Source organism: Mus caroli, unplaced genomic scaffold, assembly GCF_978045245.1.
Source record: "Mus caroli unplaced genomic scaffold, Mus_caroli_1 scaffold_2, whole genome shotgun sequence".
Taxonomy (NCBI): Eukaryota; Metazoa; Chordata; class Mammalia; order Rodentia; family Muridae; genus Mus; species Mus caroli.
The window spans coordinates 113,090,559-113,234,737 of NW_028227257.1; the positions used below are offsets into that span (position 1 = coordinate 113,090,559).

The 144,179-nt window shown below is 38.5% G+C and overlaps 1 protein-coding gene and 1 non-coding gene across 3 annotated transcripts; both read right to left on the reverse strand.

The window, feature by feature from the left end:
- Positions 1-15,814: 15,814 nt before the first annotated feature.
- On the reverse strand, positions 15,815-95,193 carry Xirp2 (xin actin binding repeat containing 2). Of its 2 annotated transcripts, none has more exons than XM_021152794.3 (9): positions 95,033-95,193; positions 64,740-64,888; positions 59,243-59,380; positions 37,421-37,507; positions 36,970-37,042; positions 35,331-35,464; positions 25,340-34,607; positions 23,094-23,211; positions 15,815-17,669 (listed from the first exon to the last, which is right to left on the reverse strand). In XM_021152794.3, the coding sequence occupies exons 2-9, from the start codon at positions 64,794-64,796 to the stop codon at positions 16,187-16,189; spliced, it is 11,358 nt and encodes a 3,785-aa protein (XP_021008453.1). In that variant the 5' UTR covers positions 64,797-64,888; positions 95,033-95,193; the 3' UTR covers positions 15,815-16,186. The 2 variants fall into 2 exon arrangements, with proteins under 2 accessions (XP_021008453.1, XP_021008463.1); XM_021152804.3 differs by having other exon boundaries at positions 17,582-17,669; positions 23,094-23,227.
- A 26,676-nt stretch (positions 95,194-121,869) lies between these two features.
- LOC115030516 (small nucleolar RNA SNORA17) lies at positions 121,870-122,001 on the reverse strand. The gene has a single exon (XR_003836108.1). It is a non-coding gene; the product is annotated as a small nucleolar RNA SNORA17 (small nucleolar RNA).
- Positions 122,002-144,179: the final 22,178 nt, after the last annotated feature.

The following is a 144,179-nucleotide window of genomic DNA, read 5'->3' on the forward strand; positions in this document are numbered from 1 at the left end:
AGGCATTGATGTCTTTCTCCAAGTTATTCACAGCCTTCAGGTCCCACATGTGCGGGTTCCTACCTGACATCTCCTCTCTGCCACCTTCAATTGCTTTTGTTAATTTCATCGATTTAAAAAGAGCAGTTCTGCTTTGTGCTTGCCTTTAAGGGAGCCAGGGGAATTGATGTATTTCCTTCACATTCCTTCTCAGTGGTTGATGACATTTTCAATAAAGAACCTTTTTTCTTTTGACTGTTCTTATTTTGCATCACACATGTGCCTTTGGAGTACTCTGGCACTGGCACTGGACAATATTCGTGGCATAGTGTGTGAGAGTACAGACAAAGGTGTACACACAGAGACGCTTTCACAGACACGAGCAAAGTACAACTGCAATATAAAATATGCAGTGTGTACAGACTTGCGCTTCTTCATATTTATAGTGACAACACTGGGAGATATTTATATACACGTATCCGTGTGAATACTTGCACATTTTTGTGGATGTAATAAACTCCTAAGCCATTTTTATAAAGTAGTCATACTTGGTGGATGTTTTTTCACGAGGCGAATATTAATCTGTCAAGCAATCAAACTTCATCAGGTAACTTCACACATACCCTCTACTAGTAATAGTAAATCCTTATGTCATATCCAAGGTATATTCTGGAAGGGAAGGAAGTCAAGGATCATGATATTTGTCCTTGCTGCTTTGAGTTTCATGCACAACAAAGGACAAATGCATGCTACTGTGTGTGTGTGTGTGTGTGTGTGAGGGCACTAGGGATTAAATCCAGAGCATTGTGTATGATAGGTTAGCACGTTACCATTAGTTATATTTTCATCTCAATTTATATTATTTTTATATAGACATACATAGTTTATCTATAATTGATTCCAAGTATGTCTTAAATTTCTAGTTAAATAATAATCTTGACTTTTTATTTTCTTTTTCATTACTTTAGAGTAATCTCCCCATACCTTTTGAGCTCAGAAATTTTAAATATTTGCTTAAACAATCATAAATATATCGTATGCTTCTATAGCCAGTGAAAATAATAGACATAGTATCATGTGAATTATTATGCCTTAAACATATGAATGAGAGGCTCATTAAAAATTTTTCCATATAACACTAGTTTGTTTACAAGTATATTTTTGAAAGTTTTGAGTCAAAAGCTTACCATTATCCCAGTGTTTGGTTATATCTAAATAAACTATAAAAGTTAATGAACAGGAAATATAAACTTCTGGGACCAGCAAGCTGGCTCAGCAGAAAGGCACTTGTCAAATAATCCTGACAGCCTGAATTTGATCCCTGTAACCTATAGAAAGGTGGAGGAGAAAACTAACTGCATCCAGTGCCTTCTCGTGTGCCCTAGCACACGAGTACCTGTGCTCACACACACCACTCACAGTAGTAATAATAGTAAATGTAAAATAAAATACAGAAACATCTGATATGCGGGCGAAATGAACACTTGAAAAACTATTGTAGTGAACATCATTGTGTTTATGTGTGTATATTTTTGATACTATATTTATTTTTACTATCTTACAATAACACTTATATGTCCTGCAAAGTTTGCCTAGCTTTATGTGCAATAATGATTAGACAACACTTGCTCCTTGTTTAGTCCAGGGATGCCATTGCCACCTTTATTTGCCATCCTGTCTAAAATGGCAGCTTTTTTGGAACTATTGATGAGATGTATTATCAGCACAGTCTGTGGTTAATATGTCACATACTATTCCAGTCATAGCCTTATAATGCCCCTGTGTTGCTCTAAGAGTTTTAAGGAAGACTCAAGCAGTAGATGTGTATGGCATCATAAGTATGTGCTAAAGGTTTTTAGTCGGAGTTGGGAAAACCTGACTTATAAACTCAGAATCCAGTCCTTAATCAAAGTTTTTAGCTAGTATGAAAGCAGGAGGGGGTCTCCCACACATAAGTAATTTGCAAAACCACAAAAAAAAAGGACAAATGAGATAGGTACTGGGCAGAAAAGGTGAAAGAAAGACATGCTTACAGAATAAAAATCAAATGTGCTCAGTTAGAGATTTCAGTTGGAAATGCATAGAAGACATAAGAATGCGAAGTATGGCTCCTGTGTGTTCTTAGAAACTGGTAGATACTGATGATGTCTGAATTGGACATACTGGAAGAGAAAGAGATTTGAGGTTGGATGAGGGAGATGCTTTCATTCTCACACAATGTATTTAAAGTGTCATGGAAATATTTAAGAGAGAGTATCAACTAGCAATTATTTACATGATTCCAGAGTTGAAAGGAGGGAGAAAGGGAGGTGGTGGATCTGCAGGAGCCATTGATATTAAGGAGATACTTGAAGTCTTGGGCATGGGTGGAATTATTAGAGATTAGTGGGGCACACTGAGCAAGTAGAGTGTGCTTACATCAGGTTAAATGGCATGCATCTGTGTACATACCACATTACTGTACCGAACACAGCAGATCAATGCAGGAATCTCTCAGATGGAGAGAAATAAAGTATAGAAACTGATTACTGTCACTGAGAAGATAAAAATTTGTCTACTGTTTCACCGCAGGGCTCGGCTGCTGGGAGAGGCAAGGTGCAGGAAGTTGGTCAGGCTTTACCCGAAGCTGGAGCAAGGCAGGTGTTGGACTGTAGGGCAGCCCTGGGACACTGCTCCAGGGATGAGGAAGCCCAGTCTGAGAAAGGAGACAGCTGGAGCTGGTTTGGGGGTCCCTGGGCCTGCAGGAAGTCCGGGGCGGCCATCTGGTTCTTAGGTTCTCAGTCGAGGCTCTGAGAATGGAGTTGGGGCCTGGAAGCTGGATCTAGCCCAGGGGCAAGGGGAAAATAGGGAGCATTGGCTGGTCCTGCTGGAAAAGTCCTTGGCTTGTCAGTGATTGGCTTGGGCTTGGTTTGGCTGTGGCTGTGAGCCCAGAGAGGACTTCTACTGGAGATTAGAAGGCTCTATAGGCAAGGCCTTCTCCATGCCTCCCCATGGCAGATTCTGATGAAACGAGTCAGTCCTTGGTATTAAGACATTTATTGTCGTGGCAGAAGTTGATGAGTGACACTGTACTCCCTTTCTCAGGGTACACCTAAGGTTAAATACCTTTTGCACAGAGGAGTGTCTAGGAAGGAAAGTTTATTGGCAAAGCCCTCCAGGCCTTTAGGTACCTCGTTAAAATGGAGATCTGTCTTGAGCCTAAGTGACCACAGGTTTGTCCTCTACCTGTGGAGGGGCTTGGGGCATTGCCCTTATGTGACTGATGGCCCCAAATCTATGCGGGACTATGACTAGTGACAGGGGCTTGGTGCCTAAGAACAGAAGGAATGCCTACCAATCCTTCAAGGTCTCTGGGGTTTGGAGTCTTAACTGGGAGCTAGGCTATCTTTCACCATTCCACACTAGTATGTTTTATTCATTTATAAGAAATCTGTATTCAGAGTTAGTGACTTGATGACATTTACAGCAAATATGTGGATTTCCTAGAAACAGGACAAACAGCATTAAAAATTGCTGATATTGATGTTTTCCTAATTTTGACATGAACTATTAAATCCGTCCTCACACTCACATTCATATATTTAAACATACACAGAGCATTGAACTCGGGAATTAAGGAATTAAGCTTTTTAAAATCAGTTAATGAGTTGGGGCATGACATTTAATAATTTTGCCATTATTTGTTCTTAGAGATTGCTAGTGTTAATTATGTTTTATATATCATCTGAATTACAAAGCCATTGAAGCTTTTATTGAGCAATAAATATTCTAGGTTAGGTAGAGTTCAAGAAAGAATTATTTTAAAATTCACCTTTTAACTAATTTGGGGTAGGGGGAGAAAAAACAACCAATCCTGTATATAAGCAAATAAGGGCAATGAGAAAGGTATTTTCATTGGCTACAGTATTTGAGTAGCCTGCTTTGCTGTCAAAGAGAAATGACTTAATGGGGAATATGAACAACGTGCAAGTTTATCATTTGTCATCATCTCACAAAATGTGTAGCAAGGGAGAAGACTGCTTCAAGCTTTTAAGTCTTCATTAAGAAAGATGTTAAGTAAAAAACATAGTTTAAGGGAAGGGTTAGTATAGATTCACAGTTCTTCTGTGTTGTCAAGACAAACTGTGCTGGTTACAGGATATGCAGGCAGCTCAGAGAGTGCATTGCTTCGAAAGAGCAAGGTCGAACTTTCTTGGAGCCACTTAGTGCGCTCTCTCTCTCTCTCTCTCTCTCTCTCTCTCTCTCTCTCTCTCTCTCTCTCTCTCTCTCTCTCCACGTGCACACATTTATATGTGCATGTCCTTCAGCCAGTATCCCTTGTCTGCTCACATCAGTGCCTTTAATTTTAGACCCTGGTGTTCTAATGTTGATATGAGACACTGCGGCAAGAAGTGAAGCGTATCACAGACCATATGAAGCTCAAGAAAAAGAAAGACCAAAGTGTGGATGCTTTAGTGCTTCTTACAAGGAGGAACAAAATACTCGAGGAAATATGGAAATAAAGTGTGGAACAGAGGCTGAAGGAAAGGCCATCCAGAGACTGCCCTACTTGGGGATCCATCCCACAGTCACCAAACCTGAATGTTATTGTGGATGCCAGGAAGTGCTTGCTGACTGGAGCCTGATATGGCTGTCTCCTGAGAGGCTCTGCCAGAGCCTGACAAATACAGAGGTGGATGCTCACAGCCAATCATTGGACTGAGCACAGGGTCCCTGATGGAGGAATGGGAGAAGAGTCTGAAGGAGCTGAGGGGGTTTGCAGCCCCATGGGGGAGAGCAATAGTGTCAAATGGCCAGACTCCCTGGAACTCCCCAGAGACTGGACCACCAACCAAAGAGGGATCTATGGCTCCAGCCTCATACATGGCAGAGGATGGCCTTGTTGAACATAAGTTGGGAGGAGAGGCCCTTGGATCTGAGGGATTCGATGCCCCAGTGTAGGGGGATGCCAGAGAGGGGAGGCCACAGTGAGTGGGTGAAGGTACCTTCATAGAAGCAGGGAGAGGGGGCATGGGATAGGGGGTTCCAGAGGGGAGATCTGGAAAGGGGATAACTTTTGAAATGTAAATTGGGAAAATATGCAATTAAAAAACCAAAAGAATAAAACAAACAAACAAACAAACAAAAACAAAAATAACATAAAAAAACAAAACAAAAAAAAAAACACTCAGGTAGGGCAGGGTCCTCTAGGCAGAGGCCATGAAGGGGAGTTGCTAATTGGCTTGCTCTCAAGACCCTTCTCAGCTGGCTTTCTGATAGAACCCAGAACCACCAGCTCAGTGATGGCCCCACCCACCATAAGCTAGGCCCTCCCCCATCAATACTACCCTTCAGCTGGATCTTATGGAGGCATTTTCTCAATTGAGATTCACTTCCTTCAAATGACTCTAGCTTGTGTTAAGTTGACATAAAACTAGCCAGGACATGTATATTATTTCTTCTTCTGTAAATGATCAGAGGCTTTTCTGGACCTACATCCTCTGGTTATGTGCATTCAAGGGGAGATGTGAAAGTGGCCCAATGCATGTATAAATGACAGTGCTATGACACATTGACAACAAGGTTGCCAAAAGTTATTAACTGTTGTGCCCTTCTAATACTTAGCCTAGTGTTTTTGCTGTCTGAGTGACCTGGAGTTATGTGATAACCTCTTCCTTATGTTCTGAGACCTTCCTTGGCTGTGATGGTACTATATATTAGTTTGTACTAAGGCCTGAAAATGCAGCCAAACAGAGAAAGAGTCAGCTATATATGAGGAAGTAGACACTCTATAGGGCTCTTTTTGGAAACAGTTTGAGTCTATACAGTAAGGGAAAGCAGAATGAAGACCTGGTATCTCTGTCTTCATTTTGAGTTTGTACTGGAGGCAGAGATAATCTGTCCTATCTTAACTTCTTCCCCTGAGTCATCTTGAGTTTCTAGAAGGGTAAAATCCCTGGAGCAGACACACCCAGCCCACACAACCCAACCCAACCCAATCCTTGGTAAGTACAATTATCCTTGAGAGTGGCCCTTATCAATTTATCTATCCAGTTTTTAGAGCTGGAATAAGGATGGATTAAGGTTAAGTGGGCCATGCCTTATCAGGAATACTTAATTATGAGAACCCTTCCCTCTGTTTATACCTAACCCTCAAGTCAATACCCTGAAACTAGACTTGAGATACTGTCCCCTGAATCTCTTCCTCTTGTAAGATGACCAATTTGCAGGATGGCCTCCCACTACTATTCACCCTTCCTTGTCTCTTCAATTGCTCTAATGGTTGGGTGTAGATCCTGAGTAGTTGGACTTGTGGGAGCTTGAGCTTTTGGAGGGAAATTCTGTGAATACAAGGGCTCTGAAGACTCCAATTCTAGTATTTTAGGGTTGCCAGCCATTTACTCCTATCTACATTGCATATTTCATTAAACAAACAAACAAACCCTCCCTAGTGTTAGCATAAGGATTTATTTGAGGCCATGCTCCTCTACTCTCAAGTCCAATTGCAAGCTTTCAACTTTCAGTTATTGGATGATCTCAATGGGTTCAACAATGGCCATTAAACCAACTCCATTTTATTTTAATTTTCAAAACTGCTCCTTTCTTCATTACCTCAAATATTTGATACAGGGCATCAGGAGTCATGTATTCAACCAGCCTAGCCACGGAGTGCACTTAGCTAAGAGTTTTAACACTGCCACCTTGTGCCCACTGCCAGGCAGGCAGAAAAAATGATTTCTTCCTAAAATACCATCCCAAAGTCAGCCTTCTTGAAAGACAGCAGGAGGTCCATGCTGGGTTCTCCAAGGACCAGACATTAAACTAGAGATGAATGGAAAGAAAGTTCATTGGACTTTGTGTTCTTGCTATGATGGGAGAGGAAGAGATTGAAGTTTTCAGTGGAGGGTTTCAAAGGAGGCCTTAGCTGACCCCATGAGGCATCTGAGGTGACATCTGCTGAATTGTCCTGGCAATGATCATTGTCCCCATGCAGGCCACACTTGATAGACAGCTCTTATCATCAAAAGCAATCTTGCTAAGGGCTCTAAAAGGTAAACTGGTATGCAAACCACAATCTTAGGCTTTGTGGAAGAAAGCCTTTAGTTTTGAAGAGGAATTTTCACTGGACATCATAAATCACACACTCAAAACTTAAGTAATAATATCCAAGCCTCTAGTCATGAGGGCCTATGCTTTTGATTTGAGCACTCAGGAGGCAGAGGCAGGCAGATCTCTATGAATTTAAGACTAGCCTGGCTTACACAGTAACTTCCTGGGCAGCCAGCGCTAGAGCGAAACCTGGCCCTCTTCAATCCCCCCAAAAGTCAAGATTTTTAAGAAAGTGTGTGTGTGTGTGTGTGTGTGTGTGTGTGTGTGTGTGTGTGTGTGTGTGTGTTAACTGGAGGATAGGGAGGTGGGGAAGGATCTGAGAGGATTAGAGGAGAATGATCAAAGTACGTTGTCTGAAACTCTCAAAGACTAAATAAAAATACTGTTTGAAGAAAGACAAATTTGAGGCTGTTTGACAAACTTCAAATACTTTGTGCAACTGTTTCCTTTTACACCACCATATTACAGTTAAAAACTAAAGAATGAAACAAACAACAACAACAACAAAAAAACCACAAAGAAATATGTTTTCCTGAGTTTCTCGGATCTATATTTGACACTGTAAATTTTTCTTTATTTGAATGTCTCTTCCTTGTCTGAGGGCTTCATGGGGGAAAGATAATGATCTAACTAATTTCTTTTCTTATTCGGTCTCCCTACACATATCAATGGCTCCAAAAATATTGGTGGAGTAGCTGAGTGACGCCACCACCGTGAAAACTCATAAAGCTCTCTATCCACGTTCTGCTGCTTTTACTGCCTACAGAAAGTTCTACACTAAATGATAATGTCAACCTATAGATATTTTAACATTGTTTCCCCCTACAGATTCATTTATATACAAATATTTGTGACGTTCGAATTTTCTCAAAATAATTTAGGAGAAAAATATCCTAGGGCAATGGATGATGGGAAGCAGTTTAAATTAGCCACAGGGTTTAATCAGTACTGATGAGGTAGGCAAGTGAAGTGAGCAGGAGATTAGCATATGAAAGAAACCAGTTGTCCAGGAGGAAGGACAGGAGCCTAGCCCCTAAAACCACTTTTAACAGCCAGGGCCTGGAGAGGTGCAGCTCTGTGCAAATGATCAAGAAAACTCACACTAAGCAATTGATTCATAGTGGTCCCTCCCCACTCAACATGATGTCCTTGAACTTCTAATCTTCAACTCAGCTAGGCTCCAGTTCTTCTTTTTGGATGTCCAATATTTGAACTACTGTCCACAAGCACCAGTCTAACATCTTTTCCCAGAACACAAAAACCTGGAACTCTCCATGGTACTCAACAGATCCAATATCCACTGACACAATGAGGCTAAATTACTTTTAGAGTAGGTCTATTCTGAAACGTCTTCTAACTTCCTGGAGACCTCGCCGTCTTTCTGGATTTACTAATTTGAATCTGAGTACCTGTAGTTTGTGGCTTTACCATCAATTAATATTTTGAAAAACAGATGTTGTAGTTGTACTAATCTTAGTAGTAAGTTTAGAAATCATCCTTGGCTATGAGAGGGAGAGGGAGAGGGAGAGGGAGAGGGAGAGGGAGAGGGAGAGGGAGAGGGAGAGGGAGAGGGAGAGGGAGAGGGAGAGGGAGAGGGAGAGGGAGAGGGAGAGGGAGAGGGAGAGGGAGAGGGAGAGGGAGAGGGAGAGGGAGAGGGAGAGGGAGAGGGAGAGGGAGAGGGAGAGGGAGGGAGAGGGAGAGGGAGGGAGAGGGAGGGAGGGAGAGGGAAAGGGAGAGGGAGAGGGAGGGAGATGGAGAGAGGGAGGGAGGGAGGGAGGGAGGGAGGAAGGGGGAGAGAGAGAGAGAGAGAGGGAGGAAGGGAGAGAGAGAGAGAGAGAGAGAGAGAGAGAGAGAGAGAGATCTTTCACCTTAAAGTTTGTGATTACCTTTTGAAGCCTCTATTTTGGTGATGGGAAAACTTTCCTACTGTGCAACTGGTCAGAAACCAGCCAGTCATCAATAGGTAACAAAGCAACTACCACCGAAGACATAAGGGTTTTTATTTTTTTCAGGTTCTTTGAAAAATTAATATGTCCTTAGAAATTACTCTAGAGAGGTGTGTAGATAACTGTTTGTCTGGAGGGAAAGATCCCAGATGCACACAGTAACTACACATTTGAGAATGGGTGGAGGGTTTGTATCCTTCAACTTTATGTCATTGTGAGAAAACCATTGTCCCATTCCAGAGACTGTGCTGCCTGGAGCTCCAAATCTGTCACAAGGATGGATGGTATGAAAGCTTCGGGAGACAATTCAGCACAATTTCCTCCGAAATGGAACATTTTTTACAAGATTCATTGGGAAGCCTTGTCATGAATAAATAACACGAAAGTACTTATTCACCAAATCTGCCCTAGCATGGTCTCTTCTACATAGCGCTTGGTCTACCATGAGTCTACCTTGATCAGAGAATTGTGTTCCCAGAAATATTAATTTCATAACATAAATCTGCTTTATGTAGTTCTGTGGTTTAAATCCTAAAACAACAATTATTGGAAGATGATTTCATAGCGCTAATAGTTCTGAGTTTAAAAACTAACAGTGACGGGGCAGAGTTGTGCACCCCTCTAAGATTCATATTTAAGATTTTGTTTTTATAACTTGTTAAAAGAATTTCACCCATAAGTCCTGTATGGATAGTATTTCTACATCTCTCTCTTCCCCTCCCACTTCTTCCATGACCTTCCCCTTAATTCACAACAACACTAATTTAAATGATAAAGGAATTTAAATTTAGCCCCTTGTCTAAATGAAGAGTATTAGGAGATCAGATCATGGTTCCTAACATAGGGAGGATCAATTTTCTCTAGGCATGGTCCCCTGATCCCTATTCTGTCTTTCTGTTTTGCATTGAGCACTAAACACATGCACCTATGAGCAACAAAAAGCCTATGGGCTTTCAAGTGATCTCTCTCTCTCTGTCTCTCGCTGTCTTTCTGTCTGTCTGTCTCTCTCTCTCTCTACACACACGCACACACACCCACACTCCCACACACAAATATATGAATATATAAGTTTACCATATATAAATATATATGTATATAAATAAATTTGAATATATAAAGAAGAATGATTAAGTTTTAACTCTTAGTTTTAGGTAGTCAGACAGACATTGGTAGCCTTAGAGGCCCTTATAGTTGACTTTTGACCCTAACTCCCATTTTCCTGGGACATTAGAAAGACAAACATCATTTTAGCCACTCTTTAGGATTTCTACTGAAAAGGATGTCTCTGAGTTAGAGGCATGGCATTCTGACTTGCTCCAAAGTGTAGATCATTCCTTCCGTACTCTTGCCTGCTCCCTTGAGAGTTAACCCAACTCCTCATCCTATACCCCATCAAGATAAAACCCTAGGCTACAGCTTAGGCCCCTTGAGTAATCCTACTCACATCACTCTTAATAGTTTTCTCTCTTCCACCCGTACCTTTGCTCTGCTTCAAAGAAAGTTATCTCCCTGCTTTTGCAAATCTCCATAAGCCCTGGTTTTCAGTTCTCTGGATCAGAGGCAAGAGCCTGGAATGAGTGGCTCAAGCCTGACCACTGGCAACAAAGTTAGACACAGCAGCGTGTAGAGTGAAACCTAGTAAAGACGTGAAGCCTGTGGCCTCCAGAGGGACCACTCTTGCAGACAGCTTGACCTTGCACATTTCAAGCCTCCGGAATTGAACACATCTACGTCCGTTCACTCACTCAGTCTATGGTACTTTGCTTTGACAACCAAAACAAAATGATACTCTCCCTGCAACAATAAAAATGTCACTGATTTTTGTTGTTGTTGTTGTTTAACTACTAAGCTTGATATTTAGCTGAAAGAATTTTGTCATAATACAAATGATCTCATTAGTAATAAAACTGTATTTGGCTTGTTAAAGCACATTTGAATTTTTGCAAATTCCTGCATATCAGCCAGAAAAGACAACTTAGCAAACAGTAATAATAGAATGCCATTTCCAACTTAGGAGTGCTTTTCAAAAAATTCTTTGGTATTGTTAATCCCTCTGGGCAGGAATAATACCAATACCATTTTTTTTTTTGAGCCAAATTTAAAGCAAGGTTTATTAAGCACTGGGCAGGTCTACACCCAGGATTCTCAGAGTAAGGCACCAAATTACCTTAGATGGGGGCTTATGAAGGCAAAGCCTACAGGGCTTCCTATTTGCCACCTTCTTCGAATCAAAGGCAAGAATATATCCTGACTCTCCCATATCCACAATGCTAGGGACTGGCTCATCTGCAACCTCCCACATTCTATTGCTCTGCCTCTTTTGCACTGTGCAGTAGCATCCTGGAGAAAGAGACCCTCTCCCCCTCCCTTTTACCCTCATCATTGGTGGTGGGCAGGAAAGTTGTCCTCAATTGGGTCATAAGAGAAGGTGACCTGTCTCTGCCCCTTATCTGCTACAGCACTGGGGAGAGCCTGTCCTGCATCTCACCCGGGCAACACAATAGAGCTGTTCCTGATGGTGGGGATGGGTGTAAGCTGACCTCAAAGGTGTGAACATGGGAGAACTGGCCCTGCAATGTGTCTGCCATTCCACAGCAACAGAGATTCTCTCACCAACCCTTGCCCTTTGCCACCTATGGCTGGAGGGCTGGGGGAAGAGCTAATCCTGGGGTCATGAGAGCAAGAGAGATGTCCATGCCCCTCACCTGCTGCAGCATTGGGAAAAGCAGGCAGCACACTAAAGCTGGTTCTGGATATGGGGGTTGCAGGCCCTGAGGGTGTGAGCACAGGAGAACTGGCTTTGGTCCTTGTCTGCTGTGAGGTGGAGTAGATGAATGAGAGATGCCCTCCTCCCCTCCCTAGTCCCCCCATCTATGGCAAGCAGGAGAGCTGTTCCTGGGGTCATTAGACTGAGAGAACCAGCCATGTCCCTTACTGGCTACAACACTTGGGAGAGTGGGCCTTGCACCTTGCCTGGGCAACAGAACAGAGCTGGCCCTGACTTTGGGAGTTGTTCGCGACCACCCTTAGAGTATGTGAGCAGACTGTCCTCAGCTTAGATACTTCTCAGAGCCAGATCCAGGGCTCTGAATTATACCACTCCAACATCTACCCCATTGTTGACCTGCTGGAACACATGAAGGGGGCAGTTGTAGAGATCCAAAACTACAGGATCTCCATAACACAGGGCAACAACGGGGTATCCAAGAGAAGTCCCAGTAGGATTGTGGGATTGATAGAGTAGCAGAAGCCAGAGGCCTGATACTAGACCCACAAGTCTTTGCCATGAACATTTGCAGGTCAAGAAGTGTGGACAAAAGGGTGTGCTGTGGCACACACTGTGACACACTACAGCTTCCACAATGAGAGGGTTTTTTTCTCTGTTAGGGGGAGGGGATTGCAAGGGTGAGTATGAGGGGAGAGGGGGATGAGTGAGATTGGGGTGCATGATGTGAATTTGCAAAGAGCCAATAAAAAGCAAAAGAAAAAGAAAAGGATACATCCTGATATACTTCCTGCCTAAGCACTTCCCACCTACGCGGGATCAAGCACACAGCCTGTGAGATTGGTGCCATCGTGCTTGTTTACAGAAGTGAAAACTCTGAGCTTGTTATCTTACATGAACAGGCCCCAGCGTGCAAGGCAGACAAATCTGTCCTCAAGCAAGGCGAGCTTTCAAGTTAGAGGTGTTTTTCTTTTATTGATCAACTAAGCACAGCATTTTAAACTTAAAACTTAACGAGAACCATCACTAGATTTACATGAAGAATGAACAGAGGAATTAATACTTTGAGTGATACAGATACTAGCCTATTTTAATGTTAGACTTTATGTAAGTGCACAAAAACTTCTCTGCTACAAAGATTAAGTGAGCAAAGTCTGACGAGAAGACTTTTGTAAACCAACCCTGGAGATTTTAGAAAGATCACTGGTGTTAAGAAACTATACGTGAGCCGGGCGTGGTGGCGCACGCCTTTAATCCCAGCACTCGGGAGGCAGAGGCAGGCGGATTTCTGAGTTCGAGGCCAGCCTGGTCTACAAAGTGAGTGCCAGGACAGCCAGGGCTACACAGAGAAACCCTGTCTCGAAAAACCAAAAAAAAAAAAAAAAAAAACTATACGTTAAGATATCAAGTCATGAGTTTTCATGAATTAATTTTCCCTCTCTAGAAATAGTGCTGGGTCATCAAGAATTCATGAAGAACAGTGAAGAGTGTAATAATTCAATTCAACCAAAAATTTGCTGTGATAGCCCCATAGTTTACCATTTTCTTGGCAGAATTTCACAGTATTTTATTAAATTAGGTAGAAATGTGTGTTATGAATTGAATTATAGCCTCATAAAATGTATCTGTTGAAGTCCTAATACCTACAGTCACTATATTTGGAAATAAGACTTTAAATATTTATGAAAGGTTACAAGTAGTCAGACAGGTGGTCTATACCCCAGGGAGACTTGTATGCTTCATAGAAGAACCAATGTCCTCTGAGGTATTAATTCACAGAGGGAAGATAATTTGAGAAACCCAGTGACTAGACAGGTACCAACAAACCAAGGAGAAAGGCCTACAGGGCCTCGATCTCTGCTTGCTTCTACTGGACCTGGAAATTAGACTTATAAAACCATGAGAAAGCAAGATTTTGTTCTTTAAAACCCTCAGTCATGGAGACTTTTAAGAGGCCCACACCCATGTCCTTGAGTCTGTCTTATTCTCTTTCTGACAGGCTTTCTTTACATTCATTCCCAAGCTTAATATTTAAAATAAACTCTAATTCTGCCTTAAAATAGTAAGATCCACAGTCTATGGCGCTTTGCTGTGAAGATACCACTGAGCTGGTTCTGTGTAGCAGCTATTATCTGAGAACTTACTTGCAAGAGGGAATTTGTTACACTGTCTAAAAAGACATTCTTTCCAAGGCTGCCTTTTGGTTTTATATTTATAGAAAATCAACGGTTTGTGTTTATGTAGGAGAAAATGGGATAAGGACTGTTCCATACGTGTGCATTCCGAATTTATGTAAAGCCACTCATTTATATTCATGCTATTTTTTTCTCAGAATCATCAGATGTATTGGAGGAAAGACAAAATCAGCAGATAATTTAGAAGCCAATTTTTCAAAAGAATGTTTGTGTTACAAGGGAAACAAATCTCGTCAAATATGATTTTTAAAAGCCTGACAAGCTGTAGTCATACAATCTTTATATTAATCTATTCCTTAGAGAAAGCGAGAAAACATCAACGTGTAGAAGTTAAGGGATTTCTTACAATTCTTCAGTTGATTCTGCATATACTATTCAATACTATTTTGAAGGAGAACTGATCATTTTCACTAAATCCTTATAGGCATATATATATATATATATATAATGATAGTTTAATGAAAGTAATTATTAAAACATTCTCAATAACAAGGATTTAAAAGTATAGATCAACAGAAACATTTTCCTCTTAATATAGGTTTGATTTATGTTTTTTAACATCATTCTTTGATGTAGGAAACAGAGGTAAAGATATTTGCCCCTCTAAAAATTGTGCTAGTGTGTCTCTGTGGTGTCTGTGACAAATTGGAGTCAGTGCTGGGTGTCAATTCCATCTCAATGCACTTTATAAAACAAACAAACAAACAAATTTGAAGAGGTTTTTTCTTTCTTTTTTCTTTTTTTTTTTTTTTTGTCTTTAGAATTTAAAGCCATGCTTTATTCTACCTACCTTGTTTTTGAGACAGTATCTGCCACTGATCCTGTTAGGTTGGCTCTTAAGCTTCAGCCATCCACCTGTGTCTTCCTCTCTAGTCCTGAATTTTTTTAAGACATGCATTGTTGCTGAGGGCGGGGGGGGGGGGGAGAAAGGAGAAAGGGGCTTATTTGACTTAGACTTCCAGGCACAGTTAGTCCCTAAGGGAAATTAGGCAGCGTGGAACAGAAACCATGGGGAGATGCAGTTTGATGGCTGGCTTGGTGACTTATGCTCAACCTACTCTATTAGCCTTCTCTCTCTGTGTCTCTCTGCCTTTGTCTCTGTCTCTCTTTCTTTGTTTCTTTTTTTCTCAACAGTTTTACAAAGACAGGTTTTTTTTTTCTTCCTTAAGAAAGTGGGACAGATACATTTTATCCTAAGGAATGAGAATATCTTTTCTTCCTTGTGTTTGCTTTGATTTGTATTTTTTTAATTATTATTTTTAATTTTTTGATGTTATGGTAATTGCATCATTTCTCCTTTCCATTTCCTCCTTCTACACCTTTCCATAAATTCCTCCTTGCCCTTTAATACTCATGGCCTTGGTTTGTTGTAGCTGCTGTTGTTAATTATTGTTGCATATGTGTTTGCCTATGAACATGTGCATGGACATATTCCTAAACAGATTAATATAAACATAGATTGTATAATATGACAGTTTCCAGGACTATTTCCCCGGGGAAGACTATTTCTCCCAATGTCAGTGTTCCTTAGCTCTCTGTAGCTCTGCATGTAGGGTTGAGGCCCCATCAGCTTTTCCATTTCCATGCTATTTATTGGTGGTGTTTCTCATTGGCTTATGTTCTGGAAGCATTTCTGATGAGAGTTTATGGGTGATGCTTCCAGCATTCCTTGGCTTTTGACATGGTCCGGGGGAATCTGGATACCAGGCCACATGTTTACATACCAGGTACTCTATCTACAGAGATCTGCCTGCCTCTGCTTCCTGAGTGCCAGGATTAAAGGTGTGAGCAACCACTCCCCCCAGCCTCTTAAATACTTTTCAAATGTTGAAAATCTTGGTATGGCATTATATAGGGAAAAAAAAAAGACAGATTCGTAGGAGTTTGCATCTCAGTTGACAAAATTTTATTTTATCAGAAATTATAGAGAAGGTATAAGAGTGGCGATGAACACCGGCAGTGCAGACTCTTTTTTCACTTTACCACACAGGAAAACTTTATAGCCCATGTGCCCTTTGAGGAGAAAACATGGCCGCCTTGTTTCATGTCAGCATTCCAATTCAGATCCAAACTAGTCTCGTGTGAATTGTGACAAAGAATTATGGAGTGCATACAAGAAATAATGTGCTGTGAAAGAGGAGATCTGAAACGTGATCTTTACAAATTCATCAAAAGGTTAGCGATGATCCCAGGGTTTTCTCTGAGAACATTTCCCTACAGTGCCCGAGTGCCTGCAAGTGGCCGAAGACTGTTCAGTCAGCCTCGCTGTCGCTGTAGCACCTGTCCCGTTTAATCTGCTCTTCCACAGTCAGATGTTGAGCCTGGCACTGCATGCTGGGAAACACAGGCTTAGCGGCACTCCCTTGGCTCTGAGCATCAAAACACATTTTTCCACCATGCCGAGCCGCTCCTGCGGTTTCACCATGCCAGCATTTGACATTTTTCCCAAGTTCTCTTAAATACAAGCATGACATATTTTTAAGTTGATCAACAGAATCCATTAAATCACACCCAAGGATGTTATGTTTCTTGGAAAAAGAGGTGATTTTCACAGTGTTAGAGAAGAAAAGGTGTATATTTTTGTTGTTTTCATGGTTTCCTTTAATGTGTAAGGGGTTTACACCAGGAGATGCTGCAAGGCTTTCCCCTTTAACTGAGAAACCCTGCTGGAAGCCTGGCTCCAGTACCAGCTGCACGGGACTGCCTGCAGTCCCTCTGTCAGCTGTTCGCTCCAGAGCCAAGGCTAGGACCTTCTTGGAGGACAACTTTTGAGATTCAAATATACCAAGTAATTCTGAGATCTTAGACGCGTTGTTAAACTTCTTAATTTGGTATTCACTTGTGTAATAGTTTGCTTCGCTGGCTGCCTGTAATAGACGAGGACGTTCTGAAGTAGATATCTTCTGCCTGCCATTATTCAACGAGGAGACAGCTACAGAATTGTTATTGTTATTGTTATTGAAGTTCTCCCTATGATTTTCTGGCCCCCCCTCATCATCGGTGTTTGCAACTTGTAAAACATCTGCACTGTCAGGTTCATTAACAAGAGCATTCTTTTCCTTTCCATCACTCTGAGCATGCGCATTATGGTCATTAAACTCCATCCCACTTTTTCTCTTATTCCTCAAGCCCTCGGCATCCTTCAGCGTATCCTTCGCTTCTTTCTCACCTTTTCTTTCTTCGTACCCTTTTATTTCTTTGATTCCTGTAATATCCTCATTCTGACAAACCTGTTGACAGGGCTGCAAGTCAGGGACGCTATCTTGTTCTTGCCCTTTACTTTCCAGTGTCTTCACATGTTCGGTCAGCTGCTCCCTTTTAAATTCTGAGGGAACAGGGATGGTTACTTCAGGCGGCCACTTAGCTTTATTCACTTTGAGTTCTTCCTCAGGGGGAGAATTTTTCTTAGGCATCTCCTGACAAGGAGGCCAAACAATTTTTAATTTCCCCCTGTCCCCCCATTTTCTCAAATCATTGTCTTGTCGCTTGCTGTTACAAGCATCTGGGTGGGTAGTAAGATCCCCAAGCAAGAGGGTGTCTGCTGTAGGGTTTTCACGCGCATCGGGCTCTCCGCTAGGAATAAAATCAACTAAGCTGCTTTGGTGTTTGCAATTCCATCGATCTTTATGTTGCTTGTGTCCAAACCCTTCATCATAATTTCCTTTAGACTTAAAAAGTTGTTTAAAGTGAGGCTTGCAGTATATTCGTCCGTGAAGTGATGCGTAATTTCCCAAGCTGCCAAAAGAAAAGAAATATTATTTAGTGTTCTGTATACTTACTGTAAACTCACAGAGAATTGCAGAATTATTCACAGAGAATTGCAGAATTATCGTAGTAATGAATCGGTGATTCAGCAAAACCCACGTTCGACCAAGAGGAATGGTCCAGCTAATTGAAATTCCTGTTAGGTGAGTTATCACCAGCACACACTGTGATGTGTGCCTTTCAGTCCTTAGAATCTCAACCTGTATATCATCGGGGTATAATTGGTGTTTTCAGATTCTGTGCATGCTATTAGACTGATGAGTCCAAAACTGTGCAACCCCATGATCTCTGAGCCTATAGTCCAGACGCAGAATGACTTGTGCCAGACACTGACAAGGACACTACCAAACTTTTAATAAAAAGTAAAGAGAGAAAGGAACTTTTTGTGTTGCCATGGTAGGAGTACCTTTAACACCAGTACTTGTGGGACAGAGACAGGTGGATCTCGGTGAGTTTGAGGGCATCTTGGTGTACATCGTGCTCTCTAGGCTAGCCAGAGATACACAGTGAGACTTTATCTCCAACAAAACCAACCATCGCCAGAAAGAAATGAAATAAAGCATTTGAGACATTTCAGATAGCCCGTGAAAGTAAATATCACTCAAAGATTTTAACATTTTAATGTGAGCAAAAATGCCTTCCTACCACACAGGGCACAGGCCGAATGCTACCATCAGAAGAGAGTTTAAGGAATACTGTCTCCACCAAATCACTTTCTGATGAGTGCCACAGAAAATACACGTGAATAACTAGACTATCTAAAGCAGCACCACTGCTAGACTTGGCGCTGATAAATACTATGATACTTGGAGTATGAAATGAAAGGTGAAAGAGGTAGAGAGGGAACTGTGTGTCATCAGTTTCTAAATGACTTGGCATGGACAATCAGTAACTTATTCTTTTTTTAAAAAAAAAATGTAGAGTACGTGAATAAAATCAAATGTAAATTTTATAAAGTTTTGTTCCATTGATTGGTACTACTAGTACATTTATTATTAAATGACTTGAAACTTAAAAAAAATAACGTGTGTTTTGCCTGTTGTACATATGTATGCTCACTATGTGAGTGCCTAGCACAGGAGGAGGCCAGAAGAGGAAGTCAGATCTACTGGAAGTGGCATCCAGGACAGTTGTGAGCAGCCATGCGGATGCTGGTCTCATGTCCCTCAGGCTGGCCCTGAACTCACAATGCAGCTGTTGGATGACGTGAAGCCAGTGCCAGGATTACAGGCATGCATTACTGTTCTTAATAATGCAGTGCTCTGTTACAAAGCTGGGGCCTTGTGCACGTTACTCAAACATGCTACCCCCTCAGCTACATTCCCAGCTCTGACCCGTGGCTAAATGAATGAATGCAAGATACTCTAATTTTAAATCTGTTATGGTGTTTTAATAGTACTCGGCATTGAATGGCGGGCCATCCATGTGCTAGACATGTGCTCTGACACCAAGGAGTACCTTTCCTTTTAATCCTTAAATGTCCTTTGCATTTCCTCTTTCCCCATGGTCAATTTGATAAGAGCACAGAGCATTTGGCCAGGCTCCATCTTCTTTATGCTTGAGGAATGAAGAAAAGGACACACACACACACACACACACACACACACACACACACATCGTGTATAATATATGTAAGCATTTATTAGTTCTTCCCACTAAAAAGGCTTAGAAACAAACCTGAAAGAGTAGAATGGGCATCAAGAGTGTTGACATGCTGTTGCACATGTCGGTAGAGCAATGGCTCTCAACCTTTCTAACGCTCAACCCTTTAACACAGTTCTTCATGTTGTGGTGACTCCAACCATAACATTATTCTCCTTACTACTTAATAACTGTAACTTTGCTACTGTTCTGAATCATAATGTAAATATCTGTGTTTTCTCATGGTCTTAGGCCACCCCTGTGAAAGGTGTCTTTGACTCCTCCCACGAGGTCACAACCCACAGATTGAGAACCACAGTGTTAAAGTTAAAGTTAAAGACACCTTACAGAAATTATGGAACAAGTACTTACACAGGAAATGTAAAGATAGCCTGCAATCATCAGATAACAAGGAATTCCCTAAAATCTATTACAGTCATTGCAAAAGTCCCCTGTAGACGACAAGAGAGGAGATTTCTCTGACCAGGGGGAAGAAGAGGTGAGCACCTGTCAATGCAATTGACCGAAGGCAATCAACTATCCCCAACCACGCACACACACACACACACACACACACACACACACACACATTTAGTAAGTTTGTGAAGACCATCCTTTTTATTTCCCCCCTAAAAAGTGGCTACTTGGCCAGTGTACTGGCTAGTTTTGTGTCAATTTGACACAGGCTGGAGCTATCACAGAGAAAGGAGCTTCAGTTGGGGGAATGCCTTCAGGAGATCCAGCTGTAAGGCATTTTCTCAATTAGTGATCAAGAGGGGAAAGGCCCCTTGTGGGTGGTGCCATCTCTGGAGTGGTAGTCTTGGTTCTATAAGAGAGCAGGCTGAGCAAGCCAGGGGAAGCAAGCCAGTAAGTAACAACCCTCCATGGCCTCTGCATCAGCTCCTGCTTCCTGCCCTGCTTGAGTTCCAGTCCTGACTTCCTTCAGTGATGAACAGCAATGTGGAAGTGTAAGCTGAATAAACCCTTTCCTCCCCAACTTGCTTCTTAGTCATGATATTTGTGCAGGAATAAAAACCCTGACTAAGACAGCCTGGTATAGTGTACACCTGTAGGTCTAATCCAAAATCTAGTGCTGTCAGTTTGGAAGTATCCAGGACAACAAGAAGCCTAAACTACTTGGTGAGTATGTAATCGGCAACTTCAGACAGGAACATTCCACAGGCCAAATGTTCTGTGCTGTAAAGAAACATGCTGTGAGGCAAGAAGGGAATGCAATGGGAGATAAAAATGATTACAATATGCAACAAAATAAAAAATAAATAAAACTGCTAGAAAATACACAGGGCAGCAACAATGAAAGGAAAAGACATGATCACTTGAATGAATAGTTTTAGTCATGGGAATGAGTGCATGTTCTGTTTAAAATGGAGAACACAAAATGTCTTCCAAAGAAGGCTCGCAAAGTAGTATTTCATTACCTTGGTTAGTGGCTAAAATGTGGTCATGCCTTAATGATTCAGGATACCTTGCATTTGGCTTGTTTGACTTTGTTTGTTTGATTCATTACCTAAAAGTATCTGTCTTTGGATATGTAATTTTGAGTCTTCATTGTATGTCAGCCTTGACTAGGTGTTGTAAAAGCAAACAGTAGTACAATTAATGTCGAGAAGAATTATATTAGATCATATTAACAGCGGAGAAAGTGCAAGAAATACTTCGAGGAACATTTGGGAAGGTTACCTGATCTGTCCATGAAAGCCACATGAAGCTTCATGGATGGTATAGCTTTAGGGAAGGCCTGAAGAATGAATGGACATTAACCTGATAGAGATCTGGCAGATGGATATGAAAAACCCTTAGAAGGAGTAGGGGTGGCACCTGATGCTAGCTAGAAGCAGAGAGAAAATTGAGTATGAATTGGAACTGGAAGGAAATACTTCTGCATGGAAAGAAATGTACAACTGGGAAGGATTAGGGATGCTCGAATTGGCAAGAAACAGGAGCTTCATTTGACCTGCCTGTTAGATATGTTTTTAATGGACAGGAGAAGCTAGTCTATGTTTTAAACAGAGAAGTGACTTCAAATTTGTGCTTTAGGAAGATCCTTTTACTACATTATAGAATACACTATTAGGACAGAGTTTTGATAGTGGTGCTGGTTAGAGATATGAAGTCAAGGAGACCAAATCTCTAGTTATGATGGCTGTGGCATTCTTCCAAGTGAGAGACAATAGCTGCTGGAGTGATAGTTGGGTTATTGGGATGGCGGAATAGTTGAAGAGGGAACTGTGTGAGTCCTGTAATAAAGAAGTGGGGCCGGCTTGGGTGCAAGGAGTGAAGGAAAAGGATAAGTGACTTCGTGACTAGGTCCCAGTTAATGTCCACGTTATTGACTTTTACGGGACTCAGAAGGAATGTCAACAGTGAGAAGAAGAAGGGTCCCATTGATATCATTACGCTTGCAGAGACATCCATTATTGGATATAAGCATTTAATGAGCAAAGGTGCAATCTGGCCCAGCAGTACACATTTCAGAGTCATCCCAATGCGGAAGACTGTTTAAGTTACAAGACTGTATGCGATTTGCCAGAAGGAAAAAGAAACAATACGAAGAGTATATCTGAACAGTATATTCTGAAGAGCTCTAGCTTCTCATTGATGGTCAGAAAGAGTCGCCCACACATGTGCCTGCAAAGGAGCACCCTAAAAGTAGAGGAGCATCCTTATGTTATGTTGTCATAGAAACCAAGGGAGAATAACGTTGCAATGAGGAATATTTGACACTGCCAATTAAAGTCACGAACCTGCTAGTCTGAGAGGTGCACTTTCGATTCAGCAAAATAGTTTCCCCTTCAGCATTTCAAACTACAGCCTTACCAAATATCAAGTTCATTTGAATGCATCTACTTTGAGCAGCGTGGAAAAGGCAAGCTCCCACCACTCTGTTGATTAGCATGCTTCTTTTGCTTCAGAAACAAACAGCTTTTCCCCGACCTGTCACTGATATTATTCCCAATTCTATTTCTTAACTCACAGAATGGAGCTCAAACAGGCAAGAGCTTTACATGCCCTGCTTTGGGATACAAAGTTTCCCTGGAACACATCCAGGCCTATTCATTTACAGCTACTTCCACCTGTTCTGGGTAAATAGCCATTCCTGAGCTGCTATGAAACAGGAGTCCTGATGGGAACAGAATAGCCAGCCAAATGACAATATTCACTATCTGCCCTTTGCAGAAAGACTTTACAGCTTTTAATCTAAAGCTTAGACTTCTAGACACAGCACTAACTTAAACATCCTGACTTGCTCAGGAACTCAGGATGCCCTCTCACCCACATGGTTTCCACACTAAGAAAGGCAGCTTGCGAAAAGGAAAGGTTGACAACCTACCTGACCAATGAACAATAGAACAGGAACACCCACCCCCAACCCCCTGGCCTCCTGTGTGACTATAGTCACTGGAGGCAGTGGCAAGATCAGGAAAATTCTACTTTCTAGACCAGTGGTTCTAAACCTGTGGATTACAGCCCCTTTGTGGGAGTCAAATAAACCTTTCACAAGGGTTGCCAAAGACCATTAGGAATACCAGATATTTATACCAATGCATAACTAGCAAAAATGCAGTTATTAAGTAGCAATGAAAATAATTTTATGGTTGGGGGTCACCACAACATCAGAAACTGTATTAAAGGCTAGCAGTGTTAGGAAGGTTGAGAACCACTGGACTCGATATTATGGATATGCTACAAGGCTATTGAATCTATGTGGCCCAATCAAACAAGACATTTTACCTCAGCTTACTGCTGCAATGGTGGCATCTGAAGCAAGACTTATGAAAATTCTGCTTGTCTGCTACGAGGCACTCCATTGGATAAACTGTCTTTTGACAAATTATGCAAATTTCCTTGTCTTGGACCAACAGTTTCTAAAAATAAAAAAAAAATTATATAAAGGCTTATATATTTCTATTTTCAATCACAATTGTAAAGGCATAACAAAACAAATACTACAGTAACTGGCCATGCAGATGAAGTGAAACAGCCCTAAGAATAATCTTTTTTCTCCTTTCTCTGAACAGGCTATGCTAGCGTAGAGAGTTTGGGATCTGGTACAAGGTTTAATGTCTTTACCATGCATATGAATACTTCAGCTAATTATAGAATAACCACAGACATGCCTGTTATGCTAACATGTTAATATATCACACAGATAGAACAAACTTATGGGGAGCCTTAAGAAAGTGCATCCTTTCAAGCAACTGAGTTCTCCATACAGATACATTTTTACACGAAAATTTAATTTTTAAAAACATATAGGTAAACTGTTCTAAAGTACATACAGTTTTATAAGCAAGAAATTGTATAATATTTGATTAAATCTTTTCTCAACAGTTCTAGGTTTACCTCCTGACATCAACCATGTACTGCCTTGTAATGATACTCTCCCCTATGTGACATGTGCAGGCCAGGGCCTCGACTGTTACTGAACTGGCTTTAGATTTGTAGAGCCTTCGGGATCCTTCCATCTGCTCTTCCTGTGTTCTCTGCTTCTGTGTCTTGGTACTTACAGTCGCTTCCTATTGCTCCCCCGTGAAGGATAGTCCTTATAAATAACAGTAGTTACCTCACTGACCAGCGTTTCTATGGTGACTTACAGTGGACAGAGATATATCGATTAAATGTGTGTTTTAATTTTCACCGTATTCTTCTGAGAATAAGGTAGCATTAGTATTTGTCACCGACGAAAGCAAGTGTGTCAAAGGTCCTTCATACAGAGGCTACTTTAGTGCTTACACTCTGTGTCTCTGTGATGGAGAGGACCCTTTTCCCCTTTGATTCCTGTAGAGACCTATTTCTATCCTTAACCCCAGCTTTTCTGTGTTGTCTACGGTTTTGGTCTTAACAAAAACTGAACATTGGAAATTAATTAGACAGCTTTGCTTAATTATGCCAGAAGCAAGCACATTAAGAAACCATATTAACTTGATAAACTAGACATGTGTGTTGTAAATATGAGAGGCATAATTATTAATTTCAGTGGTTTTTATTATTAAGTTTGCTATTTCTTTCAATCTGACTAAAAGAGTGGACTATACTAATGATGCCTATTAAGTACATCCAATTCGTTTGATCATGAAGCCTCATTAATTGTAAAAAGTGTGGGAAATAAAATGGAGTGAGCTATCTTTTGATGTTAAAAATAGCCTGTCCTATGTTCAGATGAGTTAAAGCCCTCATATTACAAACATAATCAAGTTTTAATACGTATGGTTTATCCTCGTCTGCAAATGAGCCAATTGAGTTGTCATTTAGAGTTTATGTTCATAAAGGTGAAAATATCAGTTATAGAAATATTGGTTTCAGTGGACAGAATCATCTCCATTCGGTAATAACAGCTAAAATGTCTATTGTTATACTTGTTATACCTACACATTTATACATTTATCATATTTATGAAACTCCTTTCAGTATATATATGTATGTGTAGTATATATATATGTATGTATGTATATATATATATATATATATATATATATATATATATACTGCGAGTTCAGTTTGGGGTCATCACATACATGTATTGCACTTAATATAGAGGCCATTTAAGTGCACAGTTAAAATATAACAATACCAGGCTAAAGGTTTTGATCTGATACCACCACAAACTATTTAATGAAGTCAGTTTTATTAGGAACTTTTAATAATTGGTTTAATAATTGGTTTGCAAATAACTAGTTCCACAGTTATTAAAGCCGGTACTATTATTATGTCTTATGGTTTCTTCAAACTCTTATTTAACTCGAGTTTGAAGAAGAGGTTTCAGAAATGCATACTGCAGGTCATATTAGATGTTATTCTACATAAAGCAAGTAATGAAAGCCAGGGCAGTAGAGAATCAGAAGCCCTCATGGGTAGCTGTTAGTCCTAGCTTGTTACTTGGTTATTTCCACACACTGTTTTAATTGCAATTCATCTGGCTTAGGCACACATGCTTTCCAACGAGTTAATCTTCTTTCACACTCTTCCATCTCATTTACCACTTAAAAAGGCAGATTCCTCCTGGAAGGCCCTGCTCATTTCTGTTGCATGCGCATCCGAGGTTTCATATCCCACGCGCTGAAAAACTCTCTCGCTCTCCTGCCATGTCTTTTGAAAATTCCGTCTGAGGTTTGTAGGTGAATCTGCAACATCTAGGATGTGGCCAGCGATGACATCTTCATAGGTCGGTGGGGCATGCTTGAAGTCAAAGCCGGATCTGCTAGCTTCTGTGCTTCGAGATGATGAGGTTGCTACCTTTGACCCAACAATCTGACTGTCAAAGGCATCCACGCTTGAGAAATGCTCATTCAGAGACCTTGCTTCAGAGTGAACCCTGGGCTGCATTGCAGGAACTTTCGGATGTCTGTAAGAAAAGCCTGTAAAATTAGCAGTTTCAGAAGATGCTAATCCAAATTCCTCCTTGCAAAATGTGTGACTCTCTTGTTTCATGTTGTGGTTTATTTCGCCATTTGCATAAGCTCCTCTCTCTGTTTTTGCTCTGAAAACTGGGTCATTCTCAAATTCCCTAAACCATCTGTTTATTTCATTTTCATGGCCATTCAGAAAACGTTCAGCCCTTTGAACAGTTTGATTGGTGGCTTCAAATCTCTCTGTGTGTTCTGATAGGTGGGGCCCTTCCACCTTGCGGATGATTTCGACTGCATCGTAGCTTTCAGTCTCTGGCATTGCTCTGTTGACAGAATTCATTTTGTCTTTATGAACATAAGTCTCCGTTTTTTCTGTTTTCTTCACTGCTTCTTGAGAGTCTACAGATTCTCTGAAGGAGCCACTAACGACGTGGTTTACACTCACAGGTATTGTGATGGTGGGTGGTGAGTCCCCACCACGACTTTCTATCTTGATTTGCCTGCGGAGTGTGGCTGGAGACATGACAACCTCAGATCTCTTCTCTACAATTGGAACTGGGGTTCCTGGTGAACAGGGGATGGTGCCTTTGGCTAGCCTCGCCGTGGTGTCTTTGAGTCTAACAAGTTGTTCTGAACGACTCCTTGGTGGGGAAGGTGGTGTTCTTGTTCTGGGAAGTCCAGATGCATGTTCCACGGGTCTTCTGGGTGGAGGTTCAATACAACTGTTATTTTTAGGGGACTGAGAAAGCTCACTCTTCGTGGAGGTTTCTGCTCTACGGGCAGTGGACTCTATTGTAATGAAAGTTGGTGATGGAGGGCGAGTTTTCAAAGAGGGAGGAGCCATCTTACCGTCTTCCCCCTTAGCCTCCTGATAGGTTTTAACAGGATTACGAGTTGCTGCCTCAGGATGAGTTGTTACTTGGCGGTGTGTTAATTTTTCTTCTACAGTTTTCCTTTCTTTCTGTTCAGTGCATTTATTCGAGCTGAGATTAACATTAGACACATTCAGCGGCATTTCATTAAGATTGGTAGGTTTATCTCTCTGCTTTCCTGTTTGGGAAGCCATCATGGCTGTCTGAATTACATGTTCACACTGAAGAAGCATCTCCTCGGCTTGAGTTTTAATACGTGTTATTTCTTCTTTGACTTTTTCGAAATTATTCTCCATGGCAACACGAACTCCATATTCTCTTTTCTCCTCACTTATCAGCCATACCGGGACAATATTTAACAGTGTCTGAAACGTTTTAAGGCCACTTTTACTTGACTCTGCTTCAAACTGTTTTACCCTAGACAAAATCTGCTGTAGTTCTTCACGTTTTCTCAAGAATTCCAATATATTTATGGTACATCTTCCATCATCACACTGGGAATCTTTCACAGAGGAAAATGAAGATCGGTTCTGTCTTAGCTCTTGCTTTGACTCTTCAGTGTTAGAGGAGACCTGTTCCTGTTTTTTGCCCTTGTCTTTAAGGCATGTTTTCTCTTGCGTAGCATTGTAAGACTGGGAGAATTCTTCACGCTCAATTGTACTTCTAGAAGTTTGTATTTCTGTCTGCTGAAAATTCTGCATCTGTGAGTCTAGGTGTTCATCCATAACCTTTTGTTGGACTGACCTTGGTACCCTCTGGGTCTGCAGATGTTCTTGCTTTCTTTCAACTATTAGGCTGTCTTCTTTTGAACAGCTCACGGAGGTGTCCTGATTTTTTCCTTCCCTCCCCAGGACATTCCCTCTGTCAAACTCCCCAAATCTTCCTTGCTTCTTGGGAACTGTTTGGAGCTTACTTTTATGACTTTTCTCTGCATATTCTTTGGGCATTTGTATGGTCACTCGTTTCTCTGTTTTAGGTAACGGAAAATATTTTTCAGGCACAGATGGCTTATCATCACACTGTGTGCTTGCTTGGGTTTTCTTGATTTCCTTATCTGTTTGTTCAGTACAGGTTTGAATGTCAACTTCAGATGGCTTTATGTGGTGCTTAGAACTAAGATCTGTTTCAGTCCGTGCGTGATCTAGAGTTGAAAGCTTGATAGTTTTCACTTTGAAACTTGGGGAACTGGGTTTGGTTTGGGGAAAGGGCAGCCTCTTCACATGTTGCTCAAATGTTTGCTGTGTCTTGCATTCTTTGCGACTATGGTTAATTTCACAAGCCGATTTTGATTGTAAGGCATCACTTGAGTTCTGGATGCCTTCCTGTCTCAAGGTAAGCTCATCTTCAGAAGCAGCTAGAACATGCTGTAGCCTCTCAGTAGCCACTGTCAATGCAGAAGCCGTGGAGAGTTGGCTTTCAGAGCATTCACCTGCAATCACAGCCCTGCTTTTAGAGTCCAGGTTGGGCCGTGCCCTAGTGAAGTCTGACTCCTTTCTGGGCGTGGAGATTGCCTCAGTCGCTTTTTGTAACTCTATTTCTTTCTCCTTCTCTGATAAGCTTTGGTGCTGTGTTTCTGTTTTGATGACGCTGTGGCAAGAACTCTCCTGTCTCTGTTTCTCAAGCTCTTCCCTTTGCTGTCTGTATTTTTCTTCAGCAATCATTAAAGGTGTCTTAAATTTCCTCATGTAAGGCTTAGGACTTTGTTGTTCTGAACCTGATGGGAATGAGTGGGATTTAACAAGGGGTGCTGTCTGTTTTTCCTTGGGTGCTGGGCTTTCTGGAACTGTCTGAGAGAGTGAGTTTGCAGAGTCACCAGGCAGCTGTTTTCTTCCAACAAGACTTTTTCTGAATACATCTTGCTTTGTCTCTGTGTGCTCACTGCTCATTGTCTCCATTGATCTTTTCTGATCCTTTGAGAGGGTAGCCTTAATTTCCATATCTGACAGCGATCTTTCCAATTCACTGCTTGAGGAATACTGGTTCATCTTATCTTTAATTCTCTTGGGAAGTTTGGGTTTGGGGAGTGTGGGAGGTGGTGATTTTCCTGTTAGGATTTTAGCCTGTGAGTGAGGCAGATGAACACCTAAGGCTTCTTTTTGGGAGAACTGTTGTAAAAATGCTTCCCTGTGATGTCCTAGAACAGACGATGGAAGAAGATGTCCTGGTTGACATGGAGTTGGAGGAGGGGGAGGAGGTAGGGTTGTTGATAGACATTCTTGTTCAGCTTTTTCATCTACTGGTGGTGGAGGAAGAGGGAGGGTTGAAAGGCTTTCAAATTCAGTCCTTGTCTTCTCTGTGGGAGATGAGGGAGGAGACTCATTTTTTCCAGGCAACAGCATTAAAGGTGGTGGAGGAGGGAGAGGAAATTCAATTTCAGATGATGCATTGGAAGGTGGAAGAGGAGGGGGCGATGGAGGTGGAAGCGAGTCCTCATTTTCTTTTATACCACATTCAGGGTGAAGGTTGATTGTATTAAAGGACCTCTCCATTGCCATTTTTAACTCCTTGGAAGTGTTTGTCTTCATTAGAAAGTCTTGACTTTCCAGACAAACATCAGTTTTCTGTTTCTTGTCAGTTGCCTGAATTCTTTTGTGGTTTTTCCCAGAGACTGTCACTCCTGGTACACTGTGTACCTCCTTACCCACAGGCAAAGGTTGAAGGCTCGTCTCATTTTTCTTCATCTCTTTATTAGAATACTGCTTTTCCTGACTGAGCAAGGCTTGCTTCTGAAAGTCCCTTGTGATCTCAATGTTTTGGATATTGTTTTGATTCTTCCCATAGGAATCCTGGAACCGAGACTTCTGGTGATCATTCCCTAGTTCACAGGTTTGAGTCTGTTGCTTTCTAAATGTTTTATCCACAGACTGGGTGGAGCTACTGACATCACCCTTTGCTTCTCTCATGTTCTCTGATTCCTTGGATTTTAGACTTTCCTTCATTGACATGGTGGCACTTAAGTGTTTGCTCATATGGTCATCAGTACACAGATATTCTTTGCTCTCAGTCCAGATACCCATTCTGTCACTCATGTCTAAGACATTTTTCATAGCTCTATGCTCTGAATTAGACATTTTTCTAAGGCTTTTCTCAAGAGCATCATTGTTTTGTTCACGATCAATGACAATCTTTACAGTGCCCTTAGGGGCTTTGGGAAGATTAGCTTCAGTTCTTTCTTCTATTAAAGACCGAAGGCAGGATTTCTGTGTAGTTTCATCAAGAGTGCCTGGACCTGCTTGCTGCTTGATTGCTGGTTCAAATGGTCCTGGCACTGGTTGAAGAAGACTTTTTTTGTCTCTCTGGACAGCTGCTGGATGGATCCCTATTTTTTGCCTTTCTGAGAATCCTAGCATCCCAGGTAGTACATCCGTGACTATTCCCTGTTTATCAATCTCTTTGAAACCACACTGTTCTTCTTTCAAAGACCTTAATGATGTTTTAAGATCATCTAATATCAGCTCCTTTTTCAAGATTTCAGTCCTTGTATTTGTAGCCTTCTCGAGGCACTCAATAGCTTGCTCAATATCACTAGACATGCCACCAGGTTGTTTGGGTTCTTTCTGTCTGTCTCCTGACTCCTTGAGTGACTTGAGTATGGCCAGCCTGTCATCTTTCCCAATTTCTTCTGTTTTAGCCACTGTTTTCTGATTCGTGGCCTGGTTGAGAGAATTCAAGGTTGATTTCAAATCACCTTTTATAATCTCGTCTTTCACTGTCTTATAAGATGAACTCTGAGGCTCTGTCATGAAGACTTTAACTGTATTACGCACATCGCCTGGGATGATGTCAGTCTCACTAACAGTACGTTCAAAGGAAGACTGCCTTTTCTTCAGTAAGAATTTTGTTCCCTCAACATCACCACCAATTATTTCTTCCTCTCCTTCCTGCTTGCTAGCTGTGAGTGTGTTTTCATTTGACCCTGTCTGAAGTTGCTTGAGGTAATCCAAAGCTCCAGTTTCAATGCACGTTGTGAAGAACTGAACATTTCCTCTCTCCGAAGCATCGATTTTTGTCCTTTCCGATATTTTACCATTTGATGCAGAAGATAACAGATTATGAATGGTGCGCCTCACATCACCTCCCAGTATGTCTTCTCTTTCAGTCTTGTCACCAGCATTTTCATGAAGAAGACAATAGATAGTCATGTTAATATCTCCCTTTTCATCTTCTTGAATTAATATGCCTTTCTTTGCACGCCTTTCCTCCGAGAACAGCTTTTGTATTGCTTGTTTTACATCCCCTCTCACTATCTCCTCCTTTTCAGCATGAAATTCCATCAATTTGTTTAATAATTGAGTTTTAGTAAAGTTGACATTTCCCTTCTCCTCTTCACTGACAAATATCTCTTTCTTTGTGCAGTCTCTTTGGGAAAGCAGGTTCATCATTATGTTTCTGAGATCAGCCCTGATAACTTCTTCCTTCTGGATCTCAGGAGTTGTTTGGTTCATGAGCTTGTATTTGGCCATTCTGACATCCCCAACTTCATCAGCTTCAATGATAATTCCGGGAGCTTCAACGACTCTTTGAGAGTAGAGGTCTTCCAAGGTTTCTTTAATGCTTTTACCAATAATTTCTTCCTTCTCTACTCTAGTTTTGTTAAATTCATGAATAGGTGTTGTTTCAAAGAGCCACGTAGTTGTCTTGACATCCGACGGAGGAATTTCTTCCTTGGTCATTTTGGTATCATTTTCATCAAGTTCGTTAATAGAATCCAAAGTCTGGTTTTCAAAAAGCCACACTGCTTGCTTCACATCACCTTTCTGCACGTCTTCCTGGGTGACTGTCTTGATATTTTCATATCTGGACTCATCTCCCAACTCATCTATGCTGTGAGTTTCAAAGAGCCAAGTAGAAGTCTTAACATTTCCCTTTTGTATTTCATTGATGCTTACTGTTCTTACATAATTCTTCTTGTTACCACCTTCAGACTCAAATAATTGTTTATTCATCTGCACATTGCCTCCTTGAATATAGTCAACAGTGGGCACAATATTATGGGATTTGTCTGAAATCATATCCAGTGGTTGAGTTTCAAACCTGTATCTGACAGAACTCACATCCCCCTTCTGGATGTCTTCCTGAGTGACGGATTTAATAACGTATACATCTTCTGATTCGTGAATTGAGTCTAATGGTTTTGTTTCAAAGAGCCACCTTGTTCCTCGTACATCTCCATGTATTGTCTCTTCTTTTTTAACCGTTGTCACTTCATGATAAAACCCTTCCTGGTCTTGAATTGCATAGAGTGGCTGTGTTTCAAAAAGCATTTTGTAGCTTTTCACATCACCTTTTATTATTTCCCCCAGATTTGTTTCTCTCGTGCTGATGCCATCAGATTCATCTTTAATCTCATCTAAAGAAAATGTCTCAAAAATGAAGCATCCCTTTCTTACATCTCCACCTTGTATGTCTGTCACTGTTTTAACCAATCCATCGCCTTCTTGGCTTTCTTTTATCATATCAATAGGTTGGTTTTCAAATAGCCACCTGCAATTTAGAACATTGCCTTTCTGAATGTCTTCAGCTTTTAGCGTTTTGATCTTATTTAGAACATTCTCTGAACTGCAATTTATAGAGTCTAAGGACTGATTTTCAAACTTAAACTTCATGCCAGAGACATCCCCAGATTGTATATCCATCTCCAAGGGTTTATTTTCTTTCCCTTCATCCCCCTGTATGTTGTCCAGATTTTCTGTCTCAAAAAGAAAACATGCTGTCCGAACATCCCCACCTTGTATCTCCTCCTGTTTCACAGTTTGCAGTTTTACTGTTGCTTCAGAGTCATCTTTTATGGCATCAAGTGGCTGAGTTTCAAACAGCCACATGCAGGTTCTAACATCACCTTTATGAATATCTTCAGAGTTGGTCATCAAGGAAGCTTTTTCATAAAGAGACTCCATTGGCTGGGTCTCAAATAGCCATTTACATGTTTTGACATCCCCTTTAACAATATCAGTACTTTGTTCAGTTTTGCTGTCTGTTTCTTCCACATTACTAAAATATTTAATTGAATCAAGGGGTTGGGTCTCAAATAACCACCTAGCAGATTTCACATTCCCTGCCTGTATTTCTTGAGCAGATATTCCTCTAATTATCTGAAATTTATGAAGGCTTTCATCAAATTGGTCAATAGGCCTTGTTTCAAAAAGCCATCTACAGCTTCTTACATCACCTCTTACTATTTCTTCTTGCTGGACTGTCTTTACTTGGTGGTATTTTCCAAGATGATCTTGAATGGCATAGAGTGGGGTTGTCTCGAAGAGAGATTTATTCAACTCCACAGTGCCTCTTGTGACTCCTTCTACCTCAATTTGATGTGATGCATCAACCTTAATTAGATTACTGGATTCGAAGATATGAGTGTAGTTCTTTACATGTCCTCTATCAACTGCTTCTAGCCTCACTGTTCTGGTGTATTCTTTCTTATCTTCTCTAATATCTTCTAAGCGTTGAGTTTCAAAAACCCATTTTTGGTGCTTAACATCCCCCTTTTCTTCTTCAGAGGCAGTGATTTTTTGAAGCTTTCCAATATCCGGGCTGTCTTTTAAAGCCTCTATTGGGAGTGTTTCAAATAGATGTTTGGTGGTTTTTACATCACCTCCTATTCTCTCTTCAGGTGATACACTGTCCGTATCAGGAGAGTCTTTTAGAATGTCTAATGGCTGTGTTTCAAACATCCAACACTTTTTAGAAACATCTGTACCTATGACTGTTTCTGTTTTCAGGACAGCCTCGCCTGACTCTTCTTTGATTTTCTCCAGTGGTTGAGTTTCAAATAACCACTTTGCTCTACTCACCCCACCTTTGACATTTTCCTCCATGGATATTCCTCGAACAACCTTAATTTCTGTGATATCTTTGTTTATTGTGTCCAAAGGCTGTGTTTCAAACATCCAACGTGCTGTTCTTACATCCCCCTTATCAATGTCTTCTCTCTGCACAGTTTTAATTTCTAGCATTTGGCCTGAACCATCTCTTATGACATACAATGGTTGAGTTTCAAAACACTTTATGCTTCTCTTAACATTTCCTTTAATTTCTTTGAGTTCTGATCTGAGTTGTAACAAGTGCAATTCATCCACTGAGTGAAGCTGTCCAAGTTGATCTAGTTGTTGAGTTTCAAACATGTATCTCACAGTCTTGACATCTCCACCAGTTATATCTTTTGTAAGAGTAGATGCTGTTTCTTCTTGACATTCATGCATTTTGTTCATGGAGTCTAAAGGCCTTGTTTCAAACATCCACCTTGCTGTGTAAACATCTCCTCTAGCTAGTTCAGGAATTTTCTCAGTGTTTCCTTCAGTGCCAGCAGAAGGAATCCCCAATGCATCTATTGGCTGAGTTTCAAACATCCAAGTTGTATATTTCACATCACTCCCAGCAATGAGTTCTTGGTCAGCAATGCCTTTGGAAGTGTACCCTTCATCTGTAGAACCATGGTTGATAGAATCTAATGGCTGATTCTCAAAAATCCATCGAATCGACTGCACCTCTCCTTTGAGGATTTCATCCCACTCCAGGTTTTCTCTTTCTGAGTTCAAATCTTTCTGAGAACTGTCATTTGTATTTTCGAAAACATACCGAGCTTGTTGTACATCTGCTGATATCGAGTTCCCTGAGTTTATCTGGCTAGAAACAATTTCAGAAACCTCACTGATATAATCTTTTTCTAAGTTTTTTCTTAACTCTGGATGGATATGCCTATATAAACGGTTTAATTCATACAAATTTCTTTGCTTGGAGTATAAATCTTTGGGCATTGGCAGTCTTCTAGGAGGGCTGGGGAATTCAGGGGACTGGGAAAATGCTGTCACATCCATTGGTGTCTGACAAACATCAGGTGGGGGAGGAGGACACCCTTCCATCTTTCCTGAAGGAGTGCCATTATCTTGTGTCAGAGTTGTTGAAGTCAGACTGTCATTACTATAACTTGACGTTGACGTTTCCTTCCTCTGCCTGGTTGAAGTATAAGAAGAAGAGGTACCCACAGCCGATGATGGCTTTAAGGTTTCTTCAATGTCATTTTCAATCTTTAAGAGAGAAAATCAAAGCTTAAAACGATGATTGTAGTATCGAGATTTCCTGAACCCTACCTTATACCTGTCCACATCAGGTTTCTGCTGTGATGCCTTCATTGGAAAACAGGTATGCATTGTGTTTAAACCTACTTGGAAAAATAGTCAATGTGTGTTAATAAATATCATCCTAATTTTTAATAATTTAATGCTTTTCCATCAACCAGTGACTCCGTATTTCAACATTAATACATATTTTTTTTTTCTTTTTTGAGACAGAATCACTCTTTGTAGCCTTGACAAGCCTGGATCCTCCTGCAAGTGTTGAGCTTAAAGGTGTATCTATGTTTGGCTTAACATTTATACACATTCTTAAAATTTCTTCGTTACTTGATAAGAAGAGAAATATTCAGGAAAAGAGAAAAAGTCTTGAAATACTTTTGTGGAGTTTTATTTTTGTTTTGTTTTTGTGGTATTTAAAACAGAGCATGTAACCACCTGGCATTTAAAATCAATTTAATTACTTTATTTGATGGTAGAGACTTTAAAGCATACATGACTCTCTTTATTCATGTTTGCCAGTAGTTGAAGAGATCTTACTCTACCTCTTAGATCAATACTCTCTTTATGAAACAGAATCAAAGCTAGTTCAAAATTTTCTGTGAAGAAAATGCCATAAAATTCTAGTACATTTAAGTATGACACTAACACCTAATATTTTCCTGTATGTTACCATACCTTTATACACTTGGCTGGGGGTGATGTTTCTTTATCAGAGTAGAGGAAGTTTTCCTGGGCAGACTTTTCAAACTGCTCTTTTAAAATCTTAGTGGAAACCTTAGGAATCTCTTCGTCTTCTGGCGTATCAATGACTACAAAGAGAAGTAGATAACAGGGATATTCTATAGTGAATAAAACGGTATTTGAGGAGAAACTGCTGTGCATTAAACTTCTTATAATGTAAATTAAGGAATAAGACTCAAAGGACAGATTTATGCACAAAACATTACTTCAGCTAGAAATTTAGAAGTGAAGCAAAAAATACAGGAAAAAGAGGAAGAAACAGAAAAAAAAATGGTAGGAGTAGGGGCCAGGAAAGATGGCATAGCAGTTGGGATAGCTTGCTGCTCTTGCAGGGGACCTATGCTTATTTTCACAACACACGTGTTGTCAGATCACACTCACAACAGCTTAGAAATTCAACTGTAGTGGATCAAATGCCCTCTTCTGGCCTCCTAGGGTTCCCTGTCTCTCAGTCTGTTTATGTTTCTCTATGTCTCTCTATGTTAGTCTCTTTCTGTCTCTCTGTGTCTCTGTCTTTCTGTCCCTTTTCCTTTGTCTCTGTGACTGTTTCTCTGTCTCTGTCCATATGTGTCTCAGTATCTCTTTTCTTTTGTCTCTGCCTGCCTCTCTCTCTCTCTCTCTCTCTCTCTCTCTCTCTCTCTCTCACACACACACACACACACACATACACACACACACACAAACACACACACACTACAAAAATAAAAATAAACTTTAAAAGATATTTGGAGTGGTTATTTCTGGATGGGGATATTTTCAAAACTTCTACAACTGTGTTCCAATTCTATACTCAGTAAAAATAAAACATCTTAAAGAACAAAAGAAGTAATGGAGGCCTACTTTTCTTATTTGTTTGTTTGCCTTTGAATATTTTGAGAAGATTTCTGTTTATAGTCCAGGCTGGGCTACACCTTACTGTATAGCACAGGTTGTCCTTGAACCTGCAGCAATCCTTTTGCTTGAACCTCCTAAATGCCAGGGTTATTAGCACGAGTCATCAAGCCTGACAGCTAGAATACTGTTGTAAGCAGCAAGACTCAAGTGATAGTTAGGACACAGCAGGGTTAAATCTTTCCTTTCTACTTATCAGGGAAGCGAGTCTTGTACAAGTAGACAGCTGCACTTCATTTCCTGAAAACATCTAGAAATTTCCATGTAATCTCAACACTTATTTGTATGTTGAGAATTAAATATATTAGTTCCTATATTTGTTATTAATATTGATATAATGTAGGTAATTTTATTGTCAGAGTGCTTTATAAGCAATAAATTTTATTCTGGGTCCCAAGGTAAAAAAAAAAAAAAATCAGTAGCTCTTATCTTATCAACTATTTGGAGTTTAGGTGAATTTATCATAGGCCTGATGGACAAAGAGAGCTATTTAAAAGATATTACATGTACTACCAGAGACAAAATCTAATTATATGCAGAAATGCTATCTAGCCCTCTTAGGGAACATGAGTCATAGTTACTAAAGTTGCTTGGTGGGGAGGACTGGCTTTTGAAAGTCTTCCAAACCCAGACATACCCAAAGGACAAAGATAGAGCTGGACCAACAGTGCCAGGCTGTTACCTGTTTCTTGAACATATTGATGAAACTGCGAAGCTTGCTTTGTTTCCTCAGTGTGCTTTTCAAGATGTGACATCTGTGTTTAAAGACAATTTTAAAAAGAATAATTGTTTTGAAGAATTCGGTGATTTGAGCAGTGAACATAATCTGCATTTTACAGTGCTTTTCTTCTGAGAATTTGGTATGCATCAAGGGATGCTAGCTACTATTACTATTGTTTACTTTAATGTGTACTCAAGTTACAACAGAACATATGTGAACAGCCTCTAGCAGCAGGCATATTTTTAGGGTGCTTGTTTAATTAAAAAAATATTTCTAACTGGAAAGCAGGGTTAGACACACTGCTGTATATTTATATTAAATACATGTACTAAAACATATGCTTATAGCAAAGTCAGAAATTCTACACAGTTCTGAAGGCCATTTGAAAATCACTGTGCTCTTAGGTAATTACCATTTCTGCTTTGAAGACATCAGTTCCATGTCCTTTAGAAACTTCTTGTTCATTCCTTCTTATTTCTTGACTGCTGTGGATTGCCTCCTGAAGATGAGCAATTTGACATATAAACAGACTGACAATTCTTAAGGAACACCTGAAAAGGAACTATTTTATTAATGTAGTTTCAGTAATAGATAAATCTGAAAAGAGGAGGGAGGGGAGAAGAAGAATTAGAAGAGGAGGAGGAGGAAGAGGAAGAAGAGGAGGGGGTGATGAAGAAGAGGAGGATGAAGAAGAGGTGGAGGAATAGGAGAAGGAGGAAGAAGAAGAGGAGGAGGATGAAGATGAGGAGGATGGAGAGAAGGAGGAGGAGAAGGAGGAGGAGCAAAAGGAGAAGGAGAAAAAGCAGGATCAGGATCATGGCACCAGCTGCTGCCAAAACACAATGCTGTAAATATAGTTATTTACAATGAAATGGTGTTAGCTAATTATTTTACACTTATGTTCAGAAATTTTGATTAAGTCTCACTGGGTATTGACAGATGTAAAAAACGCATCAACTCATTTCTACAGGCCCTATGGGAGACCTTCTTCCTTTGTCTTTGGAAGCTTCTAGAAGCTGTCAATTTCCTTTGGTCAAGGCCTTCTCTTTTGTCTAGCTAAGGTTATTTCTCCCAATCACATTTCTGATGTCATCTTTAACTTCTAAGGACATTTGTGTTTATGCTGGACTGACCTGAATGGACCTGAATTTTCTTATCATAGAGTCAGGTGACTGATAGCTTTATTTAATCTGCAATCTTAATTCTGAATTGTAAAATAATTTAAGTCATTAAAAAATTCTGGAGATGAAAATACAAATATCTTTAGAAGCCATTGTCCTATCTACTTCCTCTTGTAAGTATCTATGTTCAGCGTGTGAATAAAGATGAAAATTTTGCAAATTCATAAAGAAAATATATTTTGCTGTTTATTAGACATGTTATCATATGTCCATGAACTATTTCAATTTTTACATTGATTATCCAGTACAATGAGACACTACTGGGAGTGCCACAGCCTTGTTGGAGTAGGTGTGGTCTTGTTGGAGGAAGTATGTCACTGTTGGGGTGGGCTTTGAGACTTTTCTCCTAGCCACATTGGAGAGAGTTATATCCTGCCTGCCTTCCGATCAGAGGTTGAACTCTCAGCTCCTCCAGCACCATGACTGCCTAGACACTGCCATGTTTCCTGCCTTGATGGTACTGAACTGAACCTCTGAACCTGTAAGCTATCCTCAATTAAATGTCTTTTGTAAGAGTTACCTTGGTGATGGGATGTCTTTTCACAGCAATGGACCCTAACTAAAACAACCATGTTTATTGTCGCTCTGTTCATAATAGCTAGAAATTGGAAACAACAGAATTTCGAATAAAGAAAAAGGGGTACATTTACACAATGGAGTATTGCTCAGCGGATAAAAAAAAGTATACTTTGAAATTTTCAGGCAACTGGACAGATTTAGAAACAGTTATCCTGGTTGAGATAACTCAGTCTGACTGAGATAGCTTTCTAATACTCACAAAGATAAATATGATATGTATTTGTTTATATATGGATATTAGCCATTAAGTAAATGGTAAAGATGCTACAATTTATAGACACAAAGAGATTAGGTGTAGAGGAAGGAACTAGGGGAAGACACATGAATCTCCCTGGGGGAGGGAAATAGAATAGATTTTATGGGTGGATTGCATGTGTCTGTCGGGGAATATGGGATTAGGAAGAGAAGGTGTGAAAGAGGAGGGAAGTTAGGGTTTAGGGAGGTAATAAGGAAAGAGACAACTAGAATTGAGGAACATTTGAGGAGTAGTATGGAAACCTCGTTCAGTGTAAACCTCCTTAAATATATAAAGGCAATCCTAGTGAAGACTTCAAATAATGGAGGAGACAGAGTCTCAACTGGCCAGCTATTGTCAACAAACAAAGACTCCAGTATTGGGACTCAGTTACATACAATTGAGCTGTTGGCCAAAGGGATCTGATAGAAATTGATAAACAATTCAGGCTGTTGCCAAGACAATACCTTGCTCTCCATAAACTGACAGCAAGACCATATAGGTGAAGACAACTTCCACACAACTCATTCAACACGGTGAGCTGGTGCCTACATAGAGCCTTCACTTCTATGTTCTAGTGTCTTTGATATAGTAAGGTACTCTGCAGACTACCAAAATAGAAAAATAAACACCAAGCCCAGCTACAAACCCTTTGATCTACAATGCTGCCCTTCATACAAATAGGCTAGGTCAATGGTGGCACAAAAGCTTTGGGAATGACCAGCAAGCATCTGATTTGGCTTACAGCTCACTCCATGAGATGCTGCCCAAATCCTACTTTGTGTATATGACCAAGAACCAGAGATTAGATAGCCCAGAGACCTAGGGTAAAACCAAATACAACTTATCTTTTAAACCATAGTAACAAAATGGCACCTAATGTTATTCTGTTAGACTCATAGATAAGTGTCTTAATCAGCCAACATCAGAGCGGCTTCCTTCTGCAGCAGATGGGAACAAATACAGAGACCCACAGCCAGATTTTACACCAAGAGCCAGAGACATCTTGGAACACACAGCTCTAAATAGTATGTCTCCATCAAATTCCTCTCATCAGAGTTCAGGGAGCCCCAGGAAAGAGAAGAGTGTAATATGTGTGTGTGTTGTGTGTGTGTGTGTGTGTGTGTGTGTGTGTGTTATGTGGTGGGGGTTAGGCATTGAGGATAGTAGGTTTGTAAGTCGCTCTAAATCAAATGAGCAAAGTTCATATAAAGTCACAGAGACTGAGGCTTAGACATGTCTGTACCAGGTTCACTGGGCATATATTATGTTATATATTGTTTCTGTTTTTTCTATTTTTTATAGCACTTGTGAGTGTGTGAACAAATGAGTTTCTGATTCTTGTGCCTTCTCTTGTGTTCTTTTTCTTTTGTTTGTTTGCCTTATCCAATTATTAAGTGATTGGTTTTTTTGTTTGTTTTCTCTCATTATATTTTATTTTGTTGTGTTTTGTAGTTATCTCTTGCAAGGCTGTTCTTCTCTAATAGGAGACAGAAGGCAGTAGATCTAGATGGGAATGGAGGTTGAGGAAGAACTAGGAGGAATAGGGGGAGGGAAAACTGTGATCAGAAAATACTGTATGAGAAGGGATTATTTTCAATAAAGGGGGAATACTACTTAAAAAAAATAAAAGTTTGGAAAACTGTGATTTAAAGATTTAGGTCATAAATAAAGAGAATTATAGGAATTTGTGAAAATATATAGAAAATGGGGATGTGCTCAGCTGGTTTTCTAAGAATGCATGTGTTTGGAGTTATGTAAAATTGGACTCTCACATTTTTATTCATGCCTAAGTGATTAATGCTACTTTTGAGATTTGATTTTTTTTAATATATATATTTTTTATTATGTATTTTCCTCAATTACATTTCCAATGCTATCCCAAAAGTCCCCCATACCCTCCCCCCTACTTCCCTACCCACCCATTCCCATTTTTTGGCCCTGGCTTTCCCCTGTACTGGGGCATATAAAGTTTGTGTGTCCAATGGGCCTCTCTTTCCAGTGATGGCCGACTAGGCCATATTTTGATACATATGCAGCTAGAGTCAAGAGCTCTGGGGTACTGGTTAGTTAAAAAATTATTTGCTAATAGTAAGAACAATTGAGTGAGCTTAGGCATATTACTTTTGTTAAGTAACGAAATAGTTAAGAATTAAAGGATATATTTACAGTGAGGTAATAGTTTTGAAGTATCAGTTTGTAACCTTGTAAGGAATAAAATTAATTCATGGCAGCTTGCTTTTGACTGAATCTTTTGTATTTACATTATACATATAGGGTGTAACTTATGTGGCTTCCCACAGGGGTATTTGGCATGCCAGGTTAGACATCTGATAAACTAAGCAACAGGTATTCATTGATTTAGAGATATGTAGGACAATCTAATTCTATTATAGTTTTCCAGGAAAGAGAATTTAAAACTGTTGCCTCAGAAATCAACAAAGTATAGTGGAAAATCTGGGGCTTATATTTTAAACGTTATGGGACATTTTATTAAGATGAAGCAGACCACTGGATACGTTTTTTTTTTTGTTTGTTTGTTTGTTTTCCTAAAGAGAATAGCTTCCAATCCCTAGTTAAGAACTTGTATACTTCAAATGACATGAGGTAAATGCTTGTCACATAATTTCCATTAAAGACAAGTTCACATGATGAATGAACCAGAGCAGAAAGAAAGAGAGAATAAAATAGCAAATTCCCATCAATACATTAATTCTTCTTAAACTCCTACTTGCCAGGTGTGTTGAAGATACTGAGGGACAGAACAATGAGAAAGAAGAAAAAACTACTTCTTCTAGGAGGAATGTAGAAAGGAGATGATCCACATTGTTTCCTGCAAGTTCAGAGATTCAGAATTCCATGAGACAAGATGCCTAGCATAGTCAGGCTTTACCTTTACCTAATAATAGTACTGGAAGCATCAAACAGAATGGAAAGATAAGAGGCACCCAAGACAGCAGGTGGGAAAGCACAGGGGAATAAAGGGTGACTCTTGACCAGTGACAGAGCTTTCTATCTCTAGAGAAATAACGAGAGGGCATCCTTTAGTGTTCTAATGTCGATTGGACAGTGAAAGAGCAAAGGGGATTGAGAATACAGGCAGAGCCAGGGATGGGGGAGCACTGAGGAGAACAAGTCCCTCTAAATCAAAAGAACAAAGCTCATAAGAATTCAGGAAGATCTTAGCTGAGGTGCAATGTGATCACTTTCAGGGAAGCAGGTCTCTGTCTGGAAGCTCACGTGCTGGCACCGGCCTCTAAACATACTTGTCCCAGGTAGTGATTTTTAACATTTTGGATCAGTTCCTATTACAAAAATTAATGCCTCTTCCTGCTTTTGGGAGGTGAATATCTGACAATAGCTGGTTCATATTTTAACATTGCAGTATCTGGTTAACATAAAGTAGTGGCCAATCTTCTTGGATGAGACACGTACCATCAAGTCACTATCCCTATGATTTTATAACATTTGTCAAGATGATATTTAAAATATGCTTTTATCCTGGTGCCCACAGGAATGTTAGGTTCTGATACTTGCCACCAATTGTTATTCTGAAAGAGTAAAGTGACAAAATTCTCTTGTATGAAAGACAGAGTCAAAATACTTGAGATAGCAAGTAATGGTATTTGTGATAGGAAACAATAGCCCAGACATAAATGCATTTGAGATATGTCTCAAAATTTATCACTTTTCAGAGAAAAAAATATAGTTAGCATGCACATATTCAAGAAAAACTAGCCAATGTTTATCACCTCCAAATCCATTTTCTTGTAGGAGATGGGACAACAGAGTCAATACAAGTTCACATCAATTGTATTTATAGTCGCAGGTTTTAGCTTCAGCATTTATGTGCCATTGCTAAGTAGAACTGTAATTGCTACACTAGTTTGATATGTGAGCAGCAGTGCATGTATTTTACTGTCCCCCAGTTGCCATAACTTACACAAAGTCTCTCTTAAAATATTCCAAGATTGTGCTTCTTCTGTCATTTATTCTGGTTTCCATTTGGCAAGCAGTTAATTTGAATTTTAAATTTGGCTCTTTCTTTCTAATTTTTGTTGTCTAGAGTTTAGGATTAGGTATAAGGATACATCATTACAATGCACAGGCAGCACTCAAATTACACAAATAAAATATCATAAAGAATTCTAGGCAGAGCACTACACACAAGTTCACATGGAACAATACATGAAATTGGTTGCTGAGATTAAATTCAACTAGAGACCAGGCTGAATGAGAAACACAGGCTGTTCTGATCTTAGATAGATTAGTCCATAGCTTGGCATTAAGAGTCAATATTAACTTCCTCCTGGACTGGACACATTGTAATCTCTGGCAAACCAGTAAATCACACTTTAATTCAGGTTTTCTGTTTCATTACCATTAAAAGGAAGAAGAGGCAATATATGTATATGTGTGTGTGTGTGTGTGTGTATACTTGAAAGCTGAAAGCTGAAAGACAGATTTAAGTACAATTGCCAAACTTTATTAAGGTGTATGCATGGCTTACATGTATTTGATGTCAACTCGTTTATTAACCAGGTGTATTATATACACCACAGAAAATGTTTGTATTTTGACTATTCAATTTGTTTTGGTCATTACAGGCAAAGGCATTGTTAATTTTTACCCACAAAAAATGCATATTCATTTTAAGGCAATTGGGGAAGAAAAAAATTCTCTCAGTCAAAAAAAAAATAGTTCATGCTCAGTGTCAGTTGAGACGTTTTGCATATAGCTAATCTCATTTGTAGTGACGTTAGAAAGGGTTATGCTGTGTTAACTTAGCTGCGTTTCTGTCAAGCAGACATAAATGAAAGCAAAACATGCCAGTTATCCTGAGGAAAGGAAAACATCAAGGTTCAAGATTGATAGAGCAAACAGCTCTCTTTTAAGGGCTGGGTTTAAAAACTTATGGTTGAGTCAAATATTGTTTTGATTGCATATATTCAAGTAAAAATGTTTCTCTTTGCTCTTTTAAAAAATTCTTAAAAATTTGCTAAAAGTCATAATATACTACCCGACATATACTCGCTGGATTAACGGTTTGATGTCTTTTATATTCATTATATTCCTTAAAGGCTTGACTCAAGTTTTTTTGTCGGGATGGGGGGAGGGTGAGAGGGTATTTCTAACACTTTCTCATATTAGATATTCTTGCTTTTCTTATTCCTATGACTGTCTATTTATATTTTTGTCATTTAGCTATTATACTTCACAGCTATAGTTAACAGGCATAATTGGTAGGTGAAGCTACTGAAGTTAACGCATATGATATTAAAATGGCAATTAGTTCACAAAGTTTACTCATAAAAAGGTGCTTGATTCGGATGATCAGACTGTCTGGACTGTCTACAAAACAGTAGACAGGGCAGTAGTAAGTACATCATCAGAAGGAAGAGCAGCTGTACCAAGAAACAACAAATACAAAATCAAGAAACAAATGAAGGTAGAGAATCTTCAAACCAAGAAAACACAGTTTTAACTATCCTTTTAAAATATATTAACAGTGCTTAGGAAACTAGCTCTTGGCCTTTTTTTTTTTTAATTAAACTACTATTACTCACAGAGTTTATGAATCTGAACTACACATAAACAGTGACAGGGTGATCTGGCAGAGTTATTGTAATAAGAAAACCAGATTGTGACTATTGTAATAATGGAAAATGCTTTGTTTAATTTTAAATTTATATAAATTATTAAAAAACAAGTGTTAAGTCAACTGTAAGTCCTGATTTTTTTTAATGACTCAATATACTCAGAAGCAAAATGTTACTTGTTTCAGTAATAATTACGTCCAAAACTATGAGACTTTACCACAAAATTTATTATGTTTTAAGGGGCTGAGAATTTAAACTATTTAAAAAGTTGAGATAGTGACATTCCTCTTAAAAATGATTGATTCCTCAGATGATGTCATATGCATTTATTTACTCAACAATTTGTATTGCAAGAATAACCCCGTGTGTTTGTGCTAAGCATTGGTGACATTATTATAGTCAGTTTCTGAGATCATATTTTTATCATATGGCTGTCATCTATCATGTATGCATGCATCTATCTATCTATCATCCATATATTTCCACATATAATATATATACATATTGATCTTTCTTACTTCTCTATGGATATTTGAATTTTATATAAATATGCAAACATACACATACATATTTATTGGTTAAAAAATTTCTCAGATTGAGACAAAAATACTAAATACAGACAAATGTGTGTGTGTAATTATGAAAGTTTATTGCAAGACTCTTGAAGAGAACTGTTATGCAGTTAATTTAACTCTTTCATCCAATTAGATTTTGGTCATATTTAGACATTATATCAGCCGTAAGTTTAAATAAAAGATGCTTAGTTTAAAACTGAAAAAGTATGTTTGTCTTTCTCAGGGTGGATTCTGACATTCAGGGCTAAGTTTCAGTGCTGGAACTCTGACTCTCCTCTTCTTTAAGCATACTACTTACAGAACCATCAAGTCTGAGTTTAAAAGAGCTGCAGATTTATAAAAACAGCATATAAAATATGTACTTTCAATTGAGTCATCAAACGTAGATAACACTTATTTGTCAAATGGAAAAAGCAGCTCACTATAAATATTCAACTTACAGTAAATAAAAAGTTCTCTCTAGAGACCTTTTCACAGAAGTATGTTAATACATATTATTTGAGATCCACATGAACTAAAATATCTTACAATCAGACAGAAACTAGAATCATAAATAATAATATAACAAAGGGGAATGGACAAATCTGTAAACACAGTAAAATTATCCATTAAAGTTTTAAAAAGATTAAAGATGTCTGAGCAAAAAGATAGTCAGCAAGAAGAGTTTTCCCTATATTAATTAATATAAGGCAAGAAGGAAGAATTCTACCTCTTACTCTGCAATAGCCCTTAGCTTACGCAGGCACAAGGTAGCTAGCACTATGTCAATTCCCATTCAGCCAGAGCTCTCTTTTCCGACCTGCAGACTTTGAACTGTTTCAATATTAGTATTTTTCCTATTCCTTCTAACATCATACCAATCCTATACAGCCACAATAATCTTTCTGAAAAGCACATCTGTTCATCTTATGCCTTTGTTAAAACTTCAGGGGTCCTTGGTGGCTAGAGAACAAGCCATGGTAATTCTTACATATGATATATCATTTTTTAATATCTTCCATTTCTAGATTATGTCTCCAACATCATGTACAAGTCATCCCCCATTTTATGAAGTATAGTTTCATGTTTCATATTGCATGAGTTGTCCCTCAGCTTAAATTATTCCAAGATTCACCCGAGTCTCTTCTGCCTTCAGGCATCTTTGATCTTCTATTGCTTGAGCTATTTTTTTTTAACAAGTCCAGGAACAAAAGAAAAATTAAGTCAAGTTTCAACACACACCAATTTCCCTTTAGTGGGGAAATAATGGGCTGGGGTGTGCTCTTTAAGAGAGAGGGAACAACTGTTTATATTTTGATCCTTCAAAACAATCATGATCCCTTAGACATGGGCTTATGTCTTCAGCAATGTCTAAAGACACTGGCAGAGGGTTGCTATGTGACCACGTAGCCAGTGGATCTATTGTTTTATTTTTACATGAATTACTATATAGTCAACAGCCAGTCTACAACATATAATCTAGAGATTGATTTCTACATGTTACTTTTTTCTTGACTATAAACTGTACTAAATGTTTAAATATCTCATATTTATCATTCTTACCTCCCACTTTGAAGTACAAGGGTCTATCTGATGGTATAAACAGAAAAGAATTTATCAAAGAGATGATAGGGGTGTGGTATGCATCTCAGGATTTTCTAGGAGAGCAGAACTGGGTCTGTATCCAGTTACAATGTAGAACACAGTTGCATACATTATGGTGATCTATCCTGCTTTTTTTTTTTTTTTTTTTTTTTGGTTTTTCGAGACAGGGTTTCTCTGTGTAGCTGTGGCTGTCCTGGAACTCACTCTGTAGACCAGGCTGGCCTCGAACTCAGAAATCCACCTGCCTCTGCCTCCCAAGTGCTGGGATTAAAGGCATGCTCCATCTTACATCATTAACTTCTTATGCCAGTCCTCAACAGGAGGTCTGATCAGCACAGTGTAGTTCAGAGTTACAGATCCTGGATTCTAGGAAGGCTAGTGAATGTGTCTCCCTGTGTTGACAGGCTCTGTTTTTACTGAGGAGTAAAATCAAAAGACATTTGTCCAAAGATGTGATTTGTCCAAAGATCATTCATTTCTCCTCTAAAATGCATTAATCATGATTTCTGAAGCATCTTTAACCAAAATGGAAACTGGAGAAAGACAAAACGGGCCCATCATACTCACTTTTGACATTAGACAACACAGTAGACAGCACTACTCAAATCTTTGAGAGAGTTGATTTGGCTTATTTATTTGCAATGGATTTCGTATAATTTTATATGAACTGTCTGCAGACTTTGACAGCACAACTTGCTTGCTAAGGATGTTATTAAGAGTTCCTCCTACACAAACCTGACAGACTGTCCTCCCCTTCTGAGGCTGCATGGCCATCAGTGTTTTTCTGAATAAAACGACATTTTTTAATCCTTACTTAAAATCTTAACAAGAAAGATGACTGAGAAAATAGATTTGGCTTTCAAGTAAGTACCCTGGGTTTTCTGTGCAAACAAAGCATTTCATGGTAAATGCTAATTATGATTAAAGACGAGTTAGGTTAATCACTTGGGTTTTCTTTAAAATGAAGAAGATGGCAAATGTGATTGTCTGTAATTGCATGGGTGACTGTACCTACTGGTGACTCCCAAGGAGAAAAGATAAAGTTTAAAGTGATAGAACTGCTGAATTCTACCTGGAGCTCACCATCAGTTGAACCGAGGAATGAGGTAGAAGAGTCACAACTAATTTCTACTTCACATACAATCCTTGCTGGTAAGTGTTTGAGGCATAGATTGTGGAAGGGCGGAAGGAGACAGGACTCTTTCAAAATCATTTTGGCACATATCATTGGATGCACAAGGCACATTATGCTACATAATGTACAATTTCATGAACATTCTAATTTTAGAGAAATTGATTGCACATCAGCATAATAAGAAAAGGGAGGTAAAGGAGAAATAAAAAATATAATTGTAAATAAATACAAAAGGATTTGGGTGATAATAAATACCTGAAGGTTAAGGCAAGATGACCATGTGTTTGGGGCCAGTCCTGACACTGTCTTTTAAAAAAAGCTTATTCAGCAATCAAGTGGAAAAAGCTGTATGTATACTATGTTTATAGTGCACCAAGCAGCAGCACAGCAAACTTTTTAACACTCAAACACAATAAGTAAACTAGCCAATATGTATTTGCAACCTTCTTAAAGCACAGAGTCGCTGGTAAAATGTCTCATTATGATAATCCCTATAGAGTGGTGAGTCAAAAATGAAAAAGACTACAGGGGAAAGAAAGAAAGAAGAAAATTAAGATTAATTTAGGTTGTTTATAAGGCTTTTTAAATAATAATGGATGATCTAGTCTTATGATAAAAGAGTGCTAAACAGAATGCGTCACTATAGTAATGACCTCACCGAAGCCTCCAAATGCTTTGAAATGCTACAATATATTTTGCAATTTTTAGGCTGAGGATGAGGGATACATTTCAGACACTACTCAAATCTGTATAAGGCAGTGGTATTTACACAAGGACAATACATTTCTAGTGGAGTTGACTGTCCCTGTTGGTATTGATGGAGTGGCTGGTCTATTTTATATCCTATCCTATCATTGGGGAGGGAGCAGAAGTGGCATCCGTTTATCCCTTGTTACAAATGAGATGAACAACTCTTTCTTTACTATAGGTAGATTACTCAGGAGAGAAAGACAAAGAAACAAATCCAAGGAAAGTCCATTAGAAGACACAGTCTTACTCTCTGCTCTGTAATGCTGAGATTAATGAAGAATCTAGAGAAACGAAAGATTTCCCTAACAGATTTATGCAGCAGCATTGCTTTAAAGACAGAACCACTTAGCGCCTCTTCCTTTTCTCAGCCAGTGTGTTCTCCCAGTTCTTTTTTAGCATGATAATTTATTTGTAATTATGCAAATTAATAACTAAACAAACATCCAGAGAATAGACAAGCTTGACTCAATCCAATCATTTTCAACGACCCACAAGGAAGAGTTTATTTTGAGAGCTACAGGACTGAGAAGTACACCAGAATCAGCTAATAATAGCCTCCGATTTCAATTGCTTACAACAAACATCTACTTTTATAAAAGTAACCATGTGAAAAAAGCATATTTCGCAGTTTCCAATAAGTTCTGCAAGTACAATGATTCTGCCACGTGAATGTTTTCTTTTGCTCTTATGTTCTCCTTATTTCCTACAGCATACGCAAATGCAAGAACCAAAATTTGTATAGCTTGCTATTCCATTTAAACGAAACAATGAAAACACAGCAGATTTAGCTAGTATATTAGGAACATCATCCATATACATGCGATCTATGTTTACTATAGTTACACAAAATGATAGCTCATATTTCTAAGCTAGTCCTAGTTTTCTGGTAGAAGAAACAGTATAATACTATTTTAACTTTTCCTAAATGTCTGTTGTCTCTCATAACAGCCATAAAATTTCATCATGTATTTGATATGATTATCAACACCAAACACTTTTGAAAGCACCCACTGCAGTGTGGAGAGGTCATTGGGTTAAGATCTTTTTTCTTTAGGGAGCGGACTTAAGTGTTGTTTGACTGGTTCAGGCACTGTGAGGATGTCTCTGTGGTACCTTGATAAAGCAATTCTGACTCCTTTAACTTTAAAAGAGTGAAAGATATAAATGTAAGTGTGTTTGTCTTCTGTAAATTAAACTGAAACTATGTTATCTAACCACAAATAGGTCTATAGAAACAGAAACCCACAATACCATTAAGAACCAGAGATGCTGTATCTGGGACACACCAAAAATTAGGGTGAACATTGGCTTCTAACAATTTTATTTGGAAGAATGAGTAACATAAATTTCAGAAAGAAAAGCAACCAATTCTAGATTTTCTGCTTTTGTATCAGTTTTCCTAATCCTGTTTGTCCCATCCTTCATATCCTCCACATATAAAAAATTTTAAACTCCTTGAAACCACCAAGATCAGTTCATTTGTTTTTCTTCCTTTCCCTGGCCCATTTAACAGTAGAGGAATTGATGCAGAATGGATGTTCACACAGATGGCGCTATTTTGCCAGGAAGATGTAGTCCATAAAAGACTCAGGCCAATGTTCTGCACAGTGCAGGTGGAGATGAGATTCCCTGTATAATGAGGTACCAGAATGTGCTGCTGTGTGCCCAAGAGGAGGGAGGAGACAAGCCCTCGTGCTCCAGCAGGATAACTCATATACCAACAGGTTCCACCTCACAAAGCTAAAAGGCAAATTGTGAAGGAGCCATGACTGAAGCATTACAGTCACGCCTCAGCAGGCGGCTAGCAATTACCATCAACTGCATTTGGGGACAGCAGAGGTTGAGGTTATTATGCATGACTGTAGAGTAAAGTGATTGATGTGCACACAGCACAGATGTCCACCTTATCCTATTTTATGATGTGCTTTGAATCCTAGAGAAAGATTACATGTTGGTTTAGTCAGGTGAAGATCTAAACATCTACAGACACTTTTTCTACAATTACTTAATATCATTTTACACTTACAACTAAGTAAAGCTCTGTGCCATTCACAAAGCACTATTAGTGGTTTAGAAATATCAAAGCTTCCCTTTCAAGAGGCATTTAGTTCATAGATTATATAACATGGTGACTACATTATTTTCACTACAGATGGCAGTATTGAATTCGATAAATCTAAGTTTTAATCAATTCATTGAATACTGATTTAATAAACTAATGAATTTACATTATTATGAATCATTTCTACATTTCTCCAGAGCTTCTTTAAAGTCTCCTTTTCTTCACCTTTTCGTAGCCTCAGGTTGTGTTTTTTACTATAGCAGGCATCTTGAAAGGGCCAAAAGCACAAGGAGGCTCTACCATCAGGAGAGCAAAGAGTGGTAAACAGGAAGTAAGCCTCCTCCGGTGACAAAGGAAAAGAAAGATGAAGAGGAAGAAGACAGACAGAGAGAGAGAGAGAGAGAGAGAGAGAGAGAGAGAGAGAGAGAGAGAGAGAGAGAGAGGAGAAGGGGGAGGGAGGGACAGAGGGAGGAGAGGGAGGAGAGGAAAAGAAGGATCGATTTTGAAACAATGAAATTTGGATTAAATCTCCACCATGTTCATTGTTACAGAATAGAATGACTGAGAAAGCCAGGCATGCAGCAGGAGCCTGTATAACCCTAGCATTTGGAAATGGGGTGAAAGGATCAAGAGTTAAACACAGTTATGTAGGGAGTTCAAGGCCAGTCTGGACTACATGAGACTTTGTCATTCACAAATAAATAAACAGCCAGATACACAGACAGATAAAAGAATGATTCAGAGAGACACATCCTTCCAATCCTTGATCTGTCAAATGAATTAATTAGAACCAGCACAGAGTGTCCAGGAAATTCCACTGCCTAAGCCCAAGTGGAAATGGGCTTCAATGTCAAAATTCCTACTGAGACTCCTAGACCCAGACCAATAGGGAGGATGCTTTGATTTCAAATTCTTATATAGCAGGTATAGGTGTAGGTTTAGAAAGTGCTTTTTCAGGATGTCTGAATGGCCCAGTACATAGCCTGCTTCAGACTTAGAGGTTTATGGAAACAGCAGATATCGGACTCCTACAAACCCACCCCTGCATCCTGTAACACCAGGCAAGGTAAGGTAGGTTTATAGAAAAGGTGACTCTATCTTCCATCTTCAGAAATACAGTTCCTATTAAACTTTGGTTCCCGTTTTGCTCCACATAGCTGATCTAGGAAGCATAAAATGTGGTTAATGCACTTCACAACTTGATTAAAGGGGTGTGTCTTAGACTATAATTTTATGAGGTTTGATTTCTATTAAATAGTCTGTGACCCTGTCATGACCTACAGAGATACAGAAAGTTGGGGATGAGGGGGAAAAGGGCAGAGAAATTGATGACTGACTGGTGACAACCAGCTGCAATGTGATACAGCAAGAGAACCATGAATATAGACACCGGACAAGGAAAGGCAATAAGGGAAAGGATCTTCATGAGCCTGGCAAAATGTGTGCAAGGGTGGAGAAAAAGCAGTCCCTTCATGGAACTTGGACCTAGAAGCCCACGACAGGGCTGGAGTTGGCACTTTTACTTTTCTCTAAACTGAAGGGAATAGAGAAAAACTGTGTAGAGTTATAGTGGTCAGCTAAGGCATAGTCAGCAACTGGATGTGCTCATAACAATCAGTCAACTGACGTCTGCACGGAGCAGCTCCTGCAGATCAGCCACGCGAGTATTACAGATGTGAACCAGCGAGGCCAGGAGCAGCATTGAGCAAATATGTGGGCTTCTTATGCTGAGTCAGCACTAGCTTTGTCACTTCAGGCAGAGACACTGAGAAAGACCTATAGAGAACAAACAGGTTAAAGGGCTGGTTTTGGAAAACCAAAATCAACCCCCCTAAACAAAAACAAACAAAACAAAACAAAACAAACAAACAAACAAAAAGAAAACCCCAAACCGAAACCCAGCAACAGTGAGAGCTTCATCCTTTGTTTCCATTTTTTTTAACCAAGCAAGGCTGTTTTACGGGCAACCTGTGTATGGACCCTATTTATGGGGCAATACTTGTATCGCTTGTCCCAAGCACTCGAACCATAGGGTGCCACAGGTCACTATCTTCCCTTCCAGCTGACAGCTGAAATGCGCTGAGAATCACTGCACAGTGATTCAGTGCAGTGGGCTCAGTGTACGTAGAAACAGGCAAACCAACCACCTCTCCCTCTCCTCCTTTCTTCATTTCTGCAAGTGGTATAGCTTTCCATCTTCTGCCTGCTTCCACTCATACACTAACTAAATCATCTTTTTTCCTCATACACAATGCTCTGAACAAAGTGCTCTCCAAAAGCCAGTGCTAGCCCATTCAATTGCTTCCACTTAAAAGCCACACTATTCATGGTGGCATCCTGGTGTCAAGCAAGGCCTGCACAAAGGAGGTTTTATCCTCTCTCCGCTCCTTTGTCTCCGGAGCAGCAGTTTGACTCCTCATCTTTTTCACTTCTTACAGGAGGCTAAGCACTTTTCCTCAGACAAAGACCTGCTTACTACTCTAATTTTTAAAATGTGCACTCAGCAGTGTTTCTGACGATTCCAGAACAACATATGCCCAAAGCACAGACAGGTATGCTCATTTTAAGCTAATTTCCAATTATTTCTGGAGTTCCCAAGAAACGGTTGTTACCTATAGCTAAACAAAGAGCTGACAAGAATGTTAAGGTGTAAAAGAAGGCCTCTTTGTGACATTACACTCACATAAAGGTTTAAAAAAATATCATCTTCTAAGAATGAATATTCGAAGTAAAATGCCTAACATATATGAACTGCTCAGTTAATCCCCTCTCCCACCACAAATATTCTTTCCCTTTTTCTCTCTTTCTCCCCCTTGGCTCTTGTTGCATTCCTATCACGATGCAACAAGAAAATCCTCACTGTGCCTCAGGATCTTAGCACATCAGCAGCCAGAACTGTGAGCCTCTGTGTTTTGGATCCTTATAAATAAAGGAGTTTGCAGTATTACATTAGCAGTGCAATATAGGATAAGATAGATGGTTGACCCTGAGAAATTATAATCCAAAACTCTAGAGCCAGAGGCCAAATATACTCCAGATTGCCTTATTTTGAATGTTATTATTTTTAGTTGAAATATTATTTTTAAAAAGTGCATACACATGAACTATGTTACAAGACACTCTGTTTCAATAGTGATCCAGTTCAGGGCAAAGCTAGTAATATGAATTTATGACCTTGAGAAGTGATATTTGTGGCATAAACTAAAGGTAATTTTAAGTATGAGTGACTTGGCAATGTGCACTTGCAACTGATAAAAATACATTTACTTTGCTTGAAAATAATTACAGGTCACCTTTGTAGGATTCAAAACACACAGATATCAGATTGCATCTATCACAAGCTGACAGAAACACTTTTGTTCTTGTTGTTGTTTTATGACCTAAAATTGTTCAGGGATCCTTCTAAAACCTTGGCAACTTTCAGAGGACTAATGTTTACATTTACATTTCTACAACAGCAGATGCGTGTGAGAAGCATGTGCCACCATCCAGTACATCTGAGGTGGCATCAGGGAGAGGAACCCAGATGCTTTCAGCTCATGCTGAGGCTCAGGGCATCAGATCCACAGGGAAACCATTTCCTGGGTGCTCCACCACACTGAGCACTTCCAAAAACATTTGGGGCCCCATCTGTTCCTTCTCCCTTAAGCCACAGAATGGAACGAGAAACTGAAAGAAATAAAGCAATTTCCAGAAGGAAGAGGCTTCTGGGCTCAACAATTAGAGGGCTCCTCAGCTCTCCACAAAGATGGGGAAAGAGAATGAAGAGGATATTTAGGGAAAAATTTGGAAGCCCAATGCTGAGCTTGAGAAGAGGGCCCAGAGGGCTAGACTATTCCTGGGGTGGGGGTGGGGCGGTCTGAGGATTCTTTTGGAGGGGCCAGGCATATTTTAGAACTAGGTTGCAGTGACATTAAATAACTCCGCAAGTGTATAAAACGGTCACTGAGCTGTACCCATAAAGTGGGTGGATAGTATGGTATGCAAATTATATGTTAATGAAGCTTCTAAACAAAGAAGAAAAGAACAGGATAAAAGCCCTAAGAGCACCAGAGAGAAGCTGTAGACTGGCATGAACACGGGGAGACAGTTTCTTTCCCATTTATATGTCCATTCCACCATCTGCTTCACACACATTATGAGGTCCTCATCTGAGGTTGAGGGAGCTGAATTTTCAAGATGTCCTTCCGAAATAGAGGTTGTCATAGTGAACGGATAAAACGTATCCTTTAGGATTAGAGAGATTGCTCAGCTAAGAGCACTGGCTGCTCCTGCAGATGACCTGAGTCACAGATGACCAGCACTCACAGATCAGGGCTCCAGTTATAGGGAATCTGATGCCCTTTTCTGACCTTTGTAGGAACTAGGCACATATAAAGTACATGTACATACATGCAGGCAAAACACTCCTACAAACAAATACATCTAAGCCATAAGAAATAAAAGTTAAAACGTGTTCCTTTGAGTGGTATTTGGCTTTGAGCATGAAGGATCAATTGTCTTTTCAAGCATAGAATGCTGAAAACTCATTCTTAAAACCGGAAAAAAAATTAAAGGGCTGATAGGATAAATCTGACATAAATAAATGGGAGGTATTCTGTGTGGCTCATTGTCTCAGAGGAAGAGATACATGCCAATCATTCCTGCTAGAAGCAAAGCAAAATGATTTTTCTTTTAATGTCAAAGTCTCCATGAGTACTGTTAGAAACCAGTAATAACTGGTGGGGGAACCCTATAAAGATCTGTATGTGTGTGTGTGTGTGTTTAAGTATATGGGCATATAAGCAGTCTCATTGTGCACTCTGGGTTGGCAACCTGCTAATAGACTAGACTGGCCCCAAACATGATATTTCTGTTCCAACTCCTGAGTGTTGGAAGTGCAGGTGTGCTCTGTCTCTCAGCCAGAATGCTATTCTCCCAAAAAGCCAACTTTGTCCTACTACTGATCTGTCTTCTCCTAGGGCCTGAGGTAGCTTCCTTTCTTTGATAGCTTTCCTGGGCATGACTATATATGCCAATGAGACATCAGTGTGTTTAACACTTCTGGTGTCAATGGATGCTCCTGTGTCTTGGTTCACTGAATGCAGCGTGCAGGCTCATGGGTTTGAACACTTCCTTCCTAGCCAGTTTTGCTGCTGTTATGGGAGGTTCTGAAATCTCTGATTTGCTGCCTCGCTAGCAGAAGAAGGCTGCTGATGCTGGCGTGGGAGACTTATTGCTCATCTCTAGTTCTGGCTCCAGTTCTGAACTGTTTGCTTCCTGGTCCTCTACAGTGTCAGAAGCAACAGTCTTCTGGCACAGACCAAGCCACTCCACCTGCCTTCTCTACTGTAAGAGACTAAATCCCCTGAAACTGTCAGTCAAAATAAATCCTACGTTCTTTACCATCAGATATTTTGTCACATGACACATCAGCAACAATTTTCTTTCCAACAGGTGTAAAGCAAATATAAAGGATGTAACGTTTCTCAGCCCCATTTTCAAACCTGATCTCTAAGACAAATGGTTACCAAATAGTCAGTTACCCTGAATCCTCAGACTTTAATACATCACAAAGGAAAGAGGCAGATTGGACTTAATTATTGCAACTAATGAAAACATTACTAACAGTGAAATTAAATATTGTCAGAAATCCAACACAAATGTTCTTTATTTTTCACCCTAATTAAATCGGTTTCTCAATGAATAATAGTTACTGCATGTCACCAAATTAAATGTATTTGACCAAAGGAGGACATCAGGGAGCTAGGTATCAAGTACTTGCAATAAGCCAAAGTATTGCAAATGCTAACTGAGCCAACAACGTCTTATGGAAGGACAGACTTAACGATCTGTTTATTGTCTTTCATCCCTGGGGATAAAAGAACACATGTTTAAGCTGCATTTAGGCTGTTTAAAAAGCTTAAAGTGGATCTATGAGACAGTTTTCACTTTCTCCTCTAAAACCAAACTTGGCATTTATCTCATGTTTCTCATCAAGATTTAAATTAACGCCTTTTGTTTTTTAAAGGTAGAAGTGTTTTATTTTATTGTCTCCCAGGATTTTATATGTGATGGACAATCAATGCTGCTTCCTAGTTTAATCCTATTTGTGATTCCAGTATATTATAAAGTGCATTGTGGTGGCTTAGGTGTGTTTATCCCTAGGGAACTGTCAGACATTTTTACTGTAGCTAAACGTAGGTAGTAGGTAGTGAAACTGAAGCTTAGACAGGTCACTAGATCTGAATGTTCTCTGTGTGGTTTTTATTGCTTTCATGTGCTTTGGTATTTCACAGCACAAAGCACATCTGTATTTCTGTAGTAACTCACAAAAAGCACACAGAAGTCTTGTGCATTGTTTCCTTTGGTTTCCACAGGATGTAATCTCCATTGATAAACATATGCTGAGACTGTCTACATAGGTAAATAGAGTGCAGGTAACTAAACCAGTTACCATGCTCTGGCCACAGAAATTTATTCAATGATAAAAGGCTGTCCTCTACTCAAAGGCAGGATGTTGAAGGGAAGGCTGCCTCCTTCAATGTCCTCCCTCCCTTTCTCCTCTCTCTCTCTCTCTCTCTCTCTCTCTCTCTGTGTGTGTGTGTGTGCACCTGTCTGTCTGTGTGTAGGTTTCTTCATGTGTGTGCAGTGCCTATGGAAGCCAGAAGAGGATAAGTCCGAGGAACTGGAGAGTACATTGTGTTATGATGTCCATGTAAAAACAGTATATACTTTTCAACACCGATCTACCCCACTTCAAGCCATAGGCTTTGTTTTAATCTGTATGAATATCAATTTATTTTTGTAAATAAACCCGGGAGATATGCTATAATAATCTTGATTTTATAAATGAGGAAATGAAGTCACCAAAAAGTTAAAGACATTGCTGTCACATAGATAACAAAAAGAATAGGAGCCAGAACCAAGATCTGACTCTAATATCTGTGCCCTGACCACCTCAGTGAGGCCATATTTTGCCAACTTTCCAGCTACTAACATATCATTTGTTTTTTTAAACTTTTTCAAACACTTAATGATTAGGGAACAGTACGAGTCAGTGTTCATACACCACAGGACCTGAAACCAACTAGTCATCTGTGAACAAGACTTAGGTGAATCGTGGATTTATTTTATGCTTCCAGATGTGAGTACAACTCCACAATAATATAGATATTCAGATAAAATGAAAACTTGGGGTTATTTGTTCAAAAGCAATTGGAAATTTCAGAATAGAGAATATAGTGTTAAACTAAGCACAAGGCCCTCCTAACAAGGGTGGGAAAGCCTTCTGCAACTGCAAAGGGCATGGGCCAATGAGTGCGGCTCTAAGCCTAAGCCCTTCAATAGGTGAGCGTTAGAGGCTGGACTGAGCTCAGACATGAGTCACAAAGCCTGTGATCTGGCCACACAATATATTTTACCCAATAGTAAAGTAACTATTGACATAGTATTGCTTCTGTGAGGAGTTAGTTATTTAAGTTATTAACATAGTTATATTTTATGTTTTGATATCGTTCAGTTAAATGCACTGTCTGCACTTGAGTCACTCTGTTTCCTGTGCTCCAATAGTTGCACACGAGATCACCAGTACATCATGCCTTACTGTCTTGTTCACACTATATCCTCTTAAGCATCATTAGAAAGAATTGCTCTCATAAACATATTTAGTTAAGTATATGACACAGTTCCACCAGATTAAGCTAGATCTGGCAAACTATTGTGAAGGTATTGGACTTTCAATCATTTCACCTGACACCTTAACTACTTGCCACACATAGCACTCAACTGATTCATATTTATAAAATTTATTTAGCTCTGCATTTTCTCCAGGGTTTAGAAAATAAAACACACCCTCTTTGTTTCTTACTGCAAAATTTCATATCCCAGTTACTTCCTTCCTCATGGGGAACAAAGGCCTACAGTACAGATGTTTACACTAAACTTGAGAATTTTCTGAGTGACAAGGTCTGTCTGATGCATTTTATGACTTGGGTTTTCACATTTAAAAACCATTATATCTCATGAAAATATTTGATGATGTATGATACTGAGGTAATGAAGTGGGAAAGTTTTATACACCAGAAGTCAAATTATGTGCTTTTATGTAACATCTGGATTCTGCTGCTTAACGTTTGATGATTAAAGAAAACAAGATAAAACTCCCCACAACAAACTCTGAATAATGCTACATATTCCAGTGATGCAAACAGCTAGCAAATAGTTTCTCTTGAATCACAACCAAGAAGTAGAGGCTGCATGCAAACAGTGCTCTCAGCATTTCTATTTACTTGTTGAGTGAGTTATACTTACTTAACTTTCATTTATGTCTGAAACGTAAGACTCTGGAAGAGAACATTCTAGCACGGCTCACATGGCAAAATATTCTAAGTAAGTAAACCAACACATCAATATGCTTAAACAATTTTCTAAATGATCATTTTTTTAAAATGAGCAGTGGAAATTATTCTATCACCAGAGAGGGAGTGTTTCTACATTGGTGAAAGCAAAATTCAACTCCAAGTGATTTGCATATCACCCACAGAGGCGTTACCTGCTCAGCTCTGCTCTCATGTCGGTACTGATACTCAGAAAAGGCATTGCAGGTTGAAGTCATTTCGTCCTTCTCAAATTGTCTTTTCATCTTGGCTAAACCACCAGGCACGGTGCACACATCTGATTCTTCCATGACCTGTGGTGATTTAAGAAGGTAATTCAGGGTTTCACCTGCATATATGGTATGCTTGGGCTACTCTTTCATTATACTTGGCAATCCTTAGTGGGTAGAACACAACAAAGAGATATTAACACAAAAACAGTTGTCACAGCTTTCCACTAAAACTAAACTTTCTTGTTGTTTTTGCCACTTACCAAATGTTTTATATATTGTGCCTTGAAAACACCGACTGAGTAAAATCACCCTGTTTCAGACACATTTTGATGTCTAGATTAGACTGAATGTTGTATTCCTCCAATAATATGGGAGATGACTGGTGGGCATGAAAATAACGAAATAAATTATAACTCAAAGTAAAGCTGTCATTGATGTTTCAAACATCTGTACAGGCAGCAGACACGTTATCATGAATAATTATAAGAATCATTTTTAGTAACACCAAATTTTATTTCAACTATTTTGGACACACCAAATAAAGGGCCTTATGTAAAACTGCTTGAAACTATCAGTAAAAACAGCCACTTATGGAGGTAGCTCCATAAGAGGCAGGGCAGTTTGCATACGTTCATATACATACTCCATCAGGTTATGCTTTGTGGTATCCTGTGAGCCACAGACATCAATGTTCTACATTTTAATCTAAAGAGCCTGAGATTGAGAGATGTGAAACATCTTATGTCCTCAAGTGCAGGCTGTTAAGTGACGCTATTAAATCTGTCTGTCTGAATCTTAATCTGAATGACACCTGTCTGTCTCAATTACTAGCTCTACGAATAGGCAGGTAAAACAGCTACCGTTCACCAGAACTGGCGTGTCTCAATTCTGCTTTGAGCACTGGCATGTCAGGACCAAGTGGCAGGAACAGGAGATTTGAATAGAAGGACATATTTTCAGATGAGAAAACTGATCTCAGCACATAGTTTGGGAATGAACTTGCAAGGCACCAGGGAACCTTGCCAGTTCACAGGGCTCACAGGGACATGCAAAAGAACCTAGGGCTTTGGTCTTGATGACTCCACCACTTCCTTAGCCCAGCAGGCACTCAAGCCCAGATGGGATGCCAGGGGACAAGCAACATGAGCCATGGAAGCCCTTTGCCTGGGAAACTTCTAGAGGATGGAGACTCTGTGGTATTTCACACCACAGCAGGACTCCTGAGGTCTGCACCAGTGCGGATATAAATAGCTCAGGAGTGCAGCACAGGGGTCACAGAGATCCTGATGGACAATGTCACATCTAACAGAATCTGGGTACCCGAGGGTCTGAAATCTTCAACCAAAATATGGAGGTTCTTAAAGGGTTTTAAGAAATACACATGTCTCAGGAACTGATACAAAAGCACTAGTCTGAGCTCATGCGGAGTTGTGTGAGCTCCCGTCAAACACTGCGGTGTTTGCATTACCATAGCAATTCCTCTCTGGCTTCATGCGTTCTCCATCATTTCACAATGGATTTGCTCAATGGGAAGAGATACAGTTGCCTACTTTCTATGTATTCCATATATACTTTGCAGTTCTTCAGAACTTTACATGTAATTTCCACTCAATTACTGACATTTGTTATCCGTTAATGACACGAGGGAGTTTGGGATCCATTTTTAAAATTTCAGAAAGTAAAGGAACAGAAGTGTCAATTATGGCCACATATATCCTTGAACACTACCTGCCATTTATTTGGAATAAATGTCCTCCTTAGATAAAGCATATGTAAGCAAAATATAAGCTTTAAATTAAATGAATTAATGTATTTATTGTCAAGATCTTTTATATGTAAAAATATTAGAAGTAATGGAAAATCAAATGCAAATTAATTTTTTAAACCTCATTATTATTATTGTGTCAAAAACTGGATACTCTTCCAGTAATTGTTTATTCAAAGAAGTACCAACTGTACAGTTTGCCTTTTACCTACCATATGGGTTGAAACAGAGCTATATGCATCCCTTTCCTTTGACATCTGCTTTGGGAGCAGACACATCACACATACAGAAGCACAGACAGCTGCTGGGACTTCATGATCTTATAAACCGTGCTACCTCTGCTATTGTTGGCGCCACGGTGACACAGTGTAGCTGTTTGCCAAACTGAGTCAGATAGATCTCCCCCATGGAGGATAAAATGGTGCTTAGGTTGCCTTCTCATAGAGAAGGTCCACCCAAATGAGATGGCAGCACATGCAGTTTGTGGCCATGGCTGGAGTGGCGCCTGCTCCCAGGGTCACTCCAGTGTTCTCGCTTTGCTTAGCACCATGCTCAGAATGCTGCCGCTAATCGGTGTTACTTTTAATGACCTCATCACTAGACTGGTTTGTGCTAAATCTTTTTATACTTACTTGTATTCCATTTCTCAGGTCTGGGCTGGGAAATAAGATCTGGAATTTAATGGATGTGTCGATAATAATGAGTTAATCTAAATGCTCAACAGTTAAACCTAGGTAAATATATTACACAGTCATCAATTTAAGATGTAAGTCCTAATCAATGACATAGAATGGTTTTTTTTTTTTTTGGGGGGGGGGTGGGCAGGACTAACAAGAAACAACATAGTTTGGGAAGTTGGACAAATGGATTTTAGTGCTAATTCTGATTAAAGCGTACCACAGAGCAATATTTATTTTTACAAATTTATGGACTGTGTTAAAACAGATAAAGAGAACAAAGTCACACTGTAGGATCTGGCATTTAATTTGTTACTCTATACATATTACTCCCCTCTCTCTTCTTGGGCTGCCCACAGGCTACTCCTGTTCCATGAGCACCGTCTGTATGTAGAGTCACCATTGCCAGCTGGCAGTTAACATGAGAGGACACTGTTGGTCACTGTAAGGTGTTCAAGCAAGTCTGAGACATTTTGGAATCAGTTTGGGTTAAATCTGTGACTTCCAGATTCTCTACTTGCAATGTTTGTGGCAGCTGTGTAGAGAGTCACAAGTGGCCTTATTGAGCTAAGTGGTGAAAAATTTGATAAACACCGAAAAACAAGAGTGTTATTTTACTTTTTTTCCTATATTTACTGGGGTTTTTGTGAGCTCAGTATTTTCTTGATCATAATATTTGAGACAAATTGAGTATGATAGTTTGAGGGCCATAAGTCTCTTCCATGAAAAAGGAACTTTAAATATAGTTAAGAAAGCATTGGTATCATGAATCAGAAATTTAATTTTATAATTGTGCAATCCCTTAAAAATAATTTCACTAAATTCTATGTCTATAATTTGGGCCTTTATATAGAAGATTTTCTCACCAGTCCTAATTTCTGTCGTTTATTGAATAGGATTATTAAATTATTCATATCCATTTTATTTACTTATTTATTTATTTTATACCAACAGAATAAAGACTAAGTAAGACATTCAATAGCCTCCAGATACCACAGTCCATGGGGCGTTAATCAAACCCAACAACTCATTCTTCACAACTTATGAATCAGGGGGCAGAACTATTTTCAGTTTCCAGTGAGATCTGAGTTAAATCTTGAAGGCAGGCTGGGTTGTTACACCTCATTTGTGATAACTATGATAAAGACCATTGGATGTATATGGAACATGAGAAATGATTCTGGTTCAAAGCATATTGTTTGAAAAGAAAAACAAAACATCAAAATGGTGGAAATATACTTCATTTCACTAAATTCTTGATAGGATTGTTTTCCAAGAACAAACAGTTGGTTTACCACTACCAAAAAAAAAATTCTTCTTGTTAGATTTTAAAGGTCAAAGCATTTCTTTCTTTGTAGTATTTCATATTTTGCCAATTTGAAGGTGCAAACCCCACAACGAGCAGAAAATAATCACACACAGAGGACACCAGGGTAATGTCGGGTTTCCTAACAGCTAGGTAACGGTAGCCAGTAGAATAAATACAGAGAGTTCAATAATAACTAAACAGAATTGACATCTTCTATAGGACCGTTGTTGATTACTAGAAACTTTTTGTCTTAAAAGTGGGCTGTGTGCCCACTTTAAACATTTACTTTTTATTTTTTATTTTTTATGTTTTAGCACGTTAGAAATACAAATCATATCCTGGCACCAATCTGTTTTATGACATTATCCACTTACGGGACATGATCTACGCCTTCCTAAAGTAACACCATTGTTTACCCAATAGCAAGCATTGAACGAGGCATTTTCTCGTCTTAGAAAAAGTCTGGTAGCTTGCAAATCAGTCTTTTTGTTGTTGTTGTCCTCTTTATTTTATACATTATGATGTTGGCTGTTTTCCTAGTAATTTAGAACGACCTTGCAGTCACGTTTTTAAATCCCCAGCAGGGGGCGCTCACTAAGAAGACTAGCCGGAAGCAGTATTGAGCTGATAATGTTTGTGAAGTGGTCTAGTTACTCATGTCACTTCTCTACCTCATTCCAAATCTATGCGGTATCTAAAATGTATTTTAATGACTATGTAAAAACTTAAATGTCATCTGCAATTACAGGGCGGTTAATGAATTTGGCACAGTCAGCCTTGCCTCTAAATAATTTGTAAATGTTGAGTAGCTATTTTTAAATCCTACCTCTGTGTGTGTGTGTGTGTGTGTGTGTGTGTGTGTGTCTGTCTGTCTGTCTGTCTGTCTGTCTGCCTGTCTCTCTTGCTTTCTCTCTCTCACACACACCTACACACACGACTAAATTGTGGATTATAATCATAAAGGAAGTTTTTATATTTCATTAAGTTGAAGGACATAGATTATAGAATCCTACAAATTCTTTTGAACATCGCTTATTATGAGTTGGCGCTAAAATTGGTGATCTTTCTGAATCTCAGAGTTTCTCATAATCATAATTGGTTTAGTAAAGTGCCTGCATTGATAATCTCTCTCATTTCTGTGTTGATTAAGCTTCTCCTAATGGATTCAGCACATACCGAGAAAAGCAAAAGAAATTATAATGCAAGAGAATTTAAATGAATGATACACACGACCAAGGAGGGCAGCACATAAGCCCACATTATTAAGATTTGAAATGAATTCTCAACCTTCCTGAGGAGAATAGCTATAGGTTAATTGGTAATGATGACAATATCAACACAAATTTACAGAGTGCCTCGTGCCTTCCACATAAATTATCTCCTTGGTTCTTCCCCAAGACCCCTATGTGGTAGATAATTATTCCCATTCCTCAGTGCAGAAAACTGAAGGTCTGGAAGCGGTCAAGAGAATAACTCCGGTTCAGGCAACCATCAAACAGCACAGCAGAGGCTCCAAGTCAGAAGTTCTCAATTAGATTTCCGTTTTAATTATGTCTGCTGTAAAAAAGTATCCCAGAGCCTAGTATTTGTTTTTGGTTTTTAACTATTTAACTGTTTTGATTTCCAACTATTCTGGTTTTTCAAAAGTAAGGAAGAATACAGACAGCATGCATGCCCAGAGGTGCTTACATTAGCCGAGAAGCTGCGGGCGTCACCCCGTGAAACAGCTGCCTGGTACCTTGCCATCCTCTCCTTCAGGGACAGTGCCTCGAGGAGATCCGACTGGTCCTCACTCCCAGCAGTACTGACGTCTCCGGGCTTAGTAAGGTTAAAGGTCACTGAAAACAAAGGTAGCATTTTCAGATAGGTGTCAGTGTGAGAAGAAAATAGCATCAACTTAGGAACAGCGACGACGGCTTCTAGAGTCCTTGGTCTCCTAACCGAATTGCAAAGTCTCATCGCACTTACAAAGTTTCTCTGCCAATTTCTTTTCTCTAGAGTTCCAGGACAAAGTTAAATGTGCATACAAAAGGATATTCTTAAAACAAAAACAAAAACAAAAACCAAACAAAACAAACCCCATTATTGTTCATCTATTCTCCTTTTGAAGTTAGCATGATGAGAAATGGTGATTTATTAACACATGTGTAATCTAATAATTAACATTCTTCAATCATTATATGTTGCATTTATGCTAAACACTACAGAAACATCTCAATGGTTTCTTTAGCAACCTTGTGGAAGATGCTATTTTCTAAAGTTTACATGGGTGAAAAGAGAAATACATAGTAGTTAAAACAACAACAACCAACAACAACCACAACAACCACAAACATCAACACAAAACTTCCCCAGGATCACAAAATTCCTAAGAGGCAGGTTTGAATACAGTTGGAATATTAGCAAGTGAAAATTTATTCTTTGTGTTTTTCCTTACACTCAACCCTGAAGGAGGTACATGTAGCTACAGAAAGGGTGCAGATTATAGATGCTTTTCTTTTATTCCGAGGCAGGTGTTACAGCAGAAACAACAACAGTATCACTAGGAACAGCTTCATCTGTCATGCATATCAGTGGGTTTGGCCTTTTTTTCCTACTAAACCATTTGCCCAACATAGAAAACTTGGACTCTGGGGTCCCAGAGCAAAGAACCGATTACAGTTTACAGAATGGTGGTAGCCTGAAGCCAAAGGATCCTTGTGACTAATCTAAGCACATCTTTAGACCTAAGACAACACATACCTCAGTATTACCTTCCAGTGAAAGGGACATAAGGGCTCTCAGAGCTATGTGACTACATACTGTTAGATAGTTCACATATGCTAGAACTGGTTTTAAAGCTAGGTTTTCTTATCTAATCTAGTGGCTTTCTGCTACCACTTTGCTAGTTGGTTTAATATTCTTTTGAAAGTGAATGTATGTCTGGGGGGCTGGAGAGGTGGCTCAGTGGTTAAGAGCACTGGCTGCTCTTCTAGAGGTCTTGCATTAAATTTCAGCAACCACATGGCTCACAACCATCGGCAATTTAATCTGATGCCCTCTTCTGGTGTGTCAGCAACAGCATGCCCATATGCCCATATACATAAAATAAATAAATACATCTTAAAAATAAAGAAAATGTGTGTCTGTGTGTGTGCACACATATGTGCATATGCACTCATGTGTGTGTCTATAAATGTGTGAGTATGTACACACCACTTAGCCATGAACCCCAAGCGTGGCCCTTTTAGAGCTTGTAGCTTCTGGGACAACTAATGGATGTATCTTTGGCATCTTTTATTAGGTAGGTTGGTTTAGTATAATCACTTTGGACCAAGACTAGATCACTCCATCAATAACATGTCACTCCACTTCCTTCTTTCCCCATTTCTCCTCAGCCTCCACACTAAGATACTTAATTGGGTTCTTCACTTTTAATTTTTGGGGTGTCTTCAAGATTTATTTACACAATGGCTGATAAGAACAACTTCTGTGGTTCAAAAATAGTTAAAACAACTGGCATTTCAACTCCCTGTGTAGGTGTTTGTGATTTCTTATTCAAGTAAAGAATTAATATGTTTAATAAAGGTATTTTGTTTACCATATTACAAGATACAAATTATAGGGTATCAAGAAGTTGTATTATATAGGCACTGTGACTGACTGTAGTACACTGATGTATTCTCAAATATTAGCTGTCTTGAAATTTAACTGCCATCCAAAATTTGATTTATACAAGTGTGCAATGTTTCTGTGAAAAATGATTCCTACAAATCACCATGCTAAAGTAGTGATATCCCAATTTCTCTGAGTGTATACTACATTTGCACAGATAGATTTGGCTATGTTCAATTGCACCGGTCTCACCTCATTGTGATATCACTAAACGTTCTTCATAATAAATATAAATAGTATCTTTAATAATACTCAAAAACTTCACCCATTTGTGGTCGATCTTAGCCTAACGTAGCTTGTTTATTTTTGCTAAAATTTACAGAGTGTTTACAGATGAACTTTTCAATTCTTACTATATTTCAACTCCTAGAAAAATATTCAAAGTTATTATTAAAGCAATCAGTGGCCTGAGTGCTCTGAGTTGCAGTGGCCTTTTAGGCAGTGAAGGCACCGCTGCATTTTTGATGTATTCTCCAATCTTTCTTGCCATTGCTCATAAGCAACTGCATATTCAGCTCTGGGTGTGAAATATAAAAATCACAGTGAGCAAACAGAAACCACATTGCTTGCCAATCTTCTAAGTCAACACCTGCCAGTTTCCTCACATGGCAACAAAATGGTGCTCCCTCCCTTATCCTCTTGCAAGGCACCAGGTACTCTTAAAGTGGTGCTGATCACATCTCACACAGGCCTTCAGCCTTGACCAGACAGCTGTTTCCTTAGGGATGTGTAGGGAAGAAGAGAGGAGAGTGAGCTGTAAGGACCCCGAGTGGGTGAGACTGAGTCTGGAGAAGAGCACAAACGAATGTAGAATGTTTTCCAAAGCAGAAGGTAATGAAAGAACAAATAAGTTTGTCGTCATCGCATAGTGCCTATGGAAAAGTAAAAAATGATTATGATTGCTGTAAACAAGACAATAGAACAAGCTGGAAGGCTTAAGTGTCCTGTGAAGAAGAGGAAACCCCAAATATTGAAAGGAGCCCCGTTAGGAAGCCTCCTAAGTACTAACATAACACCCCCCCCCCACACACACACACTATTGTTAGATGTTTTCTGTCCATTGGCTTTAGAGGTAATTCATTATACAGGACAGTAAAGCCTCATCCAAGGATGATGGTGAGTCCCCTGCTGTTCCCAGCGCTAACTAATCTTACTGCCCTGCTTAGAATCCATCATACTCTGAATACACCGAGTTTCCTTTATTGCTTAAACCAATACAATTGCCAATTAATTTACACATTAATTCTTTATGTGACACAATAAACCACATAAAAAGAACACACAGAATAACTTTGAAAGAAAATTAAATATTAAAAAATAAAATCTGTCATGAAGACAACTATCAGACACTGAAGACAAGAAGGCCTTTCATTAAGTGTTCTGTTTGTCTTAGAAAGAAGATGTAAATGATCTGTTCAGTAATAGAATGCATTTCACAATACATAAAATTCAGGTCATCATGTCCATTCTTGCTTTATTGCCTCACAAAATATCATGGGACTCAAGGTTAGACATAAGCTTTTCTACAACTTTGAGAAATAAGCAAACCCAACTGACATTCTCTTCCCAGAGCACAGGAATGCATTATATCTGTCTCTACGGAGAGTTCACATTTGCAGCAGTTTTTAAAAGTACACAGGTACCATATTTAAACTCAGAGGATTCTTGACCAATTATTCACACCGAAACAATTGGTTAAAGACGACTGTGTATTTACCAGTCGTAGTTCCTTGGAGGTGATACAATAACGAGTCTCAGTTGCCAGACCCAAAATATAATCAGGAAAAATCAATGAAATCGTTTCAACCTGGGTTTTCTCCCACTTTCATGAGTCTGCGGTCAAAGGTAGAGTACATAGCGGGATGACATGATTCTTATTAATAATCACCCCAAAGGGGTCATTCCCATATGTGGTATGAACTTTTGTCACTTAGCTGTCCAGAGACTTTCCAGTTTGGAATTAAACAGGTTTTATACATTACATTTTAGAATAAAAACAAAAAGTGACAAGCATGTCTTATCAGCAATTATTTTCACCATATTAAAAGTTGCAAATTCACTCCAAATATCTTTATACAGTAGCAATGTGAATTAAAGGCCAGCAGCCTGATACATAAATTCAGGGTCAATGTGCTACTCAGTAATGCTGCCAGAATCATAAATGTCTGCACATAAAATGCCCAATGTGGCAGGGTTCACAGGGACAAGTGCTTTGTCACTGTCTCTTTTATAAAGCCAGACTTCTTGTCAGCATGTTTTCTAGATGTAATACTTCTTATTGCTTTTGAAATATTGCAGGCATATTCGCAAACTATAGCTCTGGAAAAAGTATTACAGAAGCGATGAGTGCATAATAAAGCAATAGATTCTATGGGTGGAAGTACAAGCACCAGACGTTAGACACTTTTAAACTGGCTTATTTACATCTAACTGAAACTTATGTGACTCATCCCCCTCCCCTATACAACACGGATGATGGAAAAGTGTATACTATATTTAAATTTCACAATGAAAACTGTTATTGTAGACAACTGCTATCAATATTCACTAATATGAAAGCAGGTCTTGAGAGAACAAAAACTCTATAGAGTGAAATGGAAAATATTTGAACTCTTTATTTCAGGAACCTGTTAGCTAGTGTGTAAGTGGGAGACTGGTATAAGTCAAGCCAAACTCAGCAGAGAGATCAAGGTGAAATCAAAAGACAAGAAAACTTCTCAGAGACTTGAGGAAAACGTGAGCAGTATGACGGTGCTAAGGCAGGTTATAGATTGAAAATGAGTGACATATTAGCTATAGCATGAAAGCAGATGACAGGCACAGAGAACAGAGGGAAATCTAAGCTATACACACCACATGGTAAGCTATAGTAGGGGAAATACGTGGTTGAAAAGTTTCGATGTAAATGCAAATAGCTAACACAACCCAAAAGTTAACTTAATCAATACCATACACATTTATTGGTAACAATTGTGAAAATTTCAAGTTTATGATGCAATCAGAAATTTATAATTGTCCAGGAACAGGAACAGGAACAGGAAGAGAGTCTGTGATTAAATAACAACATTCAGACACTCTTAGTGTCTGAAAAATATAATTACAGTTATAGTTATATAGTTATATAATTATATAGTTATAGTTTATAAAATTTTCATTATACACTAAACATGAAGAATTAGAGAATCACCTATTAACTAATGAAAATTAATTGTGTGATTCCCCACAAAATCAATGTGAATCTAAACTGATAATAATGAGGAAAAGAATAAAACCATCTATAATAGCCATGTTAAAAGAAAAAAAAGGCAAAAACAAGGAAAGGCCTCTTTAAATAGTACTTCCATGTGAAAATAGATGTAAAAGTAAATGTGTTAGTTATTGAATTAATAACAAACTTAATATTGAAACACTGAGTTTAAAAATAAACTCACAAAAAACAGACAATAAATCTAAAACAATTTAAAAAGAAAAGTTTGGCTGAATATATTAAATGCAAATAAAGAAAAGTGTTCTAAACTATATTCTTTGGAGGCAATGTCTTCATGGAAACGAATTATACAGAATAAGTTAGAGAGCCATCCTTTTGATGAAATGCAGTACCTACCTAGTAACTGTGGACCTTTATGCTCATTGTCATTGTACAGACACACAAGACATCATCACCAATAAGAAAAACAGAAGTTTAGGAAAGGGTGTCTAAAATTATCACCTATCATTTTTGTAAGAGTAAATTAAGAATAAATGATTTTAATAATGTAACTAACAGGGCTTACTTCAGTTTATCTACATGAACATAGGATGTCTTCGTTATTCTACAGAGCTCTCATCTCCTAGGAGGAAGACATTTATAGTCCCAAATAGTAGTGTACATGTACAAAGTACATTGGAGCTTGCAGGCAGACATAAGCCGTCTGTGATGTCAGCAGGACCTTGCCAGGAACAGCATCTGAAATGCCTGCTATGTCATGTGTGCAAGAAGGAGATGCAGTAAGGATGCAACAGCATCAAGGCCAAGCAATCGTGTGGGAAAGGGTGGGCAGGGACTTTGAGGACATCATTAAGAGATCTTCACTCCTCATCACACTGGAAATGAAGTGCAGGTTGGGTTGAAGACTTAAATAATTTAAGATGATGAAAATCTGTAGAAGACCGTGGGTGCATTTTAAAATGGTTTCAATAGAATGTCCTGATAGTAACAAACAAACAAACAACCCACCTCAAACAACAACAACAACAACAAAACAATTATACAATGTTTATAGCAGGAAGAAAACTGGAACTAGATGTGGGAAATACAAAAAAAAATTCAAGATCAAATACTTTAGACAGTTTGTAGGAGGAAAGAAAATTAGTGATGGAGAACAACCAATTCAATAAATAAATATCAATTTCAATAAAGATTGCCAACAAGTCAGGGAAATGCTAACATCATTGGACAGTGAGAAAACCACTGGAAATGATTTACAAGTGAAAACCAAGCATAGGCCAGCATAAAGTCAGACATTTTTACTTAATATTCTTGCTCATGCTCTGAGGGGTAGATTATTTTTACTTTTGTTTTTACAGGGCAAGGAAACAGAGATACAGAAAGATTTAAAACTTCCTCCTTGTCACAGGGCAGATGAGCTGCACACATGGAGGAGTGGCTGGGAACGCTCTGCTAGTTCCCTGGCTTAGTCTCTCTTCCCATCTGTCAGGAAGCACTGTTCAGACAAGGCATATAGAAGCTTCCCTAGGTAGCACTTGAAGGAAAAGTCAAGGACAGGCCTTTGATGACTGGTATCAGTTATCAGTTTGACCATATCTGGACTCAACTAAAACCCAAGCAGCTAGGGAAATATTGAGAACTTTTTTCTTGACTGGATCATGTTAGGTAGGAAAACCATCCTATTGTACCTTCTGGTGGTCACTTAGATAAAAGGACACAGGAGAAAGGAGATTTGACTTTGATGCCTGTTTGTTTTCAGTCTCTACGGCATGTTCATGCGTTCTTTGAACGAGATGTTTCTTCTCTGTTATTAGAGCCCAAGTCACTGGGATTCTGACACATACTGGAGAATAACTGAGCCATCCAGCCACATGGGCTGAATGTTAGATTCTTGACTTTTGAGAAGGAGATGGACAGTGTTGAATTAGTCAGACTACAGCCTGTAAGTCAAGCTAATAAATTCCCTTTTAATACATAAAAAAAAATCATTCTATCTGTTCTGTTCTTCTACAGAACACTGACTGATGCATTGAACTTCTGTTGTGAACTGGTTCATGTTCGGATGTCATGAAACATTTAACAGACACCTAAAATGCTTGTGCCATGGTGATTATGACTCAAAAGAGACTCCGGGGTTCAGCAGCAAGTTAAACGTTTTAGAAGGAAAACCCAACTTAAACTATTTTCCTCTGAAATTTCTATAATGTCAACACTAAAAGTTTCAATTTAGTTCTAAGAATGTGATGGTGTCTCCCCCAGATCTCTGTACGGCCAAAGGAGTCTTAAAAACCACTTTCTTTAAAAAAATTATTAATCATTTTATTTACATTTCAAATGTTTACCCCCTTCCCGGTCATTCCTCCATGCACCCCCCCACCCCCCTCTCCTTGCCCTATCACTTTCAAAAAGGCAAGTTCTTTTACACTGACATAGCAGCTGCCTTACTATTTATTCTGGATGTGTTACAAAGAAGTCAACTGTTTAGTACTCTGGAAATTGATTTAGAATTGAGTTGGGAAAGTGCTGAGCTAAATTCTATCAAATCTAAATATATGACCTATAACCAAGTTTGGATTTGCATGCAGAAAATGATACCATTAGACAGAGCATAGGCTCAGATCCATTAGCAGGAGTACATCTTTCTATAATTTTAATATTTGCATGTATTTCAGCTAATAAGAAAATTCATCTCTCCAAGCATTTAAAGTGCACCTGTCATGCCAAATATGTAACCAATTTGAGTCTTTTATATCCTTATCTGTATTTGAGTATTATAAAACCAAGAAATAGATAATAAAATGAAGGAGCAAATATCCAACCCAATCTTGCATAAATCACAGTTCTTATCTCAATGAGGGAGGGCATGGGCATAAAAATGAGTGCCAGTGGATGGCACAGAAGCATAAAAATGATCCTGTGGTATCCATCTAGCATAGGAACAGACTCCTCTGATATCCTTCACCCCCTTATCTCACTGTTATCAAATGCATCATGCTGTTGAATGTGTACTTCTAAGTTCCCCCAATTCCAACCCTGTATACAAGTGTACTGAACATGGGCAAGGTATTTGCCCATGAGGGTGTGTCTCTTCACATCAGTGCAGAGTATCAGCTCTGTTCTCCTTATCAGGTCTTCTCTAATTAGAATTCTTTTTTTTTTCTTTGTTTTTTAACCAGATACCAGACAACATCCTATAAATGAAGTAGTCCAGGAGAGGAAGAAGAGAAGATGCAGCCTAAATTGCACAAAACAGTAGTTCACCTAAAGATGTTTATATCCCAGCTTTTAGAGCCTGCGCTATATTAACTCTCATAAAAACAGAAGATTTTTTTTTGCTGATGCTATGGAGCTAATTTTCTTGATATCGGATGATTTCCCTAGATTCTTTATATGGTTACATTGCAGTCCCCAAGAACTTCATAAGTCAAAGAGAGATACAAGATATTAGCAGAGTAAGGACAGGAGAGAGGCAAGAGAAGAAAGGAGGGAGAGAGAGACAGACAGAGAGACAGAGATAGGAAAGCAGAGGGAAGGAGGAGAGTGGGGGGAAGAAGAGGATAAGGAGGAGAGAGTGGGAGGGAGGGAGAGAGGGGGAGGGAAGGAGAGAGAGAGAGAGAGAGAGAGAGAGAGAGAGAGAGAGAGAGAGAGAGAGAGAGAGAGAGAGAGAGAGAGAGAGAATGTTTGGTTTGGTTTTGCACTGTTGGAGGTAAAAGTAAGACAGGCTGGATCTGACTTCCAGAAGCCAGAAAAAGCAGGGTATCTCTACTCGTGTGAAACGTCTTGTAGGAGCTTCACCTAGAAGGCAACTTGCCTTCTGCACATTGAGTCTCTGGGGATGCAGGACTCCTACAACTACAAGATAACAATTTCCCGATGTTTATGGTCATTTGGGACAAAACTATAGGAAATTGTGTGGCTTGCTCTAAAATTCTTCTCTCGCATATTTCATGGCAACCACAGTTTCTCCTCCCTTCACTCCTCACAATCAAACACCCACTGCTTCCATCTTCCCCAGATCACTCTTCCCCTTCCCTTCAGAAAATTATGGCAACTTGACACAGCCTAGAGTTATTTCAGAATAGGGAACCGCTATAGAGAAAATGCCCCCATGAGCTTGTCCTGTGCCCAATCCTTTGGTGCATTTTCTTAACTGGTAATCGATATGGAAGGCCTGAGTGTACTATGGGTGGCGTCAGCCCTGGATAGGTGGTCCCAGGGTATAGAATAAAGCAGGCTGAAAAAGCCTTGGGAAGCAACCTAGTAAGCAGTATTTCTCTATGGGCTCTGCATCCTTTCCTGCCTCCAGTTTCCTGTCCTGATTTCTCTGGATGATGGACTACAAGCTGTAAGATGAAGCAAATCGTTCCCTTCTCAAGTTGCTTTTAGTTAAGGTGATTATCCAGTAATATAAATCCTAAACATGACAGAAATCAACATAATCATTTACTGTATACATATAAATAGCTGTCTAGGAAGCACACACACACACACACACACACACACACACACACACAGAGAGAGAGAGAGAGAGAGAGAGAGAGAGAGAGAGAGAGAGAGAGCAAAAGAGTGAGTTTGGGTTAAATGTCAATTCAATCTGCCCTGTGAGGCTGTAGAAATAATTTGCTCTATAGATGTTCCATGTGCTTTTTCAAGATTCTATCAGACCCCTGGAATGACCTGTGATTGGAAAGCAATTGTGAATGAACAGAATTTAAGAAGAAATGTGATAATCATTAAATGAAAATATTGCCAGTTTGAGTGTATTTGAGAATTTAATTACACTCCTATTAAACATTTTAAATTAATTGCTTAGCTTAGAGAATTGGCCTGTTTAAAAAAATCAATAATTGAATGAAATGATCTAAGTTTCAATGGAGAGGTCAAATAACTTGAACCATTAAATGCTTGTAGATGGTTTATATTTCTTAGCATGTTTCAGTGTTATATTTTTCTTTACTGGAACAATAAGGCCTCACACACCATGATAAACTGTCAGTTAATGAGACTTATATGCTTATCATTTTCCTTGCATTATATATTGATTCCCACACTTGGTAGGGAATTTATTCCTGTTCTATTGATGAAGTAATGAACAAAATATTAAAATCAGTGCTTGGGAAAACACTTCAGTGGTAAAGTGCCTTTTGTGTAAGAATGAAGACCCAAGTTTTTATCACTCAAACACACATAAGAGTGTGTAAGAGCCAAGGTTTTGGAGGACTGCTTGAAACAGTAATTTCTACAATTACCAAGGTCATTACACATAAGAACTCAAAGTGACTATGATTGCATGTGAGAGACCTGTGCAAAACCCAATTCGTCAACATTCTGGCAGGAATGAAGGAAGGCCTCATGAAGCTCTGCCAATAGCTGAGGAGGTATATGTAGGCAATGGCTGCTGAGAGGAGAGCTAGTTTCTGCTTAAGATGTGCCCCCTGATAGGTTGCCCATGTTCCAGTGGATAGTTATATATTGACCCATGGCAGTGTTAATGGATTCAGTGTGTTTATCAAAGAGAAAACACTATTGGGAGGGAGAAATGATAGGGCTGTTCTAGTTTGAGTTTAGGCAAAGGTAGTGTGCTTAAAATCGTGTGTATTCACAACTAAAATCCAAACACTGAAGGGTCAGATAGGTGAACCCTTCCAGCTGACTAGCCATCTAGCTAAGTATGTCAGTGAGCTCTCATATGAAGAGACATATGTCAAAACAAGCAGCACTAAGTTAGCCGACGATAGCCTCTGGCACGCACATGCATGCACTCCATCATACATACATGCACACATACAAGCTTGCACTCATACATATACTCTACACACATGTGTGTGTGTACAATAGCGCCAAATGCAAAATGACTGGGACCTCCCTACATCTCTGCATGTGCACTTCTTTCAGTCTGCAATGCTCATATGTAAAGATATTTGTACTTAAATGTTATGTTTACATTTCCAAATAGATTTTTAATTAAGGATATGAATTCTTCCTGCTTCATGTATAGCTGAATATTTATCCTTTCTAGATACTGAAGTTAGTTTAATCTGAGATAGATCAGAGGGAAAACAGTACCTCGAGTTTCTACAGCTCTCAGTGGCTCCCTTTTTTTTTCTTATAAGTTTGCGTCTAGAAGTAGAAACCATGGGATATTGTTCGGTTGCATTGCTTTGGTTGGTATAGAGATCACACTAATGAAAGGTTGGGCGGGAACAAAGAAAGTAGGTAAAGGGATGGACTTTATTGCAAGGTGGAGAAAATGCACAGGAGTGATGGCTTTCATTTGCTAGTAATGTATTCTGCTCCCTGGATGAAGGGAGGAATGTTGCTCCTCTTTTCCTTTGGTTTGAATCTGCCCTGCCCCACCACTGAGGGAATTTGATATCCTGCCTTTACAGGACAGTCAATCATTGGGACAAATTAATCATGATTGTATTCAGTCATCCTTTTCTTGGAATGAGGACAGAAAAATACTAGAGAAATCCTCAAGAAATATGCTATCCTAAGAAGTGTTAATCTGACCTTATTTCTAAAACTAGAAATAAAACAAGTTGTGCCATTTTATTGCTGGCTTCTGAATTAAGGGAAAAAAAATCCCAGATGGCCATCCTGCTGAAGAAGCCAGCTTGCCTGAAGATAGTCCACATGCAGTAATCATTATATAAGTAATCCTTAGGAAGTTGGTGGCATATCCTGCCTATCTTTGCCAACACCCCAAACCACACTGGTCTGCACATAAAAATAGGTCAAAATGAACACACTCCAATATGATAAAGAAATTAAAATATCACAGCTAGTCTAACGGCAACTCAATTTTTCCCACCTAACTCAGAGAGTGGATCTTAAATTATACTTCTAAGTCAGACATGATGGAACATGTGTTTGGGAGGCTGAGTCAGAGAGGCCTTGATTCTGATACCTGGGATACATTATGGAAATTTTACCTTCTACAGTTATATATTTGATTACTTATGGAGTCTGTGTTAGAGCACACTTATTCCCAGTTTTCCCATCTTTCATCGGCATGTAGTTCACTTTAGAAAAAAATTATAAATCTCTCTCTCTCAGTCTTGGTCGGACCTACTTTGGAAAGGTAGGGTATTAAGAGTGTCTCTTGTGAGACTACGCCGGGGCCTGGCAAACACAGAAGTGGATGCTCACAGTCAGCTATTGGATGGATCACAGGGCCCCCAATGGAGGAGCTAGAGAAAGTACCCAAGGAGCTAAAGGGATCTGCAACCCTATAGGTGGAACAACAATGTGAACTAACCAGTATCCCGGAGCTCTTGTCTCTAGCTGCATATGTATCAAAAGATGGCCTAGTCGGACATCACTGGAAAGAGAGGCCCATTGGACATGCAAACTTTTTATGCCCCAGTACAGGGGAACACCAGGGCCAAAAAGTGGGAGTGGGTGGGTAGGGGAGTGGGGGGAGAGGGTATGGGGACTTTTGGGATAGCATTAGAAATATAATTGAGGAAAATACATAATAAAAAATTAAAAATAATAATAATAAAAAGAGCACCCATCTGATTTCCACCCATAATTTGTGATTTCTAGTCTTCCTCTGGTAATTTGTGTTTGGCCTTAAATCAATTGCTTAATTTTTTTAACTCTTGTTTCTTACCTATAATGAGACTTAGATAGTTGCCTGTGGAGACTATTCAATGTAGTATCTTTTATAGAGTAAATTAAGGGCTTTTTCTGTCTTCCAACATATAGTGTATTCTTGTATACACTATATAAGGTAGATGGATTCATATATTTATAAAAGGTGTATAGATACATAGATCTAGGGTGGTAAATAAGAAAAGTTATAAACACCAAAATTAGTATGTAGCAAATACAGGTCTTGGTTCTGACTTATTTAAATTTCATGTTATATTTCATTTCATTTCTTAAGAAACATATCCCATTTTTTCTATCATGATGCACAAACCAAAGAGGACATAGACATAAAATATTGGGGAATTTAAAGTTAGGATTATAGCAATAAACAGTCCTACACATATGACTATATTGCAGAAAAATATAAAAGAGAAAATAATTTGGTAAATGTATATGATATTTAAAAATTTGTTTTATTGGGGTGTTGACACTAGATAATAAACCCAGTTTGTACAGGCAAACAGTGCATATGTCATATGAAAATAGATTCACAGAGACAACAAGGATGTCATACATGAAGTATAGGTCACGTTTTCCTCCAAATGAGTCTTCATGCTCTGTCCTACTCTATATATTTTAAGAACTATAAACAATCACTACAATAGTGCTAAAGGATTGCTCATGTGCTTTAATTTCCAAAGCCCCACAATCAGGGAACTTTTTACCCTTGTCCTGAAATAGTCCAGGTGACATTACAAAGACTCCTACTCAAGTCTAGTTGACCTGTAGTTGCCTATTAAACAGAAGTGTATGCTATTCTTCATATATGATTCATCCTATACTGTTTGTGTTGTTATCTGCTAAGTAATCATGTTCTTCAAATGTTACATTGTGAAGAAAATATATTCCAAGTACAAATATGTTGCTGTATATGATTAGTTTGATTAAAAACATTATTTCTATTCATACATTTCTTCAATTTAAATTGATTCCTATCTTGTTTTTCTCATGGTCTCTGTTCTAGAAAAATCTTAGAATTAATACCATTCTACATTTTTTTTCTGAGTTTCCTACGTTGTTTCTGGAATACTTTGCAAGCTGCTACTTGATTATGATTCTCCTAAAATTTTCAGTCTTATCTCTCCAGACCATGCTTCTTGTGTGTTCGCATGTCTTCTAAGAAGGCTTTTGTCTTCTTCTTATTTTTCATTGCTAGAAATTGAGTCTTGAGAAACAGGAAGCTGTTATGTTCACTTCACCCATAAAGGGATTGTGGGGAAAATCTGCTTATGATGAAAAGAAAAGGTTATTATGTCTTTTAAATAGATTAAATTATCCTCCTGTACCTCTAGGGTGTTTGGGATCTCTAGAATACATAGACAATGATATTTGGGGCAAATAATGGTCATTAGTAGGTAGAATGACCTGTATATATTATTATAATGTGTGTCTTTTCCTAGAACGAGCAAGCATCTCTCACAGGCTTGGGAAATCTTATTGACCATTTGCTCTGAGCCATTCTGTTTTAGTGTCAAGACCGCTATCAGCATTCTACTGATTATGTTTTGATCCTGTAGTCAAATCAAAGAACAGCTTATAGAGGAGCACTGCTTATTTTGCTTATAACTTCAACACCTCTGTCCATTATGATGAAGAGAGCTTGGTAGAACTGAGTAGAACATATCAGTGTCAGGAATGGGAAAACTGGTATATAAGAAGGGCTCATGGCCAGACACAGAGAACCCTCACTCACATTTCCAGTGACCTATTTCTGTTACTAGACTCCACTTCCCATTTTTTATCCCCTCTGACAATATTAAGACTCTGTCAAGAGCTTGATCCATCCACTAGCTCCCAACCTTTGTGGTCTAATTGTCTCAGGAACCTTTGTGACAGAACTCAGAGTTATATTTTACAAACCTGCTCTCAGTTAAATCAAGCTGACATGATGAACTAAAACAGGTATCCAAAGACGAGAAACACACAGCTGTTATGTAATAAGAGGTGAGACTTGGATAATTTGGAGTTTGTATTAATATTTTTCCTGAAAAGCCCATGCTAAAAGTTGCCTGCATGTAGGCAGGAATTAGCAGACTAGTTATTTACTATCTAGTACCTGGAGCAATATTTGTGCTAAGTGCATATAGGATTAGCAGGAATTTCATCCCTTTTCAGAAATTTCCCAATTCTTTACTCTCTCTTAACTTTCACCTCTCTGTTAAGATGAGAATCTGAAATTTAATCTGTTGAAGCTTAATAAAGAGGTTCTGAGTCCCCAAATTGTATGTCTCATTAACTTAGCTGTGCTATGGTGGCTTTTTCTTCAACAAATAACACACTTCCTTTGAAAAATAAAATGCACTTAAATCAATCCAATTTTGTCCTAGAGAAATCCAATTTCTTAATTTGAAGAAACTTTTTAATGATTAGAAGTTTTAATCAAAAATGTTTCCTCTGTCAAGTCCACAAACTCCACTGTACTTTGATATTTTTTCCTTTTGAACTTAATGACTGATAGACATAGTCAAAGCAGGAAAACTGTACTGATTTCTCTGATTTCTTTCTTGTGCACTATTTGGAAAAGCTAGGCAATCAGGAGAAAATTAACACACACACACACACACACACACACACACACACACACACACACACACACACACACTTAAAAAATACAGCATTACTTTTAAACACCCTGTTATTCTGAAAGTCATTTCACTCTTTTAAAGCACTAATGTGCTCAGGAAAACTCTACACAAAGCATTGAACACACCCGTCACAGTATGGCTATTATATTAGCTCCTCTTGGATAGGAAGATAGAACTACTAATGGAAAGCAGAACTATAGAGAATCCCTTGTGGGGTATTACTTTGCTTAAAAGTTGTGGGTTGTTATAACATGATAAGAGGTAATTGGCATCCTGTTCCAGTGTGTGCATTGTCAAGATTGCATTCTGATCATTGTTCCCATTTGGAGAAAGAGACAATATGTGTAAAATAAAGCCTAGATTTAAAAAAAAAACTCAAAGCAAAATGTTTATAAATTAAAGAAATAATAATTTATTTAATTTTAATTAAAATTTTATAAAATATATTTTGATAGCGTTTACCCCTTTGCCAACTCTTCCTAGATCTTACTCACTTCCCTACCCATCCAATTTTATATTCTTTCTCTCTTTTTCTGTTAAAAAGGAAAAAAATTAAAAATCAAAGCCAAAGTAGAACAAAATAGAAAACATAAACCCCATATATCCACAAATTTAAAAAAATGAAAAACCAAATAAACAGATAAAAGTCCTATCACACACACACCACACCCTACATAATGAAGCAAAACCAAGTTAAAAAACGAAAACCAAAACCCAAACCCAAAGAAAAAACAAAAATCACAAACCCCTAAAAGTTCACAAACATACCATTGAGTCATTTTGTATCAACTCCTTCTGGCTACCAGGCCTGTCCTAGATTGTAGTTGATATACACTGTGACACTTAATTGGAAAACAATGGCTATTTCCTTTGTTACCATGTATCAAATTGAAGATAAAGTTACAAAAACTCCAAAGTATCAACTTCTAATTAATCAGGTGCAGGATAAATCTCCCCACACACTTAACTTGACCTAAATACCCTTTACATCCAATTGCAGTTTGTAATTTCTTTTTTTTTTTTTAACTTTTTTTTATTTATTTATTTTTTTAATATTTTTATTACATATTTTCCTCAATTACGTTTCCACTGCTATCCCAAAAGTCCCCCATAGCGCCCCCCACTTCCCTACCCACCCATTCCCATTCTTTTGGCCCTGGCATTCCCCTATATTGGGGCATATAAAGTTTGCGAGTCCAATGGGCCTCTCTTTCCATTGATGGCTGACTAGGCCATCTTTCGATACATATGCAGCTAGAGACAAGAGCTCCGGGGTTCTGGTTAGTACATTTCAACAGAAATCTATTATGTCAGATCCCTAATGCTACAGTGGTATTAGCCACAGTCTAACGAGTGGAAATGAGTTGATAGTCTCCCCTGCTTAGAATACACATGGAATACAAAGTTACTAATTCTCACCTGCCTTTAATTTATATATACCCATCATTAAAACTATTGCATTTGTGTTTTCTTCTTATTCAGCTTCAAAGCTTCAAAGCCTAATCATTAACATGGGGGACTCTTTTTTTTTTTTTTTTTTTTTTGTATTTGTGGCTTCATTCACCCCTGTCTTTACAGGAAAAAAGTATCCAAGTTAGTCTTTAGATACTATCTCATTGAAACCTGCTCTCTGCCATGCATATTCAGACAACTCCACTTGTGAACACCTTATTTAATTAACACATTCAAGTTAAGGATTTCTGGATTCTGGACACACATGCAGTAGAAGAGAAAGGAAGAAGGGATAAGAAGTGAAAGATGAAGTATAAAAAACAGCAAAAGTTATCATGTATTGGACTTCATACATTTCCATGTAAAGTCTTCATATGCTTACAGCCTTGTGTATTTTGACTAATATGTATTGATTAAAGACCAAAAACTTTGCATGGGTCTCAACTTGGTTTGCTTTTCCACCGCATTAGGGCAGTGCCCCCAAAGGGAAACTTATTCTGTAAAGCTAAGCCTCTGTTTTGTTTTCTTTTTCAAAGTTATTTTTAATGTTTAAGATACTTAATCCTAACTGTATCTTTTAACTGATTGCCAACCCAATATCACCTATCTCATAAATTACTGATATGTAGGGTAATCATCTCTACCATGATTTCCTATCAATAATCTCAATTTCATCTGCTTTAAAAATGGCACCTATTTTTAACTATAGTGACTGGCTAGTGACCAGAAATGCTCCTTACAAGTCTTTCTGTGAGCATAGAGCAGAAGCAGGTGGTTTTTGTTTTTTTGTTTTTGTTTTTGTTTTTGTCTTTTGTAACAGTGAGTGGCAAAGTTAGCCAAATAGTTTTGTAGAGTGGGCTATGAAATTCTTAATATTACCTGGAACTAAAATTCTCCCCAAGGAGTAAACTGATATTTCAGGTTAAAGTAGCCAGTTTACAACGATTTAAAATGTTTTGTGACACATAGAGTGGATACCCTGAATTACCTCAAAATAACATTACAAAATCCAATGCCTACAGTTCAAAGGCTTTCATTGCTTCTTTTCTGTTTTTTGTTTTGTTTTGCTTTGTTTGTCACAGAAAGTAAGTCTTAAATTCTGCAATGGGCATTATTAAGAAAACCAGGAAAGTTATGTGAACGTTAAAAGTAAAGATTTTCAAGGAGAATAAAAATAAATTATTAAGAAAACCAGGAAAGTTATGTGAAAGTTAAAAGTAAAGATTTTCAAGGAGAATAAAAATAAATATCAAGCTTGTGAAAACGTGAGTCTCCCACAATAAAATCCAACTTATCAACCAAGATTTAGCATGCCCTCGTAAGGGGGAAATGTGTACACCATATGAACAGGTGAAAATTAAAACTGAAAAAAAAATGTTTTCTGGGAAACTGAACCCGGAAAATGTTGGGCTTTCTGCCAAACTTAAGCCTTGCCAGGTTTTTTTCATGTTCTTATATAGCCACAGAGTGCTGTTAGAAACATGTTGCTAATTGAAAGTTTTAAACACATCCATGTTTTCCTCACCATGCTGAGCTCTGTAGTCCAGAGAGTTAAGTTCTGAGAGGAGATGCAAAACAAGAATGTGTGCCTGTGCATGCTCTCCTAGGCTTACACCCATCTTTCCTTGGAGGACCTTGGGCTCAGAAGCAGCACTCTCCTTGGTCTGTGAGTTTGGGGTTTGAGGACTGTGCCAGGATACACTTCAATTGCATGCTTTCTAAGTTGTGGGACTGTGAAAGGTAACCTGGTTCCTAGTTGAGCTAAGGCTAGAAATGATGGAAACCCTGAAGGGACAGTAGGTACCTTGCCTGTTCCCTGGTACCAGCCCCTGTCATTAGCCATAGCCCCCTATAGATTTGGGGCCATCAGTCACGTAAGGGCAATGCCCGACCGCCCTCCACATGTAGAGGACATAACCTGTGGTCATGAAAGCTCAAGACAGATCTCTACTTTAATGAAGTACCTAAAGGCCTGGAGGACTTAGCCAATAAGTTTTCCTTCCCAGACACTCCTCCCTGCAAAAGGTATTTAACCTCAGGCCCGTCCTGAGAAGGGGGGTATGGTCTTACTCATCCACTTTCCCCCATGACAATAAATGCCTTAAAACAATAGACTGTCTCTTTTCATTAGGATCTGCCACTGGGGGACACCGAGAAGGTCTTTGCCTATAGAGCCATCGTCTAATCTCCCATAGAAGGCCCATCTGTGCTCAGCCATGACTGCCACCAAGCCTGCCTGGAAAGCCCAAGCTCAAGCCCACTGCCATGAACTCCTCTCTTTCCCTTGCCCCCAGCCCGAGGCCAGATCCAGCCCGTCGGCCCCCACTCCATTCTCAGCTCTTCTGCAAAACTCAATGGTGCCTGGGTGTCCAAGATCTTCAGACTGTACTTCTCCATCCCCAGAACAGGGTCCTGGGCCTTCCCTACAGAACTGCACTCACCCAGCAAGTAAGTGTAGTCACATCTTGCATTCTGCCTCCACGAGAAGCCAAGCAGACACGGTCTGTGGTGGAGCAGACACGGAGGACCCCACAGCTTTAGACTAAGTAAAGAAAATCAGGAACAAACCCTTAAATCACACTCAATACCAGTGCAAGGTATGAATACCACATGATAAACCCCCTGGACTTGACTGCCTAAGAGAAAGGAGAAATCAAAAACATCAGATTATATTATACTATATATACACCAAATTCTATAACATTTTAGGTTTGAGCATGTAGTTGTTGAGATGCTTATACTGAACACAAATAAAACAATGACACTAGTATCTAAACACATACACACACACACACACACACACACACACACACACACACACCACACACACAGGCATGGCTCCCAACTATGAGTAATCTACAGAGTTTCATTCTTTCTCAGATATCATTTTCATTAAGTCTATTTCACCTGTTACTCCTAAAATACACCATTAGTATTCATATATTGTGGTGGCTTGGATAAGATGTCTTTTGTAAGTATGAGTGTCTGAATACTTGTTCAGTAAGTGGATATTTGGAAGAGGATTAGAATGCATGGCTTAGTTGGAAGAGGTACATGGCTGTAAGCAGCTTTGTGGTTACAAAGGGCTTACATAATTTTCTGCTAGTTCTCTCTGCTTCCAGTTATTGTTTAGAGAGAGAGTTCCTAGCTGCTGCTCCAGACGTGGACTCTAAGTCACTGTAGCCATAAGCTCCAAATAAACTTTTGTTTTTCTATAAGTTGCCCTTGGTCATGCTGTTTTATCCCATCAATTAAAATTAACTGGTACTTTAATTTTTCTATGTTACCAAAAACTTTAAAAAGCCAGCAGGGCTTGCTTCTTTTGTTTTTTTCACACAAGTTTATTTTTCAGACTTTCCACTTTTGGAATTGTCAGAAAAAAATGCTAAATATAGCAAGAATTCAAGAAAACCTGAGTAAAATTATTGTTGTTTAATCAGCATATATATAGTCATGGGGTCTTTTATTTAATGTTAAAGGCCCTCACACGCACACACATATGCACACATATGAGCTTGGGAATGGAAAGGTACTCAGGAAATGTTGACAGGATTTAGTTGAACATGATTTCAGTGAGTAGACAATATTATGCTTTTGGGATGACAGGTATGCACGGAATGGTTGTTGTGACAGCTGACAACCCATGTTGGGTGGATGGGGACAAGGTCTATCATGGCTACTTGAAGCACTGACAACTACTTCTGAAATTAAAAGCGGGGTACTTCTGAGACTCCTGAATTGATCTTGGCCTTTTATTAAGAAGTACATGCCATTAAAGCATTGATCTGAGCATCCATCCTTTCTTGGCTTCCTAATTCTTCTTTATGGTTGTTTCTCTAATTTTAGTTGTTTTTAATTGAAAATTTCATATGCATATTCAATGTATCTCCATCAAATCCAGTCCCAACCCTCTCTGTCTAACCTCCCCTGGGAAACTTCCATCATGTCTGAATTTGTACAGAGTTTGGCATGGAGTTTTCTTTGTAATTCACACAGGCCCTGAACATTTGATGGTTTTCTTGCTTCAGTGTAGCTTTAATTTTTTCCAAAGGTTATTTTTAATGATGGTTCTTAAATGCTTTAACCTCCCTTTTAGTCCAGCCCCCACTAGAGGTAGTGGAAAAGAAAGGTTGTTATGACACAGGGGAAGTGAACCTGTTTAGAAATGGTTCTTTGGAGCAAATCCCATCTACTTTGTCAGAAAATCAGCAGTTCAGTTCATGGATCAGCAGGAACACCTTCATCCACTAGAAAACACTTCATGGATATACCAGCAGTCTAGTTCAGTAGTGTAGGGATAGCAGCTGCAGTGACAAGACCCAGCAGGAACAGCCAGGTCTCAGCCAGATCAGCGTGAGTCCCTGGGAAGGATTTGGACCACCAGGGATATCAGGAGGAGTTCCCTGCTGTGCCTCTCTCAAGGACTTGAAGATCAGGGCAAAGGAAAGACCAAGGAGCACTGCACAGATAGCTCTACCAGTTCCTCTCACAGGCTGTTGGAACCTATTTATACTCTCTCCTAACATCGTGTGTCCTCCACGAGGCCTTGTCTCACTGAGTGTCTTCCCTTCAGCATATGAGTCTGGTTTAGCAGAATTCCACTAGAGTCTGTATCAGCTGACATCACTCTGTCAATCTTCCTAAGTCCATGAAAGTGGCAAGAAGCCACCAGCACACTACCAGAGGATTTTGGTATGTTTCTTTCTATGGAGTCATGAAAAATGGATCTCAACTATGTATGTGAAGCAAATTAATACATGCATGTCATTAGGGAGAAATCCTTCATCACACATCCTTTCATGTGCTTGCTCTAGCAAAACATCCTTTTACCTGTTTCCTTCATGAGTCTGCCTTAGTGAAACATCCCCTTCCCTGTGTCTGCTTGAGTGAAACATTTCTTTATGTGTCTGCTTCAGAAAAATACCCTTTCACTCATGTCTGCTTCAGGAAAACACTACTTCATGTGTTTGCCCAGCAAAACACCATCTGACACAACTGGCTTTCCAAAGAAGCCTGAAGTTTCCACCTCAGCTCAGCCTTCTAAGTGTTAGCATTATAGATGTGGGCAACCCTACCAGGCCCCATTTGTTTCTTACCTCTTTATCCCTTTTACTCTTCTTGATTTTCTTGCCTCACTTCTGATGCCTTGCATCATTTCCTGAGTTCACTGTCTTTTTGTTTCTCTTAGCTAGTTGACTGGATCTGCCTTGCCTCGTTTGAAAGCAAGTGATCTGGTCTCCAGCTTTATATATGAGTTCCTCATTCCTGAGTGAGAAGTCCTTCTATCTTTCCTTAGATCCTTAATGTGAGTAAATCTGAGACACAGAAACAGGGCCAGCAAAATGACAGGAGGTGCACTGGGAGTGCAGGCTGAGGGTAGAAGAACATCCCGAGGGTTGCTATCAGTTACCATTGTGTTTGAAGAGTACAAGATGTCATAAGATTGAAAATATGTTCTCAGAACATGTTTGCAGCGCAACAACTAGGTCATCGTGCTGACAAGGTCCGTGTGGCTGTGGGTTGTTGTGGTGGTCTGAATGAGACTGGTTCTCAAAGGCTTATAAATTTGACTGTTTTGTCACTGGGAAGTGGAACTCTTTGCAAGGATTAGGAGCTGTGGCCTTGTAGAGGAAATGTTCCCGGGAGGTGGGCTTTTAGATTTTCAAAAGCCCAAGCCTAGCCCAGAGTCTTTCTCTTCCTGATGCCCATAGATCCAGATGTAGAACTCTCAGTAACTTCTACAGTGCCATGTCTGCCTGCATGCTGCTATAACTTCCCACCAGGATGAAAGCCTCTGAAACTGTAAGCCAGCCCCAGTTAAATGTTTTCCTTTACAGGAGTTGCGGTGGTCATGGTGTGTCTTCACAGTGATAGAACACTAAGACCTTGGTTCCTCCAGAGGAAAGATTGGAGTCACTGGGGCTAAGGTTGGTGCAGAGTTTAGTTCCTTGTAGTAATATGATAGTGACACCAAGAATAACAAAGGTTTTTTCCTTTAAAGTGCTGGGATAATTACAATGGAAAGAAGGCACTTAATAGCTTCCTGCAACTCCAGAGAGCACAGAAATTTAATTTGAACTGAAGAGCGTGTCTGTGAAAGGCGAGGATGGTGTTAACAACAGAACAACGTATTCAATCAGGTAGATAATTCTCTCTCAGAAACAGGTTCCTGGAACATTGCTATTTTGAAAGTTAAGCATACAGAGACACCTACAACGTTGATATTCTTACCTCGCTCCCTGGGTGCGGACTTGCAGTAATTACTATGTTACAATAATATCACCATTAAACACTAATCTTGATACGAAAGAGCAATTCTTATGCAGTACTTAACATGTGTCGGTTACAAATGTGGTTATCTTACAAATATGGGTGTATCTAACCTCAGAGCAATGCTGTGAGAAAAACTCTGCCAGCATCTAATTTTCCCTAGGTAATGGCTAGAGCTGTTCATTGGGTCCATATCAATAGTTTGTAAAGGTAGGGAGCAGATGTGTAACCCATGGAGCAGGTTCATGTTTGACCAGTAAGCCCATTGGCATTTCTTACCTCCAGAGCCATGTGATATGGACTTCACATAGCTCTAGTCAAAAAGCTATGTGACTCTGGTCAACTGAAGGAACTTTACACACATCAAGAGGGTCAGAATTCTAGAATGAAGGAACATATTTCAGAGGTCTTTCATAAATATGTATTTTGAAAAGCAATGGTGAGAAATTAGGTTGAAAGAGAGAGGAAGAGGGGAGAGAGGAGAGAGAGATTAGCATATCATTTACAAACATTTTCTAACTTCTACACTTTCTAACTTCGCATGACAAAAATGCTAAGATTTTATTCATAAATGCAATTTTATATACCTACTCTGGAATTGCATTTCATATATACCTTTAGAAGAATAACACTGTAGGAATTGTTTTGTTATCATTAGTATTTAAGTCTTAACATAAATATTTATATGAATGTTAGTCAGGCTCTCTTATTATTACACCAAAATAAAAGATTATTATTACTATTATTCTTATTATAGATGATGGCTATTATTTGAGTACTACCCATAGTTCTTTGAACAGCTAAATTATTTTTGATCAAGAATATGAAAAAATATAGAAAAATGTGGACATACAGCAATGATGAATCTTGAGAATATTTTGGCTCCAGAATGAGTTAGTGGGTGAAAGCAGACATGCTCACACAACTCCATCCCTAAAAATAAATGTCCTGCATTCCTACAGGACACAGTGGCTGTCACCCACTAAATAAGTCATGGCTCTCATGGAGTACTGCATCTTAAATGAGCACCTTGGGAAGGAGCAGCTCAGAGAAAGTTCTACCCACTGACTTGCTGGTGGCTTGCTGTTATCATCTGCTGCACTGCTTCCTTTCCAATGGTGACTCCTGCTGGATCTCACCTAGCAGAGAAACACCCACCTTCTACCCTTTGCCCTCAGAAGTATACAGGGGCATGCCTCTGTATGCAGCAGAAGCAGACGCAAAGCTAGGAAACAGAGCTAGGAAAAGTTTGCAGATACAATTGAGAACGTTTACGAATGTGAAGGAACTCACTATCATCTCTCCATTTCTGGGAATAAACTCACTTCACTAGAACAGTCTGAGAGACATGCATAACTTAAAAAAAAATACCAAACACACACATTAGGGGAGCTTTCACTTTACAAAAACATTTTCATTGCTTTCCTGACACATTTAATGATGTAGTTGGTTGTTCATATGCTTTTAATTATCTGGGTAAATGGCTTAGTAGTTAGTTAGCATAAATCTGAATTCTTATGTCAGTGTTGACTTAAAAGAAGCAAAACCCAGATCTGCTGCTGTTGAAGTTATAATGCATTAAGTTCTTTAATCATGAGTCTGTCCAGTCAAACCCTAGGTACTTCAAAATATGAAGTCTACCTGCAACTAAGTTCAACACAGTTAGAATCTTGAGGGTTAGGTACATCTTCTCTGATTAAACCCAAACCTGGTTGGAAGCTATAATATTAATCCATGTCTTAAAACACACTAAACTTGTGATATAATTATTAAATCTAGTAATTACCATGTAAGACCATCTATGACAATGTATTCCAACATGGGGAAAGATATCATTGGATCTTCCCAAAAGAGTAAAAGGTCCCCACAGTAAATTTTTATGTTTGTGCTTATTTTCTATGATAGGCATACCTGAAGCACTCTGGGAATTATATACTTTTCAGCAATCAGACACATCCAGGCAATGCAGAAATATTTTGTCTAATTAGAAAAACATGAAAGGAAAAGATGGACTTGAGAGCTTGCCAAAAAGAGCAATGAGAAATGACATGTTTGCAAAGACAAACCAGCCATGGTGAGGGAGCAGATCTCATCTTACAGAGAAGACACACAAACACTGGGTAAAACCCAAGCATAAGGTAACTGCTACTTTTTGAGTGTTTACAGCATATGTGATCATGTTCCCTTTTAGATAATTTGTTTTAATTTTAGCAAAAATATGAAACACAGTATGAAAAGAAATGAAAGTGAGTCTATCTATCTATCTATCTATCTATCTATCTATCTATCTATCTATCCATCCACCCATCTACCATCTCTCTCTATCTCTCTATCTGTTATCTATCTATCTATCTATCTATCTATCTATCTATCTATCTATCTATCTATCTGTCTGTCTGTCTGTCTGTCTGTCTGTCTGTCTGTCTGTCTGTCTATCTATCTATCTATCTATCTATCTATCTATCTATCTATCTATCCATCCACCCATCTACCATCTCTCTCTATCTCTCTATCTGTTATCTATCTATCTATCTATCTATCTATCTATCTATCTATCTATCTATCTATATGTTATCTATCTGTCTGTCTGTCTATCTGTCTGTCTATCTATCTATCTATCCATCCACTCATCTACCATCTCTCCATCTCTCTGTTATCTATCTGTCTGTTTATCTATCTATCTATCTATCTATCTATCTATCTATCTATCTATCTATCTATCTATCATCACCACAAAAACAACCAAGGCTTTACCAAGATGTGCCTCCAAATGCACATCCTATTGTGGGGCTGCGAAGTGCTTCAAAGACTCCAGGAAAGTTAGCACTGGGATTACGCTGAGCTCAAGAGAGGGGTTTTCTAGTGTTTGTCCCCAGGGTTCATATGGGTAACTTATTCCAGGGTCTCTGGTTTTGTACTTTAGTACTTTAAGATGTTGAACTAAAAAACATAATAACTTTTTCATTATTTTGGTAATATTTTAAGTGATGCAACTACAGTACCAGAAATTTGGTTTATTTATTGTGCTTTTCCTTGAGTAGTAGTTCTCAACCTGAGGGCTCCGACACTTTTGACAAAACCCTATCTCCAAGAATGTTTATATTAAGATTAATAACAGGAGCAAAATTACAGTTATGAAGTAGCAACAACAACAACAACAACAACAACAACAACAACAAACCCTTTAGGTTGAGGATAACCACACCATGAGGAAGTTTATTAGAGGGTTGCAGCATTATGTAGGTTGGGACCACTGCCCTAAAGTATTTTCAAGCCATCATTGAGGTTAACAAAATTTTAAATGCCATTAAATATGAACTCAGTGCTATGTCATGTATCAAAGCTAACACAGAGTATTTTATTTGCTGATTTTAAGAAAATGAAATGTTTGCAACTTTCGTGCCCTATTCTTGTTCATTATGTTTTTGTTTTGTTTTGTTTTTTGTTTTTTTTTTTTGTTTTGTTTTTTCGAGACAGGGTTTCTCTGTATAGCCCTGGCTGTCCTGGAACTCACTCTGTAGACCAGGCTGGCCTCGAACTCAGAAATCTGCCTGCCTCTGCCTCCTGAGTGCTGGGATTAAAGGCGTGCGCCACCACGCCCGGCTCTCATTATGTTTTTAATGATACAAATGGAAAAACTCTGGGGAGTTAAATTTGCAAGAGATGGATTTCAGTGGGGACAGATAATTTTTTTTTTAAATCTGCAATTTGCAGTGAAGGACTTGCTATAGATATTTATCATATTCTTTGGGATAAATATCTGTTCTTTTCTCTTGGTTCTTGGCATTGAAAACTTTTGGAGTATACTTGGCGATGCTGTTTATGGTGTTGTCTAAGAACTTGGGCTGGGAGTGGGATCTGGCTTCAAGGTGGCAGTAGCTTGATCAGAAATGCAATCAAGAAATAAAAAGATGAATACATCTGTCCCCTTCATACCCGAGTTCTACCACAGAAATCCCAACTGAAGGACATGACTAGCTTCAGGGTTAGATAATAGGAGAAAATCTGTAAAAGTCCTAAGTTTAACTGCACACAGGGAGGATGTAAAATAGTAGAGATAAGAAAACTTAATCAGTTAACAACTTTGAGATATACCAATGAAATATATTCCATATCCCCATATATATTTAATATATGATTTATTGAAAGCATAACATACTTAATGTTTATGTTAAATTTCAATAATCATGCTAATATATAGTTTTATATTTTATAATAATAATAGTAATAATAATAATAATAGCCTGATTCCAAATTCCAAGTGGTTACCTTTAAGAAGCCCATTCTAGCTATTTAGTACTCCAGCCTTTCAGAATAAATAGATACTTCTTTTTGTGGTCTGTCCTATCTCAAAACTTCCTCTAATAACTAATACCAGTGTAGGTTGAGTAGAAAAACACATTAATTCCCTTTCCCCATATTTTGCTTGAAAGTCTTTAGCTTCCACAGACTTTCTATCTACCCTTGATGCTGGTGGATATAGAATTTGTCCCTGAGCGTGGGCCTTAGACTAACACTATTCCCATTTCAATAAACCTGTTTGCTCCAGAGATCCCTTACTTTCAGGAGTGGCCTGGGTAAGGCACTATGACCCCACCTTTCCCCCAGTGCTTTGCCGTGGACATCTCTGCCATGCTATATTAAAGTAATTGTATCCTTTACAACATTAACTATGATGGTAAGCAGAGTGTTTTGAGGCATTTTCATTAATTATCAGACAGGAGGAAGGTCTAGTTTTGTTAGGAGAAAGGGCCAGAAGGCTGGGCTCTCAATTCCAGCTGGTATCCTAGGCAGATTACTCTGATCCAGTCTGTATATTCTGGCGAACTTGCTAAAGTGAAGCAGTAGTGCCAGAATTGGATCGAGTCTGTGGGCTGCTCAGTGGAGTTAGGGAAATAGAAGAATTGTCTGTAATTGGAAAGGTTGCAATGTATGTCCTGTAAGTAGTATCAGAAAATGGAAATGGAAATACCTAATGCAACCATATATGGACATGTATTCACGTGGACTAGATCAGTGTTCTAAACAAGACTGCCTTGGATCTGAAAAGGGTAAAGTTTGTCAACACTCAGCACAGGATGAGTGCATCCGTTGAATGAACCAATTTCTTTTAAAGGAAATGAGAAAAAAAAAAAGCAAATTACAACTTAATTAAGTTTCAAAGGGTAACTTGGATATTTTCAAAAGACTGGATGAGATGCAAATAAAAAAGGACATGGTAATTATATTAAGCCCTATCTCACACAGATTGTTAATCAAAAAGTCTTAGAACTATATTGCCATTTTCTTATTGTCAACCCTGCCTTGTAAATTATAGACTCCCTGCTATCAAACAGACCTTATCAGTGGACTCCTTTAATACATAAACTGATGAGTCTGTGTGTGTGTGTGTGTGTTTGTGAGAGAGAGAGAGAAAGAGAGAGAGAGAGAGAGAGAGAGAGAGAGAGAGAGAGAGAGAGAGAGAGAGAGAGAGCACCCAGGTGGGAGAACAACAAACTCAAACTTGAAATTCTTCCATTAAGCTTAACAGTTTTCAACTAGGTAAAAAACAAAGCTGCTACATGGAAGTTTTTAATTTTTTTCAAATTTGGGAAATTCAGAGTAAGAGTTGGAATTCTGGAATGGAATAAACAGCAGGGACAGAACTTTTGTAAATAGCAGCAAATTATCTCTGAAGTTGGTGGACTTTCCCTGAAAAAGCAGACCTGCATGAAGGCAGCTTTCCTGTTCTCTGTAATCACAGGAGACAGCAGGCACCTGTGCTGACATTTTTTCAGGGACCTTTTCTGAAGCTATGGCTCCCGTGATCATTAGAGATTGTCGACTTTCGTTTTTCAGAAACTTGAGGAAGCTACACCTAAAAGACACCCACTCCTGGATAAAAGAAACCCCGTTCCAACTAAAAGCCAGACTGTGTCTTCCCTTCAAGCAGTGGGCAGTTTGCCACATTGCAGCCATGCGAAGCTCTGAGTGATATTTAAAAACGGATCTAGTTCTTAGCTGAAGCGTGGACACCAAGAAGGGAAAATACTCAAATATCAAGCGAAGAAGCAGAGAGATATTTAAACATACAATGCAGAATTTCTGATTTCTGCCCCAACATTTTCCATTCCCTTTTATATTGTCTAAAACTATCAACAGGTGTCCTTTCATTAAAAAGTAATCCATAATGCTAAATACAGTTGAAGTAAATATTTAACTTGTCTTTTGACACCTTAACACAAAATTTTAAAATGTTTCAAACAACCAACAGCTCTGTCAGTGACCAAATTGAGCTCTGGTAAAAATAAAATATCTTTCAGTTCGGCACCAGCTGGCTAAATTTAAACCCAGCATTATGCAACCTTAGAGAGTTCTTGCTTTCCCACCATGGTGTCTTAGGAGAATCTCTTAGACTGTCACTCCCAAATCACTTCAGTCTCTTAGCATCCAAATGCAGCCCAACAGGACCAAATTAACATGTTCATGGGCAATTGAAGACAGAAAAAAAAATCCACTTGAAAGTGTATATAGGGCTTGATACCCTCAAAGCACTATCTCAGTATACTCTGGGTTTGCAGTTACCGTAATTAGGGCTGGCAGATCCAACTGGAAGTGCTTTCCTTAATTCTGAAAAAACCTGGAAGAACCTGATTCTTTAATCCTTAACTTCAGTAAGACTCCCAGGGGACATAAGCCCACAGCTAGAGCAAGAACTACAAAAATCAAACTATGACTGAGAAGCAGAAACTTTCCTGCATTTCTCGGAGTGTGCTGAAACATTTGAAAACGTTCCAGGCTCCTCTTTTTCCTCATCAAACTTGATGAAATATCATTCGCATTTCTTAATCTGTATATTTTTCTCTCTGTGCACATGAGAGACAAAGCATTTTTCAGTTTCCCTTCTGGCTGTAAATTGTAGGATAACTTTTAAGTTGTGACTGGTTATTAAGCTCATTATTCTTTAAGGTTAAACATTAAAATAATGTATTGGAGAGAGATTTAACACATGAGGTTCTAAATTTCGTATCCAACAGTGCTAAGCACAATTCTAAGAACAAATTCAACTTGATCATCTTTTATATAATGACAGTTGACTTTCAGTCTTCACTGCTCTTTCAGGAAGAGTCGAACATTGTATAACCTTGGCACACACAGGACTATAGTACACATACCTTTGTACCAGAATTGACCCTAGCTCCGTAGAAATGCTCTATCGATTTGCAACTCTTCACTTGAAAGGCTCCTCCCTGTTTGACACACAGCAAATTTCCCAGTCCCCTGAAAGCAACCAGCAGAGTGGAGACCAGCTCCACCGAAGAGTCTATGAGGCAAGCAGGCAGGGCTGCTGAATTTATTTTAGCCCTGTGTCCAAAGGATGCAACCTAGCACCTATTTTTAGGAACTGAGCTCTGTCTAGGTGGGGCTTGAGTCAACCACTCCTTTCAGAAGTGAGTCTCTGAGGTCATACTGCTTAGTACTGTCCTGAGAAATGTATGCCTGGCTCTGACACATGTGTAGTCACTCAAACTCCCTTCCACAGCCACTATCACACCAAAGTCTGAACTTCTCAACATATTCTGAAAAATAAATAATGAATGAAGTGGGGTTATTAAAGGGCTTCAATTGCTTGCTTTTAAAAGATACCGTTACTCATTTAAGAGTAAAGGATTTGAAAACAAAGTACACAAAAAGTTGATCTTATTTATTCTGTTTGGGATAGTGATAATTAACTTGAAATCTTCGGAAGGGAACTTTGATTTTTGTTTTCTTTTCATTTCTATAGGAAGTAGGTGTTTCCTATGTGCAATGGGCTGGATCCTCCTATCTCAGATTCTATAGACTGAAATATTGGAGGATCACCCTGGGATCATCATAGATTTTTTTTAATTGACAATTTTCATATTCTCGGTTTGAAAAGCAATGTCTACTTTTCATGTCTTCCCTCATGAAGCACTCATACTGTAGTGTTTAGTAGGAAAGGGAAAGATAGAGCAGGCAGGGAAAGATTCATCTTATGTGCTCTTGAGAGAATTCTATTACATACCATTGCCACGGTACTTTCTCAGTAGACTCTGCTAGCCCAAATGGAGACAGAAGTTAGCTGATATTATCCTTCAGCTTCATAAAGCCACATTTTTTAGAATGCGTTAGAATGAAGAATCCTGCTCACCAACATTTCAACTCTTCTATAACTTCCCAGAGTTGTACCCTGTGTGTCCTATGTAGCTGGACTCACAAAAAACCCAAACAAAGGAAATTGTCTGCAACTTGAAGAGAGCATCTTACTTTTACACTGTTAATCGCACCCAAAACACAACTAAGCTTACAATTGATCATACTATGATCAATGAAGATAAGCATATATGTTTTTTTCATCTACAGGTTTTTATTAAAACTAGTGTAACTATTGATACTGCAGCTTCTTATCTCTACAAAAATCTTTATTCAATGGTCCTGAGTATTCCACAAGATTTTCCAGTGTAAAATACCTCAAGATTTATTGACCAGTATGTATGGTCATTGCTAGGCATGTGGTCACCAGAAATTTAAATTATTAATATTTAATGAAATTTTAATTTTCAGTTCCACACTTGTACTAACTATATCTCAAGTACCCAGTCTGCAACTGTGACATGTGTTTCTTCATTGTGAATGCTCTTATCACTTGGAAGAACCCCTCACCATTGCTCGTGTCATGTTGGATCTCAGCACAGGTTTACACAAACAGTGTTCTGTTACCTGGACAAGTTGAACATTCATATACATTCTAATACATTCATCTTTGATTAAATTAGGGTAAGTTCAAGAGTCTTTATATGGTTGTTACCAAGATTAAATGAGACAATAAATTAATTGTGCTTATAATATTACTACTCCAACATAATATTTCTCAGAAAATCATGTTAATGCACCATGTTCATAAGAAAGAGACAGTATATCAAAAATCATAAGTTATGAGACTGATCTTAATATATAAATGCGGTCAACTTTATTATTTTTATTATTTTATTTGGTTATTAATGATACTGTTTGCAATAAGGTAAATTGCTCAAATATCTGATGTTAGGATTTGTCATCTCTCTTGCTCAAATGAACTCTTTTTTATTTTAATGACTAGTTTCTTGATTTAATTCCTCTGGTTTCATTCACAATGATCTCCTCTCATTATTTCTATTTTTGGCTTTTCAGGGAAAATGTTTCTGATTTAAATACTTGTACAACCTATGAAAAACCAATGATTAAAATAAACATACTTAGCTTGATTTAAATCCTCTACAATGCATATATGTATTGAGCTATCGCGCAATATCCACTCATATGTAGAACTTTCATTATTATATACATTGGTTAAAACAATTGAATTAAAAAATTCAAAATGAACCAAGGAAATTAACATTCATCACCTGAGGTGATGTGGACGACACTTCATACCATTTACCATCAGGAAAACGCAAGTAACAGGAGTGAGGTATGACTGCATAACTGTTAAAATGACTGATGTATACAGTACATGAAAATACCAAATGTCTACAAAGATTCAGTGCACTGGGACCCTTTACCCACTCCTGATCCAATGAGAGAGGAAGATCCTTGGTTGTTGGTTTTTTAGGACACATGTATTCTTACTTATAGCCCAGCTTAAAGTTAAAATGACACGTCTACCCAGAAGTCTGCAAGTAGATATAGACAAAAAAGGTATTTACCAAAATTTGGAATAAATTTACCTGTCCTTCACTGATCAATACAATCTTGCACAGTTAGAAATTAGAATGCTATTCAGTGCTACAGAAAGACATCAAGGAAAATCAAACAGTAAATCTAGTGAAAAAATCTGCATACTATATGGATTCAATATTAGTGCATTCTAGAAAAGGCAAAACTATGGAAAAATAAAAGTTTTTAAGGGTAAATGGAGGGACACTAGGCTGAAATAGAAGCTCTTTCTGAATGACACTGTACTAGGGTTGTGTGTTATTATACACTTGTCAATCCCAGCGAATGTACAATTTCAATATTAATGTATAGACCTCTGTCATCTAAGTGTCTCAGTGTGGATTCATCAAAATCACAAGAAAGATTCAACTCTGCTTAAGGACAGTGACGATATGGTCTATGTAGGAGGAGGTGGATGGAAAACTTTGTCCATTCTCTTCAGTTTGTTATGAATCTAAAATCTTTTTAAAAAGTACTGTACAAGACATTTAATATATGTTCTTATTTCTGTAATTTTTCCCCTTAAAAATAACATCTGGACTATATAAAAGGGTTATGTTATAGATTTGATTTGTGTTATTTACATTTATTTCATCTTGCTCTCAAAAGAAAACAAGAAATTGACACTATTATTTCTAATAAAACTGAAGATTAGGAAAGTTAAATAACTTTTTCAAAGATAAAGTTAATAATAAGTGAAAAACAACGGGCATTGATCTTAATTCTGCTGACTCCTTAGTTACACGTTTTCAAAGACATTATTTATACTGACTATAATTTAAAAGTTCCCAAAAGCTCAGAATACCCAAGATACAATTCACAGACCACATGAAGCTCAAGAAGAAGGAAGATCAAAGTATGGATGCTTCATTCTTTCTTAGAAGGAGGAACAAAATACTCATGGGAGGAAATACAGAGACAAAGTGTGGAGCAGAGACTGAAGGAAAGGCCATCCAGAGCCTGCCCCACCTGGGGATCCATCCCATATACAGTCACCGAACCCAGGCACTATTGTGGGTGCCAAGAATTGCTTGCTGTCAGGAGCCTGTGTCATAAGAGGCTCTGCCAGAGCCTGACAAAGACAGATGCAGATGCTCATCGTCAACCATTGGACTGAGCATGGGGTGGCCAATGGAGCAGTTAGAGAAAGGACTGAAAGAACTGAAGGGGTTTGCAACTCCATAGGAAGAACAATATCAACCAATCAGATCCCGCCCCAGAGCTCCCAGGGACTAAACAACCAACCAAAGAGTACACATGGAGAGACCCATGGCTCCAGCCACATATGTAGCTTGTTGAGGAATGCCAGGGTGGGGAGGCAGAAGTGGGTGGGTGGGTGGGTGGAGGAACACCCTCATAAAAGCAGGGGGAGGGATGGGGTAGGAAGATTCTGGGAGGCGGGGGAAGTTGGGAAAGAGGATAACATTTGAAATGTAAATTTAGAAAATCAAATAAAAATGTTCCAAACATTATTATGTGTCATGGTAATAAGCTTTGTGAGGAACAAAATCTTCATTATATTAATAGGAGATGAGGCAAAGGCTTAGTGTATGCCAGCAATAGCTATGCTCTCTGTGCAGGGCAGGAGGTAAGCTACTTGGTCCTTATACAGACAGGAAGTGCCTGTTTTATAGTTGGGTCAACTATATTTAAGTTACTATAACTGAAAAATCCGGACCAAAGGGGTCTATCTAACACTTTTGTAATTAAAATACATAATTTATTACTCAGCATATATAACATACTTGCATACTAGTTGCAACAAAGCAGTCTGCTTTGAACACCATAGGAGTCATATTGACCTATTCGGGCATTTTTTTTGAACAGGAAAAAAAGGCTTAGTAAAATGAATTGTGGCTAAAAGTTGGGTAATTACCTTTACCTATTCAAGTTCAATCACATTAAAAGTATATCATGAATCTAGGAAAGCATGATAAGGTTGTTATGTATATATGATTCACTTAAATCATTTCTCATAATCTATGTAGAGTGATGATGTACTTGACAATACAAACTAGGGACCTTCAGAGAATGAAATCAGCACTATTAATAACCGTGCCAACACACAGTGTAAACTGGGCTGTCTGGGACAAAGACATCTGTAAACGCTTGACTAATAAGCCAAATGTAGGCCCTCTTGACTCACAATGTGAGTACACATTGAGAGATTTGCAAATGATCTTTCACTCAATAAGAAAAAAAAAATAGTTTTCTTACTGACCACTTTATAGTAGATCATCTCTATACTTTAAATTTGATTATATATAAATCTTCTAATAAAGAATGGATGGATGACTGAACCCTAGAGAATATTTTAATTTGATCCATGAAAAAGAAATACTAAAATGAGAAAGGTTTTTAGTTAAAGTGGCAAGGAACACACATGCTGGATATGCTTTTATAAACAGCCAATTAAAATAGAAAAAAAGGACATATATAACACAATGGATTGCTTGAGACAAAGGCAGAGACAGTGATGACTGGCACATAAAGGAGTGTGGCAACCAATTATATGAAAGTTCTCTTACATTAGAAGAAAATTGAAATTTTCCTGGATTTCACACTCTAGTTCATAGGATACCTTTACCTTAAGATCACCTAAGTCTTAGCTGACATTCTGTTGTATATTCAGTATGTTCATTTAACCTGTCTTTAACAGGCACCAAACTCTAACACTATTTCTGATGCTATGTTGTTCTTGCAGACAGGAGCCTAGCAAGACTGTCCTCTGAGATGTTCTACCAGCAGCTGGCTGATACAGATGCAGATACTTACAGCCAACGTTTGTACTGAGTTTGGAGACGCCTATGGAAGAATTAGGGGGAAGGATTGAAGGAGCTGAAGAGTATGGCTACCCCAGAGGAAGACCCACAGTGTCAACCTACCCATACCTCTGGGAACTCCCAGAGACTAAGCCACCAACCAAAGAACAAACACAGCCTGATCTGAGGTGCCTAGCACTTATATAGCAGAGGACACTGCCTTGTCTGGCCTCAGGTGGAGAGGGTGAACCTAATCCTATAGAGACTAGATGTCCCCAGGAGAGGGCATGATGGGGAAGAGGTGCCCCTTTCAGAGGGCAATATGAGGAGGGATAAGTTGAAGATCTCTGGGAGGGGGTGACATTTGAAATGTAAGTAAATAAAATAATAAATTAAAAAGAGAACAATATAACAACCAAACTTACTTTTTACCTCCCTTGGATTTCCCATAATAACTCATTATAACCTAAGCTAAAATATAGATTAACTTTTATGTACTCTTTCATACCCTGATTCAGACAGCAATGTGTATGTGTGTGTGTGTGTGTGTGTGTGTGTGTGTGTGTGTGTGTGTGTGTGATGGGAATCATTTGCTGAAAAAGGCAAATGGTTTGAAAATAATCTTTTACACAAATATCTGTCACAAATGTTTAAAACAGAATATAGATATAACTTAAGGGCTATGTTTACATCATTGAGTGCTTGGGAATCAGGTGGATTAAATACTTTAAGCCTTTGTAAAAATTCTATGAAATATTTTATAAACTATCCCTTGTCTTTTCCCTACAGTACAGATGTTGTTTGTACTTCTAAATAAACACAGTGCACAATTGTTTGTAATAGAGAGAATTAAAGGTAACCATAGGGATAGTTAGATATAAAGCAACCAGGGATACATAGGGAATGTGGATAGATCCATATTCACACATCAGAAAGACTCCAGACAAGGCAGAAATCACAAACTACAGACAGATGGAAGTCTTTGGGAGAGTAGTGGAGAATTAAAATTCAGGTTTACTCTTGGTCATATTAATTCATGGGAAAGTGATAAATTTTTATTCCTTAATGCTATCCTGACACATTTTGGTGTCTTCAGGGCTATCCTTAATGTATTTAACCAATTAAATGATAGATATGATAGATGAAATATGCTGAAGTTTGTATGGAGTTTCCAGTAGTGTTTATCATTAAGAGCAGTAAATGCTAGTAATACTTTGGATAAGATAAGATATAGATCACTCTCAGTGTCACAGAAGGACAAAGTTTTCCCAAAAGGGAGAAAAGGCTTTGGGACCACTCCATGTTGCTAGACAAAAACTAAGTGTTCTTTCACCAAAATTGTACAATATAACTTCAGGACTGTTACAAACTACGTGGTTAATGCATCCATATCACAACATTCCTGTTAACATCTACCTCCCTCTGGACAGAAATTTAGAGCTTGGTTGCTAGTTTCCCAAGAAGTGGCTTCAGATTGTATACAACAGAACTCTACAACAGTTCTTGTTACTTTTCAAGTTTTTTAGCCTAAAGCAAGGCTGTAAGATATGGGGTAGATATTTTAAGACCTATTAGCAAAATTTTAAGGCCTCGAATATTAAAGAATTTGAGTGTAACTGAAAGAAAAGAGAAGAAAAACATGTATATTGAAGTTGTAGGATGTATTTAGTGACAGTAGAATAAGACAAACTGTTATACCTCATCTGAAAGAATGCCACATGTACCAATTTTGGCCAATAAATATAAAAAATAAATAAATTCAGATAGCATTGCTCATCTGCTGGATGAGGGGCGTAAATAGAATAGCTCTTAAAATTACATAATCTTGAACTAACTGGAAAATATAAAGAAATTGGTCTCATAGAAGTTGGGAGTGTAATGGCTGGAGAATGTAGGCAGTCTATGTATGGATATGCACCTATCATAACAAGAATGTTGTCACAGTTTACTAACAATGGCAAAATGTATGAGACTGCACAAACAATTAGTTATAGATGACTGTTGGCATATTTGTTTATTATTTTGTTGGGTTCTTATACCTTTACCATTCAACTCTTATTTCACCCTAATTTCTTCTGACCGCCTAACCCTAGGTAGGAGAGAAATAAGGTTAGAGGGGAAAGGATTAATAGACCTCTTTCTAGGCTACTTCCTGCTGATTAGGGCAGTAAGGTTCCTTAGGGTGAGTCTGATCTTTGTGGTCAGAATATCCAGCAGTCCAGAAAACCAGCAAATCAAGAATCTGCCAGTCCGGCAACAGCAAACGCAGCAAGAAATGTAGCAGCAAGATAAACCAGCAGCAGCAGACGCAGCAGCAGGGGGAGTAGCAGCTGATACAGGCCCTCTCCACAGAACGCAGAATTAAACTATCTGTAGACAGCAAAGCAATCGTGCCCTGTCTAGAGCATGAGACAACCGCAGTTAACGACTGTGGACAAACTGAAGCAGCCACATATCTCACACCTGGGATTAAAACAAAACCTATTCACATAACTTGGTTTTTAAAGAAACCAAAATAACTCATTACAGGTGACAAGAACCAACTTTTAGAAAAATAGAAAAGGTATATTGGAAGTTTCATCATAAATAATGTTTCGAGAGGTAATGTAATGTGTAATTTTAAAATTATATAATTCAATTTAAGCATGTATGAAACATTACATGCAAGAAAACATAAGAGTGTATCAATATAATTTTAGTTATTATAAGCAAGGCAGTTAAAAAATTATGATACTTTTAAATAACTGATAATTTTTATAAACCTGATTTCCAAGGAGATCTGGAGATTTGCTTCTTAGAAAATAGATGTTTCTACAAAAATAATAGGATGAATTGAAAACATTTAAAAATATATAAAAGTAAAATATACTGGGAATATGTAACTCAGTAAGAAAGTTGAAAGATATTTGCAATAGTAGAGAATAGATATAATTAATTAATTAATCCCACTCAATGAAATGTGGGAAAACATTAAATTCTATATTGTAGAAGCAAAGTTAATGATGAGAAAGATTACTTAAACAGTGGTGAGCATGAAGGACAGATATATAATTAAAGAAATATAACATTTTTTAAGGAAAAAAGAAATAGCAAGAAAACAAATAATTAAACCTCAAAGAATAGAGAAAGGTAAAGATTTGAGGTGAAAAATTTGAAGGTTCATCAAAGTACCCAGACTAGGTGTCTCTTGAAAAATGGAGGAAAAAAATCAACAATACTGTGAAAGATAGTAAAAGGGAAGTGGCCAATTAAAAATGGAAAAACACTTAAACAGATAATTCATAAACAACACAAAAATGTAAAACAAACATACTAAAATCAAGAACAAAAAAGCATATTAAACCTACTTTACAACCTATGGAAAGTATATAACAACATTGCTCATCTGGAGAATGAATTGCAGCTAACTCTACAATAAAATAAGACTTCTTTCTACGAGGTTGGTTAAATATCAGCAGTAGTTGTTAACGATGATGTGGAAGATTTACAAGAAATGAATTTCTCTCATACTTTCTGATAAGAGTGAAAATGGCCAAGGCATGGTGGGAAAGGATTCCATGGTCCTCTAACTTTTAATCAGTATTTTATCTTAGCATATTTCCAATACAGGATGGAAATCCAGGTCCCCCCGATCTATGTAAGATAGTTTTTTAACAGCTTGGCTATCAACGATAAACAAACAAGAAACTGCCTGATCATCAGCTATCGAGAATGAAATAACAATTATGGGTATTTTTGAGAAATAATGTTACATCCAAAAAGAAGAGGGCTGACCCAAACATATGTCACATTAGATAAATTGCAAAAGCATGTAGAATGAAAGGAGAATTTAACAACTGAACTTTATGGAATTCCAGAATAAGAACAAACTGATACAGGCGATTAAATCAAATTGTCATTACTTCTGGCTTGAGTTTGGTTGATTGGAGGTGGGTACTAGAGAACATTTTGGACAAAGAACCTGGCTGAAATGAGCTAATGCTCATGGAATTGGGTGTATGCTAAAGGCTTGGTTAGCAGCTAGTGGCTTGCGGAGGTTCTAATCATAGCTACATGATGAATTCAAAGCTAGATAGACTTTTAGGGAACTCAGCGTGGCTGAAGTAGATCATTGGAGGGATGAGTTAATAGGATCTGTTTTATCTCTAGCCCTTCCTGTTTTGCCTTTCCCCACCTCCTGTCTCCTACATGACCTCATGGTCTACCTTAATGCACATTCACTAAGAAATAATAGAGTCAAATGCCAATTTCCTGTAACCTGTAGAACTGTCAGTTAAAATACATTTCAGCCCCCTTTCACTTGCTTTTCTCATATACTGTTGCAGTGGTGAAAGTGGCTAACATATGTGCTTATGGTTAAGGTGTTTTATGTATCATTCTGTTTAACTTGGATCTCAATAAAAAGTGAATAGAATTATCAATTAAGTAAATTTTGTAAAACATAGGACCAGTTAAGTGTGTATGTGTGTGTGTGTGTGTGTGTGTGTGTGTGTGTGTGTGTGTAGTGTAGTGTGTATGTGTAACTGTATGTATATGTATGTGTGCATTAGTGTGTGGAGGTCAGTGTTCAACCTTCTATGTAATTTCCCCTTGATTTTTGAGACTGTATCACAAATTGAGATATAAGAGTTACTATTTAGATTAGAATGTCTAAATAGTGACCACTAGGGATCTCTCTGTTTCCATGTTTACTGCTCTGGGATTATCAGTCCAGTCCTTGTGTATTTTTTTTTTTTTCTGTAAGTTTTCATGAGTTTCCGGAGATTGGCTTGGGTCCTCACATTTCTGTTGTAGACACTAACAATTATTTCTCCAGCTTCCATACCAGTTTTTAACAATGCAGTTTAGTATAGATTTAGTAACATACACATAAACACAGAACAGAAGTCTGGGAAGAATGAATTTGTGTTTTTCTTTGGAGGATATATCACTGATGATGATAATGTGTGAAATGTTCTCTATTTTTCAACAGAGTGAAAGTGATAGGCAGTTGGCCCTGCATCTAAGGACTGGATCTGTGCATCAGACAACGTCTGATCATAAATACTTTGAGCGAAAGTCTAGTTCCAGAATCTTTAATGGCCTCCTTAGAAGTCTGTGAGGGTGCAAATGCCTATGTACAGACAAACACTCAAAACCACATAAAAATAAATAAATCTTAAAGAAAATGAAAGTGTACAGAATGGTCTCCATAGGCTACATGTAAACACTCTCATATTTTATACAAATGAACCGAGCATCTGTGGGTTTTGGAATCTGTAGAAGGTCCTGTTACCAAAGCCCCATTTTTTTAAACAAAATGTTTCTATTGGGTTTAAAACAACATGGATGCTCACAGCCATCCATTAGACTGAGCACAGGGTCCCCAATGGAGGAGGTAGAGAAAGGACCCAAAGAGCTGAAGGGGTTTGCATCCCTATAGGAGGAACAACAATATCAAACAACCTACACCCAGAGCTCCCAGGGACTAAACCACCAACAAAAAAGTGCATATGGTGGAACCCAGGGCTCCAGCCACATCTGTAGCAAAGGATGGACTTATGGGACATCAATGAGAGGAGAGGCCCTTGGCCTTGTGAAGGTTCGATGTCCCAGTGTGGAGGAATCCCAGGACAGGTAAGCAGGAATGGGTTGGTTAGTGAGCACGGGGAGGGGAGATGGGATAGGGTAATTTTCAGAGGGGAAAGGAGGAAAGGTGATAAAATTTGAAATGTAAATAAAGAAAATATCTAATAAAAAATGTGAAGACATAAACAAACAAACAAAAAAACTAACATGGAGACACAGCAAACAGAATAAACACTTTTTTTCAAGTAGGAACCATGTGGTTATTTGTCACCAGATGTGACAGTGTATGTACACTGCAGATAAACTTACTGTGGACTCTCATTTTTATGTCTTATTTCCCTATTGTATTTTTGACATGAGAAAAAAGGGCCTAGATTGTTTACAGACTGATTTATGAATCATCTCCTCTCCAGGTTCTCATCTGTCATCTCTGCTCTCTAGTGCACATGCTGCAGACATTCTGAGGGCTGTCTGATCTTTGTTCATTTAGGAGTAGCTGGTTTATACGTCCAAACTTCTTCTATCTCTTAAATTCTCCATTCTAGATATTTAAGGTATTTTAATGAGGAAAGTAGCTCACTAACCTGTGACAGTAAATGATAATCTAGAAATGAGTGCTATGCACGGGTTCCTCACATGCTAGGCTTATTGAAATCATCACATAGTCCAATCTGCATGAGAAACATATGCAGTAATACATGGTTTGGCTTTTCTTCGTATGCTTGCTTAATGAATTAGCAGAGACACAAGAATTTTGTGTATATTGACCAATACATTTAACCCAAGTTTAATAGTCAAAACTTGATCCAAATAGACTTACACCCAATTCAGTTCTGCCAGTTATCATAATATCAGCATTACTCTCTGTACTAATGGAGAAAGCATTAAGCTTTGCATTGTCATCCAGGAATGATTGCATAAAATTATTTTTAAATGAGTTCGTCAAAGATGTAATAAAATTGTATTCTTATACTGCTACAGCTTGGCAACCAAATGGCACAAAGCCATTAAGTGTTCTTAATGTACTAACACACTGGTTGTCATTACACCACTATCTGCTCCCAAGCCACCCTCTGAGGCTCAGCTTGTAATGTCAGAACATTCCTCCTTGGAGAGAAAGCAAAAGTGAGAAGCTTTGTGGAGATAGGAAAGGGCCTGGAGGGACACTAGAGAGAAATGGCTCTTGGTTTCCGTAACATTTCTCCTGAAGTTCCCTGCAGTATGAGCTGGGTACTGGCATCTGGCAGCTCTCCATGGTCCCTCCTCAGCACCCTGAAGAATGACTTCTTAGGTCTACTCCCAGTGCAGACTCCCAGCTGAGGGCTTCCTCACACAGTGTATCTCACTGAGACCTTTTGCAGTGAAGCCTGGGATGCTGACACTAGACAAGAGAGTCCTATTTTAGATTCTGTTTCGCTTGTATTACATGTTGCACTTGATGATCAGTATTAATTGTCAACTTGATGGAGACTAGTATCAATCTGTGAAAAGAAAACTTGATTATGTTGATAGATATGAGAAGACCCATCTTAATTGTGGAAGACACCAGTCTCTGAACATGTGATCTGATCCTGAACTGAATAAAAATAGAAAGTCTGAGTTCAACACAAGAAACCAAGCAATCATCACTTTGTGCTTCTTGCCTGTGGGTACATTGTGAACAGCTCCCTCGAGCTCCTGTAGCTGGCACTATCTAGCAGGATGTACTATAACTTGGAACTGTGAATCAATGCAACACCACTTCTCATAAGTTGCTTTTGTGGGTTCATTTTACCACAACAACAGAGTATCCACATTACCCTTAGAACTGGTAGCTTCTTCCTGTACCTGTTATTAGAGATCTCTTATTCTTTTATAGCCAACCTCCAGTTCTTCCAAATACTACTATTGTTGTCTTAAATACATTTTTTCAAGTAACACTATGCTTCTTGCCCCTTAGTTTGAAAGTTTCTGTCAGAGGCTAAGTGCAATAATATTTAAATGGCTATATTTGTGATCTAATATTTTATATTTGGAGTTGTTTGTATTTGTCCTGGTCTTAAACACACCCAAGCTTCAATTATTTTCATTTATAAGCTGGGATAATAACACCTAAGTCAAAGAATAAGATACAAATAACAAAGAGTTTGGGAATGCTTCATATTGTAAACATTATAAATGGGAAATAAAAGAAAATACTGAGAAAACTTTGTAGCTCCTGACAATAGTACTCCAAGGCACATTTCAGTTAGGTGTTTCAGCTGTAGTTTTTAAAGATTGCAACAAAAGGAAGCAACATAATTATCAATTATACTTTTGTTAAACTCAAACACAATCTGTTGATTCTAGAGGCAAACGCTGCTTGTGATACAGAATAAGTAGAGCAACATGTTAAAGCATTTCATTTTTGTGAATAACTTCATATTCATGCACTTTATTTTCAGAGAAGGGAAATATCTATCACATTTTTGTCCACTTTTAATAATTTCTTTTATACTATCTTTACTATATTTTCAAGTAGATACCAAGCTAAACAGTACTAACATGGCTAAGATGAAACTACATAATTTTCTTCTTTCATCAGTGCATATATATATATATACATATATATGTATATATATATATGTGTGTTAAATATATATTGACTATTATAATATTATTAGTAATGATTATCAATTACTCTGTCAAAATTCATTGTTTTCTTTCAAATTGCATTGAAGTAATGGTGATGTGCAGATACTGTTTGCCTTTCAAGACCACGTCATGGTGAGTATAGAAGACATTTTAAGTCTACTGTATTGGAAGACCAAAGCATGAATGAGAACGTGTCATAGATGTGGACCTTTAAGAAAACTAACTGGATGTCTACATTCAGAAGAATGCAAATAGATCTACATGTATCATTCTGCACAAAACTCAGGTACAAGTGGATCAAAGACCTCAACATAAAACCCGATACACCAAGTCTTATAGAAGAGAAAGTAGGAAATAGATCTGAAGTCAGTGGTATAGGAGACAATTTTCTGAACAGAATACCAATGGCTCAGGCTGTAAGATCAACAATTGATAAATGAAACCTTTTCATGAAACTGAAAAGCTTCTGTAAGGCAAAGAACAATGTCAAAAGGACAAAACAGCAGCCTACACACTGACAAAAGATCTTCGCTAACGCTACATCTGACAGAGGGCTAATATCCAAAATATGAAAAGAACTGAAGAAGTTATACTCCAACAAACAAAATAACTCAATTTTAAAATGGGATACAGAGCTAAACAATGAATTCTCAACAGAGGAAAACTCCAATGGTTGGGAAAAACTTTAATAATCAAAATCCTTATCATCAGGCTAATGCAAATCAAAACCACTCTGAGATTCTACCTTACACCCATCAGAATATCAAAACCTCAAGTGACAGCCCATGCTGTAGTGGATGTGGAAAAATCCCACTCTTCCATTGCCTGTGTGATTGAAAATGACTCTGGAAATCAATCTTGTCATTTCTCAGATAATTGGAAATCATTCTACCTAAAGACTCAACCTTTCTGCTCCTGGGCATATACCCAAAAGATGTTCCACCATACCGCAATGACACATGTTCTACAGTGTTCATAGCAACTTTATTTGTAATAGCCAGAAACTGGAAACTGGGTCAGCTGTGGGGAGAGACAGGAGAGAGACTCAACTGGTCAGGAGAATGAATGGAAATCTGCAGCTGCCAGGGGTGGGGCAGGGCATGGGGGAAATCTTTAGGAAGTTCCAGAGACCTGAGACATGGGAGGCTGCCAGGAGTCAATGCGGATAACCTTAGCCTAAATGCCTAACAGTGGGAAACATGGAACCTGAAGATGTGCCAGGCAGGAACCCCAGTGGAGATAGAAAGACACCAACTCAACTACAAAACTTTTGGCCCCAAATTTTTCCCGTCTAATAGCAATGCAGACACAAAGATGCAGCAGAGACTGAAGGAATGGCCAACCAATCATCAGATCAACTTTAAACCCAAACCATGGGCAAGCACCAATCCATGACATTATTAATGATACTCTGTTATGCTTGCAGACAGGAGCATAGCATAACTGTCCTCTGAGATGCTCTGTTCAGCATCTGACTGAAATGGTTTCCAACAGCCAAACATTGGAGGGAGGTCAGGGACTCTTAGGAAGAACTGAAGGAAGGATTGAAGGCCCTGAACCAGACAGGGACTCCACAGGAGGACCATCAGAATCACATAACCAAGACCTCTGTGAGCTCTCAAAGTCTGAACCACCAATCAATGAATGAAGCCCCTGGCACATATGTAGCAGATGTGCTGCTCAGTCTCCATGTGGGACCCCCAGCAACTGGAGCAGAGGCTCTCCCTAAAGCTATAGCCTTACTGTGTTATCTCTTCCCCAGTAAGTCTGCCTTGTCTAGTCTCAGTTGGAGAGGATACACCTAAACTGACCAGGTTGGGAGGATACCAGGGGGCCTCACTCTCTCAGAAGTGAAGGGGAGGGGAATGGTGAGGGTCTTTATGAGGGAAGGATCTGGAAAGGAGGAGCATTTGGAATGTAAAGGAGACTATGGGACTCCTTACTCTGAGAACTGAGAGTGAGCTTGATCTTAGGACTCTTTTCCTCCTGTTGGATCTCCATGTCTGACTTGGATATGAATGTTTTTTCTTCATCATATTGTATTTTATTCTCTAATGAGAGACAGAAAGGGAGAAGATCCAGAGAAGAAGGGAGATGGGGAGTGAATGGAAGGGGTAGAGGGGGGGAAAACTATAATCAAGTTATATTGTATTAGAAAATAATCTAATTTTTAAAAAAAATTAACAAGAGGAAAGTACACAAATTAATTAAAAAATATATATTTTAAATTTCACACAAGAAACCTTATAGGAAATTGAAAACTCCAAGAATTAATGAAAATGTATGTGTTTTATAGTTTGGTTTTGTGGTGTGTAGAAAATCCAAGAGAAATATGAATGAATCAATGTACACATATAATCACCTAAGTAGTACAGAACAAATTAATTCTTTCTACAAAACATTAAAAGAAAACACTAACTTAAAACATCCCCATTTTTTTTGTCTTTTATGCCAGCTGAACTTTGTCATCCTTTTTAGTTATATGGAATATTTCGTGATAATTGATAAGCGGGCTTATCCAGCCACTCCCTGATATGATAGACACACATACTGTATTAATTTTTCTTCATAGAAATCAATAGTGTCACCTACAAAGCACATCCTTTATTACCATATTCAAGTGCAGCTCTTCTTTTAGGCAAATAGATAAAGGTTGAGTATGTGACTGAATGGCATTTTGAATATTAATTAAACAAATATCTCCCAAGAGATGATCCTATTTTTGTACTAGTACAAAGACATTTCTGTACAGATTCCACAACCACACATTATTATTAACAGTCCTACGTCATTGCTCTTCAAATGAGAGAGTCTGTGTCTGAGGATTATGGTAATGTTTATTGCTTTAATTATTAATAGTGCTGTTCACATTTTTCCTACCATTTTATCTGTTTCTAATTTCGATTTGGCTCTTAACCATTACCTAATTTTATATCTGATTTTTTTTATTGATAGTCCCATATTGATATGTTGATGTCTATAAGTATTGGGAAACTTATTCTTTCTATTTTTCTAGTCTTTTAGTAGCAAATATGTTGGTCATGGAGCCGAAGCTTAAATGTATTTATGGTAATTTATTCTTCTATTACCACTTTAGAGATTCTTTTTCTAGAATTCCTTATAAATGCTCTATGAAGCACATCATTTTCAGCAGTTTTTTTTTGCTATTATTTATTACATTGCTGAGATTTGAGTTCTTATATTAAAACCATGTGAAGTTTAAAACCATATGAAATGAGTTTTGTGTATACTCAAAGAGAAATTATGGTGTTCATTTTAAGTTCTAATGACTCATCTCAGGGATACTATGACACCGTAGTTTCATTCCTACAGAGAGTTGCTGTTTTCATCCGTTTAATGAATTTATTACAAATTCAGGAATGGACAGGTGGTGTGAGATCTATCCAAGACCTCAATTCTGAGTGGGGTTTGACTGGAAGCCACTAGTCCTTGCTTTAAGAGTTATTTAGAAAAGTTTTTTTTTTTCTGAGTATTTCAGCCAAATGTTAGACACAACCATATGCTTAGTCTATCTCAGGTTCACTTACAGCTTATTGGAGTTTTCAGCTTTATAACTTGTTTCTGATCCAGCTCCTCATTCTACATAAGCTCAGAGCCTAGCATCCTAAATCAATTTCATGCATTCATCCCTGAATTCAAAACTCTGGCTATTGAGATAAACAGAGATGGGGCTGGTGAGATGGCTCAGCGGGTAAGATCCTGAGTTCAAATCCCAGCAACCACATGGTGGCTCACAAACATCTGTAATGAGATCTGAGTCCCTCTTCTGGTGTGTCTGAAGACAGCTACAGTGTAGTTACATATAATAAATAAATATTAAAAAAATAAAATTAAAAAAAGATAAACAGAGAAATAAACAGCTTTTATACTTCCAGCGTTGCTAGGTTTGTACTTTGATTATATGCTCAAATCTTATTCAGTAGATATCCTCTACCTTCCAAAGAATTAGTCATATAAACATTATTCAACATTTTTGGTACTTCATGACTGAATAATTTCAAAAAGTATAGTCCATATTATTTCTAGGAAATAAATATTTTTAAACATTTGCAAATATATTTTTATAGCAAGGATCTTCTATATTTTTTAATTACTATGTGCTCTGTATGAAATAATGTAATCAAAATATGTGAGAGTTTCTATACAGACCTTAATAATAGTTCATAAACAGGCCTAGGCTAGCTAACTTTCATCTCAGACTTGAGAAAAATGAAAAGTTTATATTTTATTTAAGACCTATTACTCTGTGTCTTCAGAAGTAGACGAGAACACAACAGGCTTCCAGAGGATTCTGGCGCATGCTTAGTTTAGGAGTCAATGTCCTAAAATATAGTCAGTTTACATAACTGTAGGATGTTTCTTCAGGATTATATATACCTGCTTCCACTGCTTGGTTAACATTTTATTTGTTAATTTAGAAACATTAATATTTTAATGAAACAAAAAATTAATCATTTTATTTTTTTCAAAGAACAGTATAACCACCTAAGTACACGGGCTGATCTCATGTCTTCTGCATTTCATGTTGTCATTGGAAATTTTGGTTCTTATTTGAACCCATGAATTTGAGGTCCTCAAGATTCCCTTTAGACCACTCACTCACAGAACTCAGGAAAACCTTTACCCTCAGTTTTTCTTTATACAGCAGAAGTACACAGATTAAACCAGGCAAATGGAAAGCATGCATAGGGTAGAGTGCAAGAGAAATCAGGAGCTGCTAGCTGGGTGGACACTGATTAATCTCTCACCGACAATTGGTGAAAATGCGTCTGGAGTAGGACCAACTGGAGAGAAAATCTACAATTACAAATTTTATATCATTTCTTCCATTTGGGATTGTGTGTGCGTGTGCGTGTGCGTGTGTGCGTGCGCGTGTGTGCGCGTGCGCTGTGTGTTTCTGCGAATGTAAAATTTCATGAAATTCTGCACATATCAGATTTCTAGAGGACATTTGACCCAGAGTCTATGGGGTTTTTTTGGATACACATTTGTATCAGAACGTTGTTTCCTCCATGCCTGGAAGCTTCTGGAAAGTCCCATTGCTGTGTGGATTAATGAAGGACGTCATCCCCCTCCTTCCTCATTTCCTTAATCATTAGAACACTAGAACCCTTGATTTTAACACTTGTACAGCCTTTCATCTCCAGACTTTTTTTATACTTGCCTTTTGGATAAGCCCATGCCTTTCTCTCCTTCTGTTTATTCCTCTAGAATTTGTATTAGCTTATATTTTCACTATTTATCAAACATTTCACTCCTCTAGTTGAAGTGTTCACAAATCCACACCTCCCCTGACCTTTGTTATGGAGGTTTTGCATATACATTTTAACTCCCTTTTCTACCCTCTTTTTTGTTTGTTTGTTTTTTTGTTTGTTTGTTTACTTTTTAAAACTTGCACTATTTACAAAAATCTAAGACCTTCGAATAGGAACGACACTAGGCAACAAAAGTTAGGACTTTTGTTTTATTTATGCAAATACATAAATTGCAATCGCCCACAGTTTTCATTATTTTCCTGTTAGAAAAATAGCTATTTGGACATGTGTAACAGAACACTATGTGGAATAGCATGATTATTAAATATTGAAAATAAAGGCTTACTGCTATATATGAGGACAAGAATTACCAAATTCTTAGCTAAAATCAATTGAGATACTGTCTATTTAAAACACAGTATCTATTTATGTTCACCAATATTCTCAAACTTATTCGTTAAAATGTATATTTCTCTGACCGTCTATTCTTTCTTAAAAAGTTTTTAATCTAAATTGTTCCATTTGAAATTGGGAGGGATGTTAAAGTTTTTAAATATTTATCTAATTTGAATACAATGTAAAGCCATGGACTACAAAATGTGATATTATCTTCTGAAGGAGCATTATAACATTATTAAGGCTGGCGAGTGAAGATATTTAAACAGTGCTTCTCAGCACTGAGAAACAATGATACAAAATGGGTTTGAAGGTGATGTGCCAAGTTATTCCAGGAAAATTATGAAAATTGATTGTTCTTTCATGTCTCTGAGAAATAAATATGTACCCAGTAGTAAATATATAACTATCTAGGCTATAAGAACTGAATATTACATGAGAAAAAATACTAACTGAATAAATTTCCTATTCCACTTGACAAGACCTTAATTTTTTTGAAGGCAATTTTAAGTCCATGGATGTGGCATTCTGTCGCAGGTAATATGAGATGTGCTATTGTTCACAAAAGTGCTAAGCACCTCTGCCTGGGACTTCATGTACCCTTCTAATTGAGTGCACATACACTGTTTCATCAGCTTGGAGATTCTAAATGAAGAATCATAAGTATGACATGCAAGATTTATTCATAGGGAATTATTTTAGCGCTACCTCCATATTTATAGATGTAAAAGCACATGACTCTGTAAACATAACTTAACAAAGTAGAAGGCTAAAGCTCTAATTTTTGGGTTTTCATCTTTATTGGTGGGTTATTACTCTTAGCAAGTATTTTAAAAGTATGTGAAGTTAATTTAACCAGAAACATGACATTTGTTAAGAACACATATATTTGTAATGACATCTAGTTTCATGTAGTCTACATTGAATGATAAATGATCATAAATTGATTTAGAAAATCGGCATTTTAAACAAAACATTTGACTTAACTTTGGAAAATAATTTTAAAACTTCAAGGGTTTTATAATTGAATTTTAACTTAACATGGCTAATTAGCAAATATAACAATTTTTTTATGTAATCTGCCTATATAAAATGCTTAAAATATTTGGCCCTTCAGTCCTTCTTAGAAGGAAAACAGAATATTCATGGGAGCAAATATGGAGACAAAGTGTGTAGCAAAGATTGAAGATAGGCCATCCAGAGACTGTCCCACCTGGGGATCCATCCCATATACAGTTACCAAACCCAGACACTATTGTGGATGCTAAGAAGTGCTTGCTGAAAGGAGCCTGATATAGCTGTCTCCTGAGAGGTTCTGCTACAACCTGACAAATACAGATATGGATGCTCACAGCCAACCATTGATCTGATCATGGAATCCCCAATTTTATAGAAAGGGCTGAAGGAATTGAAGGGGTTTGCAACCCCATAGGAAGAACAAAAATATCAACAGACCAGAACTCTCAGGGTCTAAACCACCAACGAAGGAGTACACATGAAGGGACCCATGGCTCCAACCGTATATGCAGCAGAGGAAGACCTTGTCAGTCATCAGTGGAAGAAGAGGCCCTTGGTTCTGTCAAAGCTCGATGGCCCAGTATAGGGAAATGTGAGGGCAGGGAGATGGGAGTGGGTGTGTGGGTGGGAGTACACCCTCATAGAAGCAGGAGGAGGGAGATGGGATAAGGTGTTTCTGGGGGAGAAATTAGGAAAGGGATAACATTTGAAACGTAAATAAATAAATATCCAGTAAAACGTTAAAATAAAATAAAATTAAATGCTTAAGATTGAAGGTTGTTTCTATAGGAGTAATGTTTTTAGCCATGATGAGAAATATCCCTGTCCAATTCTTAAGAATTATTAACATACATACATGTACATTATGATCAACTTAGAAAACACTGAGATTGTCTTCTCATTTCACATAGGTCTGTATTCTTCATTTAGCAGTGGAGTTTAAACACAGCCTTAATTATTTCACCTCTAGCTTAGAATCCAGTGCCTACACTGGCTTAGCTCATTGAGCTACAAGAATATTTATTGAAATGTGCCATTAAGCCTCAGAAATACTAAAGGGTTCCTATTCTTCCCAGTTCTTCGTGTCTGATGTCATTTCATTCCATTATAAGATCTATCTAGATTTCTTTTCCTTTTTAAAAATTTCTCCTTCCACTCACTAATTTCTCCTCCTCCTCTTCCTCCTCCTCCTCCCTTCTTTCCTTTCTTCCTTCTTCTACTGCTCCTCCTTCTCCTTCTTCTTCTCCTTCCTTCTTTTCCTGCTCCTCCTTTCCTCCTCCTTCTCCTCTCCTTCATTTGTTTTTATGCATATTTTAAGGCCCTGTGCACCCTTCTCCAGTCAATATTCCTCTAAGGTGTCTGAGTCTAGGGACAGTAGGGTGCTCCTATTACTCTTTCTTGTGGTATATATTGCTTGCTACTTGTTTTTGTAAGTAATAACTTGCTTGTGGATATGGCCTTTGTCTTCACATACTTACCACCTCAGTACAGAGCCAAGAGGCAAGTTCATATTATACACTCTATAAATGCTTACTAAGTTTATGGATTTTTGCTTGTGTGTTTGTCTCTAATGATAGTACTTTTCATTTCATGTATTTTTCCTTTTTCCTTTCTAGCATAGGATAGCCTCAAACTTGCTATGTAGCAGAGGAGGATGACCTTGACTTCTGACCTTCCTGCTTCCACCTCCTAAGAGATGGGTTTGCACTACATTTTCCCACAGTTTTTTTTTTTAAATTAGACACTTTCTCCATTTACATTTTAAACGCTATCCCACAGGTCCCCCATACCCTCCCCCTCTCTCTCCTACCCACCCACTCCCACTTCTTGGCCCTGGCATTCCCCTGTACTGAGGCATATAAAGTTTGCAAGACCAATGGGCCTCTCTTTCCACTGATGGCCAACTAGGCCATCTTCTGATACATATGCAGCTAGAGACAAGAGCTCTGGACGGTACTGGTTAGTTCATATTGTTGTTCCACCTATAGGGTTGCAGACCCCTTCAGCTCCTTCTCTAGCTCCTCCACTGGGGGCCCTGTGATCCATCCAATAGCTGACTGTGAGCATCCACTTCTGTGTTTGCTAGGCGCCGGCATAGCCTCACAAGAGACAGCTATATCTGGGTCCTTTCAGCAAAATCTTGCTAGTGTATGCAATGGTGTCAGCGTTTGGAGGCTGATTATGGGATGGATCCCTGGGTATGGTAGTCTCTAGATGGTCCATCCTTTAGTCTCAGCTCCAAACTTTGTCTCTGTAACCCCTTCCATGGGTGTTTTGTTCCCAATTCTAAGAAGGTTGCCCACAGTTTTTTAATGACTGGATTATAGCTTCTTCTCTAAGGCTTTGCAGAAAGGCTCTTGCAGAAAGTGATTTCTTTAAGTCACTTTGCCATTTCTTCTTCCATTTGTCTGTTGCCACTTCTTTTTTCATCCTTTCCATCGTACATGTCTTTCTTTGTATATTTCTAATCTTTCAAACATCAGAGTAGCAAGTGTTTTAGCTATTTCTTAATCTTTCATTATTAGATTTTTCTTTTTGTCTCTTATTTCTTCGTTTAAACTCCATCTTGCTAAGTGTGCATCATTAATATCTCTCCTTGAACTTCTCTGTTAGATCCATTACACTGGTAGACCTCTCTTGTTGCATTATTTTGGAACAGTGATAGTCACATGAGCCAGCCTGAGTAATCTAATGGAGTCATGAATTCACTTTAAGATGCAGACATCTTGGGTTTCACTTTTGTACTGGCATTCTAATTTCAAAACTATTATGCAATGCAAATCTCATGTAAGCATGCCTAGAATAACAAACTCTGGTGTGGCCCCCATGTGTGGCTTTTAACTCTTCAGCCAGCTCTGTGATTCTGCCTGAAGCCCTTGCACTCTGCTGTTCTATACCAGTAGCTTTTGTTTATGGTAGGACTGTACAGTAATCCATAGCTCATGATGCAGAGTGGAAAGACCATAGAAGGAAGAGGTTCACACACTTTTTGTTAGGAACAGTTGTTGATATAGGATTTTACACTTGTAGGTTTGCTCTAAGCTCAAATGACTACATAGAAACCCAACAAAAAACTCAATCCAGTTCTAGGTAACTGATCATTCAGACTTTCCTTCCAATTTGTATTTGACAGCATATGAATTTGCATATTTACATTTTAAATGTACAAAACTAAAATATTTTATTTAAGCCTTTGCTGAAATATTATTCCCCACTATGGTTAATCCTAACATCCCAATTTTAATGACAAGACTCCACTTCCCCTTGTTCCTAGTTCCCTTCCTTTTTATTTGTATTATTTCAGTATATAGTATTTTTCATCCTTAATGCTATTATCCATTATGTGTGCAGCCCTGTTAAAATAGAAATTACATGAGGGTCAGTTTGTTTTTATTCATTTTTAGTCACTAATATTCAACTTATAGTATCTGGCACTTATGGTATCGGGCACATATAATATCTGGCACATATAGCTAACCTTTATTTTATTAATGAATGGGAAGTGGGTGGACAAATGGTAGCATGTTCAAATCATTCTACAGAATAAATATCTATGATTTTTTATGTTCTTATATTAGAATGTTGAAAATGTGCTTTGCTCTTTCCAACTTCAAGCATGAATAGTTTCAAAGGATATTTATATTTGGTGTTCCCCTGTTGGGATGGCATCATATTTTAAAATTAAGCATGACCTTGCACATGCTCAGCATGAGTCCCTGAGTTTTGATTATTAACCAGTGGACACTTTCCAGCATTCCAAAGCACTGACCTGTGGTTACCATGTGAATATTTTATGAATAGTCCCTGCATTACCTAGTCCTCAGAATAGCCTACTCTTAACTATCCCTTCTGACTGGGTTCATGATTTATTTCTGAAATATGTATTCACTCACTGAGTATGTCTGATAGTGACTAGAAAGAATCTAGGGAAGCTATGAAAAACTACAGGTGAATTGACTTCAAGACAGCATGAGGAGAGTTGGACTCTACTGCTAAAGGGTTTGCCTTGCATGCCTGGGGCCCTGGGTTCCATCTCATGAACCACTAAAGAGTTAAAAAGAAAGAACAGAAATAAAGAAAACTGGCCAGCAAAGCATTTGATAGTGATTAGTAACAGGAAAACCAATCATTATATTGTATGATCCACTTACTATACTTTTTATTAAAATGTCTCTGATGTGGATTTATAAAGAAAGCAGGAAACTACCAGGGACCTGCACCGGAAAGATGAGGGTTGAGGAAGATATTCTGAGATCAGAATGGGGGGTGGGGGCGTGTCTTGAGTCAACTGCACTACACACAGAGATGGTGTCTCAAAGCCTGTGCTCTAAGTGGTTTTGAGGGGAGGGAATCAGTCAGAGCTCAACACATGCTGCTAGTGATCTTCCCTGAAGCTGTTGTATGACTCAGTGTTTAACTTATTTATAAGTTTTCAGTAGAATTCATCCATCCATTCATTCATTCATGGTTATTTAGTTGTTCTTCTTTCATACAATACATCTGAATTGCAGTTTCTCCTTCTTTCATTCCTCACAGTCCCTCCCCTTCCCCCACATCCTCTCTCCTCCAGATCTACTCCTCCTTTTCCCTTCAGAAGAGATCAGAATATCAACCAAACAGAACAAAACAAGTTACAATGAGACTAGGCACAAACCCTCATATCAAGGCTGGATAAAGCAACCCAGCAGGAGGTCAAGGGTCCCAAGAGCAGACAAAAGAGCCAGAGATAGCCCCTCTCCCACTGTTAGTTTTTTTTTAATTCATTCTTTGTGAGTTTTATAGCATGCACCAAATCTCACTCATCTTTCCCTCCTCTTGTACCCACCTTTGTAACACCCCCTCCCAACAGAGAAAAAGCGCTCCTTGTGGGAATTGCATTGTGTCACAGTATGTCCCACAGTTTACTATTTTGCTTTCAGTTTTTTGCTTGCAGATGTTCATTGCAATGATTCTTTGGTCTGGTACTAGGACCCCTGGCTTCTGCTACTCTATCAATATTGGAACCTTACTGGGACTCATCTCAGTTATCCTGTTGCTGCCCTGTGTTGTGGAGATCCTGTAGTTTTTGTTCTGTAGGACCAGCCCTTCATGCACTCCCTCTGGTTATCAATGGTGTAGATGTTGGGATGGGCCAATCCAAAGCCCTGGTTCTGAGCCTGAGAGATATCTGAACTGGTCAGTCCATCAGTCCCCCCTCCCAGGTCTCATGCCCTCCAGGCAGGCTCACCAGCAACCCCCACAAACATAGCCAGCTCTGTCTAATTTCTCAGGTGAGGTAGAGACCCCTCTCTCCCCAGTGTTGCAGATGGTGAGGGAGATAGCCAGTTCCCCCACTCTCCTGACCTGGGGACAGCATCTCTCCCTATTGCATGCCACCTCACAACAGAGAAGAGGTAGGGTCAGCTCCCTATGCTCCTGTCCTCTGACAGGATCATCTGCAACCCTAACATCCAGGGAAAGCTCTGCCATGCTGCCCAGGTGGGGTGCAGGGCCAGCTCTCCTGCCTGTCATAAGTGATAAGGGTCAAGGGTTAGGAAGAACATCTTTATCTCACCATGCTTCTGCACTGCAGACAAGTTGCTGGGCCAGCACTGCCATGATCACACCCTCATGGCAGACTTGCCTATACCCCTACCACCCAAGTACTATAGCTGATGAGGGACGGAGCCAGTTTTCCTGCTCTCATGACCCAAGGGCCAGATCTTCTGCCTGCCACAGGAGATGAGGACCAAGTGGGGAGGATGGTATCTCTCCCTCCAACACACCATCTCAAAGGAGACAAGTGGTAAGGCCAGCTCTCCCATGCTCAGGTCCTCACAGCTGGGTCACCTGCTACTCCCACAATGTGCTGACCCTCTCCTGTGTACTGCAGTTGTCTAGGAGCTGTGTCAGCTCTTCTGCTTTCATGCCTCTCCCATGACCAGCTTGCCCATGATGCCATATGAGAGGTGGGACCAGTTTTGCAGAGCCTACAGTCATCTTCATGTCCCTTGTTGCAGCCCAGAACAGGGACATCTGCTTGCCTTTGGGTGGCAACACACCCCTGTTGCTGCAGGGCCATGGGCCCATATGTGGCCCCTAGTAGCAGCACAGGCCTGTCATGGTCTCAGGTGACATCACTGGATACTCATAGGCTATTCCTCACTAGTCTTGAGAATCCAATTCTGCCTCTCATCATTGTGCCCACATCCCTCTGCTTCTCTTTCCCTTCAATTTCTACACCATTTCCTTGATTCTCTTAGTGGCATCCAAGGTCTCTAAGTGTCTTGGGTCATCTCAGGAATGGTCTCAGGAGTGCTATGCACCCTTTAATTATTATGTCACTGCACAGGGGTCATTTTGGCATGGTCTGCCCCCAAGACCTACATGTCACTGTATTCAGGGGGGTCATCTCAAGCTGGCTTCATGTCTGGGCCCCATACTGCCAGTCTGGTGGTCATCTCAGGCTTGCTACTGATCCAGGTCACCTGAGTGGCTCCTTGCAAGGGTTGTCTGTTTTGGCGGGGGTGGGGGTGTGTGTTTCCTGCCCATAGCCATTGGTCACAGGTGGGGTTCTTCTAGTTTCTTGCTTGCTCCCCATCCTGGAAGACTTTCCAGGCCTTCCTGGTACCAGACTGGTGATCATCTCAGGCTAGCTCTTTTGGGGGGGGGGTGAAGGAGGGGGAGGTTAGGCTACTCATCGTTCAAATGTTCATGGGTGAGAACACTGAGAGTAGTAGACATAGCCTCTTTTCTCTCTGCCTCCTACAGATGCAATGTGACACAGCAACCATACCTGCAATGACTAGGGGCAGCCCACTGTTAGTTTTTTAATAAAGATGTGATGTTATTAATTTCAAGTATCCTATTACTCATTTTCACTTAACTTTGATAATCTTCAGTATTTAGAAAATCATTTTCTTTCAGATCTACAGAGAGTCACAGGATCAAAACAAATAAACTGTAAAATTATTGTCGTAGAGGAATGATTGACAGTGAGTATTACTTTCTATGATACAACCATCGGGTTTTGGTGCATTGTAAATGGAACTTTGAGAAAATGATCTTTTAGTTTTATAATTGGAAAAGACTATATAGACTGTCGCTGAGACTGGAAGCAACATTTTAATATATTGATTGCTGCCACTTATTTATCCATTCTACTGATGGGTTCTCTTTCTACTTGCTTACATACACTTTTTTAAATGCACATTTTTATGTAAAGGAAATAAGATGAGCAACTAGCATTTTACTGCTTAGGGGCTACCCGCCAGTAATTGTCAAAGCTAAATAAAATAACCATAGGCTGAGTCTCATTTATTTTTAAGCTAGTTAGGAATACGTTTAAATTGGTTGTACTTCATTTTGCCTCACCTTACATGAGGCATAAAACCAAACTATCTGTGATAAGTTACCAGGTCCCAAAACTGTCCCCCAAAACGTGGCTTTCAAGTTACTAGCGCTTGTGAAGGCACACTCTCTCAGTGCTGATAGAAACAGGGGCTGCGGTTCTCCCAACAGCTGCAAGCTGTTCTGGAAAGCACAGCTTATACTGAGGCCTATGGAGAACAGCAGCCTAGTCTGGGTCTACTGAGTCTCCAGAACTCTGTCTGGTGAGAGATTTTGGCACAACCAAGCATGGCAGGACACAAGGGCCAGAAACTATTCGGGATGTCCGGGGATGAAGTCCTGAAGCTTCTCAGAAGTAGGGAAAATTGGAGAGGCCTGACTAGGACTGGCAAAGGCTGAACAAGAAGCCTTGAGCTGGCTGAACAGCTGGGTTGGGGCTAATGCAGCACAAAGTACAAACTGAAAGGTCCCAAGAGCCTAATAGATAAGGTATTGAATTTAAAGAACAATAAAAGAAAATGGAAGCAATATAAGAAAATAAAGTCCTTATGGAGAAAATTTGAAGTATATATATATATATATATATATATATATATATATACACACACACACACACACACACACACATACATATACACACACATACATACACACATACATATACATGTATATATATGATGAGTATATATATATATATATATATATATGATGAGTATACACACACACACACACACACACACACACACACATATATATATATATATATATATATATATATATATATATATATAATGGAGGGAAGCACAATGACACTCTGCATCTGGACTCTATATGATTTTGGTTCATTTATCAGCATACAAACGGCTATTTTTACAATGATTATGGTTTTGTATGTCTTCTTTGGGAGAGATCAGAAAAAGACAGACTTGGAGAAAGAAGACACTGAGAAATTAGATGAGAGATTAGAGACCATAAAACAGAGGTTGAAAGAATCTTTGAATCAAAATAGGGAGCCCTCAGAGGAATCCAATCTGGCACTTACAATAACATCAAAAACTGGAATTCCAGACAGCAAGGTTCCACAGGGGCTTGAGAAATTAGAAGGGCAGCCCATAGAGATGCAATGTGTTGAATAAAGGATCCAGATTCTGGCTATTGGTGCTAACTTAAAGGAAACATAAACCATGGATTGTGTGTTTCATTTTATAGAGTTTGGAGAATGGAGTTCTGTACATGTGTTGATATATCACACAGTTGATACATGTTTGGAGTTTCAGTGCACTTCTGCCTTGAGTTGTGACAGGGATTATTCTGAGATTGCTCATTTATTCGAGATGATGGCTGCTTTACAAATGCCTTTGCAGAGTAAAAGTGATGATGTTCCAACATATATTTGTATTAAATAAAATACAACAATTTTATGGTTTTGTGGCATGAAGACTATTCTGGATATAGCATACAGTCCTATAGAGCAAGCCAATATAAGAAATCCTAACAGGACTTTTTAGGAAATGTTCATAAACAAGGGGGCTATGAGTCTTCCAAAGACTATTTAAAATGTGCTTTGTTGATTTGCATGGACACATGGTACCTGAACTCAGGTAACCAGCCACATGGCAAAGTATAGGTTAAAATAAATTAGTATCTTTAGTTATGTTCTACTCAGAGTAGAGCCAAACTATATGCCCAAGGTATTTGTAACTATAATTTGAGTCTGAGTCTTATTTCTGGGAGAATGAGACTGGGAGGCAGAATCAGGAATTAACTTCAATAAAGAAGATAGACAGGAGTCCCTTGGAAATAAGTTGGTCTTTATCAGTGCAGACAACACACCCTCACTATGAAGACCCACAGGATTCATAAAGTGAACCGGGTATGATCTACTTCTCAAATGCATTGTAGTCAGTGGGCTAGTGGTTACCACTAACACAGAAACAGAAAACTACCTTATTATTATTTAGTAAAATCCAATTGAGTAGTATTACTCTAAAATGTATGATTTTTTTTTTTTTTTGGTTTTTCGAGACAGGGTTTCTCTGTGTAGCCCTGGCTGTCCTGGAATTCACTCTGTAGACCAGGCTGGCCTCGAACTCAGAAATCCACCTGCCTTTGCCTCCCGAGTGCTGGGATTAAAGGCGTGCGCCACCACGCCCGGCAAATGAAACACAAGATACAAAATAGAATCATCTTTGCTTCAGTATCTTAGAAATATTAATATTTTGAAGAACCCCACAATTTAAAAAGTAAAAGAAATTTGACAAACACAAGAAAATCAAGAAGAGGGAAGACCAATAGGTGGATACTACATTCCTCCTTAGAATAGGGAACAAAATACCCAAGAAAGGAGTTATAGAGACAAAGTTTGGAGCTAAGAGGAAAGGATGGACTATCCAGAGACTACCCCACCCGGGAATCCATCCCATAATCAGCCACCAAACCCTGACACTATTGCATATGCCAGAAAGATTTTGCTGAAGGGACCCTGTTATAGCTGTCTCGTATGAGGCTATGCCAGTGCCTGGCAAATACAGAAGTGGATGCTCACAGTCATCTATAAGATGGTACACAGGGCCCCCAATGGAGAAGCTAGAGAAAGCACCCAAGGAGCTGAAGGGGTCTGCAACCCTATAGGTGGAACAACAATATGAACTAACCCGTACCCCCAGAGCTCGTGTCTCTAGCTGCATATGTAGCAGAAGATGGCCTAGTCGGCCATCATTGGGAAGAGAGGCCCCTTGGTATTGCAAACTTTATATGCCCCAGTACAGGGGAATGCCAGGGTCAAGAAGCAGGAGTGGGTGGGTAGGGGAGCAGGGTGGAGGGAGGGTATAGGGAACTTTCAGGGTAGCATTTGAAATGTATATAAAGAAAATATCTAATAAAAAATAAAAAATTAAAAATTTTTTGACAAGAATAAAATAAAAATATTTATTCATTGGATAAAATCATTCAGAGATGAATGGCAATTATCAGAATAAAATATAAATTTAGCTGTAATCAAGTAGCATAAAGAGAAATACATTCATCAGGTAATTTCCAAAACTTCTCCCAAATGCCTTGAGTTAGTGAGTTTGAATATATATATTATCTGTCAGCATCTCACACTGATGATTTAGAAGATTAAAACTGAAACTGTTATTTAAAGAGTAAAAGTAAAAGGCAAGTGATTGTCTTGTAAATGATGCCAAGCAATGTGTTTGATGAAGATTATTTAATAACCCATGCTGTTTGGTGTATCATTTGATCTAGACAGCTTGTTTGATATATACTTGTTCTCTCAGATGGTGATATTCCAATATTTTCCAAGCTAAGGTAAACCATGGAAATTTCTCATTCTCCCAGATACAGTGAAACCTTTACTCTCCTTCTACCAATAAAAACATAGAATCATTTTTATCTTACATGCCGACAGATAAAATTTTAGTTTTTAAGACTTGCATATGTCCTCCTCTACTTTTGAATTGAAGACCTCTGAAGGATATTCTACACAGATTTTGATAGTATCACAACACAGGTTATGTACCCTTGCTGAAATGCTTGAGACGAAAGTGTTCTGGAATAGGGAATATCCCCTAGACTTTAGAGCACTTGAATGCACATAAAGAGACATCTTAGTTACAGGATCAAAATGTAGGCACGAAATACATTATGTTTTATGTACAATTTTATACACATTCTTGGAAGTAGTTTTACAAAAAACTCTTGCATCAATATATTGTGACCTTAACTCATCTCAAGAGGTCAAGTGTTGAATCTTGTAGTATCTGCTGTGAAGCTATTTGTTCCAAATTACAACATTGCTGCCTACACTGAGAAGGGATGTTTTGTAAGACTCAGAAAGGGTATGGTAGATGGACTTGATGATAAAAGGGACCAAAATTCATGATGTAAATTTTAAAATAATCACACATCAATTAACATATCTTAGCATTGTATCTATCCTGTAGTGCTTACTCTACTCTGAACACTATACTTTGTTGGCTATGTCTATTAGTTAGACACAGAAAGTGAGAGGCAGGCAGATTTTTGAGTTTGAGGCCAGCCTGGTCTACAAAGTGAGTTCCAGGAAACAGTAAGCGAGTAATAAATGCATGCTGAATCATCTGAAAACTTTTGAAATTTGAAACAATTTTTTAAGATACTTTTTTTCTTTTAGAATTTTCTATAAAGGTGTTTCTTTTTCTACTGTTTCCAGTAGACAGAGACTACTATAGAAAGCCACAGTCAATCAAAATATAGACTTGTGGAACACGGTCCCCATGGATACATCTAAAGACTGCTTCTGTACCTAAGATTCAGGAATAATTGCAGAAGAGGGGATGGAAAGATGGTAAGAACCAGAGGACCAGGGAGTTTGCTATGAGATTCTGTCTCCTGGTGATATCAGAAGCTAAACCCATAAAGCATCACGAACATGACTGCCCAAATGTGAGCTAGACAAAGATGACACCAATAGACATGGCAGTGTATGGGGGCAAAAGCTCAAAAGGACTCAATCCGACACAATGATCTAGAGGCAACTGAGGAATACTGTGGGACAGGGGAGGGGGAAATAATCTCCTCCAGGGAAGAACACACAAAGTAGTTACCCAATACCAAATGGTCAGCCTTGAAAACTTACTCAGAGTGATATTAAATCTACTTACCAGTAAATATACATATGTACAACATGACAACCAGCTCTCTCTCTCATATGTATGTATATATATATATATGTATATATATATATATATATATATACATATATATATATATATATATATATATATATATATATATATATGCATGTAACAACAACAAATAGCAAAAGAGGCCATGAATTTGAAAGAAAGGAGGCATATATGGGTAAGTTTGAAGGGACGCATGGGAAGGGACAAATGCTTATATTATAATCTCACAAGTAAAGAGGAAAAATGTTTATTTTATACAGTGAAAATAATGTATTCTAATTGTTTTTCTCCCATATCTATATAATTGCCAAAATTCATCAAATTACAGATTTTTCAAGTTATTAAAATCTATTAAGTCTTCTGAAAGTCATTACAAATACTAGCTAATTAAGTCTGTCTTGAAGATAGTGTGAATGGAATGCACCACATACAAGCTTTGCTTGACACTCATAAGTGAGGAATGTGGAACAAACCAAATAGATGGTGAAGGAAATTTAATACACGTGGGAATCTGGGAGATTATTAAGCATAGAAATTGGGCACAGTGAACAAGTTGCCATCTCTGCTTTCTAAGGTCTGTAGTTGGGTGGACAGATGTTTGGAATTAAACCAAAAAGTATTGATCATTCTGGGATGGAATTATCAATTATATTGTTTTCTAAAATTTAAAACTATAGGATATATCCAATTTCACTATTGTGTAGTAAGTATGCTTACATATAATTATGTAATTATAATTCCAAAATTTTATGAAAGAATGATAGGTAAGTACTCATTCAACTTGACATTTTTCAGGTTCATGACTTAAATGTTTAAATACTTGGTGAAAACATTTGAAAAGTAGTTCTCAATGATACTAATGCTATGGCTTTTTAACGTAGTTCCTCATATTGTGGTGACCCCAAAACATAAAATGATTTCATTGTTATTTCAAAACTGTAATTCTGCTACTGTTATGAATCATGATGTAAATACCTGATATGCAGGATATCTGATGTACTACCACTGTGAAAAGGTCATTCTACCCAAAAGTGGTTGAGACCTACAGGTTGAGAACAACGTCATTGGATTAACTCCTTCTGTCAAACTCTGAAACCTGTCAGTCTTTACAGTATCCTAGAAAATATGTTTATGTCCTTGGAATAAAACAACTTTTTGCAACAGGAAGCATTGTCAATACATTCTGTTAGTATAGGTTTGTTAAGCTTAGTTAATGCTCATCAACATAAACTACTTAAACATGAAAATAATTTATAATCATCACATTCAGAATCAGATATATGGGCACCAAGGAAGTATTCAAAAGATCTCATAGTTAAAAATTTTTTTTCTTTCTTTCAAGAATAGTAACATATAAGTCTGAGGGTTTTTTTGTAGCACAGATAAAAGAAAACCAAAATAAAATCACCAGTGTTTATCCTATTACATTTCTTTTCTTTGAGTTTTAATGTTTAGTTCTGTTATGTCAATATATTTGAAAATTTAACACCAACACCAAAGAGATAGTTATAGACTCAAATACTAGCATGGAGAGGGGAATTGGGCCTGAAGTGTCAGTCCTAGCTGAATAGCTATTGCCAATTGATGGCTTCTAGGAGATAGAATCAGGTTTGTTTGTTTGATTTTGTTGTTGTTTGTTTTGTTTTGTTTTTATTTTCAAGAATGTTTCTCCTCCATTTTCCCCCTGCATTTCTTTTAGACAGGAACAATTTTGAGTTAAGATTTTTGAGGGTGGGTTAGGGTTCTCATCCCTCCTCTGAGGGCCCTGACTAATTACTAGAGATGGGTTCTTCCAGTTTCATATGTCCACTGTTGGGCATTTCGGCTAAGGTCAGCCACATTGAATCCTGGGAGCCTCCCCCATTCCAGGTCTCTGGGACTTTCTAGAGATCCCTCACTGGCACCTGTGGATTTCCATTCATTCTTCTGGGCTTCTGGGTTTCTATCCTACCTCTCCCCATACCTGATCTTGTCCCCCTGTTCCCCTCCTCTTCCCTCTCCCACCCAGGTCCTTCCCTCCCTTTGCCTCCCATGATATTTTCCCCCCTTATAAGTAAGATTGAAGCATTCTCACTTGGGCCTTGCTTCATATTTAACTTCTTAGGATCTGTTGGGTTTATGATGGGCATTCTGTACTTTTTGGTTAATATCTACTTATCAGTAAGTACATACCATCCATGTCCTTTTGGGACTGGATGAATGACTGACCAGTGACCTACCCAAACAGGAATCCCTCCCATGGGTGGGCAGTAAATCCTAACACTATTGCTGTTTCTATGTTGTGCTTGCAGACAGGGGCCTAGCAGGACTGTCCTCTGCGAGGCTCTACAAGCAGCTGACTGAGACATATGCACATATAGCCAAACATTGGATGGACATATGGAAGAATTAGGGGAATGATTGAAGGATTTGAAAGGATGGCAACCTCATAGGATGACCAAGAGAGTCAACTCACTAGATATTGGAAGCTCCCAGAGACTAAATCACAAACCAACAGGCATACACAGGCTGGTTTGAGGCCCTTAGCAAAGATGTAGCAGTGGACTATCTTCTCTGGCTTCAGTGAGAAAGGATTTCCCTAATCCTGTAGAGACCTGATGCCCCATGGAGGAGGGTGTCAGGAGGGACCCTCTTATAGGTTAAGGGGAGGGGAGAAGAACTCTGTGATTGGGAACCGAGAAGGGGTAACCTTTGGCATGTAAATAAATAAAGATAATTAAGCAACCTCATGGAGGCAAAGGGGAAGAGGGATGGAATGGGGAGAGACCAGGAAGGGGACAACATTTTAAATGTAAGTAAACAAAATAATCAATTAAAAATTTAAAAATAGAGTTGCTACTAAGAAGTCAACAACACTCTAGTCAAAAACCACACGTCTAATTTATGGGCTTAAATTGGATTATATGTGTAAGAAGAAAAAAATGGCAGGATGTGGACACAAACTGGGTACAGTAGAAAGGAAGGTAGATCTGACAGTAAATGGAGTGGAGGGATCCAAACATCTTGTGTGAAATTTGTATGGAACTATAAAACTATAGGCTAAACACAGAATTGTCTTGCTTGACAACAAATAACAAATATCCTGGGAATACAATCTCTAAGTCTATAAAACCAAAGTATTACTGAAAACCTTTGCCCAGGAACTGAAGAACACAAAAGTCAGCACGTGGTGGGAGTGGAATTTATTGTCTCATGACTTCCATCAGCTAGTTGGCCTCAGTTTTGTATTCCCATGCTAAGATCTCCACAGGCTCACAATACCAGAACCTGGGGAAGACAGTCTTCAAATCTTCTCTTTGGACCTTGGCTATTTTTGATTTATCTTTCACTTGCATTCAATCTTGTGCAGACTAAGTTTAATCACACCCTAAATAGACAAGGAGAAAAGCCTTAAAGATTGACATTTAATTGATTTAGGATTTCACTTGATTATACCTAAATGAACTTAGAATAAATAGAGATGGAGACACCAATTCATATGCATTTAAAGTCTCATACATCATCAGCAAACTTCCCTCTTCCCACACCCACTGCCCACCCTAAGTTACATAGTTAAACTAAATGTAATCAAATGGGCTGAGGCACATGTAAATTTATATTAAGGCTCAATCTGTACTGTCATAAAAAATAGCTTCTTAAGGTTAAATGAGAACCACTCAAGATTGTGTAGGACTACTGTGGACCCAAGCATCTTAATGGCATCTTAGCTAATCCTTGTAGACTGGTTCACAGAAAACAGTTTAAACCCAAAGATTTCCAAGGACTACACAACAAACCTTCCAAAATTATAAAGTGGAAGAGTCAGTAGACTAGTCAACATTGCTCATGTTAGCTGGAAGTGAGACAGTTTGCTATATATATTCCCGTTAACAGTCTCAAAGCAAAAATAATTGTGTTCTTTAATAAGTATTACAAAACCCACACTATGGATTACTTGGCTGAGACTGAAAAAATTCTGAACATGGAAAGGTCTGATCATAACAGGTAATAAACAACTGTACTTTCAAATAAATTACTATCCTTGTCAAAAATATATTAGTAGTTCAGTTGCTAACATATGAGCTACTAATATTTAATAGCATTTGTAAATCATTTATCACATTTATGTGTTTTCATCTTACAATGTGACAATGTCATGTCTCTTTTTATTCCAAATTTATTAGACACATTTAATCTAATTGTCTGAAAAAGATACTCAGGGCATTGTTATTTAATGTTTCATTTTGCTACTGACAGTTACATATATTTTATCTTTTTATAACTCACTCAGAGAAAGAAAAATATGATTTTTACATTTTCACAAAAGGAAGAGCAGATAATGATCAAATTCATGGTTCAAAGTCTATATTGACAATGTATGTTGACCTGAAAATATATTTTAATAATGGAAGCATTATCATGTAGTGCTGTTGTCGCTGAATTAACTCTTTTATTCTCTAGGTTGCCATCAATTTTCTTGTTAATTTTAAATGAAGCACTTATGTTTTTCAGAGCCCAGTATCAGAAAACACATCAAGATGTTGGCGCTAACCTTCCATGCTGGGGCTATGACCACTCTTGGGTGACATCTTGTCCAAAGATACTTCTTCACTTTTCAGGTCTGAGTCTCTCACGGAATCGTCTGCATGGCTCCCAGGGAGACTCTCAAACTTTGGTGAGCACAGACTTTGCCCAATTTCCACTTCCTGTTAGGAGACATTAAAGGCAAACATTTTAAAAGCTATCAGTAGGGAACAGATGTGGTTTTCAGGGGCTTAGAAAGCAGGATTGACTGATGGCGTGGGTCTCCAGCATGAGTGATGTTTCCCAATATGCTTTGGGGAACATTTGATAACTTTGCCAAGAACTGCAAACACATATCTGCTGCTTAGTTTACTTCTCTGCCCCAGGTTCCCCTTCTGAATTAGCTTTACTTTTATGTGTGTGTTCTCTCTTCCTCATAAAGTGAAAATAACGGTCACAATACAGAGTAATATATGTTAATAGATGCAACTTCCTGGGCCTGAGAAATGTCAATGAGGGACTTGCAGAAAATAGCCATATATCAAAATTATATGCTAAAGACAGAAGGAAATGAGTTTTTTTAATGTCATGCTCACCCTATAATGATAATCTTAGCAATTACAGAGCTCCCGAATTACAGACACATTCAACCACAATATAGTGAGTACAGTTTGTCAGTTCAGAACGATTATGAAATTGCTTCTTTCAGATAGTAATCAAGTGTGTAGTGATAAAAGGTTCCCAAGAAAAAGGCAAAAAAATATTTAAGCATAGAATCTAGCATTCCATATATTATAGATTGAGTAATATAAACAAACACACCAATTCTGTCACGATAGATAACTAGAATTAATATTGCAGAAGACAGGAAATGAACACAGTTTAAGTAGCAAAATTCCATACTTTTAAATCAATAAACATACTGAAAATATTTTAATAGCTACTTAATATCTTTTATATGTTTCAACTGGAGGCTGTATTTCTAAACAAGAGGCATTCAAACAGTGAAGTAACTTTGCTTTTAAGTTACTTACTTGGTCCTGTGAAGGCTCAATGCCCCAGTGTAGGAAATTCGAGGGCGGGGAGATGGGAGTGGGTGGGTGAGTGGGGGAATACTCTCATAGAAGCAGGTCCAGGAAAGGGCATAAGATAGGGAATTCTGGGGTGGGGGGAAACCAGGAATGGGGATAATATTTAAAATGTAAATAAAGCAAATAATTAAACAAACAAAAAGATTGTCCTGGAAGAGTCAAATTAACAAGATATCTAAAAATTTTAAAATATTTCTCAGACTGCAATTTTTTCTGTTTCCTGATATGGTAATAAAGTGTGTGGCCAAACCAAATCCTGCCATTCTGCTTCTATCATTATGGACTCCAACCCTCTGGAAGCTTTAGCCAAAATAAATTCACAGTATCATAAAACATAATCCGTTTTAATTCCATTGTTAGGAAAGACAAGCCAACTGGAAAAATAACCTGCTAGTATGTTTTTCTTCAATTTATGTATCCATATAATATTTATTTGATTATTAAAGACTCTCAAAATATGTGATATTCAGGCTTCACTACTGTGAACTTTAACTGGACTAAATCATTTACAAGGGAAAGCAGGAAAAAGAAGGTTTATATTTTTCAAAGCATTGCTTTTAATATTAGTGCTTCCATGAATTATTAGATATTCAAATGTTCCTAGCTCTATTGGTGCATTATGCTGAAGCAGATGCCAGTTATGACAAAGAGAAAATGAGTACACCAAAACATTTTTTTTTTCAGAAAAAAAAATAAGATTTGGAAAAGAATTGAAAGATGACCCCAGGTCATGGACTGGTACTGATGACTTGAAGGAATAATATTATTTTGATGTATAACCCCCAAAATATGACTTGGTGACATTGTTAAAACAAATATGTCAGTCAGTGATGAAAATGACTCATACAATATTGATATTCTCCATGTGGAAGTCACAGTATCTAGAGTCTGTTGTACACTGAGGTTAAGGAATGTCATCGACATTTCACATGCGAATGCAACAAGCCTGTATCTCAGCCTCAGTCACCATACCCTGTCATTTTGATGTATGTTCTTCAGGACCATGGCAAACGGTAAAATGCATCTTAGATGAGATTGTACTGAGCTGTGTCTAATCAAAGCAGTGATCTGGCATAATCCCTCTTAATCTCTTTTATGCACTGAGCTCCACACATGAGTTACTTTGAGTAAAACTCTACATTTAAATAAGTGCATAAATGAATGCTTAGAAAATAAATAAATGAAATGCTTGACAAAGAGGAGCTTTGAGTCAAGTTTGTTCTTGGTGGTATCCAACTGAAAGAAATATTTCTACCCATATTTGTGGTTTCCAGCCTCGTGAGAGCCAAATCACAATACATCACATAAAAGTTCTACAGATTTAGAAACGGACTCAGAAGAATCGTCCTAGTGAAGATACCATGCAAAGGTTCTTCAGGAAAAAATAGTATATGGATAATCTTTTTAATGGGGGTTTTCTAGTGCATGTGCAAATATCCTAAGATGGGAGAAATCACAAGGCATAGAAATATGGTTGAAAAGAGTCTGAGAGAAAACATGGAGCTGGATGAGCAATAAATGACCATGGGCCTGGGGAGGACATTTTGACTATTCCAGGCTTAGTCAAATAGAAAGGTACAGAAGGTTTTGTCAGCCTTGGCACTATTGGCATCTGAGGTCAGATCGGTCATTATTTCAGGGGCCCGTTCTTCATGCTTATGATGCTGGGCAACCCTCCCAGGTTTTACTCACTTGATGTCAGATGTCACATGTACTCAGACACAGCAAGTTAATCATGTTTAGAGATTGTGAAATCTCCCACGAGAAACAATTCCCTCCAGATAGGAAGCTACCACTGCATAATGGGCTATATTGAAAAATTTCAAATTACACATGGAAGATAAGCTAGGATATATACATAGAAGCTACTTACTCCTTGGAACTCATTTACAATTGGTTCCACAACTTTCCAGAGGAAGCACAATTCTGCAGATGCTCATATACTTCTTATGAAATGATTTAATATTTGAATGCAATCTATGTTCATCTTCCTCTATATTTTAAATGAGATCAAGATGGCTTTTAACTCCTACTATAATATAAGTGTTTATGAATAGTTTTAAACTGTTTTTACTTGCATTTCTTTTATTATATTGTTGCTTTTATTTTTCAAATTATTTTTGTGAGGTTTGTTGAATCCTCAGATGTAAAACTCAAAGATATAAAGGGGTGAGTGTGCTCTAGGAGAGTGGTCACAACCTTGGATAGACTGGCTGATGATGAAGGTGGACAAAATAAATTAATATGAAACTTACTAAGACTGGAACATGAACAAAGCAAGATGATAGAATATAGACATGGCATAGTTGTCCTGAGGAAGAAGAATTTCATTATTCTCTGTGTATAAAATAAAGTGGAATGTGATTCCACTAAATGATGTCAAAAATATCATAAGAAGGCTACTTTGCAAGGAAAGATAGAGGATGAGTTGGGTACCAAGATGTCCAAAGCATAATTAAAGATAGAGCCCCAGCATGTTGAGGAGAGGTTCAGATAGAACACATAACTTACACAGTGTCTGACTTCTAGTTTTATTTATGTAGTGAATGTGGTTGAGCTTGCTCAGGAGAGAGCATATAGAGTCGGATGAAGAGTGAGCACAAAGTCAAGCCTTGAATAATGCCCATCAAAGGTTACAGCAAGGGGAGCAGCAGAGAAGTTGGTAAAACAGAAGAGAAGAATCTCTATAATGATGCCCTTAAAGAGAAGATAAACTAGATGTAAACTTAAATATGAACTCCAAGGTGAGTACCAAGGTGGCAACATACTTGTTTAAAGAGGGGAACTTAATTACATTTTGATAACAGGGCTTGAAAAGATGGCTCAGCATTTAAGATCCATTACTGTTTTGTGCAGAAGAACCGGGTTTGATTCCCACCATCTACACTGGGCAGCAGGATCCATGATATCTGATATCCTCTTCAGGTTCTCACAAGAACTGCATTCATATGCAATTTCTGCAACACCCCCTATGTGCAAGCACACACACACACACACACACACACACACACACACACACACACAGAGAGAGAGAGAGAGAGAGAGAGAGAGAGAGAGAGAGAGAGAGAGAGAGAGAGAATGTGTGAATCCCAAGGAACATGTGCAGAGGTATGACAACTTTGTGTAGCTTAGTTCTCTCTTTCATACTTTATATGGATTTCAGGACTGAACTCAGAATATCAAATATTGTTCTTGAAACTTTGATTGACAAGCACATTTATCCATTGGGCCATCTCTCCAGGCTCATGTGTATTGATAAAAGCAAACACTCACATAGATCTACCACTGTATTATCACACAAATTCTACTGACTGATTTTATTTATGTACTGAAATATATAGCTGAACTTCTATTTAAATAAAATATGGAATATAGAAATTAAAACTGACTGGGCGGTGGTGGCACACGCCTTTAATCCCAGCACTTGGGAGACAGAGGCAGGTAGATTTCTGAGTTCGAGGCCAGCCTGGTCTACAGAGTGAGTTCCAGGACAGCCAGGGCTACACAGAGAAACCCTGTCTCCAAAAAAAAAAAAAAAAAAGAAAAAAAGAACAGAAAAGAAAGAAAGAGAGAGAGAGAGAGAGAAAGAGACAAAGAAAGAAAGAAATTAAACCTGTAGCATTTGGAGCATGCGAGGGTGGGGAGGCAGGAGTGGGTGGGAGTGTGGGGGAGCACCTTCATAACTTCATAGAAGCAGGAGGAGGGGGGATGGGTTAGGGGGCTTCTGGGGGGAACTCAGGAAAAGGGATAACTTTTAAAATGTAAGTAAATAAACTATCCAATAAAAATGGCTAAGTATAAAAAAATTTTCAAAGTTACAATTATACCATTTCTTGTGTGTTCTATTATATATTTTAATAGAACAGATAATTTATTTTTTAGATTGAATAGAAAATTTGTATTTCTAAATAGATATAGGTAAAACATTACATTTTCAATAATGCTTAATAACTCAGTGATTCTTCTTGAATGCATTTTATTTATATTTAATATCTTTCTAAAATTTTAGTTGACTTTAAGAAATCAAATGTACATATCGTTTCATAAACATACATTATAGTTATGAATATTTATATGAATATTGATACAGATATGAATATGAATATTGTCCATTATTGAGCATAATTATAGAGGTTGGTAGAATTATAGTTAGATTAGTATATATATAAATATATATATATACACATATGATACAAATACAAAATCTATATACTACATTTCTCTATATATAATATATATATTATTTAATATAATAACATAATAAATAAATTTCATATAATATATTAGTATATCATGTGTAACACATTTATACATAAAATATATGTATACAAATGTGTATATGTGTATATATTTTAAAATGTTTTTACATGTTTGTATTATTTACGTATATTTTGTATTACAAATATCCTTTATATTATATATATTTAATTATACATAATCTATATACATTATAAATTAAGTATACATACATATAGGCACATATATACATGCATATATATGTATGTGTGTGTATATATATATATATATATATATATATATAGAGAGAGAGAGAGAGAGAGAGAGAGAGAGAGAGGGAGAGAGAGAGAGAAAGCCTCATGAGTTTTGATGAGTTGATGATGGGCTGGTGAAAACTGATACATGTGATTGGAATGAGCCTCAACTGTTCAAAATTTTTAATCCCAGAGTAGCTGCCCTATGGCCAAGAGGAAAAGTGGCCTCCAGACACAAGCATAATATCCAAAGAAGGTGTTATCTCAGGGAAGTGTCATGTTTCCTGGCAAGAAGAGAGAGGGAACACTTTCAGAGGAGATAGAGCTGAGCACAGGAGGACAATTCCATCTATAGGAAGTAGTTCCGTAGTGACTTTTCCACAGTCTCATGTTAATCATATGTGTAGATAAAATCTCCCTTTCTGAAATTTGTCTGTAATTACGTTATGTCTCCCTTTCCTTTCCTATCTCCAGTGCTTCCCATACACCTCTTGTTCTCTTTCAAACTCTTGACCTCTTATCCCATTGAGTGCTTTTACAGATACTTTGAAGTTTGAAGTAGTGGAAGTCAGTAATTACATCACTTATGAAGCTGAATCTGGTATCTTGGTTATTCTAAGTTTCTGGGCTAATATCCACTTATCAGTGAGTACATATCATGTGAATTCTTTTGTGATTGGATTACATCACTCAGGATGATATCCTCCAGGTCCATCCATTTGCCTAGGAATTTCATAAATTCATTTTTTTTAAATAGCTGAATAGTACTCCATTGTGTAAATGTATCACATTTTCTGTATCCCTTCCTCTGTTGAGGGGCATCTGTGTTCTTTCCAGCTTCTGGCTATTACAAATAAGGCTGGTATGAACATAGTTGAGCATGTGTCCTTCTTACCGGTTGGGACATCTTCTGGATATATGCCCGGAGAGGTATTACGGAATCCTTTGGTAGTACTATGTCCAATTTTCTGAGAAACCACCAGACTGATTTCCAGAGTGGTTGTACAAGCTTGCAATCCCACCAACAATGGAGGAGTGTTCCTCTTTCTCCACATCCTCGCCAGCATCTGCTGTCACCTGAATTTTTGATCTTAGTCATTCTGGCTGGTGTGAGGTGGAATCTCAAGAAGAACGAAGATGAAACTGTGGACACTTTGCTCCTTCTTAGTATTGGGAACAAAACACCCATGGAAGGAGTTACAGAGACAAAGATTGGAGCTGAGACAAAAGGATGGACCATCTAGAGACTGTCATACCCGGGGATCCATCCCATGATCAGCCCCCAAACGCTGACACCATTGCACACACTAGCAAGATTTAGCTGAAAGGACCCAGAAATGTCTGTCTCTTGTGAGACTAGGCCAGCCTCGCAAAAACAGAAGTGGATGCTCACAGTCAGCTATTGGATGGATCACAGGGCCCCCAATGGAGGAGCTAGAGAAAGTACCCAAGGAGCTAAAGGGATCTGCAACCCTATAGGTGGAACAACATTATGAACTAACCAGTACCCTGGAGCTCTTGACTCTAGCTGCATATGTATCAAAAGATGGCCTAGTTGGCCATCACTGGAAAAAGAGGCCCATTGGACTTGCAAACTTTATATGCCCCAGTAAAGGGGAATGCCAGGGCCAAAAAGTGGGAATGGGTGGGTAGGAGAGTCGGGGGTGGGGAAGGGTATGGGGGACTTTTGGGATAGCATTGGAAATGTAATTGAGGAAAATACGTAATAATAATAATAATAATAATAATAATAATAATAATAAAGAGTTTAAGGCCAGCCTGAGCTACATGAGACTTTGTTTTAAATACAATTCCCCTGCCCACAACAGAAAGGTACCTTGAATAGAAAACAGCAGAACTTAAGGTCTGAAAGGATACATTTCTTTGCCACTTATGCAATATTTATCATTTATTTGCTATAAACTTAAAATAGTAAATCTTTTAATGCAACAATGGAAAATATCAAACACCTAATTTGCCAAAGAGCCAGGAGCATTGGAAATGTTTAAATACTTTACAGATCCTACAGATCATCTTTCCACACTCAAAAAAGTCACCACCACAAATTGCATTGCTGTTTCATATTTTCCCCCATGAGTGTGTATTTATGACTACAAAAGAGAAGAAAAGAAAACATGGGCTGTTAAAAAAATATGGATCTGTCTGAATTTAAAATATGGAGGCAGCTCATATATACTCCCAGAATTATTGAGTCCTACCCTTAGAGAAATAAAAATTGAAATAAAGATAAACAAGTTTTATGCAGGCATAAAAAGGGAAACAGAAACAAAGGGAAATGACCAGAATACAAGAGACAAGAGAAGGATGTCCTCATCTGGCTTTGGCTCTGACTGCCTCCCCTTGCTTCAACAAACTCATTGCTCATTCCTGCCTTTGAATTCCTGGCATTCCTCTTTCAATCTTTATCTTTTCCAGGAATGTTTCAGGTAATTTCTTTTTTTCAGTTTATTAACAGTAGCCCTTCATAAACTATCTCAGTGTAACCTCTTCAACCACGTAACTCTGCCCTAATTTTTCATTCCTTCCAAATGTGTTGCATAATTAGTACAGCTAAAGTAATGTTCTAGGATAATGAAGGCAAAGATAACTGAGATGCGGGATGGATTCTCAGACAGATTTTAGTAGAGGCAGAAGAAGAGGTGGAGCAAGGATTAGCCCCAGTGAATGGTCAATAAGAAAATGAAGGCATCCAAAACACTCAGAGGGAGATGTTTAGAAGGTGTGTTCAGAGTAAGATTTCTCCAGGAGGTAATAAAGCTGAATCATGGGAAGCCCCTGAATTCACTCCAGTAGAGAGAGAGTAGGAATGAGCGTAGGTAAATTACACACAGCTGCCAAGTTAGATTTGTCCTTTACATTGACATACCTGCTAGCTGTGTCAAAAATAGGTAATAATGGGTACAATGGCCGCTTATAAATCTTACAAAGCTTTTAAAATAGCCATTTTAAACTCTGCTGTTGAGAGATAGAAAAGTACATACTAGGATGGCCAAGAAGAGAGAAGAAAGCAAAAAATTAGGCATAACCACAGCAATTTCTGTGAAACAGGTATAGGGCTGTAACATTTCTAGTTTAACCTCTAGATGTTCTAATTCCCATGGTCTACCTAATGTGGGAAACGTGAAGAATAATTTCTCCAAAATATTCACTGACTCCAAGAGGTAGAGCCAGTTTTGAGCTGTCATCACAACATCCACAAATATTAAGTTGATGAAGATGGAGCACTAAGTATTGAGAAACCACAATATTCTCAATTTTGTAAGAACACTTCCAGGCTCCCATGGGACCCCACAAACATGTATCTCTTTGGCATCCCCATGCACATGCGTCTTTATAACATACTTGAACTTCACTACACAATTGTTGAAAAGTGCAAGGATTAGATGGCTTTAAATCTAACACCTTTCAGATGTAAAGATCGCTGGTGAAATGAAGTGTGTGGTCACTGAATTTGAATTTTCCCTAAGATCTTTATGTTCAGGACATAGCTAGACAGTTGTAACTAGCAGAAGTTGGTGCTAGAGGGAAAGACTGAGGACTCATCAGCCAGAAGGTGACAGCTACAACAGGGAAGGTCTATCAAATCACTCAATGAGAGTATGTAGAGAAGTGGTTCTTGGCCTCCCTAGTGCTGCAACCCTCTAATTCAGCTCATATTGTGACTTCTCCCATGAAATTATTTTCATTGTTACTTCATTACTGTAATTTTGCTACTGTTATGAATTTCTATGTAAATATCTGCATTTCTAATTGTCTTAAGCAACTCCTGTGAAAGAGTCATCCCTCAAAGGAGTTGCAGCTCACAGTCTGGGAACCACTGATGTAGAATAAATTGAGAAAAAAGGTTTACCGACATTTATGGGACAAGGGAAGATTATTTGGTAAAAATGGATGAGATTCAACTGTGAAAACTTGCCCTTCATGTGGCTACATGGTGACTTTCCATAAAGTGGAGTTTGTACCTCCTCAACGTTTCACCCGTATCTTTCTAGTAAATCTACAAATTTGAGTGAGACTAGACCATGTTACCACCATCTGTTGGAAATCCTTCATATTATGCCAGTGATTTTCATTTTGATGAGTTGTCTTTGAGTAGTTTGAAACTTGCACAACTGCATGTGATTGCCAGAGGCAGACAGAGAGAGATGCAAAGTCATGAATGCCAAGGAAGCTATTTCAAATGCAGCAAGGAGCTAACCAAGATAAATAATGAAAATATTACCTGGTTTGTACCATCAAGACGTGGCCTGTGTCAATTTGTTCATGCAGAAGAAATAATGTTGATAAATAGAAAAATGAGGAAAGAGATAGTGCTGTAGATTGCCATTCTGAGAAATCTGAGTGGTACCTACCATAACAACAAAGCTAGAAAGTATTAGACACTCATTTATCAATTATAGGTTTAAACATATTTCACAATTGTGACCTGTACAATTTGTTTAGTAGTTTGCTATATAGTCTTTACGTCAATTTGACATAAACTAGGGTCATCTTGGTAGAAGGAATCTTAAATGAGAAAATGTCTTCATATGATTGGCTTGTATACAAGTTTGTAGGTTTATTGATTGATGGTTGATGTGGGAGGTACCACTATGGGGGAGGTATTCTTGGACAGTATAAGAAAGCAGGCTGACACCAACAGATTGGGAAAGTATCTTTACCTATCCTAAATCAGACAGGGGACTAATATTCAATATATACATAAAGAACTCAAGAAGGTGGACTCCAGAAAATCAAATAACCCCATTAAAAAATGGGACTCAGAGCTAAACAGAGAATTCTCTCCTGAGGAATACCGAATGGCTGAGAAGCACCTGAAAAAAATGTTCAGCATCCTTAATCATCAGGGAAATGCAAATCAAAACATACCTGAGAATACATCTCACATCAGTCAGAATGGCTAAGATCAAAAATTCAGGTGACAGCAGATGCTGGCGAGGATGTGGAGAAAGAGGAGCACTCCTCCATTGTTGGTGCAATTGCAAGCTTGTACAACCACTCTGGAAATCTGTCTGGAGGTTCCTCAGAAAATTGGACATAGTACTACCGGAGGATCCCGCAACACCTTTCCTGGGCATATATCCAGAAGATGTTCCAACTGGTAAGAAAGACACATGCTCCACGATGTTCATAGCAGCCTTATGTATAATAGCCAGAAGCTGGAAAGAACCCAGATGCCCCTCAACAGAGGAATGGATACAAAAAATGTGGTACATTTACACAATGGAGTACTACTCAGCTATTAAAAAGAATGAATTTATGAAATTCCTAGCAAATGGTTGGACCTGGAGGGCATCATCCTGAGTGAGGTAACCCAATCACAAAAAAAACTCAAATGATATGTTCTCACTGATAAGTGGATATTAGCCCAGAAATTTAGAACACCCAATATATAAGATACAATTTGCGAAACACATGAAACTCAAGAAGAACGAAGACCAAAGTGTGGACACTTTGCCCCTTCTTAGAATTGGGAACGGAACACCCATGGATGGAGTTACAGAGACAAAGTTTGGAGCTGAGACAAAAGAACGGACCATCTAGAGACTGCCATATCCAGAGATCCATCCCATAATCAGCCTCCAAACGCTGACACCATTGCATACACTAGTAAGATTTTGCTGAAAGGACCCTGATATAGCTGTCTCTTGTGAGACTATGCAGGAGCCTAGCAAACACAGAAGTGGATGCTAACAGTCAGCATGGATTATATGGATGGATTACATGGATTACATGGATGGATTACATGGATGGATTACATGGATGGATTACAGGGCCCCCAATGGAGGAGCTAGAGAAAGTACCCAAGGAGCTAAAGGGATCTGCAACCCTATAGGTGGAACAACATTATGAACTAACCAGTACCCCGGAGCTCTTGACTCTAGCTGCATATGTATCAAAAGATGGCCTAGTCGGCCATCAGTGGAAAAAGAGGCCCATTGGACATGCAAACTTTATATGCCCTAGTACAGGGGACCTCCAGGGCCAAAAAGTGGGAGTGGGTGGGTAGGGGAGTGGGGGGGAGGGTATGGGGAACTTTTGGGATAGCATTGGAAATGTAAATGAGGAAAATACCTAATAAAAAATATTAAAAACGGAAAAAAAAAAGAAAGAAAGCAGGTTGAGAAATTCAGAAGGAAAAAAAAGTAAGCTACAGTCCTCTACGTCTTCTATTTCACTTTTGCCTCCAGGTTCCTGACTTGAATCCCTGTCTTAATTTCTATTAGTGATAGACTGTTATGGAACTGTAAGATGAAATAAACCCTTCCTCCCAAGTTGCTTTTATTCACAGTGTTTATCACAGCAATAGAAACTGTGAGTTAGTCTCATATCCAGGGGAAAGTGCTCATCTTTCCATTCTATAGTCAGTGAAGCAGAGTAACATAAGGAGTGTCAAGGACACAGGCATAGAAAGTTCTAGATAAACAAACAGGTGTGGAAGGCTGAGAGATTAATGATGAGTCATTTCCATGATTGTTCACTGAGAGCTACATATGAAGCAAGTCAAGGATTGCTTTTTAGAAAAAGCTAATGTGCATTGTGCCTTGATTTTTGGACCAAGCTTGGATTTGAAGTCCAGAGTTCAAAGTCCAGAGTTCTTATTCATTTAATCATGCATTGTCCTATAATATTCTTGTGTTTCAGGCTCCTCTTCCAGAGAAGAAAACCAGTTAATGTCCAATCTAGCTAACTGTCATGGACACATTCAAGTACAATGCCATTTTTCACTTTCCATCTGTATTAGTTAGGGTTTTACTGCTGTGAACAGACACCATGACCAAGGCAAATCTTATAAAAAACAACATTTAATTGGGGCTGGCTTACAGGTTCAGAGGTTCAGTCCAGTATCATCAAGGTGGGAGCATGGC

Excerpts from the sequence above, each read along its gene's own strand:
- Xirp2 (XM_021152794.3), bottom strand. The coding sequence starts at position 64,796 with ATGGCAAGGTACCAGGCAGCTGTTTCACGGGGTGACGCCCGCAGCTTC. Across the intron at positions 34,608-35,330 it reads CCCCAGCCAAGTGTATAAAG|ATTGAAAATGACATTGAAGA; the intron begins GTATGGTAACAT and ends TCTCTCTTAAAG. Across the intron at positions 17,670-23,093 it reads CATTGCAGCAGTAAGCTGAG|CTTGGGAAATTACGCATCAC; the intron begins GTAAAATGTCTT and ends TTCTTTTGGCAG.